The 121,896-nt window shown below is 48.9% G+C and overlaps 1 protein-coding gene across 1 annotated transcript; it reads right to left on the bottom strand.

Annotated features, from left to right (window-relative positions):
• Positions 1 to 2,500: 2,500 nt before the first annotated feature.
• On the bottom strand, positions 2,501 to 80,699 carry MMP17 (matrix metallopeptidase 17). The gene is made up of 10 exons (XM_054173122.1): positions 80,246 to 80,699; positions 33,893 to 34,025; positions 31,893 to 32,019; positions 21,676 to 21,959; positions 18,656 to 18,832; positions 17,723 to 17,822; positions 15,022 to 15,104; positions 9,046 to 9,198; positions 5,171 to 5,428; positions 2,501 to 3,614 (listed from the first exon to the last, which is right to left on the bottom strand). The coding sequence occupies exons 1-10, from the start codon at positions 80,372 to 80,374 to the stop codon at positions 3,286 to 3,288; spliced, it is 1,773 nt and encodes a 590-aa protein (XP_054029097.1). The 5' UTR covers positions 80,375 to 80,699; the 3' UTR covers positions 2,501 to 3,285.
• Between the last annotated feature and the right edge of the window lie 41,197 nt (positions 80,700 to 121,896).

The raw sequence follows: 121,896 nt of genomic DNA, 5'->3' as shown, positions 1-121,896 counted from the left end.
TCCTCTCTCTAAGCGCTGGCAGCAGGCTTGTGGGGCTGGCAGCAGCTGGTGTCACTGCTGTTTCTCTCTGCTGTCTCTGCTATCTCTCTCTGCTGTCTCTGTCTCTCCCTGCTGTCCATGTCTCTGCTGTCCTCCTGCGGCCGTGTCCTGCGCTGCCGCTTGCCCAAAACCAGCCTGTACCCCTAGCCTCCTCTATGCCCCGGGGAGGGTTCTGCAGCCCCTGCCCATTTACCTCTGGCTGTGGACCTGCACAGCGCCTGGCCGGGACAGTGCCTGGATGTCCCCGACACACACGCTGGAGAACACACAGTGAGCCTGGCTCTGGAGGAAACCCAGGAGAGCAAGTTCCCCAATTATCAGGTTTGTGCTGGGATTTGTCCCTACTGCCTCTCCCCTAGTAGGGATCTGCAAAGGTGAATTACAGGATTACAGAATCATTAAGATTGGAAAAATCCTCAGAGATGGTCAAGTTCAACCATCAACCTAAGAACACCACTCCCATTAAACCACATCCCAAAGTGCCAGGTCTATATGAACACCTCCAGGGATGGTGACTCCACCACTTCCCTGGAGTTGGAACAGGCTGGGCGTTTCCAAATACTCAGTGCCTGAGGTGGCAGCGGCAGAGGCACCACATAGAGTCATAGAATTGTTAGGGATGGAAAGGACTTCAAGGATCATCCAGTTCCAACCCCCCTGCCATGGGCAGGGACACCTCATACTGGAGCAGGTTGCTCAGAGCTACACCCAGCCTGGCCTTAAAGACCTCCAGGGATGAGGCTTCTACCACCTACCTGGGCAACCTGTGCCAGTGTCTCACCACCCTCCACATGGGAGCCTTGGGACCTTCATAGCCTCTCCCTTCCCCCGTTCTCCTATGGATTGACACCGCTTTAACCACAGAGCAGCTCTGCTATTGGCCAGGGGAATGGCCAAGCAAGCCACACATCAGGAGGAGACTGCAGCATTTCCTAGTCCATCTTGAGGGCTGTCTGCCAGGAGCAGAGCCCCAGTTCCTGCTCCATTTCTGATCATCAGTATGCACAAGTAGAATCAGAGAAGGGCATACTGCAAGCCTTTCCACAGGCTTTATTTATAAATCACAGTCCTCCACATCAAAGAAACTTAGCTTGATGTCCCAGTAGTGTGGGTCCCAGCACCACTGTGCCCACATCACCATGGCTAAGGGGCCATGGTCCTTGCACCACAGCAGACTCCTTGGTTGGGCTGGAAAACTGTGGCAGCAGCACTAGCCATGTCCCTGCTCTGACCCTTCCAGTGCAGCTTCTGGTTGGTTCTTTTATAGAGGAAGTCAAAAAAGGAAAACCAAGAGGGTGTCTTCCCCGAGGTGCTGTGCTCCTACCTGTCCTCATCTCCAAAAGGAACCTGTGGCATGCTGACATTCATGCAGTGTCATCCCAGCAAGGACTAAAATCCATTTTTTCCTGACTGGAGAGGAAGGACAGTGGTGTGATCTGGAAGAAAACCCCATCTCCTATGATGGCAACCCCTAAGGCCCTGCCCCTGCAGCCTCTGCTCAGCCTGATGGGCAGAGGTGGGTGGGATGGGGAGCTGCTCTGAGCACAGCAAGAACAGCAGAGACAGATCTATTCAGCAGAGGGGCTGCTGAATGTGAAATATTTTTTTTTTTTTAAAGGCAATTGAATGGTTTAATGGAAGGTTTCCATTGACTCATGCCCCATAAAATCACACTGTAACACATGGTCCTGAAATAGCTGCACCCTGTGAATGACTTGGACTAGTTAAAAATGTAAACAGCAGAGAAGAAAACTCAAGGTGATCCCCCCTCCCCCCCCCTCTTTTTTTTCCTATCAGGAGGCAACTGTGCACTTCTTTTACCTTTCCTGCTGTGCCATGCAAGGATTTGCATTATGCCTAGCCATGACAAAATCCCTGTCTAGCACCAAGGCCAGTGGAGCAGCCTTGGCTCCCACAGTGACACTGCCTGCAGCTCCCTGCTGGCTGCCAGGTCTCCCCCAGGAGCTGGCCCTGCAGAGGCAGCAAGAGGCCCTTCTGCAGGAGCTTTCCAGAAGCAAGGCAAAGAGAAGCATATCCCAGCAGCTGCTGCCCATTTCTCTCCATTAACAACTCTTGACACCACCAGACTGGGAGGCTCTGCCTGGCCTTCCTGACATCTCTATCACAGTTCACTCACCATTTTCCAAGGACTCTCAGATGACCAAATTCTACTTCAGAATATGGATTAGCCGTGAGAAAAAAAAAAAACCTCAAACCCCAGGAACATTCTAATGCAGCCCTTGACCTTGCTTCTGTTGTTCCAAATTCCTGGCAGAGACTTCAAGAAGAGTTTGAGGCTGACTGTGCAGCATCTCTCCCATGCATCCTCCCCACAAATGAATGAGATACATCTTGATCCCTTCCAAAGCATAAACCAACCTAAAGCAGGAGTTCCTGTGCATGGACTAGGCTGGGGCAGGGGGTGCAATTACATCTCACTTGGCTGCCCTGTCAGCAAGGTTGCTACTTGTGTAGAGGTGAGGCTGCTCCCAGCCTCAGCAGTTAGCACCTCACTGCAGGTGGCAGGCTTGGTCTGGCTGAGGACCAGGAGATCTGTGTGTAGGCAGCCAAGGTTTATTAGAGAAATCCTTAAACTCGAACGACTCAGATACAAAGACAAGCGCTGCGCTGCCGTCTGAAAGGCAACAGTGTTTCTGATCTGTAGAAACCGGTAGAAGTTACCAGACATCAGTGACCACAGCAGGTCTGACAACAAAATGATCACCTTGCAGTCAGTCTCAGCGGAGCCCAAGTTCCTTCCCACCCAGTGCATCCAATAGGATGTGTAGATGGTGTCGGCACAAAACTACCACCTCGCCTCTCGCCTTGCCGCCGTCCCTCCGATGATGTTGCCATCTGTCTCAGCAGCATCTCTTCTGTTCCCATTCAGTCACAGGAGCTGTCCCCTCCCTCCTTTGCTGCATTTAAACATCCAAAGCAAAACATTTCCATGGAACATCTCTAAAGTCACTGCTAGGCTGCTCTATCTTTAACTGGGTGGGGGAATAAGAAGGTACAGAACTCAAAATCTGTTATTAGACCTTTAAACTAAAATTAAAAGGAAAGAAACAAACCAAACCAAACTAAACCCAAACAACCCCCCACTGTTCATTTCTCATGGAGAATTCACACCCTTCACAAGCATGTTCCTAGGAATGTTTTTCTGCTTGCAGCACTTAGCGTCGCAGGATCTGTCCACCTCCCTCTCTGGAGCACCATGGTGTTGTCGTGTGTGCGGATGAGATGTCATAGAGCTGCACGCATCAGTGCTGCTGTCCACAGGCCACTCAGCAGGAGGCTGGCTGACAGTCTGAGCACAGGGCAAGCCCAGAGGGATGGGGAGGCCGAGGTGCAGGAGCAGACCTCGTAGCCATTCTCCGAGCGGCTCTCATCATGTTGCCCAGGCTTGGAGCGTGCCCCGGTCCTGCTGCTCCCTGCTGCTTCGGGGGAGTCGGACTGCATGTCGCTGCACACCAGCCAGTCTCTGGCAATGGACTGGGGGTATCCAGGCTGGGGCTCCAGCTCACTGTCCAGCACTTTCCAGTACTCCTTGCCTCTGAAGAAGTAACTTGCACCTGCAAAGAGACCAAAACCCCAAGGGATGATGAGCGGCAATGGGCACTCTCCCAGTGGACAGGGCACAGCAGCACTCCTAGCCCAGCTGAGCCCAGGGCAGCAATGGCACATGTGACACCACTGCTTGTTGCCAATACCCTCTCTCACTGCAGAAGCACAGTGGCTGCTGGTAGAATGCTCAAAAAGGTGATGCTACACCTGGCTGGGATCCCTCACACCAGCCAGCAGCCACCAGACAGATGGGAAGTCAATGGTGATATATTGCCTCTTCTGTGGTGGCTCCTACAGCAGATGCATCCCCCTGGTACTGAGGGTCTGCAGGGTTAAACCCCTCGTAAATCCATGGCTGGATGCATCATGCAAATCTCTCAGGAGCCATCAGTGGACAGTCTTGAAATGGAGCATACCTACCTGTAAGTGACCTTGGGTGCAAGCTGCTGTCTCCAGGCTCAGATAAATAACCTGAGCCTGGCAGGGCCCTGGAAACCTTCTGCTGTTGGGTGCATTGCTTCCACTCTGAACTGTGAGATTGTGAATTCTCTAAGCAACTCCTGTGCTCATGGAGGTATCCTACCCATGTGAACAGCTGGTTGCTCTCAACAGCTTTAGAAACTCATCTTGAAAAGCCTCTGGAAATGTCCCTCCTCTCTGCCTGGTTTAATGGTTGCTGTTACACAGTTAGGTGTCTGGTAAATAAAACATGGAAGTGCCACTTTGTTGAGCTCAAATAGCTGGTTGTAAATATCTCCTGTGACAAAGTTTTTGTGGTCTTTTCAGGGGGAAGAAACCAACGAGAAACCTTATAGCTGGGAAATAAGTTGTAACTCTGGGGAAAACACTTCTATTGAAAATCTTTTCTGTCTGCATCCTCACATACCCAGCCAAAAATCCGATGACAACAAATTCAGCAAGGAGCAGATCAGCACATATTAGGCTAGAAATCTCTGCAAAACAACATTAACTGTGTTCCTTTCATACAATCAGATTATTAGGCCCCCAAGATATTTTTAGTTGCCTGCTTGAAATTACAAAGCTTTTTAGCAAGCACTATAAGGAGCTCTAGCTGGAAGCTTACCTCCCTCTTCAGCTTTCAGACATCAGGAGCTGTTTGCCCCATCTGGGGGCTTAGCCATTTATGTTGCAGGCTCTGTAGAAGGGGCTATAAGGAGCACTCCCAGCCCAGCTGAGCCCAGGGCAGCAATGGCACATGTGACACCACTGCTTGTTGCAAATACCCTCTCTCACTGCAGAATCACAGTGGTTGCTGGTGGAATGCTCAAAAAGGTGATGTTGCACCTGCCTGGGATCTTTCACACCAGCCAGCAGTCACCAGACAGATGGGAAGTCAGTGGTGATATGTTGCCTCTTCTGTGGTGGTTCCTAGAGCAGATGCATCCCCCTGGTACTGAGGGTTAAACCCTGTGTAAATCCATGGCTGGATGCATCATGCAAATGTCTCAGGGGCCATCAGTGGACAGTCTTGATGCAGGGCATGGTAAAGTTGCTGAGGTGCAAATAAAAGCTTGTGCTTTTTGAACCAGAATACGGAACTCACCATCTGACCACCTCATGGCATCATCTAAAGGGCTTGGTATTCCCTTCCATAGGATGGTCTCTGAAGGGTAGCCAGGATCCATCCTCCTCTCGTGGTCGTCATAGCACCAGTAGAGATTGTCCTTAAAGAAATAAGTCTTGTCATTGTGGGCCCAGGAGAAAGCAGCATCAATTCCTCCCAGGGGCAGACCGAAGTCTGAGATCGGCCGTGGGTATCCTTCCTCCACGTTATTGTCTTTGAAGACCCAATATCTGTCCCCTGTGGAAAGGAAAGAAGCACAGAGCAAAATCATATCTCTCTTTCACACAGCTGAAACTAAAATGCCACTGCAGGGAACCTGATGTTTCAGCAGGTGACAATTCCCAGGACTGAGCTCTTGGCATCTAAGGATGGGGATGGGAAGGCAGCAGGCTGATGGGGAACCTGGATCTATGAACAGTTGCTTTGTGGTGTGTCAGGCTGTCCATGGAGCATATCCCCGCTTTGCTCATGAATAGCATATCCCCCCTTTTCTCATGACTACAGAATTAACCAGGTTGGAAAAGGCCTTCGAGATCATCATGTCCAACCTATCACCCAACACCATCTAATCAACTAAACCATGGCACCAAGCACCCCATCCAGTCTCTTAAACACTTCCAGTGATGGCGACTCCACCACCTCCCTGGGCAGCCCACTCCAATAGCCAATTTCTCCTTCTGTGAAGAACATCTTCCTAACATCCAGCCTAAACCTCCCCTGGTGCAGCTTGAGACTGTGTCCTCTTGTTCTGGTGCTGGTTGCCTGGGAGAAGAGACTGACCCCCACCTGGCTACAACCTCCCTTCAGGTAGTTGTAGAGAGCAAGAAGGTCTCCCCTGAGCCTCCTCTTCTCCAGGGTGAACACCCCCAGCTCCCTCAGCCTCTCCTCATAGGGCTCCAAACCCCTCACCAGCTTTGTTGCCCTTCTACAGGAATAGCTGCAGGAGTGACAGTCCCAGGGCACAAACTCGCCAGCAGTGTTGCTAAGGCTGTCACTTTTATGTATTTGGTAGTGGCATTTGGTTTTCTGCCCCTTTAGTTTCTCCCTGATATCCAACTGCAAGGAACAGAAAGTTACACACAGCTTTTGGGGGGAAATTGGGCCCTTTCTGCCTGCTGTTTGACCCCTGAGAAGCAAAGTGTAGACTCACTTTAGAAGAGAAATCACCACATTTCAGCCATCTAGGCTGAAGGACTTTATGGGATGTAAGGAGGATGCACAGGGACTGGACAAATCCCATGTGAGCAGTGAACAAGGCAGCAATGCCTTGGACAGGACAGAACTGTCAGTATGCTTTAATTAAAAAACACCAAAATATTTCTGATGGAAATGAAGCACAACATGACTGGCCACTGGACTGTGTCACAAGAAAATGAACCCAGATCTCAGTTCCTACCCAGTCCTCTAACCCCTGGGATCACAGAATCACAGAATTTCAGGGGCTGGAAGGGACCTCGAAAGATCATCCAGTCCAAATTCCCTGCCAGAGCAGGATCATCTACACCAGCTTACACAGGAATGCATCCAGGTGAGTTTTGAATATCTCCAAGGGAGGGAGACTCCACAACCCCCCTGGGCAGCCTGTTCCAGTGCTCTGTCACCCTCACAGTGAAAACATTTTTCCTCATACTTACATGAAACTTCTATGCCTCAACTTCCATGCATTGCCCCTTGTGCCATCATTGGGCACCATGGAGCAGAGCCTGGATCCACCCTCTTGGCACTCACCCTTTACATATTTATAAACATTGCTGAGGTCACCTCTCAGTCTCCTCTTCTCTAAGCTAAAGAGCCCTCAGCTCCCTCAGTCTCTCCTCGTACAGAAGATGTTCCATTCCCCTCATCATCCTCGTGGCTCTGCGCTGGACTCTCTCAAGCAGCTCACTGTCTTTCTTGAACTGAGGGGCCCAGAACTGGACACAATCAATATTCCAGATGTGGCTTCACCAGTGCAGAGTAGAGGGGGAAGAGAACCTCTCTTGACCTACTGGTCACACCCCTTCTAATCCACCCCAGATTTCTGTTTGCACAATAGCTCTTTGGGAACCTGCAGCATCATTTTCATAGACTCAACAAGGTTGGAAAAGACCTCAAAGATCACCAAGTCCAACCTGTCACCACAGACCTCATGACTAAACCATGGCACCAAGTGCCACATCCAATCCCCTTTTGAACACCTCCAGGGATGGTGACTCCACCACTCCCTGGGCAGCACATTCCAATGGTGAACAACTCTCTATGTGAAAACTCTCTCACTTTGAGCCTAAACTTCCCCTGGTGCAGCCCGAGACTGTGTCCTTTAATTTTCACACGACCTGGTTTAAAGACCAGGCTGTTTCCTCCCTGGCTTTTCTAGCAAACCTGAAGAGGCACTTAACCACACACCCATGTATCAGCAGCAGCAACTCAGAGGCCAGGGCAATTTGTGTGCTTTGGTCTCTGTCCAGGGATCAGTGAAACAGTGCTGGAGGGGGAGAACGAGACAGTATTTTACAGCTAGAAAGAAAACCTTGAGTTTAATCTTAGGAGCTAGGCAGGGCTAACACAAACATCATGTATGGCTGCATAATGCTGTGCACTTCAGGGGCAAGACCCAGAAGCGGCACAGCTGTAATTCTGGTCTCAAGCAGCCAGGAGCAGCCCCTGAGCTGCTGGATGTCTGTCCAGCAGCAAGAGAATGGAATAAGAGAAGGAAGGGAGGGAGTGCTGCTGAGATAGAACACATAATAGAATTAACCAGGTTGGAAAAGACCTTCGAGATCATCAAGTCCAACCTATCACCCAACGCCATCTAATCAGCTAAACCATGGCACCAAGTGCCTCATCCAGTGCCCTCAGGTCTGCAGACCTGATTGGGAGGGTCTGGTGCCAGGTGTAAGGGCTGCCCCATTCCCTCCACATCAGTGGAAAGGCAGAGAGTTTGGAGCAGATCTGTGGTGTTCTGCATGCAGGCAGCCTGAATGGGCTCCAGCCATGCTTGGAAACACTTCTGCAAGCGGAGAGGCTTGCACAGAACATAGCCACTTCTCCAGCCTTGCTGGAGGAACTGAAACCAAATAATTGCTTTCAGAGGTACTTGGATCAGCACCTCTGAAACCATTAACTGCACCACGCTTGGAGCAGAATAGGCAGGAGACAAAAAGCCGTTTCCAACCACGGGGCACCGAGAGTTCAAATGTGCTTAGCTCAAGTGCACAAACTTTCTGGAACGAGAGCCAGTGCCTGCCAGGGACTTGGGTGACCTTCAGCACATGGGTAATATCTAACCAGTACAGTCGGATGGCTTGTGGGGAACTTGGACATCTGTGTAGGAGCTAAGAGCTAATCTCTTTCCTCCAGCTCTAGTGAAAGAAACTTGTGAGTTGCAAAGAAAAAGAAGCTACTGCCACCTTTTAGGAGAAAAAAGATAGTAATGGAAATATAACAAACCCAAGCTCTTCAGGTTTCCTTTTTGTCCCCTCTGCAGATGCTTTTCTCAGCAGCAAGTACTAAAAAGAGCAAAGGCCAAAGAAGGAACAGAAAACCTGTGAAGTGTCTGCATGGGTGGGTCCTACTCGTATTTCATTCTTGAAAAGCTAAGCTTTCCCTTACACGTGGCACAAGTTTTTCTTCACTGGCATTTCCCTCATTTTCTGGGGAATATGACAGGTACTTTTTGCCTGCTCTCCCTGTCAGCTGGTTTCTCCTGGCCTTGCCCATGAACAACAGGTCTTGGATCTGCCCTGGGAGATGCTCAACAGCTGGCACTGGTGTCTCCTGCCTGCAGGAGAGGTCAAAATACTGCCAAGGTAACTGGGCTCTGGGCTGGGAAAGTGAGACACACATGCTACCTCCAGCACTATGTTTGCTCTCACCTTTGAAGAAGACAATCTTGTGGTCACTGGTTCTCTCATAGACTGCATCCAGGCTGTCCAGGTTGAGTGGTAGGCCCCTCCAGAAACGGTGGATTTGAGCCGGCTGGAGGGAGACCAAGTGCTTATTGCGAGTCAGTCTCCAGAAGTACTTGCCTGGAGGAACAGACTGGACATTACTGAACCACACTGCAACCCACCATCACCAGGGACATGAGTGCCAGGCACACAGCAGCAAGCAAAGCACACGAGCTGGGAGCTCTGGATTAGAGGCATCCTGCCTTCCAGCAGCAGCTGCTAGTGCTATTTCTGGCAGCCATTAGAAGAAATCCCCTTTTTGGGATCAAAATAATCGCCTGCACATAGCGCTGGAGTTGTTACACTCCTGGCTGCAGTGTGAAGCTGCAGCACTGAGCTGGAGAAGGTGAAAGGAGCCTCACATCTCTCCCTGCTCTGCATGGGAGCCAGCAGGACTAGACAGCAGCTGAAGCTACACCAGACAGCAGCAATCTTTAGCAAGAGCCTCTGAAGAAACATCCTTATTTCTCCTCTCCTGCAGCACCCACAGCTTCCTGCTCACAGGGTGCCCAGCTGCTTTCATATTGAGAAATGTGCATGAGGTTACCATCAAACACAGAAATACCAGAAGGGCTTTTTAAATGAAGAAAGGGAGCAAGAAAATAAAGGAAGAGAAAACTATACTAAAAAAACTGTAAGGAACTGAGGTGGGGAAGGAGGCACAATTGAGAGTCTGGTACCATCTAGAGGTGTAGGATAAGCAGGGGACCTCAGTCCTGTGGTGCTCTCATGGACTAAAGGTAGAATCATAGAATGGTTTGGGTGGGAAAGGACATTTAAAGGCCATTCAGTCCAACCCCCAGCAGTCAGCATGGACCTCTTCAACTACAGCAGGCAGCTCAGAGCCCTGTCTAACCTGATCTGGAATGTTTCCAGGGATGGGGAGGCATCTACCATGTCTCTGGACAAGCTCTTCCAGCGTCTCACCATCCTCAGCATAAAAAAACAATTCTACCTTCTATCTAGTCTGAATCTCCCTCTTTTAGTTTAAAACTATGATCCCTTGTCCTGGACAACAGGTCCTGCAAAAAAAGATTGTCCCAGTCTTTCTCATAGGCCCCCTTTTAGTACTGCAAGGACACCAAAAACAAAATGTCTTCTCCAGGCTGAACAACTGCAGATGCAGCATTGGGTAAGCAAAAGCACTTCCCGCCCCTGCAGCAGTGCTGCCCCATCTGAAAAACAGCATGGCTTGGGCTACTCCTGGAGTATCTGGGGTAATGGAAAAGGAGACAGGTTTGTCCTCTGTGGGAAGGATGCCAAACCTTCTCCTGCTGAAGGAGCAGGGATTTCCTGATGAGTCTTGATGATTTCAGAGGCAGCTCAGAACCCAGCTCTCTGCCCTGTCTCTGGGATTCGCAGCCGGAGCTTTTGCAGCGCGCTTTGTGCTGGGTTTTCCCCAGAGGGCTCCACAGGGTGTGCTCTGAGCTGGAGCAAGAGGTCCACGACCCAGCTCCCAGCCTCGGCTCACATTCGTTATGGCCTGATGTAAATGATTACACATTATTTACATCTGCTCCTGCATGGTTTCCCAAGGGGTGGTAAGCAGCAGAAACCCAAGGCACGCCTTCAGATTTGTATTCACAACACTCAGCCTTTCCTCCGGAGCTGGCAGATTGTGACACCATCTTTTAAAATTTTATGGAAATTGGACCTTAGCCTAATAATGCAGGAGGCAAAACTCTAACACTTAAACATCTGCAGAGAGGGAGTTTTATTCTAATTATGAGGATTTATGTCATGTTCTTGTTCTTCTGCTCCAGTTTGCACATCGGCTCTCTCCGACTGAAACCCACAAATGAATAATGCATTCAGATGTGGCAGGAATTGCCATAATTACAGATTCCTTTTAAGAACATCAAGAAAAACAGGATTTAAATTTGGTGGCCATTGTACATTGATGGAAACAGATGTAATTAAATAAAGATGATCTCTGCATCTCTAACTAGTGAGGCACAGGACAAAGCCTGATTTCCACTTTTCAAAGAAGAACGTACAGCTCAACATCGCTTCTCCTTTAGCTGAGAAGCATCTGAACTTGAGTGCCTTGGGCTCCTCTGAGGCAAAATGGGAAACTCCAGTGTTGCTGATGCTTCAACCCTTTGTCAGTGATGAGCAAATGCACCAAGCACGTCTCAAATCCACCCTCAAGGTAAGGTATAGAATCACAGAATTGTCAGGGTTGGAAGGGACCTCAAGGATCATCCAGTTCCAACTCCCCTGCCATGGGCACGGACTCCTCACTCTAGATCAGGCTGCTCACAGCCACATCCAGCCTGGCCTTATAAACCTCCAGGGATGAGGCTTCTACCACCTCCCTGGGCAACCTGTTCCAGTGTCTCAGCACCCTCATGGTGAAGAATTTCTTCCCAACATCCAATCTGAATCTACCCATTTCTAGTTTTGTTCCATTCCCCCTAGTCCTATCATTACCTGACACCCTAAAAAGTCCCTCACCAGCTTTCTTTAGGCCCTCTTAAGATACTAGAAGGCTACAATTAGGTCTCCTTGGAGCCTTCTCTTCTCCAGACTGAACAGCTGAACTCCTTCAGTCTGTCCTCATAGGAGAAGTGCTCCAGCCCTCTGCTCATCCTCTTGGCCCTTCTCTGGACATGCTCCAGCACCTCCAGATCCCTCCTGTACTAGGGGCTCCAGAACTGGATGTAGTACTCCAGGTGGGGTCTCACCAGAGTGGAGTAGAGGGGGAGAATCACCTCCCTCCACCTGCTGGCTGTGCTTCTCTTGATGCAGCCCAGGATGTGATTGGCTCTCTGGGCTGCAAGTGCACACTGCTGGCTCATGTTGAGTTTCTCATCCACCAGCACCCCCAAGTCCTTTTCTTCAGGGCTGCTCTCAGAAGGTGTAGCTTATGCTCTTGGTTCATTTGTTTGGTTGGTTGTTTTTCCCTTTCTTTCCTTTTTTTCTAAGCTGTCAGGAACCCCCCAAAAGCATTCAGTAACTGAGCAGCAAGGAATTCTTAATGTGATGGCCCTCGTCTGCCCATGCTCATGTCTTGTCATGGGCCAAGCCTGCTTGCCAAAGTACTGCAGTTGCTTGGATGATCATCATCAAAAGCCAAGTCTGTGGGGGGATTTGCTGCCATTAGCAAGCAGAAATATCATAAAGTTAAAATAAGAATACAAAAAGAGCCCCACCCCAAGCCCATGTTTGCTTAAAAAGCTTGATTTAAAACCACCTGCCCAGCTGGCACACTGAGCAGGATGAAAGCCAAGCATCAAGGCCTGCTGTCCCCAGCCTCTCATTTTTTCTGTGGCTGATGGGTTAAGGAAATTGCTTCCTTTAATACCAGGTGATTTTGATCCCAGCTGTGTGCTGAGCTCTCCACACTTTGCCTGCCTCTGGTGAGACAGCTGCACATGCCGTGCAGACACACACCACCACCAGCCAAAGGTGCTTTAAAACTTCAGGAGCCTGTAGTGAGGGACCTAAATCAAAACAAATGGTGTTTCCAAAGTGCACAGAACCCATCGTTGCCTCCAATACAACACGTCTGGGAGCCCTGAGGAGCTCCAGTCCAGGTGCCTTTGTGGTGGGAGAAGCTTTGCTCTGGCTAGGGAACCAGTCAGACCAGCTCAGAACAAAATGTCCAACAATGAAGTCAGCTCATCACTAGAGGTCATAGAAATCCAGATGAGACATAGCATCATAGAATTGTTAGGGTTGGAAGGGACCTCAAGGATCACCTAATTCCAACCCCCCTGCCACTGGCAGGGCATCTCTCACTAGATCAGGTTGCTCAGAGCCACATCCATCTTGGCCCTGGGTCTCACCAGAGTGGAGTAGAGGGGGAGAATCACCTCCCTCGACCTGCTGGCTATGCTTCTCTTGTTGCAGCTCAGCATGTGATTGGCTTTCTGGGCTGCAAGTGCACACTGCTGGCTCATGTTGAGCTTCTTATCTACCAGGAGCCCCAAGTCCATTTCTTCAGGGCTGCTCTCAAGCCAGTCGCTGCCCAGCCTCTATTGGTGCTTGGGATTGCCCTGACCCAGACACAGGACCTTGCATTTGGTCTTGTTGGACCTCATGAGGTTGTCATGGGCTCACCTCTCCAGCCTGTCAAGGTCCCCCTGGACAGATCCCTTTCCTCCAGCGTGTCTGCTGCACCACAAAGCTTGGTGTCGTCGGCAAACTTGCTGAGGGTGCACTCAATGCCACTGTCCATGTCGCTGTTCTCACTCCTTGGTGCCCAAGACTGTTTGGTGGCAGTGATGGGAGCTTCGAGGGACATGCTGGGCTCCAGAGGCAGCCATACAGCTGGCACCCACTGACACTGTGCTCTTTCTTCATTTGCATTTTGGCCCACAATAAATTTACCCAAAAATAGACACTGAGACAGATTTCTCTTCACTTTTCATCTCTTTTTTTACCCCTCTGAGACACAGACAGCCATTTATCCTGGACACCAGTTCTTGCCTTCTATTTTCCCTCCTTCATTGTGACCTTTTGGAGCTGGCATCTGAACAAATACTGCAGGGGAACAGCCTCCATATTGTTCTCCCACGAGGGCACAAACAATGTTGAATTGTCTGGAGCCCTTGTGTCTTTCTTGCCTGTGACCCAAGCCTGGCACTGATGGGTTATACACAGCTGAACGCTGCTCCTCATCCCGGGAGGAGACACTTCTGCTTCCCTGCTAGATGGCTTTGGAGTGGCCAAATGGTGGCCAGGGATGTAAAGTGCCCAGTGGGCATTTTTCCATCTTGGAAAGATGAGAAGGAAAGGCACTCAGTGCATCCCGCAGAGCTGAGGAGGCACCAATGGAATCCTTGTCAACAGATGGGCACCCCAGAGACACACAGCCAGGGGCAGCTTGAGACACGGAACCAGGTGGCTCTGCCGCTGCACACATGGTGGCTTTGAGTGATGCACAGCAAGAAGTATCAGGTGAAGTGTGGAAGGGAAGTTGGAGGAAAGGAATGGAGAGCTGTTGTTGCTCTGCTCATCCTTGGTTCCACCCAGACTTCAACTTGGAGAGTGTGAATATCACACCTGATTTCTTCACTGGGGCAGTGCAACACGATGGGCAAGGGCACAGTACAAAGTGTCACACTGGACTTCACCAGCCTGGGCACTTCACAGGGAGGTGTTAAACCCTGGGACATGCATCTGCCCTGGTGTTAGGTGCTGGCTGCTGGCACTAGCTGTGCAGTGCAATGACCAGGAGGGTTTGCTGCCACTGGCACAGCTTGAAGATGTGCCTCTGTTCTCTTCCTTCCTAACCATCCGTTCTGGTCTCTCCTTCCTAACCATCTGCCAGACCCCCAGCCTGTCTCATACCACTCAACTGCTCTTGGCTGCAGGTCCCACAGGTTCCTTATGTGTTGGGTTTAAAAATATCCATTTTTATAATTTTTAAATAAACTCTGTTTCAGTTTCACTGATTTTCCCTTGGTTTTGGGTAAAAGAAATGGGCAGTTTACTGCATAGCCTTTTGGATACCTCTACTCCTCCCTCTCAGTCCCCACTTAGGGATCCTCCAAACCTGGAGCCAGCTTATCCTCTGGGATCTCTGTCTGTCCCTCAGCATGTCCCCAGCCACATGGGTCTCTTCTCTGCTGGACTATGAAAGAGCAGGCACCAGCTGGGATGTCTCCTGCTGCACTGGAGGCAGGATTCACGTTGACATTAACACTTCCTTAACATCCATCCTCAGCCTTAGTGGGCTGATTAAAGGTCCAAGCCCTTTGACTTGAGCTAGGAGGAGTCAGCAGCTTGTAAGACACCGCCCTGGGTCTGCAGGTCCTGCAGCCTCCAAACCTGGAGTCAGCTTATCCTCATCACCCACCCCAGCCTGTCCAACACTCCTGCCACAGAATTGCACTGTCACACCACCGTCACCTCAGGGTGACACATGCAAAGACCACGGCAGCGGGCACTTACCTTTGAAGAAGAAAGCCTCTCCCCTGATCTGGGCCACTGCATCAAAGTGAGTGTTGCATCTGTTGGGCACATCCCGCCTGAGCCTGTGGAGAGATGCCCAAGTAAGCACACCCAGGTGGGCAGCGAGGGGCTGGCTCCTCCTTGTGTCCCCAATCCCATGGACCACATCTTCCCTGCCTCCAGAGCCCTCAGAAGAAGAGTACAGGCTGCACCCATCTGACATTCCTCATGCTCAAACCCAGACATGTGCATGGGGAATTCCAAGGCTGGGGTCAGAGTGGCTGGAGAGCAGCCAGGCAGAAAGGGACCTGGGGGGTACTGCTTGACAGTAGGCTGAACATGAGCCAGCAGTGTGCCCAGGTAGCCAAGAAGGCCAATAGCATCCTGGCCTGCATCAGGAATAGTGCATACAGCAGGAGCAGGGAAGTCATTCTTCCCCTATACTCATCACTGGTAAGGCCACACCTTGAGGCCTGTGTCCAGTTCTGGGCTCCTCAGTTGAAGGACATTGAGACACTTGCATGTGTCCAGAGAAGGGCAGTGAGGCTGGGGAGAGGTCTGGAGCACAAGGAGGAGAGGCTGAGGGAGCTGGGATTGTTTAGCCTGGAGAAGAGGAGGCTCAAGGGAGACCTTATTGCCGCCTACAACTTCCTGAAAGGAGATTGTAGCCAGGTGGGGATTGGTCTCTTCTTGTCATGAGGTGTTAGGTAATAGGTTGGACTTGATAACCTCTGAGGTCTTTTCCAACCTGGTTGATTCTGTGATTCTGTGAAGCTTAGCTTGGGCAACCCTCAGCCTGAAGACAGCTTTGTAATGCTCTGTGGGCCACCAGAGAGTCAAGTGGGGACAGGCTCTACCTCTACCAGCTAGTGTAACTGGTGAGGTCAGAGCTGGCTGCTGCACCATAGCACAGCTCAGCTGGCAGCCCCTGGGCAGCAGGACATGTGATGGATAAGAGCCAAGCAGCATCTCGCTCCAGTGGCCAGGGATGTTGCTGCTCCCAGGATGAGCTCCCAAATGCTACTGAGATGTGACAGAGCTGCAGAGCACAAAGTAGAAGAGATGATGAAGAAGAGGGAAACAATGCCACGTGTGAGACAATGCCATGTGTGAGACCTGGTGAAAGCCAAGTGGCAAGACACAGGTGAGATATTGAGCTGCTTTTAACCAGGTAGGTAGGAAAGGCACAGAGTATGAAGGACCTAAAATGCCACGAAGCCCATGTGAGAAATGATGATTGGTGAAGGACAAGGAGAGGATGCTGGGAATATGCACGCTGAAGCTGCTGTGAGTGACAGGGAAGCTGACACAAGAGTTGTGCTGGGCTCACAGCACCAGCTTCACAGATCTCTTCAGGCACAAAATGGCAGATGAGGAGGTGAACCCCATCCACTCTCCCAGTCATACATGGGACAGGAAGGAGGGGTTGGCATGAACAAGTGTCCTGCTCCTCCTGCTGCTGATGGAAGACAGTGATCTCCTTCAGCAGCAGGGAGGAATGTTTTCATCTCATCCATACAGTCTTGTGGACAAGCTCTATTAGAAGCCCCATGGGAAGAAAGATTATTAATGACATTCAGCATGCTCAAGTAAAAGGGTCCTTTAGGACCTTTCTGTGACCTCAGGCAGTTGGGACACCTCCACCAGCACCTCTGTACTATGGGCATCACACCAAGCAGGGCAAAGCAGGGTGAAGAAGGTGCTGAGGTGAGAAAGGTAACTGCAGCACAGGGATATTTTTTCAAGATTATATTCTTCTTGGTCCCATTACTATAGGAATTATCTATTTCTTCATGCTTCAGTGCTGTTATCCCCTCTTTGCAAGTGGGGCACAGAGAGATGAAGTGAATGCTTCAAGGTCAAACCTGAGATGAGGTCAGATCAGGAGGTGAAGGTGTCCTGCTCCATCTCTGCTGTTCTCACCTAAAGCTGCTGCAAAAATGTGTGTGACCATGAACTCCTGACTTTGTGTTCAGTTTCCCTTCCTCTTTTAATGTCCTACTGCACTGGTGGGGGAACAATTTGATAATGCCAGCATTTATTAATGAGCTAGATCCAGAACCTCCCTTAATGAGGGCATGCTGATGCTTCATGACACTCAGTGTGAGTGGTCCTTTGCCAATTCAAACCTGTGTTGGAGTCAGGCTATCGGTCCACTTGTTCCAATATTCCCCCCCACAGGTACATTAAGGAGTTGCTCACCATGGAAAGATTGAGGTAAGTCATGCTTGCAGAACCCAGGATACTGCAGAGGAAGGCTGATTAACATTTCAGCAAGGACGAGTTCACTTAAGGGTGATGGGGACAAATTTCCACTAACACAAGGAAAATTTTGAGTCGTAGGGAAATGCAAAAGCATTCCAAGACAAGACAGAATTGCTGGATATGCCTTCAAGGATAAAAATTAGCAAAGGGCTACACAGCACCTGTCACTTGCTCCTGCTCTTAAGCATTTCAGTTGCAGGCTGGCTGGCCAGTCTCCACCCAGGCTGCCTGAAAAAAAACAAGTGTGGGCAGGAGAGGATCAGGAGACATCAGGAAGAAGGGGAGCTTCTGTGTGTTTTCCAGAAGGCAAGAGGTCCAGAGGGAAATACTGAAACCACAGCAAGCAGGCAAGATGCTGATGCTTGAGTGAAGCTTCACTACAGATGACCTTTGCAGGAACAACAGCGACAGCTGAAAAAAAAAGAACTTGACTTACGGGACGGTAGAGCGGTTCTCTGGCAGCTCTGGCAGGATAGGATGGTCTTCAGTTTTGCTTACTTCAGGCTTGGCTGTGGGGGACACAGATTCCCTGACTCCTATGTGTAAAGACAGAGAAGCATTAGGGGGGTACACCATCACAGGATGGTTTGGGTTGGAAGGGACCTTTAAAGGTCATCTAGTCTGCCCCCCGTGCTGTGAGGAGACACATCCTCCTCACCAGCTCCACTCACAGAATCACAGAACCAACCAGGTTGGAAGAGACCTCAGAGATCATCAAGTCCAACTGATCACCCAACCCTACCTAATCAACTATACCCTGGCACTAAGTGCCTCATCCAGTCCTTTCTTAAACACCTCCCTGGATGTCAACCCCACTGCCTCCCTGGGCAGCCCATTCCAATGGGCAATTACTCTTTCTGTGAAGAACTTCTTTCTAAGATCAAGCCTAAAGTTTCCCCTACACAGCTTGAGACTGTGGCCTCTTGTTCTGTTGCTGATTGCCTGGGAGAAGAGACCAATTCCCACCTGGCTACAACCACCCTTCAGGTAGGCTCCCCTGAGCCTCCTCTTCTCCAGGCTAAACAACCCCAGCTCCCTCAGCCTCTCCTCATGGGGCTTGTGCTCCAGACCCCTCACCAGCCTTGTTGCCCTTCTCTGGACACATTCTAGCAACTCAACATCTTTCCTAAACTGAGGGGCCCAGAACTGGACACAGTACTCAAGGTGTGGCCTAATCAGTGCTGAGTACAGGGGCAGAATGACCTCCCTGCTCTGGCTAGCCACACTATTCCTGATCCAGTCCAGGATGTCATTGGTCTTCTTGGCTTCCTGGGCTCACTGCTGGCTCATGTTCAGCTGGCTGTCAACCAGTATCCCCAGGACCCTATTTGCATGTCTTGTGGTAGCCAGGTGAGGGACACAAACTTACCATAGAGCTGCCAGATTCTGACTTTGTCCTCATAAGGTAGATCATACTTCAGAGGATCCCCCACTGGACCTTGGTAGTAGGGTCTCATGATAGACTCTATAGCAGAAATATGGGTCAAGCCAATGGCATGGCCAAACTCATGGACAGCTACGGCAAACAGGTCCATCCCATGAGCATCTGGAAATATAGACAACATTGAATGAAAGTCACTGCAAGCTGGTTGTGTTTTGGGGGCTTGGGTGGGCTGTGAGGGCTGTAAGAGGGTAGAGCTGTATGTTGGACAAATGGAAAGCAAAGCTTTGGAGCAGGTGAGGTTTGAAACAGGCGTTTTTCTCCAGTGGGGAAAAGGAGAATGAAGGGTATCAAATGAAAATGGAAAGCAAGCCAGACAGTAGCCCACAGAACAAGCCTTCAGCCCCACACAAGCCTGGAGATTACTCCTCTTATTTCCAGATCACTGCCACCTGAGAAAGAGCTGGACAAATGACTGAGACAGTGACCCTGGCACAAGTGTCTGTCATCCTTGCTAACTGGTGCTGCAGGAGCAGTTCTCTCCTGTATCTCATGCCTGCCCTGCAGCAGCTGCTGACACAGGCTTGGTGATGTCCAGAACACCGAATTTCTACAGCCACCAGCCAGAAGCTCTCAAAGCCTGAGATAACAAGCAAAGCCATGTGCCAAGGAGCTAGTGAGTGCCTGGCAGGGCCCCCTGCCTACAGTGCTCTGCGGGGCTTTCCCTGCCTGAGCAATGCTGCTGCCCTGGTCAAAGCCACTTGCAAACTCCTTCCTGCACACACACAGCCACAGAGCTCATCGGCCACCAACCCTGCTCACCTAACTGCTGTCCTGACAGGACATGGCAGAAGGGGCAGGTGCCCACATCCAGCTTGTTTCCAGAGGACTCTTCTTCTCTTCCACACCTTATACTGGTGGGGCTGCAGCTTCAGGCTCTGCTCCCTCAGGCAAACACTTGGATTCTCATACACCAAGCATCAAAAAGACTTTGAGTGTTGACACCTCAGTTCCTCAGTCTGGGCTAGCTCAATTCTACTCACTTTCCCCAAATGTCCTTATTCGCAGTCCAGGCCCCAGTGTCTCACAGCGTACCCACACACAGATCCATCCCATACTCTCCAGATCCTCAGACACTCAGGTCAGATCTCAACAGAGGTTAATATCCACTTCCAAGCCTGCATCACCACTGCCAAAGCAAAGGAGGAACTGCTCCCTGGAGCCATATAGGACTGATCCTGCTGAATGCATTCTCACTGCCCAGCTCGGCCAAGCACCCGTACAGCTGCTGCTCCTCACTGCACAGCAACACCTGGCAGAGCAATACCAGAGGGTGGCAATGACTTTGAGTATGATTCTTACAAAGATCACAACTGCAAGTATTGCAAGGAAAAGGCAGTGAGGTCAGAAAGGTCTCCACAGAGCTGAGGGCAGTCCCACGTTCCCTGAGCTGTAGTTGACACCGAAGGAGATGTTGCACAGAAGCAGCTGTGGCTCATCCTGCACAGTTCTTAGCAATCCCCACTGGCCTTGGGGTTTGGGGGGGGGGGGGGGGGGTGTAAGATTTTTTTTTGCTGAATTCTGCTTTTTCCTTGATGAGTATTATTTGCAGTACCTGTAAACAGCCAGGATTTTTATAACCTGTGCTGTTTTCCCCAGCACAAGGGCAGAAGGAGACATATGCTTTCTGACATTTTAATGCCAAACTGCCAACCTTGGGGATATTTTTATATCACCTACCAATCACTAGAGAGAGCAAAATAAATAAAAGATGAAGCTTGAATATCTCTGAGACCTTCAAAACAAAGGGCAGCTCTCTCACCATCAGGCTCAGCCCTTTACTCCTTGGTGCTTGAAGGGATCCTCCCTGGGGGGCCACCAGCCCACATCAACCTCAAAACACCACCAACTACAAAAAGAGGCATCGCTCCTTCCTTCATCATCTTAACACAGCTGCTATGGCAAGCTACCAGAGCTCAGTGCTTGCCTCTGCCCTGTATGTACGCAGAGCAGAGATGCTGCTTGTTTTTCTTCACATCGGTTGGGCTTACACAGCGGCAGGAACCCAGGAGCAGGCTGAATCCTGGAGAATCAGCCTGTCCAGACCTTTAGCCTTAAGCTCAGGTCTTCTCCAGCATTTCTGGTGAACACTCCTGCCCATGAACACTCAGCAGTGCTGGACAGAGGTCAACTGGTGGTCATGGAGGAGAGGGGTGGGGAGAAAGAAGGATTAGCTAGTTTCAGATAAGATGATTAGATCTAAACGAAATCATTAAGCTGAAGCAGCAGAAGCCCACTGGGAGGCTAGTGGAGGAGGTGGCATGACAAGCAAATTAACAGCTGGTGACTGCAGAGGAGGCACTCTGTCAAAACAGGCCTGACATGAAGGCTGGGGACCTGATCCCCATGGACAGCTCAGGCAGCTGAGTAACGCTTGCTTCTGAAAAGTACTCCTGCTTATTAAAACTCTGCTTTAGCCAGGAGGGATGAAATGAAAGAAAAAAACAGTACAAAACTGTAACTGTAACCATCCTGATGCCAGGTAAGGGACATGGGATGGCAGGGAAAACCAGTTCAGAGAGGACTTCCTCCTTGCAGACCACAGAACCCTTTTCCAGGCAGGACACACGGTAGCAAAGCCACCCAAAAGATGCCCAAGAATGCAGTCCCCATCTAAGAGTTTCAACAGATGCATGTCCAAACTGTGACTCTCCAGGTTCCACAAGAGATGGAGACTGGGAGAGGGCAATGGGGAGCTTTGCAACTGCAAATACCATGGGAGGAAACACAGAGATGCCATTGAGGCTTCCAGGAAGCTCAAGCTTCAAAGGTGGCTGTTGTCACTTTGGCTGTTGTCACAAGGCTGAGGGGGAGAACCAGAAGAAGGTGCTGGCATCCCCAACCCCAGGGTGAAGGTGTAGCAGAGGCTAAATCACTCTAACCACCAGGGCAGAAGAGGGAAACTGAGAGCCCTTGCATTTGACAGCAGCCCTCCCACTGTGACCTACCTGCTGATCGGAAAGTCCAGTATTCATCATCATCAAAATGAGTGTCTCCTGCAGTGTAATGGTCTCCGGGGAAGAAAGCGTGTGCCACTGTTCCTCCAGGCCCATCAAAGGGGTAGCCATCGTTGTGATCTGCTTTGGAGAAGTCTATCTGGATGTCTGCATTGTTCCCTGCTACTTCATGGAAATTCAGTGGGGTAATGTCACTCCAGACCTTCAGGGCGTAGTACATCAGGGCTCGCACTGTGTCGTGGCCCAGCTGGGACTCCTTCGGGAAGGTGCGAACTCTGAAAGCAAGAGGTCAAAAAACCCAGGATAGGTCAGCAGCATGAAGAACCTTCTCTGAGGACCACCAGGAAGGATTCTGCAGGTGCCTGGTGCATCACAGAGCCTCAGTAAGGCATCCAGAGCTGTTAGTGCTCCTCCAAAGGGCACTGGCAGTCTTTAGAGATGCATCTTTGAGTCTCTGAATCACATCGGTTCCAGAGCTGTAAGGATTTCAGAGACTGAGTTTAGGTCCTCTGCCAAGGCACTCTTGCCCACCAATGTGAAACATCCCAAGGGTTTGAAACACACTCAGGGACTGAATCCTGATACCTCTCACAGAATCATAGAATCAATAAGGTTGGAAAAGACCTCAGTGAACATCAAGTCCAACCTGTCACCCAACACCTCATGACTACTAAACCATAGCACCAAGTGCCACATCCAATCCCCTCTTGAACACCTCCAGGGACGGTGACTCCACCACCTCCCTGGGCAGCCTATTCCAATGGCTAACAACTCTCTCTGTGAAGAACTTTCTCCTCACCTCAAGCCTAAACTTCCCCTGGCACAGTTTGAGAATTGACTAGGCTCCAACCCTCCCTTCCCCCCATGGACAGGGACACCTCTCAACCAGAGTTGGTAGCTCAAGGCCTCATCCAACCTGGCCTTTAACATCCCCAGGGAGGAGGCAGCCACAGCCTTCCTAGGCAACCTATTCCAGAGTCACACCATCCTGGTATTGAAGAACTTCTTCCTAAGATCCAGTCTTAAACCTACTCTCCCTCAGCTTAGAACCATCCCAGGTGGCAGTCAGTTTTAGGGCCACACTTCAAGCACAACCTGCTGTTAAGGCTTGTGACTATGACCCTTGCCCAGCCCTGGGGATGCCAGTGCTGGAAGTCTCTTTCCAGACCTTGCCCTTTTGTTTGTTTTTTCCCACACTTCACTTCAGACTGACAATTATTTTCTCACCACTTCTTCATTCCAAGAGCAACCCAAATATGCAAAGATTATTGACTTCTGAAGCCTTCACACCACACTCAGACCCATCAGTTCTCCTGCAACAAACAGCAGGACAATAACTCTTGCTGCATGCACAGAGATATCCGGTATGGATTTGCTGCCTCCATATATTTCCCACTCTGTCTGCTGGAGATATAAATTACACTCTGACACCAGTACACTGCCAGCAGTCTCTGAGCCTACAATCCATAAAGAGGAAGAGGAAAGGATGTATTTTATGTAAATCACATTCCAAATGCCTTCAGCCCATTGCTTGCAGGAGACAGGCTAGCTGATGGAGCACTGTAGGCAAGAAGCTCTTGCCTTGCTTATTGGTAGAAAAGGCATTGATTTGATGAGCAGGGGCTGAGGACACTGCTGCACCTATCCTAGGGCTGTTACAGCTGTATCAGCACTCCTTGGCCCCTGTGGTGGGTTGAAATTACCACTGCAACTAATTTGGAGAAACTACCTCCAAAATAATATCTGCCAGACTAGCTCAGAAGGTTTTGGAAGAAAATGATGCTAACTACAAGCTAGAAACATGAAATGCAATGAAGATGTACCAAATATACAATATATGTACAAAATATACAATATATGTACAATATACTGACAATTTATAGACAACACAGAAACTCCTCAGACCCCACTGGACAGATCCAGGGGACCCCTTCACCTCCTCCCCCACTCCCATTACAGAATCACAGAAACATTCAGGTTGGAAAAGACCCTCAGGATCACCAAGCCCAACTGACAACCCTACTCTACAAGGTTCACCCCTAAACCATATCCCCAAGCACCACATCCAAACCACCTTTACCACATCCAGGGTTGGTGACTCAACCACCTCCCTGGGCAGCACATTCCAATGCCTGACCACTCTTGGTGTGAAATTTTTTCCCCAGTCTAAACCTGCTCAGTTGCATCTTGAGGCCACTTCCTCTTGTTTTATCACTAATTACCTGTGAGAAGAGACCAGCACCAGCCTCTCCACAGCATCCTTTCAGGTAGTTGTAGAGAGCAATGAGGTCTCCCCTCAGCCTCCTCTTTTCCAAATTAACCATCCCCAGCTTCTTCAGTCACTGCTTGTAAGATTTATTCTCCAGGCCCTTCACAGCTTCCTTGCCCTCCTCTGCACTCACTCCAGCACCTCCACATCTCTCCTGTATGGAGGTGCCCAAAACGGGACACAGCACTCAAGGTGTGGCCTCACCAGAGCTGAGTGCAAGGGGACAATCACCTCCCTAGTCCTGCTGGACACAGCACTTTTGATACAAGCCAGGTTGCCATTGGCTTTCTTGGCTACCTGGGCACACAGCTTGTTACTTGTTGATTAGAACCCCCAGGTCCCTTTCTGCCGGACAGCTCCCCAGCCACACTGCCCCAACCCTGTAGTGTTGCTTGGGGTTGTTGTGACCCAAGTGCAGGACCTGGCATTTGGCCTTGTTGAAGCTCACACAGTAGTCAAAACAGAGATACCCCAGAAAGGCCATGGAAGGGAAAAAGAGAGAGAAGTTGAAAGCAGAAGTGACAGAAGAAGAGGAGAAAGAACAGTTTATGCCTCTGCTCTATATTCCCATTAGCAATCCAATGAATTACGTAGACCTTAGCATTATTTTTCCTTTTGTATCCAATGGTAATTTATTTCCAGTCTTTGCAGTCAGGATCTGGGCTTAAGTTCCCCCTTCAAACTGTAACAGCCCCCAGCTCTGCCCTGCCCTGCCCGAGAAGCCAGGTGGGACCAGCCATGTGCTGGCATTTGCCCTGCAGCTGTATGATTCAAACCTCCCTTTGGAGCTAAAATTGAGAGAGAGAGGGGGAAAATGAGAGAAAACCCCCACAAAACCACACCAATGTTTCCATCTATAACCAAACCTTGAGAAAGAATGCCTAATATTGTTGATTTAATAGAGGAGGTGAAAAGACAGGGATGCAACAAGGCGTCTTGGCTTCTAAAAGACTATGTTTAGATAATATTTCATTGACAGTTCTGACAAAAACAAACACACTCCAGGGAAGCGTCCTGTTGGCTGAGTGATTATTGACAAAAAACCAATTCTGCTGGAAAATTTCTGGCCAGCTCTACCCTGGCAATAATGGGTACTTTATTTCTTGTGCACCAGCACACCAAGCAAAGTGTTCATCGTGAAATATTCACGGCTTGGCAGGTTTTTAAAGGCTGAAGCAACAATTGTGATCACCTCACTTACCCCCCTGAGTAATACAGCCAGGAGAGCATTGCTGGGTATTACACCACTCCCCAGCACCACTGTGGAGTAATGACCCAGCTAAACCTCTAGATGTTAATTACAGGTGTCAGAAGAGGACCTCTGGTCACTCAAGCTCTTCATGGTCAGAGAAGGGGAGTAAGAATGACCTGCTGACTGAGTTTGGATGCTCTTGCTTTCACAAATACCTGTGTAAATCCCATGCCCTCAGAGACATGCTACCCAAAGTAGGTATCACCTTCTGACTTGGGCAAAACTAGTGAAGATTAAATCCAGGACAAACCAAATGGCTCATTAGAACATGCAGAAATCTAACAATTAATCTCTCTGAAGAGCTTGGAAACCCCATCCTGGGTGCATCAGGTAAAATATTGCAGCCAGATGAGCTTAAGTTACTCATATCTATGTTTTTGCTGTCTCTAAGCTATTCTAGGCAAAGAAAGCCCTTAATTACTAAACTAAATAAGGTAGCAACCATGTAGCATCAGACAATTGCAGGACTTCAAACACCCCTCCCCCTCATTTGTAAAGAAGAGAGCAGAAAGGTGCAAACAGTCCAAGCATGGCTTCAGAAAAGACAATTTTCAGGTGATTTGTAATGTATATAAGAGACTGTGGCTGAATGCAAACCTCAACAGTCCAAAAAAAGAGGCCACCTGGTTTCCAGATATTCTGTAACTTGGAGTCTTCATCTTCCACAGCACTGCTCAGGACTTAGGTAAACCCTTTGCTGCTTTAATCTCTACTGAGCAAGTCATTACCTGTGCAGAACACATTGTATTCTAAAGCTCAGGAATTACAACCTGTGTTCTCTTGGTGCCTCAGGCAGGGACTCAGATCTGGGGACACTGTTGACTCTTCCCTCCTTGAGCCCATGTGAGCTGCTGTCCTTTTCTCTCCCTCCTTTTCCAGCTGCAGAATGAGGACACTAAAGCTGATCTCCCTTGTAAGAGGACAGGGGATGAAAAGCACTGTCTAAAGAGACAAACGTTATTAACATTCATGCCAACCCCTGACTCCAGAAACGTTAGATTAAGGCAGAAAGAGCATCAATACTTATTTTCTGTCTCATACAAGGTCCTGCACCTCTGAGCTGACCCACATTTTATTAACATGCTGCAGGTGTAAGTGAAAAATCCCCCGCCCTTTATTCATTACCAGGGTTATTTTTCAAGAGAATCCCATCAGGGTTTTTCAGTTCAGCATCTGATTTGATTGCCAGAGCTCTGCTAATTGTTTTCAATGAGATTAGGAGAAGACTATTATGCTGATAGGATGTTCATCAGCATTGCATTACCCAGTTCCACAGAATAGGAGGAACGTCCTGTAGCTGCAGACAGGATTAAATAAGCTTCCTCCTACCTTGATTATCACTGTTATTATTTGTAGTGAAGGGTGGTTAGGTACCCAGTGGAGAGCAGCTCTTGTTCTCTTGGATGTTAATCCCTGCTGAGACTCCCCACACTGAGCAAAACACTGATGTGACTAATTGGAGAGAAAGCTCTGTCCCCCAGACAGTCCCTGACAAGCCACTGAGAAGGTGATGGAGGGCAGAGCTGCTCAGTCCCACTCCAGCCACCCTACCAACACTACCCAGAGCTGTGGGGTCAGTCACATCCCTCTGCAAAGCCACCCAGGTGCTGGGACACCCCAAAGAGGACCTGTCCCTGCTGCACAAGGCAACATCAGCCACACTGCTTGAAGTGGTGACTGCCAAGTGGTACCTGGTTGTAGGTGGCACAACTAGATGCTGAGGGCACTTCTGCTCCGCTTTTAGAGCTCACCCAGGCAGCAGCACCACCACACAGACAAATGAAAGCTGACTTCCCCTGGCTTCTGACAGTCCTTCACATGTCCTCTGGGTCTCTCTCCTTCACTTGTCCCATGCCAAATAGATTATGGGTCCAGGCTGGTTAATAAGCAGAGGCCAGAGAGGGGTGATCTACCCTCTGTTTGCTATTGAGGGCCACCCTCACCAATGGTTCTTTTGATTTCTAGGTTCTTTTCTGGTTTTCATCCTTCCAGAGACAAAAGTTGAAGAGTATCAGTGATGCATGAGAAATCAATTGGTTGATGAAAGCTCTCCTTCCCCTTCTGCAGCCCTGAAACCACAGAGAAATAAAACAAATGCTGGTTGCTACCAAACACAGCAGGTGAAGGATTGCCTGATAAACCCAAATTGATTTTTTTTCTGGGTGGGGGAGAGGGAAAAGGGGGCAGTTGAAAGGGTGGAAGGTTGCTGATGTGACTGAGACACCTTCCCAGCACCTGCAGACACTCTTGGGCACAAGCTCTGGCACAGAAGCCCTAATTCAGTGCTACCTCAACACCCCAGAGCCACAAGAAGAAAGCAATGGGGCTGTTTGCACCCGCCACTGCATCTCTCCCAACACTTTGCAAAAAATGACCAAGGACTTTGGGGTGCTAACCCTTTCCCTGCCCTTTAACATGCACATGGCCCCAGCAGCTCTCTGCAGTCAGTGCCAGCACAGCAATAAACAGTCTTAGGGAGAAGAGATGGGTGAAAGCAAACTTCACAGCCACATTCTCAGGCTCTGAGAAGAACAGCTGCTCCTGTGGGCTGCCTGCTGGAGTCACTGCTTTGCTGCCCACCCCAAACCATCAAACCCCCCCACCAATGCCACCTGCTCTGGCCATGGATGCCAAGGTGGCAGCAGTCTGTCCTCTGCTCCAGCTGCTTGGGGCTTTGCCTACAAGGGTCCCCAGCTGCCTGCTGTGGGCATGTTAGGACAGCCCTAAAGCAGCTTTGCACCTGAAGGCACAGTCCTGCCACCCTCAGGCATCCATCACCCCCAGGCAATGAGTGGCACAGCTGCCTGTGCCCAGTTGGGCTGGGAGGTCCCCATGGTAGGATGTCACCAATTAGAGGAGGAAAGTGGGAGGATTGGGTCCATCATGGGGATGGGAGTGTGGTACTGGGGATTAGCCCCATATACCTGCCTGGCAGCTGCCCTACCATGCCTTGGTAAATCCACAGCTCAGGCAGTGTGCAGGTAATGGTGGGCAGTGACTGACAGATGTCACCACTCCCCTGCCACCTGTGTTTGCTCCGGCTCCAGTACCTCACATCCTGAGCACTGCAGTTTCAAAGACTGTAGCTTGGATGGATGGGCACCAGGGATTTATCCTTAACTAAAGAGGGATGAAGCCAGATCAGTTCAGCATTGCACTGAGATTTCAGCACAAAAAATCCTGAGCAATTTAGGAAGCTGAGCTCAGTGGCTTCTCCCTGCCCCAGGGAGTCCAGAGCATGCAGAGGGGGCATGGCCCTGACACTGCCTTCTTTCACGGTGAGACGTTGAGTGCCTGGGAAAAGACAGAGCTGTGAATTCCCCTTCTGCGGGGCATGGCCAGAAGCAGCGAAGCAAAATTAGCAAAACAAAACCCAGGCTGCCGGTGGGGGGAACTGGCTGCGGGCAGCTCCCAGCACTGACGCCAGCAGAGGGCATCCACAGCTTGCAGCTCCGGCTGCGTCCCAAATCCATCCCAAATCCAGCCCACCTCGTCGGCTCCGAGTGCCCTGCTACCTGTGTGCAAGGCAGAAACAAAATAAAATCGTAATAAACCCCACGAAAGGAAGATTTGTATGCTGCAATATCCTGGAAACTTCCCACGGAGATGAGGCACAGAAGAGTGTCTCTGTCCGAGGCTGTGGTGGGATGGGACGGGATGGGATAGGATAGGATAGGATAGGATAGGATAGGATAGGATAGGATAGGATAGGATAGGATAGGATAGGATAGGATAGGATAGGATAGGATAGGATAGGATAGGATAGGATAGGATGAAGCAGAACAAAACAGGTTGGAAAAGACCTTTGAGATCATGGAGTCCAACCTATCATGCAACACTATCTAATCAACTAAATCATGGCACCAAGCACCCCATCCAGTCTCTTCCCAAACACCTCCAGTGACGGTGACTCCACCACCTCTCTGGGCAGCCCATTCCAATGGCCAATCACTCTTTCTATGAAGAACTTCTTCCTAACATCCAGCCTGAACCTCCCCTGGCACAGCTTGAGACTGTGTCCTCTTGTTCTGGTGCTGGTTGCCTGGGAGAAGAGACCAATCCCCACCTGGCTACCACCTCCCTTCAGGTAGTTGTAGACAGCAAGAAGGTCTCCTCTGAGCCTCCTCTTCTCCAGGCTAAGGATGTTTCGGTGCTGTATCTTGGGCTGTGCAGTATGCAGCCTGCCCTGTTTTGACTCCAGTCCCACAGGTTGGCTGTACTCCAGGGTAAAAAGAAGAAATCTGAGCAGCCTGCATGCCTATAAAATTCTGTTTGCCACACACCGTCTCCTCCATCAGTGCCAGTGCCTATCCTAAGATCCTCCTTTCCTACAGCTCTGCTTAACCATTTATTCCAACCTCACAACTATTTGGGTTTTTCTTCAATGTCTTTTAAATGCATGGCATACTAAAATTTGGGTTGGTTTGCCTCTTTTGAAGTCTTCAATCAACATGTGAAAGGTAAGCAGGGAGGTCATTCTGCCCCTGCACACTGCACTGGTTAGGACACACCTTGAGTACTGTGTCCAGTTCTGGGCCCCTCAGTTTAGGAAGGATGTTGACTTGCTGGAACATGTCTAGAGAAGGGCAACAAAGCTGGGGAGGGGTTTGGAACACAAGCCCTATGAGGAGAGGCTGAGGGAGCTGGGGTTGATTAGCCTGGAGAAGAGGAGGCTCAGGAGAGACCTTCTTGCTCTCTACAACTACCTGAAGGGAGGTTGCAGCCAGGTGGGGATTGGTCTCTTCTCCCAGGCAACCAGCACCAGAACAAGAGGACATAGTCTCAAGCTGTGCCAGGGGAGGTTTAGGCTGGATGCTAGGAAGAAATTCTTCATAGACGGAGTGATTGCCCACTGGAATGAGCTGCCCAGGGAGGTGGTGGAGTCACCATCACTGGAGGTGTTTAGGAGGAGACTTGACAGGGTGTTTGGTTGCACGGTTTAGTTGATTAAATGGTGTTGGATGATAGGTTGGGTGCAATGATCTTGAAGGTCTCTTCCAACCTGGTCTGGTCTATTCTATTCTATTTTATTCTATTCTATTCTATTCTGTGTAAACCTTTTTGCCTCTCTTGGCAGAATTTCATGGCAGTTTCCAAAAGGCTATTTTAATCTCAAGTGCTGGATGTAAAGACTTTTGAGTTGCTCTAATACTCCAGCCTTCTGTTGGCTTGTATAACCCTCAGTAATAAAATACAGCCTTTCCCTGAACAAAAGCCAAGAGCTTGGAAAGGATGTGAGAATAAAAAGTAGAAATGAATTTGTCAGGAGATGGATTTTTTGATGTCATACATATAAAATCATCTCAGACCTATACCCCTTTTTATGGCAATCTTTGCTGCAGCATCGCAGTTTCCAAAGGGGTGGAGGCAGAGGGCATCCCAGGGCTGTGTTCACCAGAGCAGCCTGACCCCATTTCCTCTCCATGCTGTTCTCCCTCCTGGACTGCGGACATTGTGCTAGTCTGTCCAGATTCATGGTTGTACCTTCAGAGCTGGGCTCAACCTGACTCCCTGGCTCACCTGGGACATAGCTTGGGTTTATCTAGCCCAGCTTTGCTCAGAGGAGCTGCTGAGGGCAGGGCTGTGCAGAAGTCATGCCCACTGCACTGGCTCCAGCAGCTCATAGGACACCAGGGCAGGTTTGATTGCTTCATCCAAAGGGAATTTTCGTCTCTGAAATACCAAGTTTGTTCTTCTTATCCATCAAGACAGGGCTGGTTGACATGGGGACAGGCTGAGCTTTTACAGTGTGGCTCACTTCACCACAAGAAGCAATCCATAAGCCAAAATTGTTTCTTACTGAAGCTGAATTATGTTTATCTATTCTGAAAATAAGATCTCAGAGGAACGTGCTGGAACACAGATCAAATCCCTGGTAAGGCCACAGTTTCAGCACGTTTCAACAGCAAGAGCCAAGCTGAGATTAGTTACTGAAGTGGGAGGTGGACTTGCTCTAGGGACTATGTCAGGATCAAAGAGAAGCTTATTTGTTAATGAGATCTCTCCATAGCATCCACTTGTGTTTTCAGGAGAGCACAAGTACCTCATGGTGCTTGCCTTTCTTGGAGGAAAAATCACTGCAGGACATGCTGTTTGAGGGAGGAAAAATGAATCCTGGAAAGCACAAGCCTTGGTGGGACAGGGACCAGCTTGCCTGACAACCCTGGAAGGGTTGGGACCTGAAGTGGGACCTGAACTTCTTTCTATGTGTCACAGGTTCAGACTGACTCACACGTGTCACTCCTTGATGTCAAGGGAAAAGTAATCCCCTGTGGCAAGGACTGGGAGTGAAAAAAAAGTGACTCCATTACTCAGAAAATGTTTCCAACCCGCTGACTCAGATGGGGCAAGAGAAGAAGCCCCTCCTGTGCCAAGCCAGCTCTGTGGCAGCCGCTTGAAACTGAAAAAGCACAAAGTCCCAGTGAGCTCAAGATAAATGTTCCAATAACCACTGCCACACAGCAAAAAGCTCCCAGACAATCCACCTGCAAGATCCACACCTTTCCCAGCTGGTGGCTGAGTGGGTTCAAGAAGTCAAGGCTGGGACCATCGAAAGAAGAGTTTAAATAGTCTGTGAGGTTCTGGGAGCACAGAGGGACACCTTTGAACACATCACCCTGAAACTCACCCCAGGTCTGGTATTACCCTTTCACTGTGGGATGTCAGTAGGGGAGGATCAATTCCTACCTCCAGGACAAGTTCCTTTTGCTCCACTTGGTGACAGCCTGCACGAATCGCTTCCTCCGGGTCTCCACAGTGGCGAGGTCGGGCAGGGAGCAGCGAGGGGTCTTCATTAGCTCCAGTGTGGCTTCGTCTGGGGGTAGCAAAAATTAATGGAAATCACGGCAATGGTGGGTTAAGAAATCTCTGGAGAGGAACAGGGCAGGAAAGTGCTGAGGATGGGCAGCAGAGTGAAAGGCAGTGCCTGAGAGCTATTAGGTCCTGGCCCCAGCATCTACCCATGGTGCTAGCCTGGAGGCACTGGGCCCCCTCCATGCAGCTGCACCCACAAAGAGCAGCAATTCCTGCTGAAAGCCCATTTCTTGAAAGCACCCAGCAGCTGGGGCTGCCAGGAGGTGAGGGGGCATACCCCAAAGCCAGGAGCTCTGCTCTTAGCATCAGTGGTCAGTTCTCTGGATTTCAGGAGAAAAGATAGCAGGTTGCCTCTCACCAGACACTTCACAGATCCCAAAACCTTGCGTGGAGAACCTCCTGTGGCCACCTTTGGGTATATTTTAAAATGTAATTTTTTTTATTATTCTCTTCTGCTGAATTTCCCATTGCTCCCCTGGCAAAGCAGAGAGTTGTTTGCATGTAAATAATCTATATCTATTCAGCCAGGAGCTCATTTGGAAAATCCTCATGTTTCCACTTATTTATTTTTAAGGCTGAATGAAAGCTTAAAGCTCCCACTCTCGTCTGCTGAAAGATGGAAAGTTGCTCATCCACCTGTTTTCCATGCTGGTGTTACCTCTTTACTTAAACACTTCGGTTTCAGATGTAAATCCACGTCCATGGACTGCCCAGGGCAGCTCCCCAGGTGTGTTTCAAACACCCCTTCCAAAAATGGAAAATGCAGATGCATTTGAAAGGTTGAAAGGTGATCCTTGCTCCTGAGCCTCCTGCAGCTTGTGGGAAGGCGGAAGAGAAATAATTGCAGGTGCTCAAGTCAGAGTGGAGAGGAAAAATCCCAGCAATGGGATACAGCCAGCTCCAGTGGATTAGGAAGGGCTGCCAGGGGCCCCGGGGATGGTTGGATGGATGGATACCAACCTGCTAATTAGCAGCTTCTCCTCAATTCTGTCCTGAGCAGCGGAAGCAAGCTGGCCATGCAGTGGGAGGTTGCGGCCATGCATCAGGGAGGGGAGGAGAGCAAGACAGGCACCCTTCTGAGGGCTAGGATAATACTGCCTTTCTCCTTCTCTCAATGAGGACATTGAGAGGAATGACCCCAGCCATGCCAGGGAATCTTGTGTCACTTCAGCTGTGACTGCCACATCAGGCAGCAGCCTCCCGCTGCCCTGTCCCGCTGGCCACCAGAGGTGTCAGGGAGGGTGACAGGCTCTCAGCTGTCCAGGGGCAACAAGGGGGTGTCTGGAACTGCTGTGGCTTGGTGAGAGTCAAGGAGAGCCTTATCATCCCCACAGGTACCTCGTGGTTCTGTGTGTCATGGGCAGGAGTGAGCAGCACTGGGGTGATGGGACACCACCTTCCTCCCTCCCCCGTGCTGTGCCCTGCTGGTGAAGAAACCAGACTACGCGTACCAATTAGGAGGCTTAATCAAGGCTTTTGGTCAACTCAGTGTGAGGCTGCAGTTAAGGCTGTGAACAGGACAACCTATCAGCTTCAGTTTCTCTGTCTTGTTTCCTTTTTTTTTTTCAGTTTTAAAAGTTTTTTATTTTTCTGAACACACCAAGAGTTATTTTAAGCACAGCAGGAACCCCAAGGGGGTGTGGGTCTGGTGAAATAATTGCTTGCCTCAGGTTCTTGAAAGCACAAGGCAACAAAGCACCTGAGCCATGTAATTACTCTTACAGCTGCAAACTGGGCCATATGTTACCCCCACATGAGCTTTTCCTGGAGATTCTGCTACTCCACAACTCAGCACCACAGCCCTGCTCCTCCCCGGGCCTGCAAGGAGCTGTCCCTGAACCCCCCGGCACTGGGAGGGATCATGAGCCACTGACCTAGGACCCCCGTTGCCTCGAGCCCCCCGAATCGCTGCATGGCAGTGATGGCCTTGGTGAGCTCCTCCTGCGTCTGCAGCTGTCCTGTGACGGGATCCGGAGGAGGCAGATACCCAAATTTTGTCAGCCAGTCCTGTGGAACAAGGAGAAGCAGAGGGGTGAGAAAAGGAAACAAAGGAAATACCTCTGCAGGGAAGGACATTCTGAAGGTCCCATCTGTTCCACTTGGAAATCTCCTTCCCATTGATGTGTTTCTGCCCAGCTGCCCCATCCAGTGACGTGGTCCCTGCTAATGAATGGATCCGTAAACAGCACTTGGGTGGTGGATTCCCTCACCTTCAAGCCTTCCAAAGGTGACATCAATGTCCCCACCATCTGCTGACAGCGGTGGCGGCACAGCTCCAACCCAGTGGTTACACAGGCACCTTGGATTCTCCCTGTGGACAAGGGCAGCTCCTACTGCCCACCTCTTACAGGGCTGAGCATAGTGAGGGGATGAAAACTGCCCCTCACAAGGGCCAGGCAATGCCACTCCCCTCAGGACCTCACTTCCAGTGGGAGCCCTGTCTGTTGTCTCCCTGATCTCCAGCCAAGGCTGGGTTTGCCCATCTTTGCCTGGTGCAGGGAACACCTCTGTGGCCAAATCCTGTGCAAGTCCTCCCACGTCCTCATGCTGGCACAAGGGCTGTGCCTGCTCCCTGGACCCCTTCAGCTGGTCTGTCACAATGCCATCATCCTGCTGTGACATTAATGGACCTGCTGCAAACTCCTGCTGTTTTCCAGTTTGTGCACTCTTGGGATGGCCAAGCTTTGGGAATGTAGTATGTTAAGGATGCAAACCTTGGCAGAGGTTCCACTCACCCACTGCAGACAAGCTAGGACATGGAGATGAAGACACAAAACTAAATCCTCTGAGGAAAAACACCATGGATCCATTCCATGCCAAGCTGCTTCCTCAGAGGCCACCACATTCAGTGAGACCTTGGCTTGGTACCTTCCCACCAGTTCCCAGGAAACATGAGCACTGCCACTACAAATTCTTGGTTTCCAGGAACCAAAATGCCACCCCAGCAAGACCTGGTGGGTTCCCAGTGGTGCCATTGCCTTTCCACCAGGGCAGGGAAAGGTATGGGGACAGGGAGCACAGGAAACCCCTGCAATAGTCTTCTCCTAAAATGTGGCCAAAATAATTGCTGGTGATTGAAGGCCCCCATTGTTAAAAAAACAATCAAAGAGACAAAAATATGGATCAGGAAATAAAACACCATAAGAAAATCCCATTGATGACAGTGACAAGTTTCTTAAGTGTGGATTGTTTTGTTCAAGAGGATGAATCAGCAGAATTGTGCTCACCCCGGTGGCAGCAGCAGCAGAAGTGCCAGGACTGGCTGCTGGCGAAGCTGAAACCTGTCCCTCGCAGCCCCTGGACAGGGCTGCCTGATCTGCTTAAGAGAAATAAGTGGTTTTTAATCTATGCCCTCCTCTCCACCATTTCCACATGCCTTGGTTTAACCACCTCCTTGCCTTAAAGCATGTAGTCAGGTGTGGGTAACTCCACCACCAGAAAGCAGTGGGGACCTGGGAAACACCCATGTGTCCCTCTTTGGGAAAGCCTGAGCAAGCACAGCTCCTACCATGGTAGCCTCACTAAACCCAAGACCACTATTTGATAGGAATTTGTCTCCCAAAGAACAATACATTTTTTTGCCCAGGGAGGTGGTGGAGTCACCGTCCCTGGAGGTGTTCAAGGGGAGATTGGACGTGGCACTTGGTGCCATGGTCTAGTTGTGGGGTCTGTTGGGACAGGTTGGACTTGATGATCCTTGGGGTCTCTTCCAACCTTGGTTATACTGTGATACTGTGATTCTGAAGATCTTTCTCTTCATAAAGCACCTCCTTACAAATGCTTTTTAAATGCCTGCTGAATTATCTTTCTAAATCCTTTCTTACCTTCCCACTCACTCCCCTCCCTCAGCAGAAGGATCAGCAAAGAATGATAATGCCACATGCAGGGAACGCCATAAATACCTACCCTCTATTTCCTCTATCTGTATCTAAGAAACATTGATCTGTTGAGCCTCTTCAAGACTGGTATTGATCCAGACTTCCACCACGGTCAATACACCACTAATTTATCATAGATTAGTGGCAGAAGTTGGTACCTGCCCATGGCTACAAACTGAGTGCCTCACAGGTTGGTGTCACCTGCAGCAGCCACCTTGAATGCCACAGCACCCCCAGCCCCGCTCTGGCAAGCCAAAGTAAACAATTTCACACTTACAGAGCTTTACAACCGACCCCTCCACGCTTGGTATGGGTGCCTATTGGGGAATGTGGTCTTCTGTGCCAGGTTTCCCACTGGGAATTTGCTTCCCTACTGACCCTCCCTCATAGTTGCCTTCTTTTAGGTTCTCTGGCCATTTCTTGTTGCTTAATACAACCCCATTAAGTACCACCTTGCTAGGAGCATGGTAGCAGCGTAGAATCAAAGAATTACCTGGCTGAAAAAGACCTAAAGATCACTGAGTCCAACCATAACCAAACATCTCCCTGTATGCAACTGTCCCTAAGCTCCTCATCCAAATATCTTTTGAACACCTCCAGGGATGGTGACTCCACCACTTCCCTGGGCACCCTGGTCCAATGCCTGATAACTCTTCTGGTGATGAAATTTTTGCTAATACCCAATCTAAACTTCCCCTGGTGCAGGCTGAGGCCATTTCCTCTCATCCTATCACTTGTCACCTTGGAGAAGAGACCGACCCCACCTGGCTCCAACCTCTTTTCAGGGAGTTGTAGACAGCAATGAGGTCTCCTCTCAGCCTCCTCCAGGCTGATCAACCCCAGTTCTCTCAGCTGCTCCTCACAGGGTTTGTGTTCAAGACTCCTCACCAGCCTCACTGCCCTTCTCTGGACACACTCCAGCACCTTAGTGTCCTTCTTTTAGTGGGGGGCCAAAACTGAAGCCAGTACTTGAGCTGCAGCCTCACCAGAGCCGAGTACAGGGGCACGATCGTGTCCCTGGTCCTGCTGGCCACACCATTCTGGATGCAGCCCTCCTGCACCATCAGGCTCAAGGCCAGGCCAGCACTCTCTCCTCCTTTCCCTGCTCCTGTGTGTCCCTTCGCACAGCAAAAACATTTGTGACAGAAATTAGAGATACAATTGGCCCTTGATGGTTCATGAGAAATCAGCTGTGACACAGAGCTCAGCAGCTGGCCCATCAATTGCTGAGCATGGGGGGATTTAATTTGGTTTCTTCCCCAGCCATGGAGACAGTGTCATTTATTCTCTAATGACAGGGCGGCTGATGCTACACCACAGGTGTACAGAACTCAGTTTTGCTCAGGTTCTCCTGGAGTTGGAGGTGGCTGCAAAAGGGTGGGGAAAGCAAAGGGAGGGTGAGGTCCAGCAAAGGTCCTGCTGCTCTGGCTGCAGCCAGGGGCAGATCTCCTCTCTCCTCCTTAACCAGCAGAAAAAGCACAAACACAGCTGGACACCCCAGAGCAATCAGAAGGACTCCCTAAAGAAAAGATGGAAGGAATTGGCAGATACCACAAGCCCTTCACCTGATCCACCTTGCAAGCACTGATTTTCCTGCACATGATTTTTCAGGTAGAGCATCAGGTTTATCAGGCCTTACTCCATAATTTTGTGGACATCTGTGATATTGCTCATGTTCACCTCTTCTCCAGTGCCCATGTTCTGGATGGTTTCCTCTCTCCTGGTAAACAAGGCTGACCTGTAATATTGAACTTTCACATCCCGCCTTTGCCGTGGCAGAAAATTTCATTAGGGAAAATGCAGCTGGACTTGGAGATGAGAAAGATCATCAGGAATTGTCTGGCTAATTATCCATGTACCCTGTGAAAGCTTTTCAGATAGTTTCTTGTCCTAATTAGAACAAAATCTAAACTTACAAACTTCCATCCATGAAAGATATGAAAACGTTTTCCACTGAGATCACTTTGACACATTCCCTTCCTGTCATTTTTTTTTCTCTCTCTTTTGAATAAAAAAGTACCTTTTATTTTTTCAGGGGGGGCCAACTCTCATTAGCTTAAAATGTTTAAATGAGATAGTGGTTTGAGCTGAATGCTAAAATTCTTTGCACATATTTCTTGCCTGAGCTGGCACGATAAAAAACTTTCCCTCAAAAATGTGCTGTGCTAAATGAATTGACCCAATCCCATGAGAAGATTCAGCTTCAGCAACTCCTCATTTTAAAAGGCAAAAAAGATAAATAAGTATTGCTTCAGTAAAAAAAAAACAACCAGATTGAGCCAATCTTCCTGCTCTGAGGTGAGGTAGGAACGAGCGCGGCTGCGCTACATGACTCACGTCATGGCCTGGGGTATGTGCCTTGGTCTGGGGCTCATGGGATCCCAGCTGGGTTTTTGTAGGAATCATCTCATTGTGTCTCTGGCCCTTAGTTCCCCACCTATAAAATACTTACAGAATTCATGAAATCAGAGAATCAGTAAAGTTGGAAAAGACCTCAAAGATCATCAAGCCCAACCAGTCACCCAACACCTCATGACTACTAAACCATGGCACCAAGTGCCCATGTCCAATCCCCTCTTGAACGCTTCTAGGGATGGTGACTCCACCACCTCCCTGGGCAGCACATTCCAATGGCTAACAACTCTCTCTGTGAAGAACTTTCTCCTCACCTCGAGCCTAAACTTCCCCTGGTGCAGCTTGAGACTGTGTCCTCTTGTTCTGGTGCTGGTTGCCTGGGAGAAGAGACCAACCCCCTCCTGGCTACACCCTCCCTTCAGGTAGTTGTAGACAGCAAGAAGGTCTCCCCCAAGCCTCCTCTTCTCCAGGCTAAACGACCCCGGCTCCCTCAGCCTCTCCTCATAGGGCTTGTGCTTGAGGCCTCTCCCCAGCCTCGTTGCCCTTCTCTGGACACATTCAAGAGTCTCAATGTCCTTCTTAAATTGAGAGGCTCAGAACTGGACACAGGACTCAAGGTCTGGCCTAACCATTGCTGAGTACAGGGGCACAATGACTTCCCTGATCCTGCTGGCCACAGTATTTCTGATGCAGAATTAACCAGGTTGGAAAAGACCTTTGAGATCATCAAGTCCAACCTATCACTCAACACCATCTAATCAACTAAACCATGGTACTAAGTGCTTCATCCAGTCTCTTTTTAAACACTTCCATTGGTGGTAACTTGTAATGGTATTTCCTAGTACCCCATCTATTGGTCTTGTCTGCTCAACACTGTCACCTAGCCAAAGTGCTTTTCTGCCATCACCAAAAGTGGACCACATCACGGACTTCACCAGTGCTGGCAAAGATGGGGGTGGGGAGAGCTGGAGGGTCCAAGCCCAGTCCACTGGTCCAAGCCAGTGAATATTCTGATCCAGCTGCATCACTTTGCAATATAGAATTAAAGCTTTCCAATTGTGGTCAGGGCCATGGGAAACAAAAACAAAACCAAAAAAAAAAAGGAAAGAAGAAAGAAAAAAAGGAATGCAAAAACATCCACAGACATCCACCCATCTGCACCTCCCCTCCACTGCACCAGATAAACACAGCTGCCAGCAAGAGCCCTCAGGCTGCTCAGCACCGAGCAGAGGCATGGATATGCCCCTTCAAATATACAGGCAGGAGGTTTATTGACAAAGCATTGTCCCTCTGTGGGACTGGAAATCCCACCCTTCCCCACTCTGGATGCCGGGACTTGTGTCCTAGGCAGAGGGGAAAAGCAACATGCTCAACTCCTGGGACAGAGGCACCAGGACCAGAGGCTCTGTGGGTGCTCCCCATGTCCCATCCCCTGTGATCTCATCAGACCAGCCAAGACAACACATCCCAAAAAACGAGGAAAACCTGAAAAGAGTTTTTCCTTCCCATATAACTCTACAATCTTCACCAAATAAAAGATGTCTTAAAGCAAACACTTCGAAGCCCTTTCAAAGGGAACTGTGTTAATGGTGATGCAGCAGTGTTGTCCCTCCATGGAGCTGCTCCACATGTGTGTTTGGGGACAGATTGCTCACTTGGTTGGCTAAAAATAAGCTAATATTATTTTGCTCTTGTCTGAGTTGCCATACCACTGAGGCATAATGGGGGAAAGGCAGCTTCTTGCCTTAAAAAATGGTTAATAGAATCCAAAACTGCAGAATCCTTTTTGTTGCCCCCCTTGCCCCTCTTTAGAAGAAGGCACAAAGTTAGGAAGAACGGCAATGAAGTCGTCTCCTCTGCAAACTTACTTCAGTTTCAGGCTCTTTTTTTCACTCCTTAACCCAGTGGAATGGAATACCAGAGAATGATGCTGCAGCCAGGGACTGGGGCTTGTGAGGGCAAAGTGATGACCCAGAACAAAAGGCTGGTTCCAGCAGCTGTGAAGTTTCTGGTATCACTTTTGCAGAGCTAATTTTCAGATTAAAATGGCAATTTCATTTCTTTCATCTATCCACTTCCTTTGTACCAATACCCTTTTGTCCTAGAAGCTACTTACCTGCTTCATTTTAAAATAGATATAGATACTGTCCCTCTTTTATGGAAGATTTATGAGCTCTGTAGGTTTGCTTTTACAAATATTAATATTATATAAGCTGATGGGCTTATTCAACTGCCACAGGCAAAGAAAGAAGACTCAGTCAGCAAGTTTTCCTCCTAATGATTTCTTTTTAAGGGTCATAGGTTGGCATTTACAAGACGACAAACTAGTTCAGGATAACAAGGAGAGGATAAACAGGATAAACAGCAGAACAGAAATCAGGATAAGCAGAAAAACTCTACCCAGCCAGTTCCATGCTTCTGCCTGCTCTTGCATTATTATAATGACCATGTTTCTAAAGCTTAGCACCAACAAAATCAGGGTACTTTTTTTTTTTGGCTTGATGTTGCATAAACATACAGGGGGAAAACCCAGCCTTAATCCTGCAGAGTCTGTAGCACTGCCTCTGCTCAGGGATACAGATCTGTTCTCGGTTTTCCTGACACATTGCCGAGAGGAGCAGAGGTTTACCCCAACTCCTCTGCAGGTCCCTAGACTGGACCTTGAGCTTTGCACCAGCAGCCCAGACTCCCAGATTGGCTCCATCCCCACTCTATCCACACCGGTGGAAGAAACTGGGTTTAAATTCATGCTCCTGTTGACAGGGGTGCAAGTAGCATCCACACAGCCTGTAAGGGCTATCAGTTGTGATTCCTGTGGCACCTCTCCCTGGCCCATGCCACAGCCGCTGGCACTGCTCCAGATGCCTCTTTGCATGGAGGAGCCACACTCACAGGGACTTACAACACACCTCCAGAGACTCTTTGAATGTAGGTATACTAAAATTTCTGAATTTTCAGGACAGTCCAAGACTCCACAATCCCCCTGGGCAGCCTGTTCCAGTGCTCTGTCACCCTCACAGTGAAAACGTTTTTCCTCATATTTACATGAAACTTCTATGCCTCAACTTCCACCCATTGCCCCTTGTGCCATCATTGGGCACCACAGAGCAGAGCCTGGCTCCACCCTCTTGGCATTCACCCTTTACATATTTATAAACATTGATGAGGTCACCTCTCAGTCTCCTCTTCTCTAAGCTAAAGAGCCCTCAGCTCCCTCAGACTCTTCCTTGTACAGAAGATGTTCCATTCCCCTATCACAGAATCACCAAGGTTGGAAGAGACCTCGACGATCATCAAGTCCAACCTGTCCCACAGACCTCATGACTAAACCATGGCACCAAGTGTCATGTCCAATCCCCTCTTGAACACCTCCAGGGATGATGTCTCCACCACCTCCATGGGCAGTCCATTCCAATGGCTAACAACTCTCTCAGTGAAGAACCTTCTCCTCACCTTAAGTCTAAACTTCCCATGGCGCAGCTTGAGACTGTGTCCTCTTGTTCTGGTTGCCTGGAAGAAGAGACCAACCCACTCCTGGCCACAACAATCCTTCAGGTAGTTGTAGACAGCAATAAGGTCTGCCCTGAACCTCCTCTTCTCCAGGCTAAACAATCCCAGCTCCCTCAGCCTCTCCAAATAGGGCTTATGCTCGAGGCCTCTCCCCAGACTTGTTGCCCTTCTCTGGACACATTCAGGTGTCTCAGTGTGCTCATGGCTCTGTGCTGGACTCTCTCAAGCAGCTCACTGTCTTTCTTGAGCTGAGGGGCCCAGAACTGGACAGAATCAATATTCCAGATGCAGCAAGCCACCCCAGCACTCACCTCCACCGCTCAACTCCTGCCCTCCACGTCAGCTAACCACAGAGAAACAGGCTTTGTATTTGCAGAGTCAGCCAGGGAGGAAAGGTCTTTGGAAGCTGCCTTTCAGCTGGAAGCCCCTTTAAACCCCGAGTGCTGGGTGCAGTCGTGTTCTGCACACGCAGGGGAAGAAAAATTAATGACCCAGATTACTAAAATAAAGCTCCAACTCAAACAGCTGGAACTAATTTCCAAATTACATTTCACTTTATCTCTGCAGCTACCACTAAATAGAGTGGAAGCTTTTCAAATTATAAAAAAAAAAAATTACCAAAAAAAAAAAAAAAGGTTAAAAAAAATATTAACCATTGCCACCACAAAGCAGATTAAAGGGAAATCGCTTTTGGTTGTTTTGAGTTTTCCTAGGTTTGCAGCATTCAGATTTTTGCAGTCATTTTCCTGAGATCAAAGGAGCAGCACCCATTAATTAGAGCAACCCATATGGTGCTGCAGTACTCCCAGGAACGTGCTCCTGCCATGTAGCAGCCTCCGGGCCACCAAAGCCAACCAGCTCCTTCCCGAGGTTGCCACGCACCTCTCTAATGAGCTATCACACGCAAGTAATCAACTGATTAATTCATTAGGAGCAAACACTGCAGCTTGCCTTACAAGCAGCATTTGGGTTGACGTTGAACCGGTTTCGTTAGCTGCCGCTGGAGGAGTCGCTCGAATCCAAGCGGCAGCTTAATTGGAGTGAGCACTGTGCACAGAATCCAGGCTAGGACTTCGCAGAATCACCCAGGTTGGAAGAGACCTGGGAGATCATCAAGTCCAACCGATCACCCAACCCTACTGAATCAACTAGACCATGGCACTAAGTGTCTCATCCAGTCCTTTCTTAAACACCTCCAGGGATGTCAGCCCCCCCACCCCCCTGGGCAGCACATTCCAATGGCCAAACGCTCTTTATGTGAAGAACTTTCTAAGTTCAAGCCTAAACTTCCCCCTGCACAGCTTGAGACTGTGACCTCTTGTTCTAGTGCTGGTTGCCTGGGAGAAGAGACCAATCCCCACCTGGCTGCAACCTCCCTTCCGATAGCAATAAGGTCTCCCCCGAGCCTCCTCTTCTCCAAGCTAAACAACGCCAGCTCCCTCAGCCACTCCTCACACGGCTTGTGCTCCAGACCCCTCACCAGCTTTGTTGCCCTCCTCTTCATGCAGCTCCAAATAATTTCCTTAATTAGGTTAGCAACAGTGGCACTGTAAAAGGTCACAACCTACATGTCCTGAAGACTGCAGGTCCCTTGGGTAAGGGGCAAATCATACCACTTGATGACATTGGACCTGGGACATCCAGGTCATTAAGGATCCAGTGGATAGAAAACCTCTGCTCCAGTGCAGCTCACTTGCCAACCAGCAACTGAATGCCAGCTTGGCTGTACACAGGTCTTCTTGGATGTGACCATGTCTTGCTTGTAGCCTCAAACACTCAATGGCAGGGCTCGTGTTACTGCTGTCCTGGGTGTTGGGGGATGATGTCCTTCACAAGGCGAGTGTGGCAGAAGGTTGTGTTGATTTGGTGGCAAACTTCACCCACTCTGGAGCAGATGTTACACAAGGCATAAGCATCTCTTTGGTTGGATGGGTACCAAAACCCTTCCTCAAACACAGAGTTAATGAAGATGTGATGCAGAAGGAAATTCTCTGCAGACCACAGAAACAGCCTTTTCAACCTCTTTGAACTGAAGATCAAAGAACCAATTCCTGCTCATAGAAGGCAGGCAGAACAGTGCAGCGCTCAACGTTTCCTACAGCTGGTTTGAGTTGCTTCTCAGAGTGAGAAAAAGCAACAAAACACATAAACAAAGCACAGTTTGTTTTCATATTTTCAACAGAAATGTCTATTTTTTTCTTGGTGCAGATTTAACACATCAGGGCTTTAGGGAGGTCTTCAATCACTGGAGGCTTTTCAGCACATCCTACAAATTTCCACTCAGAGGCAATGAACAATGCAAAAAATGTCTGTGTAATTGAAACTCCCCATGACCATCAGCAAAAGGGAGCTTCAACAGCAGCAGATTTTTGGTTTAAGTTTTGCACAATGCTGCCTGTCGTGGCAAAACATCCTTTTTCATCAGTGAGTTATTTAGGAAGGGGAAGAAGGAAGTCCTGGTGTGTAACAGTCTGGTGAACTGTGATGGCAAGTTAGCTAAATGGCTGAATTAGCTTTTTTTTTATCCTGCTGCAAACAGTGCTAAACCATGTAACTCACTGCTAAACGAAAACAATCCTGCTCTTTTCATGCAGGTGTGGTTTGAAGGCTCTTGTGGCGGGCACAGGAGGCTCTGCCCTGACAGCACTGGGTCCCACTGATGGATGCCACCAGCTGGATGCTGTGCTGAACACCAAACACGGGATTTGGCCCTCCCTGAACACTCCCAGCCTCTGCTCACTACAAAGAAAAGTGCCAACGTCTGCACAAGAAATAAAAATGCGACAAGTTTAAGTCCTCTGGTGGGCCTGGAGGCCAACCACATCACTGGGGGGCCCTAAACAACCCCAATACTCTAGTCCATTGAGAAGCATAGTAAGTAATTACCACTGCAACATATGGCACATAAATACCGGCAGCGGCGTTCGGATCTGCTTTAAAATCCACTTTAGAGCATCTGTGCTGCTGGTCCCTAGGCTGTGCCCAGCTTCATCTGCATGATGGAGCATGGCTGCTGTTGAGTTAATTCATAGGCTCACTCTAGCTCTATTTACACAGGATGAACCAGAGTACAGCCTCAGCTGATGAGTCCAGGTAGGACTGACAGTGGCCAAGCTGGGTGGAGGAAAAAAGCCCAGCTCCAGCATGAGAGATGGAGCAAGTGGAAAGCAAACCATGAGACCTGCCACCCTCTGTTCTTGAAGAGTCTGCACTTGATGATCTGCAGAGTTCATAGCCTACACAAAACTCCACACTGGTATTTCTCCTGGGTGCTGACTCCCCTTTGTGCTGGAGCCTGGCAGCTGGTGGGTGCCTAGACCCAGGGAGCACATCCCCTCACACACCTCCTGCCCACTGCTGTGCCCCGAGTACACCTGCAGGCATGATTGGATCAAATCTAACCTCTGATTTGGTGTGAAAGGGTTAAATTTGTGTTACCAGATACAGTTCTTGCAGCATTTTTAAGCCCAGGAGAACTCTCTTCCCTGTGTACCCAACCACTGTCTACACGTAGCCAGGGAAGAGGTTTCCCTGCTCAGCAAGCGCAGTAAATCACGGTGAGAAGTTGCCTCATCCCTGAAATCACATCCTCTCTGTATGAAGAAAAATCAAAGCCAAGACTTTGCAAATCCAGGGTTTTCTGGGCACAGGACACAGGAATGACCATGGTTTCCTGGCTGATTTTGCACAAGGCACATTGGACTCCAAAGCTGCCGGGGGCTGCTGCGTGCAGAGCCAGCTGGGCAGTGATCCTCAGGAAACAGCTGCTGAAGATGGACAGAGGGAACAGAATGTGCCTTGACTCTCCTCTCCCCCCACTCCTCTACCTTGCCTCATCCTTACGGCAGAAGGATGGACAGGGAAGGCAGTTACTGTCCCTTGCCCAAGGGGAATCCTGAGTCAGGAGGCTCCCTGAATCCCCTCCACCATGGGAGCTGGGATTCCTGCCCCACACACAGTGGGGAAGGTCTGCAAGATGAGGTCTCTGGGGGTTAGTTTCATCTCAGCACACAGATGTTTGGACATCTTATTACAATCTTTGAGCCTCCTGAGTATCCACGATGGGGCTGCTGACATCACCCAAGCAGGCTATGCAGAGGACTTCCAAATCCTCCTGTCTTCCAGCTGGACTGGGACCAAGATGAGCAAGAAAATGATGAGTTCTTTTAAAAGAGGTACAAATTGCTCTTTACCAAAGTGAGAATACACAGCAAGGCTCTCCTAGGGTGTGACTTCAGAGGTCCTGCCTTTGTCTAATGAGCCTGCCCCTCTCATTGGACCCCCACAGCACGTTTGCTCACGGTACGCAGGGAAAGTCAATGGCGCATTGAGAGCACACCGGCGGTAATCTATATTCTCTCCTGGCCTCTCTGAGATGAGCTCCTACTCTCTGTTTCAGTCATTAAACAAACCATGGCTGGCAGCTAACTGAACAGACTGCTATACATCAAAACAAATCTCCCTAACTTCATTTATTGGCTCTTTTAATAGGACAGTGTCTTTTCCAGGATGGACTCCAGACCTGACCTCCTCTCTGCAGCATGACCACTGACACCAAGTTTACCTTGGCCTGTCCACGTCCTCACTCACAGCTCTCAGCCTCCCTTCCAGGCTTCAGAGTTGATCTCCAGCACAGCTGAACTATTCATCCATCTAAAGCAGCCAACAACATTGTACCTTGATAAATCAGCTCAGCTGCACATCTTTTCCTCTGCTCACTAGCTGGGAGATCAGTGGCTTTCTTCCTCCCCTTTATAGCATCACACTTCCCTCCAGCTAGGTAGGCTTGGTTATCAAGACAACCTCAGGAAAGAGACTGCCTGTTTAAATATGTTCACAGCATGGCTCAATATATCCCTTTCAAAAGATTGTAGAAATTCTCCAGTACTCTGCAAACTGGAAATTCAAATGTTGTTACCGCCCTACTCTGTGCTAGGACTGGTCCAAGGGCTGTTCACAACAGCCACAGTCCCTCTGTTTACCTCAGCAGCTGTCAGATCAGGTCTTAGCTGAATCTTCCCATTTAGGTTTAGCAATGAAAATATTGTGGTGTTAGGAAATCCATAAATCAGAAGCCATGCTGTGGTGTGAAATAGAGCATCCATTTGGGAGAGAATTAAGCCCCACTTATGTCTCCTGCCTCTGGATCTATGTGACTGCAGGAACAACACATTTGCTACCTGCTTGGCTTTGCTGCTTCCCCCAATCTCTTTAAAGCAGCAGCATTACAATGAGCTTTTCTTGTTGACAGGTCCTTTCTATTAGCTGTACAAGCCTCTTGGAACAATTATTGATGCTGTGGGCAGCTGGTGAACAGGAGAAAAAGGGAGCTTTCTGTTCACAAGCAAGGCTATTAATTCAAAGGAAGCAATAAACCCAGAGCTCTCGGGTGACCAGCCCTCAGTGCAGACACTGGGAACCCTGCAGAAGTTCTTCAGTACCCCACAGGCTGGTGAGCTGGAAGAAATTGCCCACTGAACAACAACAACAAGAAGTAAAAGCCACCACCACAAAGCATTGGACACTTTGCAAAACATGACAAAAACTCTTTAATTATTAAAACAAACCAACTGAAATGAGTAATTTAACCTGCTCTGACTAGTCCAGGGCATTTTCCTGTGGCTACCAGGATGACTCTGCTTGCAGTGAGAACTAGTATTAATCATGACCTGAGACCAAAGCAGTGCTGCAGAAAACAACCAGAACAAAGCAGAAGCCAAACAAACCTACAGATTATTCTTTGCATCAGAGGGATTCCAATTATTCAGCACCCATGCAAGGCAGAACTTGATTTTTACCAGGTCTCTCCATGCCCCAAATGCTGATTTAAATAATAACAAATCTGCACATCTATGCACACTGTTAGCTGTTATGGCACAACAAGCTGTAATTATGCAGCACCACCTGTGTACAGACCAGATCACAGTGGCTGGGCAAACAGCAATGACTAGCACAAAAGCAAGAGCCAAAGATGAGGGTGCTGACCCCCTCCTCTTACCAAGGACCTCTCCTTCCCTCCAGCCTTACTCAACTGACATCCCCTTCTGCCCACCACCCCTCTGGGAGGACTGGGTCTTGTGGCTGCTGCTCACACCTGTGGCTCTGCCACATGGAATGACAGGCTGAGAGCACAGCTTTCACAACATTTTATCCAACAGAAACACAGGGACAGGCTGTGGTTGGTGCTTGTAGTACCAGTTTTATTTGCCTTTGCTCACTCCCTCCCAGCTGCTTCCAAGGCTTTGCCCTAGGCCAGTTGTGAACAGCTTCATCCCAGCCAAGTGCAAGCCAATGGGACATTGGAAAAGCAGAGGTTATTTTCCCTTCTTGCTAGGAGAGATGCTGCTGTTTGCTGTGGCTGGCAGGGAGAACTGCCTTTCCTGCCCTGCCAGGACTGGAGATACTCAGTGCTCCCCCACTGCACCTGCACGCTGCCAGGTCTGTGTAAGAGTCAGCAGTCTGCACGCAACTGCTCTTGTTCACATGGCAGACAAGGGGAAAACTCAGGCATTCAGGACACACATCCCACAGCTACTAGTGGGAACATTTTCATACCACAGGAACTTCAGACAGGTCCAGTTTTACCAATGGGGAAACTGAGGCAGGGGCAGTAAAAGGAGGTGAGCGATGGGCCACCAGCTGCAACACACAACTGTGCTTTGCAAACAGCATTTCAAGGAGCTTTTGGATGCTGTTCTCACACTACTTGTCCTTGGGCTATAGGCATGCTGCAGATGGAAGGATGAGAGGGCTGTCATCTAGGTCCTACCCAGGTAGCTCAGAGGAAAACAAGATCCAAACACTATATCCCACTTGCAGTATTGAGAACTTCTGTCTCCAAGCACACACCATGGTATGGCTTTGGAAACATGCCCAAAAGGTCCCACCAGCTTTGGAGTATTTCATAGAATCATAGAATTGTCAGGGTTGTAAGGGACCTCAAGGTTCATCTAGTTCCAACCCCCCTGCCATAGACAGGGACACCCCACACTAGATCAGGTTGCTCAGAGCCACATCCATCCTAGTCTTAAAACCCTCCAGGGATGGGGCTTCTACCACCTTCCTGGGCAACCTGTTCCAGTGTCTCACCACCCTCATGGGGAAGAATTTCTTCCTAACATCTAATCTGAATTTACCCATTTCATAACAAGAGACTGGTCAGCTGGATCCAAACCAATCCTAGGGCACCGAAGCCAGGTGGCTTCAGGAAGGTGCAAGGCAAAGGGTCTCCTCATTCTGCACAGTGTCCCTCAAACCCAAGGCTTGACAGGTGGGGGCCAGGCTTGACTGAGCATCATCTGTGAACAAGCATGTCCCTAATTAGGAGAGGCCTCATTCCTGGCTCTGCTGGGGAGCAGCAAGAAGCATTGGAGGTGCCTGCCATGAGTGATGGCACCGGCGGCGGCAGCGCAGCAATCATTTGCTCAGCAGCGATGCTTTATGCACAGGCTGCAGATAATAAATAACATTTGGGTGGCTTTTAAGGTTCCCTTGAAGAGCACAGGTACAAAATGTTTCTGCTGTGACTCATGTCTTTGTGAAAGGACAGGGGACTGGGTAGCTATGCCCTGAAGGACGGACTGTCCCGAGGTACCCCCACACAGCTCCAACTAACCCCTTCAGGAAGCTGGTTCCCCACAGGCACTGGCACCCCTGGGGCACCTACTGGGCACCACAACTCTGGGTTTCTGCTTCAGCTAACCCCTTCAGGAAGCTGGTTCCCCACAGGCACTGGCACCCCTGGGGCACCTACTGGGCACCACAACTCTGGGTTTCTGCTTCAGCTAACCCCTTCAGGCAGCTGGTTCCCCACAGGCACTGGCACCCCTGGGGCACCTACTGGGCACCACAACTCTGGGTTTCTGCTTCAGCTAACCCCTTCAGGAAGCTGGTTCCCCACAGGCACTGGCACCTCTGGGGCACCTACTGGGCACCACAACTCTGGGTTTCTGCTTTAGCTAACCCCTTCAGGAAGCTGGTTCCCCACTGGCACCCCTGGGGCACCTACTGGGCACCACAACTCTGGGATTCTGCTGGGTGTCTCAGTACCAGATGTCCATGGCCACTGGGTTAGGCTGCTGCCACTGTGTTCTCACCAGCCTGCGCACCTCAAAACCCTGCATAATTGTTCACATGGGATCGGATGAAGGGGGGGGCAGGGACGGGGGCAGTGGTGCCTCACAGCCATCAGGCAGGGCCAAACCTTCCCCCAGTGTGACAGCCATCTGCATGAGCACAGCGCCTCGGGTCCAATCTTGATTTTAATTACAAGTGCATCTCCTCGCTCACCACGGGCCCCACCGCCCCAACGTGGGATGCACAAATTACAGCCAGAGCCTGGGATTTTACACATCAAAAGCCCCTCCTCTTCCCAGCACGGCTGGCAACAGACACATTTATGCACAAAGATCATCTCTCTCCCACTGGGCAGCAAATGATGAAATAAAAAGATTATAAAACTAACATATTCAAAATAAGCTCTAATGGGAAAATATCCCTGATCTGCTGTGGCCTCTCTGTGGTGTTGATACAGCTTGACACAGCTGGAGGCAGCTTTCACCTTTCTAGGCACAAGCAGCCAGACTTTATATACCTGTTAGGTCTATTTACAGCACAGACAGATATTGAGATTAAGGGATTTCAAATTCCCAGCCTCCTACCCCGTGCAGAGACACAGGTAAGAGGATCCCCTCTCGCTACTCCAGTCACTGCTGGTCTCCTTAACCCTGAGCCACACTTCCCTGCCCTCAAGGCTTGGTTTGCCTCTTGCACAGTAACCCTTATAGGCTAAGCAATAAAGGGAGATGGATGTTCATATCTTGTTGAATCTTTGCTAAAAGTCTGTTTCTGCTCTGAGGGCTGTGTGTGTTGGTGGTGATAGAAGCACCAAACTATTTCAGTTGGAAAGACTTCTAAGATCATCAAGTCCAGCCATCACACTAAGACCACCATGGCAGGACAAAGCTGAGAACTCCCATTGTGAGCAGCCACTGCTCTTGTGCTTACAAGCAAGGTTTATACAGAAATTCATCCCCTGGCCCCTTCCCAACACCTGCTCCAGCAGGAATGACAGAGCCTGACTTTACATACCAATCACCCTCATTAAATGGAGAGGTCCCTCTACATAAGCAAAATATGAAATGCAGAGAAACTCCTGGAACAGCCCTTCCTGCAGAGCAGAGCAGAAATCCATCTGGCAAATTGGATCCATTTAATCACAATGAATTTGTTTTGCCTTTTTTTTTTCTTCCCCACACCCCCACCCCCTCCATATATTTTGACTCCTTCAGCTTCAAGACACAAGCACTGTCAACACATTTGACTGAAAATGTCAAAGTGACCATCTGTATCGCGTCACAAGCAGAATCACTCTCCTTGCCACACCAGGATGGCTCTTCATCAGGAGCAGAGACATGCCTCAGCATGCTGAGTGGCCTGCCCTTCTCTTTGGCCATATCTATCAACTACCATTTCTTAACTAGATAGAAGCCAACCTTCCAGTCCTGCTGTCTCCTACCCCAAATACAAGACTGATCTCATCTCCTGCTGAACCCACTGCATAAAGTTAATCCACACTGTGCTGCAACCACAGAGCATATAGGTACTGGTGGTTCACAGGCTCACAGGATGTTAGGGGTTGGAAGGGACCTCTGGAGATCATTGAGACCAACCCCCCTGCCAGAGCAGGACCATAGGATCTAGCACAGGTTGCACAGGAATGCATCCAGATGGGTCTTGAAAGTCTCCAGAGGAGAAGACTCCACAACCTCTCTAGGGAGCCTGTTCCAGTGCTCTGTGACCCTCACAGTGAAGAAGTTCCTCCTCATGTTGAGGTGGAGCCTCCTGTGCTGTAGTTTATATCCCTTACCCCTTGTCCTATTACAGGGTGCAACTGAGCAGAACCTGTCCCCTCCCTCTTGACACCCAGCCCCCTGATATTTATAAACATTTGTTAAGTCCCCTCTCAGCCTTCTCTTCTCCAGAATAAAAAGCCCCAGGGCTCTCAGCCTCTCCTCACAGGGCAGTGTTCCAGTCCCTTAATCATCCTCATAGCTCTCTGTTGGACTCTCTTGAGTAGACCTCTGGGGAGCCCAAACCTGGATGCAATATTCCAGGTGTGGTCTCACCAGGACAGAATAGAGAGGGAGAAGAATCTCCCTCGCTCTGCTGGACACAATCCTCTTAATGCACCCCAGGATCCCATTGGCCTTCTTGGCCTCAAGGGCACATTGTTGACCCATGGAGAACTTGTTACCCACTAGGACTCCCAGGCTGCTCTCCACAGGGCTGCTCTCTAGCAGATCACCTCCTAACTTGTACTGGTGCAGATGAAGGACTCTGCACTTATCCCTGTTGAACCTCATTAGGTTGGACTACACAAAATACCCACAATTTGCCAACATATCCAATTCCAAAGCTCACAAAGCTGGGCAATACTCCAGAAGGAGCCAAACATCTTCCCATTCCCTGCCACAGCTGCAGCACCCTGGGGGCTCAAGGACTCAGAGTGAAGATGCTACAACAGACACTGTTATGGAGAAAAGCCAACAAATGCTGCCAGAATGGTTGATGAAGATAGGACATGCATGTCCTTGGGGACACTAAGGCAAAGCACCAGCTTCTGCTGACTGCATCCCTGAGGGTTTTGTCTTGACCAACCAGGGCGCCTGTTCAGAAAGTCAGGTGATGTGTTTTCTTTTCATAGAGAGCCAGTGAATCCTTCATTCTTCCTTATCAACATTCCTGCTTTGCTTGGGAATGGAAGGATACTGCTGTGCTCAAGCAGCAGTCAGCACAGGAGACCCATTAAAATTTCAGTAAATAAGTGTTATTTCCTCTTTAACACAGGGAAGGAGACAGTTTGACCTTTCCAGACACTTGCAGCGTTCTACAGCTCCAGCCTTGCCTTTTAGAAGAGGTACATCTAGCCCCCAGAATGCAAAGGTAGCACAGAGAGCTTTCACACAGCTTTAAGCAGGTTAGATGCTGAGACCTACCTTGCTGCAGCAATAAACTAGCTTGGTTTTGTTCAGCTGGTTGTTGGGTTTTTTTCCTCCTTCTTCCCCCCCTTCCCCTTCCCTCCCTCCCCCCATCCCAGAGCCACTATTGTAGACACTATCCTTTCTTTTCTTCCACAGCAAGGACACAGACATCTTGAAGCTAGCAGATCTGCCGCTGCCATGCAGTTAACCCACTTTGGCAGGCGGCTGTCCCTGAGCAAAACCACGGCAGCAGCCATGGAAGCAGGACATATCCCCTTCTTCAAAGGGGTGACACTTTCCAAGCACAATTAGACCAGTTTCAGGAATCAAGCCATTAAACTGAGTTAATCTTGTCCTTGGTCAAATAACCAAAGAAATCAAATGTAAGCCCCCAAGTTAATGCAAATTTAAGCTTTCACATTGATTGCCCATCACTTATTTATGTCATTGCTTAATCTAGCAGCACCAAAATTAACATCCTTCTAGCAATGGTACAAATAATAAACCTCAGAGCCTTTCAAGGAGCAAAACACTTCTGGCTCCAAAGCTGCTGTCCTGCAAGGATGCACAGAGGCCACACACAGCCAGGCAGAGCCATTCTGTCCCCCAAGAGATTTGTCCGTGTCAGCAAGAGAAATAACAAAAGAAAAATGGGGGGAAGGAGGAGGAGGAGGTGTGGGCTGAAAGTCACACCATGGGGAGTAAAATGTATCCCCCTGCTTGCCAGGCAGATGCCCCAGCCACTGAACCTCAGTGCCAGCCAGCAATTACTCAGAGCAGCACGTTACACTGTGTGCATCTTTGTCAAGTCTTTTAAATTTATTTATTTATTTATTTTTCTGGTTAAAGCCTCAGGTTAAAAATCAAAAGGGTTTCCTGAAAAAAAATCTCACTTCTTTTTTGTTTGCCTTGTTGCTGCTGTCACTTGCTAGGTTTGAAGAAGTACCTGCAAGTACATTGCTGGGGATGTTGTCAGCAGGCTCCCCACCAGCACACATCAGCCCAGAACAGTTAACAAACGCTTGAAGCCCTTGTTTTGCTCCCATTTCTGTATCTAACACCATCATTTATAACACCCCTGGGCCTGCATGTGAGTGTCCTGTGAATTTCCTGCAAGAACCCAGGCTTCTGTGAATATGGATGCAACCCAGCACCTGCCCTTAATGAGGTTCTGTCAGAGCTAGCTGTGTGGGAAGAGTCAGGGGGTTGCAAGAGCCTTTCCTTTTTCTCTCTCTCCTTTATGTCCTTCAATCAATGCCTTTTGTCATCTTTTCCCTCTCCTTTCTGCTTTGCAAACAAGCTGTTAGCCTGGCTCAGTGACCCTGGCCTGGTGTGGTGAGTGGCTGTGAGCAGAGAAACTGAGGCACGTGGGATCCCCCTGAGGATCCCCAAATCAAAGCATTTGTGCTCCTGATAAAATCAAACTCCAGGGTGGGGAACTGGCTTGGACCTTGACATTGAGGGCTATTCTGTCCAGTTCCCTGCAGACGTGGGGATATCACTCATCGCAGGGAGACAAAAAACAGCCCAGCTCAATGAGGAGGGGAACAGAGCCAGCAGGAACATTTGCTGCACAGCTCTTGGAGGGGCTGGAGCACACCACAGTGCCTGGCCCATGGCACAGCTGTCCTCTCATTGCCAGCCGATGTCTTTCATTTCCTTGCTACTCTAAGCTCCAGCGAGAGGGAAAGCGCAGCTGCTGGGCTGGGATCATGTCTGGAATCTCGCAGAACTACCCCTGTCAAATGAGGTAGCATTACACCAAGAGAACACAGGGGAAGGTGCATGGATAACAAATGCATTTCTGATCCTTTGAAGCATTGCAGTTAGCACAGAATGGTAACAGGGTGCTCAGCAGTGGTAGGTGCTTGGCAGGGAGACTATGGCTTACTGCAGCAAAAAATTTCCTGTGGTGTGTGGCTCCCCTTCCCCTGCATGTACAACTGAAAATAAAAAGGGTATCTGCTCCATCTTTGGCTTCTCCTTCCTCCCCTGGATTAAACCCAACCACAAGCAGCACAAGGCTCCTCTTTGAGCCAGGTAGAGCAGGAGCAACACAAACACAGGAGAAGAAACAACTGTCCTACTGCAAGAAGAAAGATGGCAGTAGGAAAGTAGAAGATACTCCATGGCAGTAGGGTATCAGCCTGTCAGAGGAAGGGTATCAACCTCTTCATCTGTTGTTGCTCTTTGACAGACAAGTTGGAGAAGGACAGCTTCACCCAGCTCATACTGATCTCAGTCATTCCAACGCTTGGTTTTGATCTGCCTCTGCTCTTCCTTTAATACAAAGGCCTCTCTTGGCTTTGGCCCATCTAGCAACCAGAATGAGCTTTCAAAGCCATAAAAGAAGATGTCCAAAGTCCATCTTTTAGACAAGGGAAGAAATCTTGGAGTCAGGACTCACCACAATTCAGGCCAGCATCGTTATGAAGATATTCTGTAAATTAATGCCACTTAGCTAAGACAGGAAGACTTGAATCTTTCCCAGCCTGTAGGCTTAAGGTTTTACTAAGTAGCAAGTATTGACTTAAAAAGGCCAAGATAATTTTATGACCATCAAGAAGATTTCAAGCTATACAAAGGCAGATAATGGCATGGGGGCAGGGGAAAGAAAGAAATCAAATCAGTTTGAATATATCAAGCCTTAATTGCTGACTGACAATAGTCAGGGACTTTTCCTTTGAGAAGCAGCATTTCATACACTGTTAGGGCTGGCAGGAGCTGAGAGCACATTTGCCCTTCATGGGATGGGCTTGGAGATGGAGCTGAGAGATCTGTGCTCCCATCAGCACATCAGCATCCTGCCAGGCCTGACCCAGTGTCCTTCGTTGTCAAGCCAACCCTCCTCTCGACCACCAGCTGACGCATCGGACGCACAAGCCCAGCTGTGTGCTGGATGGAAAGACATGTTTTTGCCCAAATAAAGAGGGAAAGCCACTGGCACAGAGTTCCAGAGGAAAGTGGGGAGAAAATACCGTGTCAAAATACACAGGAGCCAGTTTCTTGGCAACCAATTAAAAAAAGGCAGCTAATTAATAGACTGGAGAGCCTAAAGAATCGAACAGGAGCCCTGGCTGGATGGGTGGGAAGAAGCACCACACTTAATAGGGATGGGGGTGGCAGGATCTCCTCCCTGCCTGTCCCTGCAGAGGGACAGCTAAAAACCAAGTTCTTGTCATAGCAAGGATAGCAAAAGTTAACAGATTGTATTTTTCTTTCAGTTCCATGGCTGTAGAGTGTCTTTCTCTGGAGGACTAACACTGAGTGCAATCTGGCACCTCCACTGATGCAGAATCTTACTTCATTTTATTCCCAGTTTGCCACTTCATGGACTGGTAGGCTTGGGGAGGAGAAAGAAGGGTGGAATCTCAGAAACCAGAACAAGACTCCTGCAGTTTGAAAGGAGTCAGGATTTCTCCTGCATATCTGATCACCTAGGCAAGGAGGTCTGAGAAGCCACTTTCCTCCTCTACTACATATCACTCCAGTGAGACCCAGCCTCAACCACAGCCACAAGATGCACCAGGTGGGAGTATGAATGTCAGTGAAAAGCGTCCTCAGATGGATAGATAGATGGATGGAGAGGGAGGAACAGAAGAAAATCCATTCCAATTGCTCTGACACAATTTAATCTCTCTAAAAGCCATGACCACAAAGGCAGCAGAAGGTGAGTGCCCAAAGTAACCCCAGCCCATCAGCTCAGCAGGGCTGATTTTAATGGACTTTTTGATCACTCTGTGTTTAAGTGAGTATATTGTACATTGTTGTGTTCTACTAAGAACATTAAAGCAGCTTCTCAGCTTTGAGGGTGTGAGTGATAGATAAAACAGCTTAGGGCTGGGGTGGGTAGGCACCACCAGGTCACCTCCTGTGGAAAGATCAGCATGTGAGGTGGGCTGCAAAATGGAAAAAGAGGGCAAGAAGAAAGCATTGCACACATTGACAAAGAACATCACAGACTGCTTGGTAAGAGAAGGCAAATGCCAGCCAAGAGCAGAAATAAGATAGACCTTGATGAAGGTCTGGCTAAACAAATCTGCAGCAGCAAGCTTCATAACAGAGAGTAGTTCTCAAGCAAAGGCAGGTTCAGGAAGGAACTGGTGTTGGAGAAGGTTTGCTCCCATGCATGTGCCAAGACCGTGTAAGCATGGCCCATCACCTCCTGCCTCTCCTAGATACCTCAAGCCTGGGGCAGACAGGCACCTTGCAAGAGGCATGGCCAGCTTCTCCACAGTGCACTGGGACAGCCAGGAGCATTGCATGTGCAGTTATTCCCCCCACCAGCAATGCCATATGTGCAGCACCAGCATCCCCACCTGCCTTGCCAAGCAGTTCAGAGTGATGTTGCCCTCAAAACCATCCCTGCTCTCTCCTGTGCATCAGGTGCCAATGAGCAGGGACGTGGCTCCCTGCTCCTCTGCCTTTGCACCCACTGTACCTATCCCTCCTGCCAGCTCCCAAAGACCTGAGGATGAACCCTGCCATCCTGAGCAACCTGGCAAGAAAGCATTACCAACAATACATCCCCCACCACACAGTAAATCCAAACTACTAAGAGAAAGCAAGCATGCTCTTTGGGTAGGAAAACTTCAGCTGAACAACTATAAGCAGAGTAAAATCAAGATGTACTTGACCTGAATGGCAAGAAAAAAAATCATCTCAGACTGCTGCTGGGAGCTCCTCTGGCTCCCCACACACAGCCCCAGCAAGCAGGGCTGAGCATTCCCCTGGCCAGTACAGGCTTGATTCTGGCTCATAGCAGGCAGCTCCTAACCACCCTGACACCAGGGACAGGAGGACAGCAGAGACAAAGCCAAAATCTCCTGCTGCTCAGGCAGACGAAGCTGGGGAGCAAGTGGGGAACAGCTGTGGGTGGGAGCCTCCCCCAGAGCCCAAATGCCTAAGTGCATTTTAATGTCACATAAGGGTGGATTTTACAGCAAGACTCCTTGTAAGGAAAGGGTAAAGAAGCTTAAATTATTCTCTCTGAACTCAGGGGCTCAGAAGGGACATCTTTCATGCTGCTTAAAGTCCTGGAAGCTGGCAGTGCAGCCCCATACGGGGTCTGGCTGCTGCAGCGACTTCAGGTTTCAAGGGAAAACAAAAAGTTTGCAGGAGATCATCTCTCCTTTCATTTGTGCACTTACCACAGCATGGGCTCCAGCTGGGACTAACTAGAGCAGTAGTGAAAAAAAACACCACACTTTTAATTGAAGAGCTAGCTGAGTGTGCTCTTATTGGAGCTCATTTTGTGGCTTTTTTGACCAGGAGTCTCCTCAGGAAAAACCAAAGCAGCATCCTCAAATGCTGCCCTTCCCTGTCACCTTGGTTAGAAGAACTGGGCAGGTCCAACAAGGCCAGACACTACCTGAGGTTCTCTACCCAAGAAAGGCACCTACAGAGCCATCATCCCCTCATCCAGCACCCCTTGCAAGAGATATGCTCCACAGCAGTACGACATGGCATTTTCCATCACAGGCAGTATAGTGTTTAAGGAGCTTGTGGGCCAGCTTCTCTCAACAGCCACCTCTAACCTGCCCATCAACATTTCAAATGCTACATGCCTGCAGGGAGAGATTCTTGTCCTGAAGGAAGCATTCCCAGTCTGGCCTGCTGCAGTACCATGTCTGATCTCCACTCTGTGCCAAGGAACAAATCAGCTAATAGACAAGGAGGAAATATTTACTGCTTCTCATGAGGGAATGCACCTGCAGAAGGCTGTGAGCACCTGAAACATGGGACCAGGAATACACTAATGAAAGGATGTGAAAAGAAGCTTCAGGAGTTTTAAGACTTAACCTTTCTGCCTTGTCATATGATGTCACACTCTCCAAGCCCAGATATTAGAGAAGGGGAAAGGTGGGACCACTGCCCCTAAGAGATTGGCCAGAGCCCTGCTCTAGGCAATTCTGCAGCATCTTTAGTAAGAAGCAAAACTTCAGGGGCTGATTACTCAGCCTAATAAGCTGGTTGAGAAGCTAAAGCAGCTACATAAAGCACATATAGTTATGGATCATTTTAATTATGCATACAATGGTTTTATCTTTTTGTTGCCTTATTTCATTATTAAAACCCTTTATTTCGTGTGTACAATTTTAACTCTCAAATCCAGCCACCAAGAAAACTTGTTCTGCATAATTTAATGCACAATAAGGCACCAATGCCTCCAAAAGGTGCAATCCTGGAATGAGGCTGTTGGAAGCTCTCAGCATCTGACACTTTAATGCTGTATCAGAGCACCCAGAAGGCAGCAATACATGGCTCTTCCAAGCTACACGCGCTCACTTAGAACCTGTAGCCAAGGAGCTTGTGGCAAGAAGAGCGTCTCTAGGTGATCACCAATACACAAGAGGTGTCTCTGGCATGCACCAAGGCAGGAGAGCCTGCCAGTGAGTTTGCCACACCAGCCTAAGAGCTGCATAAAGAGAAAGAAAAGTAACTTTCAGCTGCACAGTCCTCGCTGCTCTGGAGACCCATAGCCAGCTACACAGTTGGGCTGGCCAAGAGCATTCCCCTACCGATATCTTCCAGCACCACACCACCACATGTAGGATGCAGAAGAGTCATTACAGCATCTCAAACCACCTGGAGGTCTCAAGCACTGAGAGCAGCTGCTTAGCACCAGCATTCCCACAAAACAAACCCAGGAGAACCAGCACAGGATGCTCACCTCCCAGCTGTACCAGAAGACACTGCTAGCTACCCTAGTCCACAATGAGTGTTTGCTTAATAATTTCTAATGAGGTTTGTCAGCTTTTCTAATTACACAAGATATGCAGCACAACACTTTAATTTTTCATGTACTGCCTCCCTTTTTCCTTCCAATAAAAGGAATTTAAAGACAAATCCACCCATGCAATCTCTCCCCCTGTCACACTAAGAGGGCTTTCATCTCAGGCATCCACGCAGCCAGGCTTGTACCTTATGTTTCTTCAATGCCTTTATGCCCCCAGCATAGATGGATTAAAAATATATAAGTCAAAACAAGAGATACCTGGAGATGGAAGCATTTTCACCCTCTCTCTCTCTTTTGGTCCTGCTAGTGAGCATTTTTGCCTAAGACCCAGTGAGGTCGATGGGAAATGAGCAGGTGCTCAAGTTTGAGGCTTGTGAATAAATGAATCGTTAGTGAAGAGAGTACACGTGTGCATATTTCACTGATTGCTGAATCAGAGCTTTTAAGCTATCAAATTGGATCAGCCTGATTGCCATCACAGCAACCTTTTGCTACCCCACCACTGAGGCAAGACCTTCTTAACTGGATTACTTTTGTATTACTTGGTGGAAGGACAGAGATGCAGGGAGCTCCCTTGACACACATACATACACACACCCCCCCATCCACCAGCCCTTCCCACAGGGCACCTGTGTTTTGTCTTCAGCTCAAGTAAGTGGGAGATGGAGGAGCAGCTTCTAGGCAGACAACTCTATCGTACTGCAAAGGGCAGCTGAGTGCATCCATGTGCTGTGGGATTCCAGGCTGGATTTGAGACTTTTGCAGGTTCCATGTGGAGGCAGCATGGCCACTGCACTAGCCTTCTGCCCTACAGGAAACTAAGGCATATTGCAAGGTAACAAGATTTTATCAGTAATGCTAGTGAAGCTACAGCTGGCATTAGACTGGCAGTGATTCTGGGTGCTGACAGCAGTCTGAACTGGTGCAGTGACAGCGTGGCACAACATTTGCAGCTGACAGCTTGCAAGCAATGCTTCATCTGAATGATCACCTGCAGGGGTTTCCTCCAAATCCCTCCCACAGACAAACCCAGAGCATTAGCTGATTCTGGGGTGGGAGATGCTCAGGATTGCCCCTGTCCTGCCTGCACCCACCAGCTCCAGGAAGGACCCACCAGAGCTTTGTGCAGACAGGCTCCTGCTGGCTGCTCATTTTTGGCGCTGCTGTTAGCAGTTTCTGCCCCATCCTGCTGGCTCCTTCCCAGCCCCAAAAAACCAAAGGGTTGGTTGCTTGCCAAGCACAGCCCAAATCACAGCCCTCATTCCACATGACTATAAGGTGTTGCTGCAAGCTGCATTAATGCCCATTTTTGAAGCAGTCTAAGCTCATCAGATGAAGGTCCCACAGCCATGTCACACATCACCCTCCACTCCTCCCCACACACTGGCATGGGATTGCCAGGACCTTCCCAGGAGCAGCCAGCCTTTGCAAAGGGCCTTTATCTTTGCTAGCAGGAAACCTTGAAGATTGAAAAGGCAGCAAGGGAAATTTGTTCTGTCAAATCAAAGCTGCAGTAATTAAGCAGGAGTTTCCTCTGTCCCAAAGAGGTGGTTGGCAGAGCAGTATTTGTGAGCAAGGATATCAGGTTGTGTCCTATGTGAGGGACTGCACATACAAAAAGCAGAAACTTACCCTGCTCCACAGCAGACTGCATCAACCCCACCAACCCCGGGCCTGGCTGTGGTCAGACCCTGCAGCAGGGGGCACCAAGCTGCTGAGCCACATCTTGCACCCACATGCAAGTGCATCCTGAGGATGTGAGACACTCGAGATGTTGCCCATTGAAACTGTGGATACCTCATCAAGGTCAGGTCGGATGGGGCTTTGAACAACCTGGTCTAGTGGAAGGTGTCCCCGCCCATGGCAGAGGATTTGGAACTAGATGATCCTTAAAGGTCCCTTCCAACCCCAACCATTCTGTGATCCTCACCCCACAACTAAAAACTTCTCTTTTGTTTCATCAAAACTAAGAAAATATTCCAAAAGAAGGGGAAAAAAAATAATTAAAGCAGCTTCTGAAGCACTTCCCAGTTTAAAGCAGCATTGATCTGAGCTGCTCCCAGCCCTGGGAAAGGCCAGCCACTGCCCTTCCCACCACCCAAGACCCTTTTGCTTCACCCCTGTGGCTGGCATCCACTCTCCATATTTCTATTTGTTCCAGTGATGGGTTGCCAAGGTGTCAAAAGCAAATGATTTGAATTTCTCTCTGGGTGAAAGATACTCAAGGTTCAAAATGACACCTTGACCCAGCTGGGTCATTTTGCAGCAGTGATCACCATTTCTACAGTGAAAAACTGTAAGAGTTCAGAAGAGGATAACAAAAAAAAAAAGACCCAACACCAAGAACTTGTCCCTTCTTCACCTTGCACACAAATGAAAAACAAGTGTGATCATCTTGTTCTTGACATAACCATGCTTTAAGGAGCTTCACAAACATCTCTTCCCTCATTTGAGCTCGCACAGAAGACATATTATGTCTTTTAAATATGCCTTCTCCTTGGCTGTGTGCAGCCTATCCCCTATCTAACATTTTAAGAAGCTGCCAAATGGTTATTTGCAAAACTGACATTCGGAGACAGATAGATGGAATCTATTTTAAACCTCTGCAAAACTGGCCCATTTCAAGAGGGTTTACCAAACAGCTGAATTAATCAAGTCACACACTTACAAAATGTGAAATGCAGCCCCCTCCTACTCCTCTACCCAACCCCCCCCCCCAGCTCTCCACCTGCACAGGAGCCATTTGGAAAAAGCCCAACCACCTCAGGGCACAGGGAGAAGAAAGGAAAGAATAACAAAGGAAATGGTTTCCAACACACACCAGCTTCCCAAGCGAGGATGCTCTCCCCAGCAGAGCATTTGTGTCCTGCTAAACTTCTACCATGACTCACTGTTTGGCATCACTACGCTCTACTCCTTCGGTGGTGAAGCCCAGGGAAAGCAGGAGCGGTGCCTTTGGGCACCCACCCAGCACTGCTTCATCTGCAGCGGGGCTGGGTCCAGCCCTTCCTCCCTAAGCTTTGGCTACCTCCTCTCTTTCCCTGCTGCCCTCCACATGGGTACTGGCACCACAGGGTCCTCTCCTCAGAAAAGGAGCCTCTGTGCTGTCTGGAAGCAAATTCACTCTTTCAAGGGTAAATAAATTCGGAAGAAAAGGCATTTCCTCCAACATTAACATTCCAGACTCCTCTGTCTCACTTGATCTGGTTTGTGAGGCTCTGCTATTCAGTCGCTTGGAGACTTTTGTTTATTGCCTTGTTTTGCTTTTGTTTTAAATGGTTGAAGTTAGTGTTTTAACAGAGAAGGATGCCAAAAATATCGATTCCCAGGCAAAACTGCCTGGAGCTGGCTGCAGTTTACATCTTTTGCTAAAGACACCTCTGACGTGGAACCCGGGGCCCTGTGCACTGAATGCCCCTTCCAGTGTAGGACCCTGACCTGGAGCAAGAGACATCAGCAGAGCAAGGCTGTGGTGTTAGTGAGGGAAGATGCTCACTGGATCTGGATTTTATGCATCTCTGCAAATTTCTTCAGCTTGCAACACTCTGTCAGGCTCCATGGATGGGCAGCAGCATGCTATTGGTGGTCACCAGGAGAGCTCAGAAAGCTAATTCTCCTTATGTATGCCATTCTGCAGCAGCTCCGGATGTGTTACACAAAGCTAAGGCTTCTGCTTGGGATGAGGGATCCACCCCAGGCAGCCAAGTCCCAAGCTCATACCAGTAAAACTCCAGCAGTGCTGACTCCCACCTGGGTAGTTCAGCTGCTCTAGAGAGAAGCAGCAGGTTCCAGCCCTGGCTCATCCCCCAGGTACAGGGTGACTGGTTTCCTCGTTGCACCCTGCCTGGACTGCTGGCTTGCTCCCTGTCCCCCTGTCCTGCCATTGGAAGCAGGCAAAAGCTTCCCAGCATATGCCCTGTCCCACAGGATCTGTACCAGTCAGCCTGGCATGGGTGCAGTGAGCAGCAGCAGCTCCTCACAGCCAGGCAGCTATTTTGTAATTTATGCAGCACAGCAGCAGCTGCCCTGAGTGGAAGAAGCACAGGCAAGAGAAGGAGCCAGGTCCCATGACAGCATGGCAGGGGCTTCAACAACAGCCACATCACTGATGGGAGCTGCCAGATGCATCCCCCAGGATGCTGGACCCATGCAGCAACTTGGAAAATACAGGGGAGGTTTCCAGCAATAGCAGCAAAGGGATCTGGGCATGCACCAAGGTGGGTTTTCTCCCATGCTCTGCCATCCCCACGGCTCTTCTTTAACACAGGCAGCAGCATTACTCCCACAGATACCTTCTCTCAGGTGCCTGCACTCAGAGGACGTTTGACAGCACCAAAACCAGCATGCACAGAGCTGACTCCAGCCCTCCCTCAGCACCCAAATATGGGCAGCACAGAATCATAGAATCGTTCCGGTTGCAAAAGACCTCCAAGCTCATCAAGTCCAAAACATCATAATAAGACCACCATGACCACTAAACCATATCCCAAAGTGCCACGTCCACATGTTTCTTGAACGCCTCCAGGGAGGGTGACTCCACCACCTCCCTGGGCAACCTACTCCAATGCCTGACCACTCTTTCAGGAAATAAATATTTCCTAATATCCAATCATCTCCCAGGCACAGGCTGCTGTGCAAAGCCAGGGAAGGCAGGAAGCGGTTTGAATGCAAACACAAAGACAAATGGCTGCGGGGGAGATGCGATGACCTCCCTGGCAGTGTCAGGAAACATTTGTCACATGGCAGAAGTCATTAGCTGCTCACCTATCAGCAACATCACATCGCTGGTGATAGCTGCTTAATGAAGACCTGACAGGCCTTTTGCTGCCAGAGCTGAGGTCAGCTCCCTGCTTTGGGTGGCAACAGCCAGGTTTGCCCAGCATAGGCTGCTACCTGCAGCAAAAGAACACAAAACTTCAACAAAGTGAGGATGTGATTTCCTCTAGCGGGTCCTGAGCCTCCATCTGCAGTTAAGACATCAACACTGGCACGCATCAGTGAGCTAACTTTTGCAGGCTTGCCTTCCTGGAGGGAGTTCTCCTGTGAAAGCAGCTTTAGGAGAGTAGAATGGGCTGCAGAATGCACGAGCGAGCAAAGCCCCACGGCATTGCCTCTGTGGCAGGGCACTGCTGTCAGCTGCCTTGATGGAGTGCTGCTTTCACACAGCACTCCTCCTCCAAACAACATTTTCTCCAGAATGGAGCTGCATGTTACAAGTCAGCATACATAACACATGTAGGCTTTGCCTGACCATAACACACCTTCCCTCAAGCACCAAGGAAGTTCTCAGCTTGGCTTGCTTGCTCTTCAATGCAGCCCAGGTCACAGCACTCCACCCCCACCTAAAACTGGTGGAATGCACTGGATGAAAGCATCCATGTCTGGTTTTCTTGTCCTGGACTTTGACGGTGCAGGGTTTCTGGAGTACTCTGCCCTTTGCTGGCACGTGCAGGCAGCAATGCCCAGAGATGCCACAGGCACAGGTCATAGGCATCACAAGTACAGGGCGCTGAAATCGTGAGTTAATACTGAGAGTCCAGTCCAAAACACAAGGGAGTGGCACTAGCACAAGGCTGCAAACAGGAAAAAGCGGTCAAAAGATGTGAGCATCAGGAATGAGCCCCTGCGGGTGCTGTTTTGGTAGGGTAGGGTGGGGACAAACAGGGTCATCAGGAGACCCTGAGTGGGTGGGAAGGGTCCTCCGGCTAGCATTCCACCAGACCATGGCAGGTTTTGGTCCTCCTTCTCCTGCCTAGAGCTGTGCCCGCGGGCAGGGCTGGTGCCGGGGAAGCCTTGCGGGAGGCTCTGGCCGACGCACGTCGGTTTCTCCCGGCAGACTCCCGGCGCGGGGCTGGCAGGGCACCAGGGAAATTAAGCAGGCGATTTCTAAAGCGCAGAGAAAAGCAACCATCTGGGCCCTAGCAGACAGGTCGTTCAACGAACAAAGGGAATTTTCTAGAGAAGCCGGAGACATGCAACAGTCTGAATAAAAGCAGCAGCAACCCCTCCGCTGCATCCAGAAGAGAGAAGCTTTCAGGGAGTGCTGAATGCAGGGGGAACGCCCCGTCCTCTCTAATTAAAGGATGAAGCAGGAGATGGGCTGAAGGGGTGGGAAGCAGGAAGGAGCAGGGTGGCCTGGGGATGAAATTCAAGGTTTGCTGTGCCACAAAGAACCTGGGCAGCTGCCCACGGTAGTGGGAGCAGCCACTCTGGCAGCCCCCCTGACTAGGACCTTTGGGGACGGGAATGACATCACTAAGTCCCCTAAGAGACTTTTTGTGCCATCATCTTAAGTCTCAGCAAGTTACTCTGCAGAAAGCATGGTTACTACTCGTGTAACAGACAGAGACCCGAGGCAACTTTCCCAGGTCACAGCTCCAAAGTACAAGGTATAAACCTAGCACCATTGCCCTCACCTTGGACGTCCACCACCAGCTACAAGCATCCTCCCTCCATTCTGCTCTTCCCAATAGGAAAACCATCATCACTCATAATTCAACTTGCAAGTACTTTCTCACCCCATCATTTTGTGCTCTGCCACATTTCACAGCCTTGTTTTGCAAGCTCGCAGGCAGCACTCCCCCTTCTCCTGGGGCTGATGAGCAGGTGCCTTTTGAACCTCTTCCAGGTTATTGAGCTACTATGTTAATGCAGTTTGTTTCCCATCAGCTGAGGGCAGAGTGCCAGGGACATCATTTATTTTCTGTGTTTATTTATGTCAGGAGAGTTCTTAAAGGATTTGTTTGCAGCTGCTTTGGTCACTGCTCTTGCCGAGGTTACCTCTTGCCCTGCAGCATGCCAGCAAGTCAGGCCTTAGGAGAGCTGGAGTCTGGCAGCTTCCTTCAGTTGTTTTGATGCTGTGGAAACAAGTAATTTCCTTTATGCTTCTTAATGAGGAGCAGAATCACCTTTCCAATGGCTGATATGCCCTTACGCTCCTTGAAGGTAAGGCAAGCTGGAAATCAGCAGTGATTCCCCTGGTCAAACACCTCCAGTCATCACAGAAGCACCAGTTCTGGTCACCTCCTTTTTGGATTGCTTGAGCATGTCCCATTGAGACTTTGATGACAGGATCACAGCAGCAACCAGTTTTGCTTCCCTGGTGTGTGGCCTCCCCCAGAAATGAACTTCTCCAGGCCAATGTGGATGGAGACCTGTAAGCCCTTGAAATACTGAGGCATTGGGGTTACCTCAACAGAGCTATTCCTTCTGTCCCTCTCATCCTTGTGGAAGAACAAACTGTGTCCAAATTTACTCCACCTGCCACTGATTTTATTATTTCTCCATGCTCAGTCATGGCTGTAGGTGGTCACTTTTTTCCCCTTTTTCCCTGTAAAAAATATATGACCAATATACAGACTGAGACAACCTCCTCTGCACCAGCCCCTGGCTCAGGGCTCCACACCAGACCTGGTTTATAGAATCAACCAGGTTGGGAAAGACCTCAGAGATCATCAAGTCCAACCTATTACCTAATACCTAACACCTCCTGACAACTAAAGCAGACCTCCAAGTGCCACATCCAATCCTTTTTTGAACACATTCAGGGACAGAGAAGGGCAACGAGGCTGGGGACAGGCCTTGAGCACAAGCCCTGCAAGGAGAGGCTGAGGGAGCTAGGATTGTTTAGCCTGGAGAAGAGGAGGCTCAGGGGTGACCTTATTGCTGTCTACAACTACCTGAAGGGAGGCTGTAGCCAGGAAGGGGTTGGTATCTTCTTCCAGGCAACCAGCACCAGAACAAGAGGACACAGTCTCAAGCTGCACCAGGGGAAGTTTAGGTTTGAAGTGAGGAGAAAGTTCTTCACAGAGAGAGTTGTTAGGCATTGGAATGTGCTACCCAGGGAGGTGGTGGAGTCATCATCCCTGGAGGTGTTCAAGAGGTGATTGGACGTGGGCATGTGGTGCCATGGTTTAGTAGGCATGAGGTCTTGGGTGACAGGTTGGACTTGATGATCTTTGAGGTCTTTTCCAATCTTATTGATTCTATGACAGTAGCTCCACCACCTCTCTGGGTAGCACATTCCAATGGCCAAATCTCTCTTTCTGGGAAGAGCTCCTTTCTAAGATCAAGCCTAAACTTCCCCTGGCACAGCTTGTGACTGTGTCCTCTTGTTATGCCACTGGTTGCCTGGGAGAAGAGACTAACCCCCACCTGTCTACAGCCTCCTTTCAGGTAGTTGCAGAGAGCAATAAGGTCTCCCAGGAGCCTCCTCTTCTCCAGGCTGAACAACCCCAGCTCCCTCAGCCTCTCCTCATAGGGCTTGTGCTCCAGACCTCTTACCAACCTCCTTGCCCTTCTCTGGACACGTTCAAGCATCTCAATGTCCTTCTTAAAGGAGCAACATCTTTCCCTAGCTGGTCCAGCCCAGCACATTGCCAACCTCCCAACTCCTACCCAGAACTTCCGGCTTTCTGGAGCATCTTGAAGTGGTGCACTGGGAGCTGGCTGCCAATTAATTTTCTCTTTAGGGTTCAAGGCTACCCCAGCAGAGGAGAGCATGCCATATTGATTTCCTCCCTTGTCCTCGCAAGCAGCCGCGCAAGGGAACATTTGTTATGTTGTGACAGATCCCTGTGGAGGCCGCTCAGGCATCCTACCCGCTCGCATGGCAGAGCTGCCAGCTTTGCCAGAAACTCTGCTTTAAAGGGGGTTTTGCAATGTTAATTAAATTTCTGCAGTTGTATCTCTTGGCTCTGAATAAGACCCAAGCCTCCGTGAGCACGTGAGAAGGGCTCAGCTCCTTGTCCCCGTTCAAACCTGGCTCTGAACAAGTCTGGCTCCCAAGACTGAATTCCTAGGATGCAACATCAGAAATACAATACTGGCCCTCACCAAAAAGGAAATGAATTCAGGACTGTTAGTGTTCAGACATGGCGTGGATCTAGATAACCTAGAGGCTGAGAGATGATCCCAGAGCTACAAAAGAGCCCAGATGTCCTTGCCCAGAGAATCAATTCCTCTGAACAGACAAGAAAAATGAATGACTGTGAGCAGACAGACAGGCACAATATAGCAAGGACAGCAAGTCACCCCAAGGATTCTGGATGAATTCAACACAGAGCTCCTACAACTCCAGCTCTTTCTCCTGCATTGGGCTGACACCAATGACCTCCATCAATGTGGCTTTTGTAGACACTGCTTTCCAGGAAAGCACGGAAGGAAGATGAGCTCTCCAGGAAATGCAGGAGACAGGTTGCTCTTAAATTTCTAAAGAACTTTAACTATTAAAAGAGGCTGTTTGTTCAGGAAGAAGATATTAATAAATGAGAGAGGAGGGAAGTGTGGAGAAGATAAGAACTTTAACTCAGGGAAGCTGTAAAACTGGGGCTTCCTGAGCAGCAAAGCTAGATCCACTGCCTGAGCTGTTACTGTGGCAGAGAGAGAAAATGGGCATGTGGCTCACCAGAATCCTGAAGGGCTGGGAGACCAGAGCAGAGGATGGAAAACAGCCTGCTGGTGCCAGTCTGGCATTTCCTACACAGCACAGCATGATTTGTGCCAGCTGTTACAAAGGGGCCTGGAAGCAAAGTGGTTGGTGAGGTCAGAAGACACTTGGCACCAGCACATTTGCTCCAGGGCAGCTATTAATCACTGCCCTTAGTAGTCAGAGCTGCCCGAGTGCCATGGAAGGGTGATGCTGGGCTGTGAAGACAAGAGGCAGCACGTTGGTACTGCTGTCCCCTGGGTGCACTCAGTCACTGACATTTCCAGCAGGTGGTTCAAACCTTTCCGAGGAGAGCAGCAGAGTGATGGTGGTTCTGTGCCTGCTCTGTGGTTAAAGGAAATACCTGGGCAAGCTCAATCCATGTCAAGAGGAGAGTCAAAGTTTGTGCAGCTGTCAGTGAGGGTACTTGCTAGGAGGCAAGCGGCAGTTACTGCAGAGTAATAGGGAGGAGGCGCAGAGGGCACTTGGCAGTCTTCATCCACTTGAAGCAGGGAGCTTTGTCACCACACAGGTATTTAGTGACCAAAGGTCTGCCCCAAGGGGCAGGATTTGAAGGCTGGGAAGCCCCTGGCTAAGCTCACTCCATTCCTCTTCCTCTATTAACACAAACAGCAATTAAAAAAGGCACTGGGGAAGCAGTCTGGGGGTCTGGGCATGGTGCAGAGCCGGGGGGAGAGCCCAGCATCTCACCTGCTCTCACGGGTGGGCTTTCAATTTCTGCACCCAGTGCAGCACCCTATTTTCTCCGATATATTCCCAGTTTCCACAAGAGGGCACTGGCACGACACCAATGGGCACACAAGGGTGTCCCCGAGCAGTGCCCGCCCGGTGCCTTTCGCTTGCCAGCAAGGTCCACGCACCACCTGGGCTCAGGAACCACATTTCACCTTGGGGCTTTGTCCACGGAAGAAAAATGGTTGATGTACGTCTCCCAGGAGAGCTCTCTGCAAAGGCTGGGAGTGGGGAGATCTCAGGTGTGGAGCCCTGGCTCACAAAGACTTTGGGTATTGCAGAAAGAAATCCCTTTTGCTCAAAAAGGTGATTTGCTGAAATAGTTCTGCTAACACTGTAGAGAGGGGAATGAGCCCTCTCTGGTGAGGGCAGAGGGGCACCAACCATCACCCATCTCCTCCAACCTCTGTATCCCCACCCAGAGCCCAGGCAAAGAGCATGAACCCTCTGAAGCTGCTCCTCTGGGTGCTGTTGGGCTCCAGGCAAACCCTGATGCAAGGGAAGACCCAGCTGGAAAGAGACAGACCAGTTAAAATAACATCCCCACCCAGTAAGAGAAGCATGGATGAAAAAAGCTGGATCAGCTCATTTCTCTACCTCACACATCTCTCCCTCAACCTAGGGCTCAGCCAAAAGGATTCTGAATGTCCAGAAGGCAGAAATCACTCCAGGGCATCACCCACAAGAGCTGCATGCTGCAGCTGCAGGCAGGGCAAGCCCAGCTCCCTGAAGTGCTCCCCTTCAATGACTTACTGCCAGCAGCGTCACAAGCAGCAACAGGAATCAGTACTGCCAGGACCTTACCAAGGTACAGCCTAACCACATGCAAGCCACCACCAGCAGGACACTCAAAGCAGGACACTCTGCATCAGCATTCATGTTCATACCACAACCACACCATCCTGCATACTGCCAGGGCTGGATGGGAAACAAAACAGCTCTTAGGAGCCAAATGCTGACCAGTGCTGATCCAGCAACCACTGCTCAAATGAAGCCACTCAAGCTGTACTGAACCCCATGGAGCTGCAGAAATGGTCAAAGGAGACCACCCCTCCAAAGCCACTCACCTCCAGGCTGGATTGGATAGCCTTGATGAAGGGAAGCCTTTGATCACTAGCAGTCCAGTGCTTAAAGCCAGTTCACATTTAATAGAGTGATGTAGTTGCCTGATCAACATCTCATGCCTCAGAGCCTGGTGGATCAGGCACTTGGTGCTCTGAATTTCAGGCAGAGAAAGAGAACTTCAGCATCTTCTTGAGTGTGTTTTTTTAACCCAGACCAGTTTGTAGAAGACTATCAAAATCAGTGTTTACCCTGTTCAGTGCCCACAGGAGTCCCTGGAATGTGACAGCTGATTTCCTCTAGATTATCTTGATCTTGCTGGACACTGAGTGAGCACGCACCAAAGGACGAGGTATATTGGAAACACCAAAACAGCAACACATTGTCTGACAGGGCTGTCATTCTGTCATGAAATATGACATGCATCCAGCCTGGGAGGAAGAACTAGATTGCTGTACACTTCAGTGCTGGCTGCAGCCATGCCAGATTATTCCTCATTGCAGAGTCTCATTCATCAGACCTGAAGGATACATTTCTGCAGCATAAAGAAAAATATGGCAAAAAAATCCCACACCACCTACCCCTCTTCTGCTGAGCCTTTCTGCAGAACATGTTGCCATCTCACGAGGGATTTCCCTTTTGTGAACCCAATTTCCTCTCACTTTTGAGCAAAACCGCATCTCTGACATGAGGGATGCAAAGGTAGAGACAGCACGGCTTGGTAAAGAGCAATGGGGGATTTGTCAAGCAGTAAGAAAAAATGGGAAAGAAACAAGACAAATAAAAGCCAATTTAATGCAGGGAATTTATCAAAGGGCATAAAGATGCTCCTCAAGCAGTATCACTGACCGCCCTTCTGTTGGTGGATGTGCCAGAGTGACACTATAAGCATGAAGAAGGAACAACGAAAACAAAGTAAACACAAGCCACAAGGTGGGAAGAAGCCTAGGGACCGGTGAGAGCTCCCCAGAATGTGCCTTGTCAAAGGTGCAGCCTCAAGCAAACACCAGTGAGGACACAGTATTGAGTGGATGTAGTATTTCTGGAGGAGATCCTGCATGGTGGGCTCAAGTAAAACAGAAGAGACTGCTTTGTTTTTCCTCTGGTTCAGTGACAAATGAGATCTGACACCCTTTCCTGAAGGCTGAATTCATCAGCTCCAGAGCTTACAGGTAATTAGATCTGGAGTCATGGTGGGATTGTCTCTGGCATTCATGGCATCGTTTTGTTCCTTGGGATCTTATAACCAAACTTCCCAGGAGCTATGGTAGGACAAAAGGAGCGTTTTCTTGTATTACATGCTTCAGCCAAACAGACTTCCAAGGCTTTGGTAATTACAGGTCCTTGAGAAAGCACTGCCTCAGGGGTGGCTGCGGGGAGCCAACAGAAACACCCAGTGTTTCAGCCACAGCTTCAGCTTGGTGAGAAGCATGAAAATCCATCTCTTGAGATGTACTTCAGCCACAACCAGCAGCAGGGCCTCTGCATGTGTCAACAGCTCAGTGAGAAAAGCAAATCTTTAAGGGTTGGCAGATACATAGACACTCAAAGCCTGAGAACAAACAGTATAGCCTATAGCTCACAGTATTTTGGAAAGTCTACAGCTGCCAATCAAGTGCATGCTTCCTCAGATGAGTGTTTCCAGGCTTCTCTCTCAGCAGGGATCCCATGGGAACCCCATCCAGTCTTTTCTATCCTTTTACCCCATTCAGGTCCCCTCCAGGGTCCAGCTGCTCACTTGATCCCAGCATGGCTCTGAAAACAGCCTTGTGCAGTGAGGTTCCAAAAGTCTAGCAACAACCCATAAAGTTTCCTTTGGATCTCTTGGTAGTCTGCCATCTCCAGCTAGGCACATTTGGTGCAAGTGGAAAAATCCAGAGCCAGGTGGTTTGGAATGGGAGCCCTGGGGAAACTGCATGCATTTTCAATGCCCCCACCATGGTGTAGGACAGGCAGCCTCTGCAAATGAAGACAAAGCTGTGGATGAAGCAGTCCAGATCACTTATCACCCACTGATATTTTGGATGATGGAATCTTTTGTCCTGAGTCCTCACAGAGGTATGTGTGAGACATACTAGAATTGCAGAGCACACTCAGGATGCAATGGTATTGTCAGGGCTGTCAGGTGATCTCCAGCAGCTGGGAGCTGAACCACAGGAGATGCCAGTTGGGGTTTGTTAAACGACAAGACAATAAAATCCAAACGTCCATCAGCTTCAAGCAAGGACCTGGTGACACAGGTAAAATTGCTTTTGTTCATCCAAAAGATCAATATTGTCAGGATGAAATAACATGTCAGCTGGTGTGAAGAACTCCATCTGACCACTGACAGTTTAGAACTCTCTCTTAAAAAAAAATAATATTAAGCTCCTGAATACACTACCATGTTCCAACTCACTGTATTCAGACCCTTCTCACCAGGAACTGCAGATCACCTCCAGATTTATTGGAAGAACAATTTTGAATAGAAATTGAATAGAATAGAATAAACCAGATTGGAAGAGACCTTCAAGATCATCGAGTCCAACCTATCATCCAACACCACCTAATCAACTAAACCATGGCACCAAGCACCCCATCAAGTCTCCTCTTAAACACCTCCAATGATGGTGACTCCACCACCGCCCCAGGCAGCACATTCCAATGGGCAATCACTCTCTCTGTGTGGAATTTCTTCCTAACCTCCAGCCTAAACCTCCCCTGGTGCAGCTTGAGACTGTGTCCTCTTGTTCTGGTGCTAGTTACCTGGGAGAAGAGACCAATCCCCACCTGGCTACAACCTCCCTTCAGGCAGTTGTAGACAGCAAGAAGGTCTCCCTTGAGCCTCCTCTTCTCCAGGCTAAGCAACCCCCAGCTCCCTCAGCCTCTCTTCACAGGGCTGTGCTCCAAACCCCTCACCAACTTTGTTGCCCATCTCTGGACACTTTCCAGCAAGTCAACATCTTTCCTAAACTGAGGCGCCCAGAACTGGACACAGTACTCAAGGTGTGGCCTAACCAGTGCAGTGTACAGGGGCAGAATGACCTCCCTGCTCCTGCTGGCCACACCGTTCCTGATGCAGGCCAGGATGCCATTGGCCCTCTTGGCTGCCTGGGCACACTGCAGACTCATGTTCAGCCTACCATCCATCAGTACCAGTACCCCCAGGTCCCTCTCTGCCTGGCCGCTCTCCAGCCACTCTGACCCCAGCCTGTAGCTCTGCATGGGGTTGCTGTGGCCAATGTGCAGAACCCGGCACTTGGATGTGTTAAATCTCATGCCGTTGGACTCTGCCCATCTGTCCAGCCTGTCGAGGTCCCTCTGCAGAGCCTCTCTACCTTCTAACAGATCAACTCCTGCCCCCAGCTTGGTGTCATCAGCAAATTTACTGATGATGGACTCAATGCCCTCATCCAGATCATCAATAAAGATGTTAAAGTGCACATGCTTTATTCTGTAGGCAGGAAATTCCTCAGATTTGATGGGATTCTTTCCTGTGATACTGTTGTGGCTAATCAAACTGCCAAGAGACCCATCTGAAGACCACACTCCTGGGTGCCTGTCGGTGTTTACTCCACACCAGGACTTCCCTCTATGCAAACCCCATTGTCAAAGGCACTTTCTCACTACGCCCATCTAAAAACTCTCCAGTCCTTCAGCAGGCTTCTTGCCTCGCCCCCGCACGTCTGCTTTGTTTTGCACTGGATTTAACTTTGCATATGTGGTTTGGTGTGGTTTTGTTGGTTTGTTTTTTTTTTAATATAACATCAAATCTCTTAATTCTCTGACCCAGAAATCAGAGACAATCCTCATAAAAATCTGGGACAAAGAAGATGCAGCTGCACGCGCGCAGCAGCAACAGCTTCCAAAACTCCCAAATCTACCCATTTAAAGTGATTTTGATTAAAGAAAGCATTTTGAGAGAACTGTTGCTGTCAGATCTCAGGTTATTTTGAAAGCAAATCCTTGGCTTTCAAGTGCAGCTCTATTCTGAACAAGACACTTTAAAGAACGATGACACAGTGGCCACGTTTACTGTCCCCTGGCGATTTGTAGCTGAGATGCGAGGACTTGTCCCTCTCATGCTGTCACCTCCACAAGGCCAGCTAGGACCCGAGACCCATGCAGGGTGCATGCCTGCTCCCACAGCATACAGAAATAAAAGTTCCTTCAGTCACAGCATGACCTTTCCCAGAGCTACACAGCCCATTCCTGCGGCACTTTTGCCAATGAGTAAATAATGAGACATTAGCGCGTGGCCCTGGTGATGAATCATAGCGAGCCACCACTGGCACTAATGAACCTGCAGGGACAAAACAGGGACCTAGGGAGATCCAAGTCTTCCCCCCTCTGCCCTGGTTTTGTGGCAACACCACATATGCATCACCCCTGTGTTCTCAGTGGGGCTAATGTGTATGGTCCTACCAAGATGCCAAACTGGAGAGCCCCATCCAAAGCCAGGCAGGGGATGGGACATGCTGAATTCCCCACTCTGTGCTGCAAGTTGAGTTGAATGAGAGAGAATAATGAGACATGGCAGGATGAGTCAGGTAGGTGCACACAGGCAGCAGCCTTCCTTTTCAGCCCCCAGGGGTTTTTAAGGGAAAGAGAAGGGTGTTGAGGTACAGCTCCACAGCACACTATCACCACAGATGGAGGGTCTGGCTGGGACGGTTCTGCCCGGGAGGGTTCTGCCCCAAGCTGGGGGAGCTTCATTGACTCCCTCAGTGCTTTGCTGCAGCACACAAGGATGAAGAGCAGAGCCATGGTGGGAGGTTATCTGCTCAATCCCCAGCACCAACCATGAGGAAGTCCCCAGTGACAACAGGGTTCACCCACCTGTTCTAAACCCTTCCAGAAGGCATAAGCTCATTAAAGCAGGAAATTTAGCTTAACTACCCTGGGTAATTCACACGAGGTCCACAATAGCAGCCAAGCCAGACGGAAATTGCATTACAGTATCTGGAGGGCTGAGGTGCTCAAATCTGAAAGGGAAGTGGTGGTTCAAACCAGCCAAGGCTTTAATACCAGATTAAATGCTTTCACAGCAGCCTATTTGAAAGCTGCCAGCCAGCCTTTTGACAATCCAGTTTAGTTTGCATTGTACTTTGGCTTCAAGAGATACCCTAAAACATAATCAGCAGCACTTAATTTTCTTTTCTTTTATTTTCTATTATTTTTTTTAATGGTATCTTAACTTTCTTGGAGGGAATTTATTAATATGGGATGCTCCATACAGGAAGGGAATGAGGGCTTTAATGACAGAGGGGCCAAGCAAAGCTCCTCTCTCCAAAGCTGTTGGCCTGAATGCCTTAATTGTTTAGGGAATCTATTGAGCATTTTGTTCTGGAAGACTTGCCATTTTAGAAGGCTGAATGAAACTCCAACTGGGATTATCAATTTTTAATTTCCCCATTAGCAGAAACAGAAGGTTACAAGTTTGGTAGTTTCTCCTGGTAGAAAGAACAGCCTATTTCCATACAAGGGGATTTTACTTTCAGAGGGCTAATTATCACAAGCCTTGAACCAGGAGCTAAACCATGTCTCAGGGACACCTGCCCAATCCCAGGTGATTAAATGCAGCAATTTAGAAGAGCTCCTGATTGACACCCAAGCAGGTGGAAGCGGGAGGGCAACTGAGCTATGATGTGTAGCTACACATAGGCACCTGGAAATGACAACAGCAGGAGGCTCCCACCCTCCTGCATGCAGGAAAAGCACCCCAAGAACAGCAAGAAGGAGCCCGTTCCCCAGGCATGGGCAGGCTTCTGCTTGGAAATTCGGCACCTGGGAGATGCAGGGCACAGACTTGTCACTCTGCTTCCTGATGTGGGGACACAGAGGAACCTCTGTCTATCCCCCTGGCCCACCGCAACCAGCCGGAGGGGGGGTGGGAGTGGGACACAGTGTCACAGGGCTCTGTGCCACCCCGCTTCTCCCCACAAGCGCATCCTTGTCATTCAAATGAGAAGCTGCCACAAAGACGAGCGCCCTGCCCTGAACAAAGAGCCGCTTGGGACGACGGCAGAGGGGGTGTGGGTCTGTGGTCTCCACCGATGAATGCAAATGCATCCATCCCCTGGGAGCAACTTCTCTGGGAATAACACAGACAGGCTTTGTGAGCAGGAGGCCGAGAGAAGCATCGCTTATACGCAAGCCCCCAGGAATGCCCAGCAGCCCCAGCTGGAGAAAAGCCTGGGGGGCATGCACAGACCTTCCTCATCACCCCTGACCACACAGTCAAGAAAAAGCAGCTCACAGCCTTTTGTGTCCACACTCTTGCAGTCAAACTTTCCTGGCATTCCTGCATCCCTTGGCCACTGACACCAGGGCCCAGAAGGGATGATCTTGGTGATCACCATGATGTGGTGAGACACTAGAACAGGTTGCCCAGGGAGGTAGTAGAAGCCTCATCCCTGGAGGTTTTGAAGGCCAGGCTGGATGTGGCTGTGAGCAGCCTGATCTAGTGTGAGGTGTCCCTGCCCATGGCAGGGGAGTTGGAACTAGATGATCCTTGAGGTCCCTTTCAACCCTAACAATTCTATGATTCTATGATGCATCCTGCACCATCCTGCAGTTAGCGCCTGTCCTGCAACACCAGTGCCAGGGCAAAGTGCCTGCCTCAGGTCCAAGTTTGCCCAGTGTTGGGCACCAGTCCATCCCCAAGGCACAGCTTTTGCCCAGGGCCCTGCGTCCCACTGCAGAGCAGTCACACTTGCAGTGGGCAGCAACACAGCCCCGTGGGCAGGAGCTGCCTCCTTAACAGCCAGCTCCATCACAAACCAGCAGGTCCCCAGGTCAACACCTTCAGTGTATAGACTCCACTGTGCCATCTCTTCTGCAAAATAAACCTTGAAGGTAGACCTCCCTTCAGACCTCCTTCAAAGCCCAGCAAAGTGAGAGCTCTCATTACTCAGTTGCTACTAATGTATATGAAGTTTTTGCTGCTGGCACCCATGAGACTCTCAAGCCCAACAGCCATAAAAAGATGCAATTTGCAAACGCCGGGCACCGTGGCGAGGAGGGGTTGGGCGGGGAGAGGGTTACTGTAAAGGCAGCAGTGCAAAATGCAAAGCAGTAAATCTCAAAACTCAAGGCAAACACTCAAGTCAAGCTCCGTTTCATCTGCTATTTTATGCTCCCTCTTTGTTAGGGCAGCTAATGGAGAACAATAAAAACATTAATAATCAAGTTAGATTTATAAACTGGGCAGGATATTCCACTAGTAATGAAATCTGGAGAATCATTCTATATTATATTGCTTTGGGCAGCACTCTAACAAGAGCTGCCTTTGAATTATAGTCCTCTCTCGTTTTGCTGAACTTTAATTTGGCCCAGCACCACTGTTTCATTTAAAACGAACCTCCAGCAGGACTGGAGTGGAGGATGCAGCTCACAGGCATGGTCCTGCTCAGCACTGAAAGCCTCTCAGCTGCAAGATGGGGTATTTGGGATGTAAGAGCTCTGTTGACATTGTGCTCTATTTACTACAGAGAATTGCTGGATATAATTTCCAAAGGTTAGTGGAGCTTTCTATCGCCATGGTTTCATGCTTCCTAGTTTTCAAATATTTGGTTGAAATGCACCACAGATCTTTAATTTCTTAGTTGCTTCATAAAGTGGATGTCAAATAATTCTTCTTAAAGCTCACACTTCCCACTCAGGGGTATTTTCCTGCCAAAAAGACCTCTGAAAATACCTGGCATTTTCTGCTGCCTGATGCTCATTAGAGGGCAGAAGCACAAACCTGCTTTACCATCACACCAGCACCATCTCAAGCCAGAGAGATGTATTTGCCCCAGCAAGCACATCAGCTTGAGAGGAGAAATCACCCAGATCCCATCTGGTATCATCTACTCCGTACTTCCCAGCCTACATCATACTTCATTTCAATATAGGACTTTCTTAATTCCTTTCTCCTGCACTGTTCTCACCATCCCCTATTTGCTTTGCAAGGCAGCCACAGCTCTTCAGCATGGTTTTGAGCTACTGCTCAAATCCAGCCCAGGACACAAAAAAGGTACCTTAATGACTCAAAGATATCAGTGATAACTAATAAGCCCCCCGAGTATTGACATTTAACCTGTAAAAGCCAAGTGCAGCAGGTATGGTAGCAAGGGTAAAAGCAGGTCAAAGATGAAGTTTGAGTCAAATTGATTGGGGCAGAATACATCAATTCCTGTGCCGTTTGCATGAAATATTAATCCTAGCTTCAACATTTAGTTCCAGAGGAAAGCAAATTCACCATATTGATGCAGATGTGCCTCATCTTCCTCACATTTTCTATGCTGCCACAAGCTGATAGAGAAAGACAGGTTTTGTCCTTCCCGGCAGGTGTTTGAGAACGGAGCTGGAGCAAAAGCTTGGCAGCCAAGGCTGGGTACCAGTGTCCTGGCACACTGCTGCGTGCAAGCCTTGCTCCTCAGGTAACCCTGCAAATCCTCCTCCCTCCTGCCTCCTCACAGCAGCTTATGGGTGGCATTTTGAAATTCGCTGAATTTCAGGAAATCTATCCAAATTGGCGGGCTCACCCAGGACTGCTCACTCGTGCCCAGACACAGACAGCTTTACAACGCTCAGATTTGATGTATCCGTAGGGCTTCTCTGAGGTATGGCTGCTACCAGCTACGATAAACTTTTACCCCTCCAAGAGAAAAGCCTCCATCTCTCCCCACTCAGAAGAGCTAATGTGAAGCTGCCCAGACCTGCTGGCACTGTGACCTGGCAGAGACATGACCTAAGCCCCCACTGCCTGCTAAAACCTGTCACCTCCTTGCAAACGGAGCAGGCACCTGTGAGCAAAGAAGCAGGACCACAAGGATGCTCAGTACATCACCGCAATGAAGTCAATCCTCGGCCTGCCGCCGGCACGGAGCATCCCCTATGGCATCCCCGAGCGCGTTCCTGTCCTCAGGGATCTCTCCTACTCCAAACGTGCCATTGTACCCCCGCTGACTGGCAGGAGCTTGTGTGGCTCCACCGCAGGCAGAGAGCCCTGGAGAGAGGCCAGCCCTTCTCGGCGCCTGAGAAACCACCAGCCATGTGTGCGCACTGCTGGGACCGTCACCCCGCGGATGCTGGGCTGGGGGAAAGTTGGACCACCGCGCCAGGGTGCAGGAGGGCACAATACAGTGGATCGGGGAGGGCACCTCGCACTGGGTGCAGAGGTGCGTGCAGTGACTGCGAGGGGTCGCACTGTACACCGGGTGTAAAGGAGGGAGAGTACGCGGGCTTCCAAAGGGCTCCGACCAGTGGGTAACGGGTGGAGGGCTCTGGGAGCAGCGCGGGTAAACGGTCAGCAGGTGCAACGAAAGCACCACACACAGTGATGGGAGGACGGGGCAACGAGCAGCGGGCACAAGCTGGCGAGCACGGGCTGCAATGCGAGGGCTACTGGGGACATTTCAAGCTGCCGGATCTCGCCCAGCACCGCGGGGCCAGCGATGCGCGGAGGTGGAGGGGATAGATGATCCAGAGGGGCGGGTATCGGGTGGGGTGGAAGAGGAGAGAAGACGGTGGGGAGAGGGTCGCGGATAACTCACAACTCCCCGGGTGATGTCGTCCGCCGCGGGGGTGGGCGCTGCGGGCGCTTCTTGCCACGCCAGCCACAGGGCGACCACGAGGAGCATCTCCCGGCGGCGGGCGCGGTGCCGGGCGGCGGGGCTCAGCATCCCCCCGCGCCCAGCGCCTCCCGCCGCCTGCCCCGGCAGGGCCCGGCCCCGGCCCCGCACTGGGCTCCGCCGGGCCTCCCAGCTCCGCGCCGCATCCGCGCTCCCGCCCCGGGCTGCGGCCCCGCCGGGGGGGGGGGTAGTTAAGGCGAGATGGGGAGAGCTCCGCTCCTGGCCCCGCTCCGCCGGGAAGCCTCCGTTCTACTCCGCGCTGCGCTGCCTGGGAAGCTCCGCTCCAATCCGCGCCGCTCCGCAAGAGAGGTTCTGTTCCGCGTCCGCACTCCTAGGCAGGCACCGCTCTGCGCTGCTCCTTGTCCGCGCTGTCGGGGTAGCTGCGGGGGGGAGGGGCGAATGCACGATTACATGGCCCCTCTCCCGCACCCCGCGGAACAAGAAAGTTGCTTCGGGCGCTGCCGCGGAGCAAAGCGCGGCTCGGTAGCGGCTGCTGCCCGCTGCTGCCGCGGCTCCCTCGCTCTTGCCGTGCACCCCTCTGCGCCCGGCCGGCGGAGGAGGAGGAGGAGAAAAGGATGCTAATGAGGGAGGCGGTGTCAGAGCTCCAGCGGGGAGCGGGTGGCACAGCGCGGTCTGTCCGCTGCGTTGCGCAGCGCCGAGCGCTGGTCCCGCTCCTCGCGCGTCCGCGGTTCGTAGCGGCGACTCGGTCCCTGAGCTGATTGTGTTCCCTCTCGGCTTTGTATCTGTGTCTAGCCGAAACGCCTCAGGTTTCCGATACGCTTCTTTCTGAGCATCATGATTTCTTTAAGTACCAGCCTCATCCTCCCGAGTTTTTTAATGTGCTGTAGAAAAGACTGTTTGGTGCATCTCCGACTGATAGCCAGTCTCAGCCAGACTGATGTCTGGCTTGTCCCCATAAACAGCGTAATGGGTTCCTATGGCCTCTGCAGCGTGTCCTCCCATGAGAGCTGTGAATCTGCCACACGCTCTGACGGACCAGATGGCAGGGGACAACCCTGACATCTCCAGCTCCTGCCGGTTCACGATGAAAATGTACTTCATACTTAGCATCTGTGTTCCCCACTTCCTATTAGCACATTAATACACTCAATAGCTTGGGAAATTGTCTTTACAGAAGTTTTAATATGGAAACTGTAAATATACTCTTCTCTTTTTAGAAAGAGGAGGGGAAAAAAGGTCTACAAGACACGGAATTAATGAGGAACTGGCAGAGACGAAAAACTGTTTCTAGATGCTACTGGGGCAAAATCGCAATGGACATTGGTATGACACCTTCTGCAATGAACCGTAGCTGCTTCTGGAGAGGTTTAATATCAGACAGGACTAGCAGAAAGCAGCGGAAGAGGAAAGAAAGAAAAAATCTTTGTTCAGAAGAGCTGGTTAAAGAGAATTGACTGGGAGACCTCACCTCCTGCAGGCGACTTTGCACTACGCAGTGTCCCCTTGAGCTGGGCTGAAATTACTTCTCTAACGGCAGAGAAATCGAACGGAAAAAAGCCCTGGATAAAAGGGCTCAGTGCCTCACCACCAACAGCTACCTGTTGTAGCTCGGGAAGTGTTATCTGGGAGCTTTTCCCCTCACTAAAGCAGAGCTCAGTTTCTTAAGAAGCCCAGCAAAAATTATCCACTGGTTCCAAATGAGCAGGTGTCCGAAATGTAGGAGCTCCTGCGCCCAGGCAGCTCCTGCTCACCATCGAATTTCATTTTAGACAGATGCCCACGACCACCTGCTCGCAAAGCCCCCAGCTCCCGGGGGATGGTTACCTCTCTCCATGTATACAACTCCTGTTTGCAGGAGTCGCTCCTCCTTTGGACATCTCCCCCTGCCCACGCCTTGTTCTGCCCGACCCGCAGCTGCTGCTGCACTCGGGGGAGATCTCTTCCTCACTGCTGATAACCGTCACACCAGCCCCGATGAGATGAGGACTGTTATTTACTCTCAGAGCCACTGCTCTGAGCAGAAAGCAGCAGACACTCAACACCCCTCGACCTTCCCCGGGTTTTCCAGCGGAGAAGCGTTGTCCCGGGCACTCAGGCCAGCCCGGTATTGCTTAGCAACATCACACTTAGCAATTTCCTGCTAAGCAGCTCCAGAATCTCTTATTAGGGGTCATTTCCCTGGGCAGTTGACATGACTGTGGGCAGATCAAAGCGATCCTCGGGAGGAAGGCAGAGGCAGCACAGCAGCACAAGGCTAGGCGGAGCATGCAGCAGCAACTGAAAATCCCAGAGTTTAGGACAAGCCTGCAGGGTGAGCAGCTTCTGCTGTGACAGCCTTGACGTGGTGAAAACTGCCAGTGCAAGTTCAATGACCTCGGAAAAGGACATGAAAATGGGTTGGGGCTATCACTCAAATACTTTAGCACCTAGAAATGCTTTCCAGGGGTTTTGCACTCTTATGACTGTTTAGCACAAAACAAACAAAACCCCCAAACCTTCTGGCACACTACATAGCACAGTTTGCACACTAGCCTGGACCCTGTGTTGGACAGCCTGCATCTCTTGGGCTTGATCCTACCCCACCTCCACAATTCCACCTCTCCTGCACTGGCCACATCATCCTGTAGCAACAAGGCTACCTCAGCTACCTTCCTCGTGTTTCTGGAAGATGTTGCAGGCTCCACTCTGACCTTTAATCCCATTCTGCAGATGAGGGCAACAAAGGATAAAGATTCAGCAACCTGTGAGCTGTCAGACCATAGATAAAGGCTGAGCCCATTCCAGGTGGAAGAATTTTGTTCTTAACTTCAGGGGAGGTCAAGATTTTAGGGCACATGCTACCATTCTATCTTCACCTCCTAGGTTATCCTCTCACAGCAGCACATCAGGGACAAAATCTTCAGAGTTTTCTGTCAGACCAGGTGTTTTAAGCAGATTGACAGCAGGGCAAATGGAAGAGGCTGTTCCATGTCAAACTTACTTTAATCCTTTTAGATTCTTTCCTGTGGCATTAAATCTGAGTGTACCCATCTTGACCAAGTGTAGAACTTACTAAAACTTGCCTATTGCAAGAGAATAATTTTCCCAGAGCTGTTTCTCACACCCATGTGTCACATACAGGCAGGGCTGTGATTTTAGGCATTTGGAGACTGTTTTGCTGCAGCAGACTTGACCAAAGCTGCCAGCTCCATCCCCCACTGAGGAACACCATGCAGAAGACCAGATTCCTACCAGCTCCCCTTTGCATAGCCTCCTGCCTCCAGCATCCCAGGAATGAGTTTCACCCTGCTTTGTGGTAGATTAGCTTTTGGTGGAGCAGATGGTCCCAAGCAACATAAAAACCCCAACAAAATAAACAAAAATTTATGGAACAAGAAAGCATTACTGTCTTGTATCATCCACTCCTGGTAACAATCCCTAATGGGGAGGACTGCAATCTTAGGGTAGCTGTAGATAATATGAGAGCCAAGACTCACAAGCAGCACTGCCCAAATCAAAATTTTAAATGTCCTTTAGAACCAGTTGCTTCATGACAGATGGTAACAAGTACCCTGGAGATGGGCTTTTAACACTGAGCTCACTTAGCAAGGGCTCAATTTGCTGCCTGCACAGGGGACCTTTGAATGCAGGGGTGGTCAGGACAGTTTTGTCCCTAACTTTAAATGCCCAGGTGCTGCCCTGATCCCTCCACATGTGGCAAAAGGAGAGGTGTGCACAGGGGCAAGGAGAACACCTGTTGCTCTCCCCTGGTGACACAGGACCCTGAACAATCAGCTTTAGGGGACAGCATCCTTGGTCCTGCTCAACGAAGCTCCTCGGCTCACAGTTCAGGACCCCAACTCATATCTCAAATGCTTTGCTGTAGGCTGGAGTCCAAGGGCTGTGGCCTGTGCACCTTCCTCTGACTGGAATTGAAGCAGAGCCACATATAGGGCAGGAGTTGAACAGTTTAGCAGATCTGTCTGAGATTTTCAAAAGAAAAACAAACAAACAGCCCCACAAAAGCATCAGGGTTTTTAGGTGGCCAGATCCCACTGAATTTTCCAGCCTTTACTTTTGCTGTTGTCAATGGCTGCTCTGTTCTACCATCTGCCCAGGCATTAGTTACTAGCATCTGGGTAGTGACAGCACCTCAGAGCCAGTCTTACACTACAAGAACCTGCAATGTGAATGATAACATACACTGGAGGAGTAGATGCTTTTTCTGTACCCTAAAGCTATTCAAAGTAATTCCCAACATATTTATAAGTGTTTTTAGCAAGTACTTCTGAAAGACAAGGTGGCAGTTTTCTACACATTAATCAAAAGCTGTCACAAATTGCAATACCAAAGAAGTCTCTGCAACCACACCATGTTCAAAGAGCAGGGAGAGATTCTTTCATAGTTTAGTTTTACTGCATGAGAGTTCCTCCTCAAAAAAAAACCAACCACAACACTGCTTGATCATCCAGGCCCAAAGAGATATGAGAGAAGCTCTGAAACTCAGACTGTTGTATACTCAACTTTAATCAGATGAGTAATCATGCTGACATCATTCTAACCAAATGAATGTCATAAAAGTAGATCTCTTCCTGGGAAGGTGGAAGCTGTGCACAACATAGTAGGGCAGATCGTATGGCTACCATCCGCTCCTTACAGCTACAGAGAGCAGAGTCAGGCAATATGAAGAACCTAGTTAGACCAAACTAAACTGCAAATATTTTTTCCCCCCTTGCCTTTTCAGTCAATAAATAAATAAACCACCTTGATGGCACAGGCTTAACTCCACGCTCATTTTGTAAGAGCAATAGCGGGGGTCGATGGAGTTTTTGTGCCATTCATTACATGGTGAGCTGCTGAATAGAATTTATTTAAGGAAGGAACAGCATGATGAATTTAATTCTGTTAAGTGTAGCTTCCAAAATGCATTTCTTATGCTTCATTTGCTGCAAATGAATGACTCAGTTAAAACAGCGTTTCGACATGTTTTAGCCAAAATATTTGCTTTGCACTACACCAAAACACAGATAACTGTGATCAGCTGCAAGAACAACCAGACACACATAGCAGACAGCTGTTTACTGTGATACCTATAGTCCTTTGTAGCACAAAACTTTGATGCAAAACAAATAATGCTCATAAAGCTGATTCCTCAGCTCACATTTCCCTGACCCTCCTGTTGCTGTCAGTGTTTGGCAAACCCCCATGAACTCAGTTTGTTTTCTTTCCGCGGGCATTCCAAACAACAAAAATCCCCAAACACCTCCTTAAAATATTTTCACCTTTGTGCAGCAAGATGGTGAACATGAATTTAAAATGTCATTATCTTCTAACTGTATATGCTGTGTGCAAGATGAGGACTTTTTTTCCCCTCTTGGTGTAGTATAATTAGCATGTATGACAACATTCAGACACTTTAATTTCCCAATTACACAGCTATACTGAAAATACCCTTTGCATTAAATATGCAGTGAATCCTATCAGTGGATCCTCTAGAATCTCTTCTGCCCTGTTCTATCACTGCAGATGCTCATGGGTTGCCAAGTTGAGAAATGATAATTTGCTTCCCTATTAGCCATGGAGATAGAAGTTGTGGCGCTGCAGCAGGCGGGTGCCCAGGCTGATGTGGTGGCCTCTCTCCAGGAGCAATCGCTCTGGTGGCCCAGGCAGCATTCCCCAGGGACAGACACAGCACAAGCTTCTTGCTGAGCTCAAGTGGTGTATCAGTTTATGCTGTGAAGTGTGACAATGAGGGCATTTGTGATAGTATACTGCTGTTCTCCCAGAAGCTTTGGTAGCCATGGGAAAACCAGTTATTAGAATCTAATTTGCTTACTTGCAATTCATAGCATAAAATCATAAAATAATTAAGGTTGGAAACTACCTCTAAGATCATCAAGTCTGACTGTCAATCCAACACCACCATTCCCACTAAACCATGTCCTGAAATGCCTGAAATGCCATTTTTTTGACACCTCCAGGGATGGTGATTCCACCACCTCCCTGGGCAGCCTGTTCCAATGTCTGAGCACTCTTTCAGAAAATATTTATTTCCTCATGTCCAACCTAAACTGCTCCTGACACAACTTAAACTCCTTGTTTTCTTGCCTCCTTTAAGTAGTGACGAGTGGCCAACGATAACAAAACCAAAACCACACAAATAAACCCCCCCACAAACAACAATAAAAAGCCAACCAACAGCAAAAAAACCCAAAACAGACCCCCCCCAAAAAACCCCAAAACAAAATGAAAAGAACCAAAACCCACAAAAAAACCCTCAAACAAACAAACAAAAAAGAAATAGTTCTTTTTCAGGACCAGTAGAGGACACCTTGTTACATGTATGTGATTCACAGAATCACCAAGGTTGGAAGAGACCTCAAAGATCATCAAGTCCAACCTGTCACCACAGACCACTGCCCAGGAGGTGGTGGAGTCACTGTCCCTGGAGGTGTTCAAGAAGGGATTGGATGTGGCACTTGTTGCCATGGTCTAGTAGTCATGAGGTCTTGGGTGACAGGTTGGATTTGATGATCTTTGAGGTCTTTTCCAACCTTGTTGATTCTATGATTCTATGAAAGGAGGAAAGCCAAATTTAGAAGGAATGGGGAAAGCAGTATTTTCCTTCAGGCCAGGGCTCCAGAGGGGCAAGCTCCAGATGCTTGCAGAGCTCTTGGCCACAGGAGTCTTGTTCTCTGCATAATCACACAGTGGCACAAATGATCTCCAGCATCTCTTGGATGTCTGTGTGCCAGCTCCAGCTCCACAGGCTCAGACAGACCTAATCATCTCCCCTCGGAGCTCATCCCACTTGAGTCCACTAACACAGTTGAGACCTCTCTAACTTCTCTGAGTTTTAGAACATGCTGATTTCTCCCACTTCACACCTGAAAAATGAAACCTTCCTCGGCTTCCCACACAGTTGCAGCTCTCCCCACCTTGCTGCTTCTCTGCTGTAAACCCCTTTTATCTCCCCTGCCAGTCACGCTCCTGCGGGTACCTCTGTCAAATGCTGTTTCCCCAGCCCACTGCTTTGTCCGCTCCCCTGCGAGCAGCTCTACTGAGTTCTGTGTACCCCATCAGACACAAACTGCTTGTCTCAGTTTCAAAGGCTTTCACAGACGGCCCTGCTTTGTCTTTTATTACTCATTTAGCACCAAGAAATCACCTCCCTCCTCCAGCCGGCTGTGAAACCAACCCTGCTCTTCCTTTGCTAGGCTCTCAAACAATCAGACTCAGACTTTCTTCCACGCTGCCACTTCTGCCTGGGGATTTTGCCTCCTGAACAAACCCAAGCCAGCCGTGCTACCTATCCTCCCTTCTTCTATGTACTCTTTAGGATCAAGACTCTCCCCAGGGTATTTTTCCTAATGAACTATGCTCCAAGAAGTTGAGCAATGTTATTTTGTAGTTTCCTTCATCGCCCTTACCTGCAGTCATACGTTGGTTTGGATCTTCTCCTGGGTGAGACAGCTCTTTTTTCTGCCCCCCAGTTTTTGTTCTTCTAGGTAAGAGAGCTGGTTTTTACACATTTTTAAGGCACCTAACACAAGATCATCTTAATCTGCTGCTGGAGTCCCTTGGCACTGAAGTAACAGCAGTGATGAGCTTGGACTTTTTTCAGTGGTACCCAGTACTAGGACATGAGGCAGCAGCTACAAACTAGAACACAGGAGGTTTCACTTGACCTTAAAGAAAAACCTTTACTTTGCTGGAGCACTGCAAAAGGATGCCTGGGCAGGTTGTGGAGTCTTGTTTTGTGGAGTCTTTCAAAGCCCACCTGGATGTGTTCCTGAATCAACCTCTGTGAGCAGGGACATTGAAAGATGTGATCTCCTGAGGTCCCTTCCAACCCTTACCATTCTGTAACATCCACAGCTCAGCTCACAGACACGTTAGAATAGAATAGAATTAACCAGCTTGGAAAAAGCTTTGAAATCATCAAGTCCAACCTATCATCCAACACTATCAAATCAACTAAGCCATGGCACCAAGCACCCCATCCAGCCTCTTCCTAAACAACTCCAGCGATAGTCTCCACCAGCTCCCTGGGCAGCACATTCCAATGGCCAATCACTCTTTCTGTGAAGAACTTCTTCCTAACATTCAGCCTAAATCTCCCCTGGCACAGCTTGAGACTGTGTCCTTGTGCTCTGTCACAGGTTGCCTGGGAGAAGAGACCAACCCCTTCAGGTACATTACCACCAAACACGAGGACACACCATATTGCACTCTGGCCACAGCTGCCTCCCCACTGTATCACATACTCCTTGCAGAGCAGTGTTGAAGGCATTAACACCCATGAATTATAAAACAGTACAAAAGAGGCAGATGTTCTCCAGACTTAGCTTTTCTGCAAGCTTCCCCAGTACAGAAATGCCTCAGTCAAAGTCTTGCAACAAGGAAGCAGGCAGAGGGACAGGCCAGACTGCTGTGTTAGAGCAAACTGCAGTGTAATTGGCTCTTCTCTAGCACCATTCCCATCCTTGATCTGCTTTTTAATAGCATCAACATCCTTTCATGTACTGTCTTGTTTAAGCAACAACAAGAAGTCAAGAGGTTAATTAATGAGAAATAGCACATAGTAGCTTTAATAAAAAGCAGCCCAACAAACAAACACAAACCAAAAAACCCCCTATTAAAAGCGACAAACAAGCATTTGATGGAGCTTTCCAGTGAGGAAAGAAACCAAATCATGTTAATACTATTTAAACACAATGCACTGACCTCTGGCTTAGGAAAACTATGAAACCTTTGACCTGCTTTTGCATGCTGCTTTAATGAGTGTTTGTGCTTTCTGTCAATCAGGAAGACAGCAGATTGTGGCATGCTGCTAGTTCTTGCTAGGATGGAGTTAATTTTCTTCAGGGTAGGCAGTATGGGCTGTGTTTTGGATTTGTGCTCTAAAAAGCGTTGATAGCACAGGGATGTTTTTGCTGTTGCTGAGCAGAGCTTGCAGAGAGTCAGGGCCTTTTCTGCCCCTCGTGGCTAGGGGTGCACAGCTAGCTGGGAGAGGACACAACAGGGGCGGCTGAACCCAGCTGTCCTAAGGGATGTTCTATACCATATGACAGCATGCTCACCAGTTACCAATCCTGGCTGGGGGATGGTGAGAGCAAGAGCAGCCTCGCAGAAAATGGTTCAGGGGTGCTGGTGGACAAAAGCTGGACATGAGCCGGCAGCATGCACTTGCAGTCCAGAAGGCCAAAGGCACCCTGGGCTGCATCAAAAGAAGTGTGGCCAGAAGGTCAAGGAAGGCGATTCTGCCACTCTACTCTGGTGAGACCTCACCTGGAATGCTGCATCCAGTTAGAGAATTCTGCAGCTGTCCTTTTCTTAATGGCACAGCCTAACCTGTCACACAGCTATGGAGTCCTCCACACAGGAATGATATGGACCTGATGAACAAGTCCAAAGGCCACAAAAATGATCAGAGGGCTGAAGCACCTGTCTTACAATGACAGGCTGAGAGAGTTGAGGTTCTTCAGCCTGGAGAAGAGAGGGCATCAGGGAGACCTTATAGCAGCATTTCAATGTCTGGAGAGGGACTACAAGAAAGCTGGTGAAGGACTGTTTAGAAGGGCTTGTGATGATAGGACAAGGGGAATTGGTTTTAAACTAGAGCAGGGTGGGTTTGGGTGATACCATAGGAGGGTGTTCTTCATAGCAAAGATAGTGAAATACTGGAACAGATTGCCCAGAAAGGTGGTGGAAGCCTCATCCCTGTAGACATTCAAGGTCCAACTTGATGGGGCCCTGAGCAACCTGATCTTAGAATCATAGAATTGTTAGGGTTGGAAGGGACCATGGGCAGGGGCACCTCACACTAGATCAGGTTGCTCACAGCCACATCCAGCCTGGCCTTCAAAACCTCCAGGGATGAGGATTCCACCACCTACCTCCCTGGGCAACCTGTTCCAGTGTCTCCCCATCCTCATGGTGAAGAACTTCTTCCTAACATCCAATCTGAATCTACCCATTTCTAATTTTTCCCCCTATTACCCCTAGTCCTATCATTACCTGACACCCTAAAAAGTCCCTCACCAGCTTTCTTGTAGGCCCCCTTCAGATACTGGAAGGCCACAATAAGGTCTCCTCAGAGCCTTTTATTCTCCAGACTGAACAGCCCCAACCCACTCAGTCTGTCAATCTCATTAAGAATGTCCCTGCTGACTCTGGGAGGGGGAAGGGGGGGGGATTAATTGGACAAGGTGACCTTCAAGGGTCTCTTCCAAACAGATGCATTCTATGATTCTCAGTCTGGAGAGGAATGTTTGGAGCAATGGCCCTTGTCTTCCCAAGTAACCACTACACACAATGCAGCCTGGCTGTTCTGGAGATGGCTGAACACCTTCCTGCCCATGAGAAGTGGCGAATGAATTCCTTGCTTTGCTTGTGCACACAGCTTTTGCTTGTTTTATTAAGCTGTCTTTATCAAACCAACTTATTTTCTCACTTTCCCCCTGGGCTGGGTGGGGTTAGACCACTGCAGGCATTTATCAAAAGCCAGCAATCAGTTCTATGGGCACACAGACTCTGCACCCTACTGAGGCAGACAGGCACTTCAATAATGCCATAACATCTCATCAATTAAATCTAGCCATAAATCTTCTTTCAACAGTTGACATGTTGATTGGCAACCTTTCTAGAGCCCTGGCTCAGTCACCTGGGGGATTTTGCTGGCAAGGTCAGTAAAGGCTTTTAATGCAATGCTTTCCATCAGGGAGTCATGAGTGAGGATTTAGCAGCCCTCAGCTGCAGGCTGTGCTGCAGTAGCTCCACCTGCAAACAGCAGAGGTTGCATCAGGGATGCCTGCCCTGATCTGAGGTCCTTGCTTTGCTCTCTGTGGTGTTCCTTTTCATGGTTTACCCCAAATTTCTTTTTCTGCCAAACCCTTCTTATAGGCATCCTGCCAGTTCTGTGAAGTCCCTTGAAATGGGGCTGGACTGTAGTGCCATTTCCTGTTCCCTGCCAAGTTCAGTTTTCTCTTCTCAGCCCTGGCTGCTCCTCTTGAAGGGCAACAACTATTTAAGGTGTTGAGAGTCTTGAGTTTGAACTCTGGATAAATCCAGGTGTCCTTCACCCTCCAGTTCTGGGAGCCTCACTTCTTGTAGAGCTAGAAATCATGGGAAATGGTTTAAGACTGACCTATCCATCTTTTCTGGTATCATTTTCCCTTGAAAAGGAGACAGGAAAGAAACTGGTTGTAAAGATAGGACAAGCAGAAAGGGCATGAAAACAGAAGAAGCAAGATGAGGAGGTGTTCAAGAAGAGATTGGACGTGGCACTTGGTGCCATGGTCTAGTCATGAGGTCTGTGCTGACAGGTTGGACTTGATGATCCTTGAGGTCTCTTCCAACCTTAGTGATACTGTGATGAACATTATGGGAAGCTGTGATGATAATGAAGTAAACATGGGAAGGCTGTGGGGTTCCCACCATCAGACCAAGAGACTCAGCACCAGGTCAGACATGGCTGACCACCTTAGTGAAGAAGGATCGTTAACAGTCTCCTGATGGTCTTCCTAGTCTTTTCATGTTTTATTTCTTCTGTTCCTCACCTGACCTGGGTCTTCTTGCCTTTAAGATCTTCATGAGGTTCAGGAGCTGAGGGCAAATCAGCTCTTAGCCTGTGGCCATTGTTGCATCCACACAGATGCAGTCCCACATGCTTACCCTACATAATGGGATTGGACACTGAATTTTCAAATTCAACTTTTACTTCAGTAAGCAAAGAACCTTTAAGGGGTGTTTGAGCCACATGTTTGAATTCACAGCTGGACACCCACCAAACTGCACGTGCAGGAGTTTTCTCTGGTCCACTTAGTCACAAAATCCAGCTGGCAACGGCAGGACCTGTTCTGAAATGTCAGCAAAGCCCAAGGATATTTTTGGAGCTAGTGTTGCAAATTCAGGCCTTTTTCTTGCTAGGAACAATTCATCTCTTGGAAATACATTGCCCACAGAGTTAACATGGCCCTTAGCAGAGCTAAGCACAACCAAACGGCAGCTGCCAGTGCTGCTCAGCTTCCCTGCTAGTGCCCTAATGGGAAAACCCTGCCTCTCTCCAGCACAGCTATTCCAGTGCATCAGATCCATACTTGCAAGGCTTCTTTCTCCACAGCCACCTCTAGACTTTACTTTGGATGTAATTTTGCTGAGGAAGTTTAACTTGCTTGATCACTCCTCCCTGCTTGAAGACAGTCTGGAGAGTGTCAGGCAAATAAGGCAAATGTTTATTATGAAACATCATCTTGGTGGCAAAACTCATCTTTTGCTTCTTTGGCTATTCCCTCCCGTGGCAGCTTCCATCAAGGCCAAAAGTAAGGCATTGGAAGAGGAAGCCTTCACTGCTGGAAACTCAAGGCACAGACCTGAAGGAAGGAGGCAATTCCACATCTCAGACCCAGGAAGAACATCCTTCTCTTACTCCACTCTTGCCCAGACTGATGGAAGGTGAAGAAAGCAAGCCCCATTCAGACCAGCAGGATTTTCTGTACCTCAGAGGCATAGGAAACAGGCACGGTTTGTGGAGCAGCTTTTGCAACTTAATTATTTCTCAGGATTCAAGTCTAACAACTCCTTTTTACTCCCTGGCTCCTAAGCATGTTATGTTGCATTAGAAGCTGAAGCTGCAGCAGACAGAGCAGCATCAAAACTGGAAATTAAAAAAATAATAAGGAAAATAGGACAAACCTTTGAGGGCTTCTCCAAGAGCAAACATATGCAGTAGCACAGTGCTTTGGAAAGAAATTGCTTATGAACCTCCTGGCTTGAAGCTACCAGTAAATCTTCCTGTTTGCAATGATGCCCAGGTATATAAGGCAAAAGATCTCACTGCTCTATTAAAGGTCTTACTGCAAAGACTCCCTGCTTTTCTGTAAAGCTCTTATTTACCCCTTGTGTCCTCAGAATAACAGATTACCACAGCTCCTGGCAATCATAGCACAGCTCAGCTGTGTGACCACACTGCAGACTAAAGTGCATTACATAGATTGCAAGCTGTTACATAAACCAAACTTTTATTATGGTGGTTATAGCAGCAAGATGTCCAAAGGGATGTTTTATACACAACCCCTCTCTGTGCTTAATCAAAGTACAATCAAATGACTTTTTTTTTTTTTTTTTAAGCTTCACTAGAGGAAGTTTTATTATTTTTAAATTGTCTAATACCTTGCCACTAATTCCCTGCATTATTAAAGCCTGAGTGAGGAGGCTAGGGTCTAGCTCTTGCAAATCCTCAGTCAATTGAGTTTGGGGTTTCTAAAGCCTCAGAGCTGAATGATTCAGACTTGAACCCTTTGCGTTGAACTCTCAGAAGACAGCTGTCAGGGGACAGGAGGCTCACAACTGTCCCACTCCACTCATTATTGTCCCTGCTGTGTCCTGGTCATGGGCAGCTATGTTGCTTGGGAGCAGGATGAAAGCGGTGGGTAAGGAGGTGCCACTTTGAGCTGGAATTGCAGGGTGAGATTGGGCAGCGCCAGCAGCCCCCTGCCACCCAGATCTACCAGCAGCAGCAGCTTTCTCTGAGACTTCTTGGGGAAGACAAAGGACATAAGGTGAGTTTAGTTAATGTGGTAATGTGCCTGGGGAAAGAATTTAGAATGCTGCATTAAAGGTCTGGGGGCTCAGATCCACTTGTTTCCAAGAAATACCCTGGCTCTGATCCACATCAGTGCTTGATCATGCTCCACTTAGCAGCATGCACACAGGTGTGGGGGCTCTGTGGTGGGTGTGCTGCATCAGAGCACCTTAAACACCCACCTCCTGCCTCAAAGTGATGCACATTGTCCCAAATACCCCCTTCCATCCCATCAGAGTCACCCCCCAGGAGCAATCAGTGCACACAAGTCCCTTCCCAGGGGACAGAAGCAGCTTTCCCCTGCCCAGCACGAGCCAGCTGTCTTCTGAGGGTAAAGCCATACTAATTGCTGTCTGGTGCAATTAGGCTTATTATTATTTGCAATTTAATTTGTACCAGAATGGGGGTTCAGCACAGGAGTTTATGTGCTTTGTGGCTCCAAAGTCAGCAGCACTTTTTAGACTCCAACAATGACTGAGACAGGGCCTTGGCTTTTTCCTCCTGGAGTGATGCTCAGAGGGCAGCAGGCCCTGGGGCAGAGACATGTCCAGCTTTGCCCCTGGAGGGGACCTGCTCACTGTAATGGGTCAGGGCAGGACATCTGGGATGAGCCAACCTTGCCATGATCCTGCATGGCAGCAGGGGTCACCAACCTATGTCCTATGAGGAGAGGCTAAGGGAGCTGGGGTTGCTTAGCCTGGAGAAGAGGAGGCTCAGGGGAGACCTTATTGCTGTCTACAGCTACCTGAAGGGAGGCTGTAGACAGGTGGGGGGTGGTCTCTTCTGCCAGGCAAGCAGCACCAGAACAAGAGGACACAGTCTCAAGCTGCACCAGGAGAAGTTTAGGCTTGAGGTGAGGAGAAAGTTCTTCACAGAGTTGTTAGCCATTGGAACATGCTGCCCAGGGTGGTGGTGGAGTCACTATCCCTGGAGGTGCTCAAGAAAGGATTGGACATGGCACTTGAAGCCATGGCTTAGTTAGTCAGGAGGTGTTGGGTGACAGGTTGGGCTTGATAATCTCTGAGATCTTTTCCAACATTATTGATTCTATGATTCTGACTAGGAGCCCTCTTGTGTCTCTTACAGCCAGGGCAGCTAGAGATCTGTGCAACAGAAAGGGCAAATAGAAAGAACTGAACAAACATAACAAACATTTGAAAATGAACAACCAAACAACTCCCCAAACCAAAGCAAACAAACAAATCCAAAGCAACCAACGAAAGCAACAACAACAAAACCCCACCCACCCAAACAAACCCCCCCAAAGTAAACCAAGACAAAACAGCTGCTGAAAGAATCCTGATATACACAATACTTAGCCTGGAGAAGAGGAGACTCAGGGGTGACCTTATTACTCTCTACAACTACCTGAAGGGAGGTTGTAGACAGACGGATGATGGTCTCTTCTCCCAGGCAGCCAGTACCAGAACAAGAGGACACAGTCTCAGGCTGCGCCAGGGGAGGTTCAGGCTAGATGTTAGGAAAAAGTTCTTCATAGAAAGAGTGATTGCCCATTGGAATGGGCTGCCTGGGGAGGTGGTGGAGTCACCATCATTGGAGGTTTTCAGGAGAAGACTTGATGGGGTGCTTGGAGCCATGGGTTAGTTGTTTAGGTGGCGTTGGATTGGTTGATGGGTTGGACGTGATGATCTTGAAGGTCTCTTCCAACCTGGTTTATTCTATGTATGAATGTATGTATTCTATGGCCAAGGACCACCTTTCCATGAGCTTCAAGTGACTCCAAAGGGACATTTGCTTCACCAAGACCACCAGCCAAACCTAGATAAACCTAGAAAAGTGTGTCCAGCAGGTCTAGGAAGGTTCTTCTACCCCTCTACTCTGTCCTGGTGAGACCACACCTGAAATACTGCATCCAGTTTGGGGCTCCCCAGTTCAAGAGAGACAGAACTGCTGGAGACAATCCAACAGAGAGCCACGAGGAGGATTAGGATACTTGAGTATCTCCCCTAAAAAGAGAGACTGAGATCCCTGGGGCTGTTTAGTCTTGAGAAGAGAAGACTGAGAGGGGATCTCATCAATGTATATAAATTCTGTATTCTCAACCTGAGTATCTGAGGGGTGGGTGTCAAGTGGAGGGGCCCAGGCTCTCTTTGGTGGTGTGCATCAATATGACAAGGAACAAAGAAGATTTCACCTCAACACGAGGAGAAACTTCTTTACAGTGACGGTGACAGAGCACTGCAACAGGCTGCCCAGAGAGGTTGTGGAGTTTCTTTCTCTGGAGACTTTCAAAACCTGTCTGGATGCATTCCTGTGTGGACTACCCTAAGCAATCCTGCTTTAGCAGGGCGGTTGGACTCGATGATCTCTTGAAGTCCCTTCAAACCTTTAATGTACTGTGATAATGTTCTTCACTTAAGGAAAAAGATCCAAGAAGCAGGAATCAGAATACAATTAATTCAAATCAGTATTTGCTGGTGCCCCTGAAGCTTCACTGATCTTTATACATCTCTTGTGGGATCAGGAGCATCTTGGGTACCGTGGGAAGAGGTAACTAAATAAGCAGCTGACCTGACATTTGTCATTCACATCCTATGCTCTGCACACAGATATTAGATGTGGGAAATCCATTGTATCTCTGACAAGCCTTTCCAGTGGGAAAAAAAAAAAAAAAGAGAAAGATAGCATTTCCTTAGCTTTCAAAATACCCTCTATCTGGAAAAGAAGAGACCCAAAGAGGTCTGATTTGCAATTCATCACATCCTCACACCTCCTGCTCTAGAGACATGCCTAAGGACAGGTATTTCACAACACAGCAAACTATTTTTGAACTTATCCTTGTCCTGCCTATCTGTTTTGCTCTGATATTTGCTTCAAGAATAGAGCATCAAGGGCTGCTGCAGAGACTTTAAAGATAGGAAAGACCCTTTTGGCACCAAGAGTGCTCCCTTGGAGGGAGAAAGGAACAGCACTGTATCAGCAGGGAATTTGACAGATAAAGTGTTTTATTGATAGAAACCAGCAAAAAGAAAAAAAATCCAACCCACTGTCCACAATAACCAGAGAAACCACAATTTCCTGTGCTCCCCCCCTGCTTTTAAATAATTTTGCAAAACAAACCACTTTTCCTTCATGCTGATGCTTAAAGGACAGCTACGAAGATTTAACAGTTAAAATAGAACCATTTATTTCAAAAGGTTGTGGTAGAAGATATATAATTTTAGCAGCAATTGCCTGTGAGTAGTGGAGAAAGCTGCTGAATGTGCCAAAGAGATTGAAGAGAGGTTAAAGAGGGGAGCTGGGAGAAGACATCCACCCTCCCAAATGGGCCATAAACACGAATGGCTGACTGCAGCCGACTAGAAAGCAAGAATATTTCCATTGTGCATCACAATAACAAGCAGGAGGCTGGCTGGAGCCCGGAGGATGCTTCAGAGGAGCAGTGCTTTGGAAGTGCTGCTTAATGCAAGGGGCGATGCAGTTCTGCTCGCCGGTCAGAGCGATTAGCCCCATACTGGGAGCTGAACACCAGGGCGAGCATTGGCCTCCTTTGGCAGCGCTGTCTCGGTAAACTGAAGTCTCTAAACACCCAGCCCCCAGCAGTTTGCCCCATAACTAGCCACTGACTGTCGTTTCCCCCTTCTTAAATCACACACTAGCAAATATGGGGTGTCCAGATACTCTGGACCAGCTGATCTGCAGGTTTCCTGGTGTCCACCTGAGCCCATGAGCTCCCAGGCACCTGCCTCTGTCACAACAGCCTTGCTCCCAGCTAGACAGCAAGTGAAGCACTTGGAAAGAGCTTGTACCAAGCAACCATGAGCAGAGCTTGCACCCTCATGCCACAACGTTAAGTTGTGCCATTAGCCAGCACACACCAAAGGGATGGCCAGAAGACAGGATGGGCAGCATTGCAGAGGAAGGAGAAGGGACAGCCTGTCCCAGCAATGGAATCAGGGTTGGTTTACAGCCAGGTCACCAAAAGCATTCTGAGAAAAGGTTTCATGCCTTCTCAAATGCCACAGGGCTGAAGTTCATCAGGTGATGCTCCTGAGACCAATCCACAGCCCTTGTGAATTTGGGATGAGGAGTGGCACAGTTGCAGCCTGTTTAGTCATTGCTAGCCCCAACACCAGAAGCTCTCTCTTCTCAAACCTTTGTAGCAGAGCAGGGGGAGGGCAGGCATGCACATCAGACCCACCTGGGTAGGCTTCTTTGGCTTTAGTTGGACCCCCTCAGAAGAAAATAAAAAAATCAGTGTAGGTAGGTAGGAAGAAAGGAGACGGGATGTGGAGGTGGCAGCTTCCCAGAGAAATAGGTGACAGCATGGGTAGGTGCTGCTGGAAACACAGGAGCAGCATCAGGAGAGGTTGAACACAGGAGGGCTTTTTCCTCATGGCTGTGGACATGCCCAGGTTGGGGGCTGTTGTTCTGGAAGGGATGGAGCCAGAGGAAAACTCAGGTTCTCTTTCCAGGAAGCAACCGGGAGAAGAGGGAGATGCAGTTCCAGCACTTACTTGTGCAAGCCATAAAAAGGAGAGGCTCTCTGAACTAACTTGCTGTAGAACCTGTTGTGAGCCTACCAGTGTTTAAACACAGTAAGTGATGTTCCAGGCCAGCCTTATGCCCTTTATGAGGATCAGAAAACAAACAGCAAGACCGTGCTCGCAGACTTACACCACCACAGATTTACAGCACCTTTCACCATCTCATACAGAAAGCCACTTAAAGATTTATCAGGGCACTGTTCCACATGGGTCTCCTCATCTTCACCCTGGCCAGGATACCAGGGGCACAGCACTATTCCCCATCCCAGGGCAGGCTCAGACCTGCTTTATACCAAGAACTGCAGAGCTTCACTGCTGTTGATTTCCCACCCCTGTTCCCACTCACCCCTTCAAGGCTTTTCCTTTTCCTCACAGCCCCCATCACCTTTACAGCCACAATCAAGGAGACAGAACAACTTTGCCATCTTGTAAGGGCTGGAAATTCTTTCAAAAGCAGCAATCTCCTTTTATTCATACCAGTAACCAACAAGAGGAAAACAGATCCTGTACTAGATTTATGCACATGAATTGCACAGACACAGCAACAGCCTCACTGCTCAGCTCTGCTCAGGGAATAGCCTGAAGAGTCCTCCAGCTCTGCTCCAGAGCTTCCAGCCTGGCTCTCCCAGAGCCACCAGCACTCAACCCAGCCTGACTTCCCCTCCACAGCATTTCCCAGCAGCCTGCAAGAGCTTTACCACCCTAAGGCAAAGGAATGGGAATTACTCCAGGCTGGTACACAGGACATAGCACTTGCTGTTCCAGAGCAGCTGAAGGAAGTAAATGAGTTACACAGCCCAGGCTGACCCCACAGCAGCAGCACCAAGTCACCCAGTGGCAGAAGTTAGAGCTGCTTTGATAAGATTTTTCTAGTTTAGTCAGAACTGATCAAGGAGATGGTGGTAAAACATGGAGGTTTCTGCAACTTCTCAGCACCCAAGTGCCCCTTGGCTCAGGCAGAGCTGTGCCCCAGTTGCCTCAGCCTAGGGCATGCTTCTGCCCACTTCCCAATCAGAATCCATATCATTTGAAGCACCCTGAACGCCCAGGAGAAGGAAGAGACTCCTCTCTGGAACACTCAAGGGAAAGGGCAGGGGGCAGGTCTGTCAGCACTACAGCATCCAGTGAACCAAACCCCAGAAAGAACCAAATGATAACAACAAGAAACACATCACTGGAACCCAGTTCAGAGTTCACAGAGAAAAATTACCAACCATCAAAGGTCTTAGCTTCTCTGAAAGAGTTAAGTGCTCAAGGACCTTCTTTTGTAAAAGCAATGTTGGTTTAAACATTGGTCATTGCCTTTAAAGGGAGGCTCCATATCTCCAGAAAAAATATTTCCACCCTGAAAGAGCAGGGACACTTCACTTTCTGCTCCCTTTGCTAACTGCACTTCCAGGTCACTTCTACCCTTTTCCATCTCATTCTCACCTCAGCCCTCACACTCAGTACACCTACAGAAATGCACAACACACATGTTCAGCCTTACCTGCACCGTGTCCCTTGGACATGCTCTCCCATAACTCCAAGCTATGTTTCCTTTATGCCTCCTCTCTCCTCTTGGGCAAGATCCAGCCAGTCAAGGTAGACATGCTGTAAGAACAGCAGCCATCCCACTTGCTGTGAGCCTTTTTGTGATCTCTCCACAGCTTTTCCCTCTACTCCTGAGCAGCTGGACCCTATCACACTTCTTGAGCTCCCGCCCAGCCCCAGCTCCTCCATATTAAGCAGACATCCCAGACTTCACAAATTTGTCCTTTGGCTATGCAAACCACAGATGTAGCTTAAGAAAGACCTTGACTGATGGCACAGGTCCTCACCTGCAGAGTATTAAGAGACTGGTGCTGTGTTTAGAGAAAATTGCTGAAATTTGTATGAAGCTGTAAAAGGGGCACCAATTTCTTTCCTTCTGCTTTTCAACATCCTTGGAGTTGTTAATTAAAAAAACCCCAACCAACCAACAAAGAAACAAATCAACCAAAACCCCAAAGCAAACCAACCCAACAACAACAAAAAAGGCTTCAAACCAGTTGGAATTTTCTGCTGAAATGTATGGCTCTAATCCTTAAAAATATGAGCAAGGTCTCTGCTGGCCTCATGCTTAGCAGCACACCTTGGCCACTGAGGCTAAAACCTGATCCTTTTTGGGCTACACTCTACCTGTGTAGACCTCAGGATTGTGTGGTGGGTGGGAGGGGCAGGGATGGTCACTGTGGTTTAGGGATGGAGAAAGTAAAAATGCTGCAGGTTGGGTTCAGAGTGGCTGGAGAGCGGCCAGGCAGAAAGGGACCTGGGGGTACTGGTTGATAGCTGGCTGAACATGAGCCAGCAGTGTGTCCAGGAGGCCAGGAAGGCCAATGGCATCCTGGCCTCTATCAGGAATAGTGTGTCCAGCAGGTGCAGGGAGGTCATTCTGCCCCTGTACTCAGCACTGGTTAGGCTACACCTTGAGTACTGTGTCCAGTTCTGGGCCCCTCAGTTTAGGAAGGATGTTGACTTGCTGGAATGTGTCCAGAGAAGGGCAACAAAGCTGGGGAGGGGTTTGGAGCACAGCCCTGTGAGGAGAGGCTGAGGGAGCTGGGGGTTGCTTAGCCTGGAGAAGAGGAGGCTCAGGGGAGACCTTCTTGCTGTCTACAACTACCTGAAGGGAGGTTGTAGCCAGGTGGGGGTTGGTTTCTTCTCCCAGGCAACCAGCACCAGAGCAAGAGGACACAGTCTCAAGCTGCACCAGGGGAGGTTTAGGCTGGATGTTAGGAAGAAATTCTTCACAGAAAGCATGATTGCCCATTGGAATGGGCTGCCCAGGGAGGTGGTGGAGTCACCATCCCTGGAAGTGTTTAAGAAGAGACTGGATGAGGCACTTGGTGCCATGGTTTAGTTGATTAGATGGTGTTGGGTGATCAGTTGGACTGAATGATCTCGAAGGTCTCTTCCAACCTGGTTAATTCTGTATTCTGTGTCTCTGGGCTCCCTTCCAAACTAAGCCATTCTATGATTCTATGAGATACAACATAAACTATTTCAGTTATGTCTTTTGTAGTCTGGCAATGGACCATGCAAGAAATTATCTATTATTTTTCATGTATTCTGCTCTATTTTAGCAGTATTAGGAGATATCTTTGCAGTGTGCCAGAATGCTTCTTGGACTTGGTATAGTAACTTGATCGAGTGGAGCATGTCCCTGCTCACTGCAGAGGGCGCTGGACTAGGTGACCTTTAGAGGTGCCTTCCAACCCAAATCATTCTATGGTTCTATGATTCTGAGTTAGCAAATGTGTCCAGGGACAGCTCAGCCCTGGTTTTGCAGCCCAAGAAACCACCCCCAGTGAGAGTCTCAGGCTGGGGTGAACCTGCTGGCGAGGATCTTGGCACCAACAGGTTTAGTTAAATCTTGTGTTTCGAGCTGAAATGCATAAAACCAGCTGAAGAAAATGAACCATGAGAGTAAATGGTAAGGTGAGAAATCTGCTCAGTAAAACCAACTGCCTTGGGGCTTCCTGCACATGAAAGTACTTGAAACAGTGCCATAGTGCAATGGAGAAACAGTGGAGCTCCAGGAGAAATCCCAGAGAAACTTTGTTCAAACTTGGAGTGCTTGAAAAAGCAATCGGAAAACTGGAGCAGAAAGCTTTGTGCCTGAGGTCTGCTGTCACCCATATGTGTTCTCATCTCTTCTTGGGGTCCTGATGCTCCCACTGGGCTTACATTTGTACAGATATATGCACAGACCAGGCTGCTGTGATCTTCTCTAAAAATGCTCAGGTGATGCTTGATGTCAGAAGAATACTTCAGCCTGCACTGCAGTAGCAGGGTTGGTGCCCATCACTTGAGTGACATGAAGGTTAAATGCACCTGTGGCAATTGCTGTCGATGGGTTCATGGCAGTTTTGGTGCAGTTGTGCTAGAGAAGATGTCAATACCTGTTCTTCCCACTGCTGTCCTCAGCATCCTCAGGCTGGTGGCAGGGCTGGGATCTGGCTGTTGGCACTGGCAGGACTGTGGGAAGCTGTTGGTCTGACGGCTGTGGAGAAGGAGCCACTCTGGCCAGGCTGTCCCAGTTCTCCTGCCTGCTGAGCAAAGGCTTTGTGCATCTTTCCCACCTGCATAATCAGTGATGCTAATGTAAACTTTGGGGTTTCTCACAGGATGCACACTGGAGGTGTTCAGCATGGTGTTCATGGCCGGAGATAATTTGAGCAAGAAGTGTCCAGAGCTCTTGAAAATGTCAGCCTTGTACAGCTCCAGTGTTCCAGGGCTGCATTTCTCTGTCTGCAGAGCAGGCAGGGAGTTAAATGTCAATACTTGTGAGTCTCCTTTGCAAGCATCCAGGGCTTTCTCTGCATGGAAATCACTCCACTTCCCTTTCTTCAGGATGCTCTCCTGCCCTTTCTGAGAGACAGACATCACAGCCAGTCCTCAGACTTGGGCAGGAAGTGGCTGGAGGGGACCTGAGAGTCTCCAGGATGCTGGAAGAGTCCAGACAGCAAATCTAGGCTTCTTGGCTTTGTGAGCAACCCAAATCCAGCTGGAGCAGGCCTGAGTGATGGTTTGTTCTGCAAGGGCCATGCCTCGGGCATTGCCGAGCAAAGTCCCTCCATAGGACAGTGGTTTCAGGAGAGCTCATGAGCCATGGACTGCAGGGGGTGTCAGACATAGCACATTGGTACTCCTCACCTCCCACACAGCATCCCATTGATGCCCCATTAAAAACACCCTCCAGTGTGCCCAGTCTGATCAGCATGGCTTTACTGCTGGAGGCTCATCAGGATGGCAGCAACCCTTCACTGAGCACAGGATGCCAGAGCCTGGGCAAAAGACATCAGCAAATGTACCAGACCCCAGCTGATGGCAGTGCTGCGTCCTCCACACAGGGGACTGTGTAGAATTCAGCCTTTTCTGAGAAGCCTCATATGTGGACCAGACACTGGACTAGAGATCAGAAAGTCACAGGATTGTTTCAGTTGGAAAAGACCTCCAAGATCATCGAGTCCAGCCCTTAAGTCCCCACAGCTCAGCCTCCTGCAGGCTGCAGAGCCCTGTGAACACAGGGCAAGACGCTTGATCCCCATTCTAATGCTAATCTCCTATAGAGAGTGACAGTGGCATCGCTCCCACTGCCAGTAGGAGCTGAGTAGCATCCTGTTAATGAAATTATAGCCATGGCTCACACGGTGCATTTCTGCTGAACACAGGCAAAATCTTTCCCTCAGAGCTACAGCATCAACGCCTGGGAGTTGTCTCACTGCTGTTATAAACGCAACACGATTAGAGTGCTGGAGCTAATTTAAATCCCATTGAATGCTACTGTAAAGCAGCAAGAGACGAGCTGGTATGTAATGGTCTTGGTTCTGAACTATCTTCAGAGCAGATACATCAGTCTGATACCCAAAAGTTTATGGGCTACATTCAAAGACTGTAACATAAATTGCAAATCCTGTGTGAACAGGTTCTGCCTGATGAGACTTTCAGGTGCTTCAGGTACAGTTTCATTTAATTGTGTGAGAGCTCAAAGACTCCTAGCTGGCCACAGACTGAAGTATCTTCTCAGATTCTCTGTTATCCTGAGTATTCTCTAGGGACTGCAGCATCTCTGCTCCCAGTGTGAAGCTGGGGGAGGTAACTGGCAAATCTGAGCACTGGTAGTGAGGCCAAAGTGCAGTTTAACTGTACAGGTCCAGTTGTGAGAGAGGGTCTTCTAATCTCTTGCTCTCTGGGCTTTCCAGGGAGTTGGTGGGTGAGTATGCTTTATGAGCTGTGTTTTGTAGCTCTTAGTGTTCCAAGCTCTGGGCTGCCCAGAGGCAATGCTGCTCCCACACACTGCCAGGACATTACCCTGGGAGTGACAAAGCAGCCCTTGTGCTACAGGACAGCCCTGTCAGCTCAGGTCATGACAAGCAAACCAGATACTGAGCTACCAGGTTTTATCTTGACCTTCACTAGTTGCTGTGACACCCAGAGCTCCAGCAATTGTCACCTTGCAGAGCCTGAGCAGACAAGACACTGGTCCAGCAGGGAGAAGTGAGATGGTTGGTGCTGGAGGCTGAGAGCAGATTGCAGCATTCAGCTGCTCTCGTGAGCCTGGTGTCAGAGATGGGCTCCTAACACCTGCATTTCATAACTGCTTCTGCAACATGAAGGAAGGTTCTCCCCTCCCTTGGCCAGCACACCTGAAGGCAGATTGCAGAGACACAGCCAGCCTGGGTGGGTGATTTTTCTTGATGCTGAGAAGGGGGCTCCTGATAAGCCCTTCAGAGCATTTTGTCCCATCTGGACAGCTCTAGCTCAAAATGAGGTATCAGCCCAGGGATCAGTGGCAGACCTGGAAACTGGAGTAGCTTTAGAGCACACCCAGCCATCAGCCTCTCCATTGTTCCTCATCTTGGTCACCAACATCACCCTCCTCTTTGAGAGCTGCTGGGGCCAAACATGTGCCTGCTGTGACTAGAAGCAGATAAAAAAGTATTCTGAGAGGGGAGTTAACACTCCCAGAATGAACTCATCCTTTCAGTTCATGTGCTAGCAGCATGGACTGTCACAGCTTTATTTTTAAATGGCCTTTTCCTTTATCACTGGGAAAATTTCTTCCCATTGACCTGAACAGCACTAGCAAAGTCAAGTGGAATATATGTATTCTTTCCCTCTCACTGAACATGGTCATTGTTAATCTGAGCATGTTAAAACCAAAAGGGACAAGACATGGAAGGTGGTTAACACTAATGTGATGGGAGCAAAGGGGAAGGGGTGAAGACCAATCTTCTTGAAGGCAGAATGGAAGGGCAGTGACTCTCCATCTTGGACTTTGTATCTACCCCTGCTTCAGGAGAGAAACGACTATGGCACAAAGACTCTTGACTGAGGACAGCCAGGGAACCAATGGTCTCATGGAGTTTAGGGCAGCATGAGAAACATGGGCACATGTTCACATGGGTAAAACCGGGAGAGCTAGAGTAAGAAAGCAGCAAAAGCAGATGCACAGCATTTACAGAGCACAACAGTCAGAGCACAGTGAAAACATTGCAAGTACTGATGGATGAGAAGCTCAACATGAGCCACCAGTAAAGCCAATCACATTCTGAGCTGCATCAAGAGAAGCATAGCCAGCAGGTGGAGTGAGGTGATTCTCCCCCTCTGCTCTGGTGAGACCCCACCTGGAGTACTACATCCAGTTCTGGAGCCCCTATTACAGGAGGGATCTGGAGTTGCTGGAGTGTGTCCAGAGAAGGGCCACAAGGATGATCAAAGGGCTGGAGCACCTCTCCTATGAGGACAGACTAAGGGAGTTGGGGCTGTTCAGTCTGGAGAAGAGAAGGCTCTGAGGAGACCTAATTGTGGCCTTCCAGTATCTCAAGGGGGCTACAAGAAAGCTAGTGAGGGACTTTTTAGGGTGTCAGGTAATGATAGGACTAGGGGGGATAGAACAAAACTAGAAATGGGTAGATTCAGATTGGATGTTGGGAAGAAATTCTTCACCATGAAGGTGTTGAGACACTGGCACAGGTTGCCCAGGGAGGCGGTAGAAGCCTCATCCCTGGAGGATTTTAAGGCCAGGCTGGATGTGGCTCTGAACCTGGTGCCAACGTCCATGTTGCCTGGCAAAGCAAACAGAACCCCCATCCTCAGAAATGATCCTACAATTTCCTATGCCCTAGAAACAATTCTCTCCCTTTCCAAGAAGAGAGGAAAGAAAAGCCTGGAGGAGGAGTTCAGACATGCAGCAAGCAGAGACAGAAATGTTTGACTAGCTGAGAAAGAGCAAGAACACTGTCCTTTCCATCCTGAATTTTACAGGGGTAAGATACACCTGTCTGACACCACCCAAGGCCTGACAGTCAGTCTGAAGACATCTGTGGTAGCAACTGGAGTGGAGCAGGAGGCGTAGAAAGCCATGGAACAGAAGGGATTGACCCCTTGTGCAGCCAAGTCTCCCTAAAATCCACCCCCACCAGCCTCCTCCTCTCAGTGTTTATGTGAGAAATCGAAAAGCAGGAGCTATGGTTATGCATGGGAATGATTTCTAACACAGCAAATTCCAATTCTAACAGTGAATTTCATCTGCTGGGGAAAAAAGGAAAAGGAAAAAAAAAAGAAAAGGGAAAAGAATAAAGTGCCAAATCACACCAATCCATCAGGAACCGTCACAATTGTCTGTGCTGGTACAAACGTGCGTCTCTCTCATTTACGCAGCGCTAGAGGCTCAGGACTGAGCAGCAAAATCTCTTGCAGAGTTCTTTGGATGGTATTTTAACTTCACTACAAAATGTGGGTCTAATTAATCCCTGAAATTGGTGACATTACATTTGAGGTGAGGCTGCCCGTTAAGCCTGAGGAGGTGGGGAAGGAAAGAAGCAAAAGATCCATACGCTTCAGCTTGATTTCAGGGCAGCCAAAGCCCCAGCAAACATGGGTGCTTGTTAAAGATCATTTAAAAGTTAATGTGGTGACTTGAAAATCCCCCCCAACCTTAATTTGCCAGCCCAGCTCCTCTGGAAGCAAATAAAAGCTGTATTTACAAGCAAAACTCCAATCTACAATGAAATGCAATGAATCTGTACAAAGTACACAGTATTTGCATATATTTACAGGAATTTACAGTCTGTAAACAGCACTAGAACCCCCCCTGGCCAAAAAGCAGGGGAGCTAATAGCTTCCCCTTGCCTGCCCCTGTCCTTACCTCCCTGTACACAAAGGAACAAGAGAAAGAGCAGAAAATTGTTCTGTTAGGATACTCAGCTGTGATGGGTTAATGCCCATCCTGGAAGCAGGGTGGGGAGGGCTTGCAAGTGCTTTGCCCTCCCTGCAGGGCACTTTCCCCCTGGGAAACTGAGTCTGTTCCACTCTCCCTCCCTGCCCAGCTAGGGTATAAAAGGGTGGACACTGCAGCCATTAGCTCTCTTCTTGGGTCCTGCCTTCCCTAGATGAGAGCTACTGGAGCTGCCTTCCTGCTTCTCTGCCACGTGGTTGGGCCTGATCCTTCTCCCTGCTGCCTCTGTGCCTCTTCAGAGAGACTGGTTTTGTATTCTTGGGGATTTTTTTTCCCTCCCATCCATCCTTGTTCCTTGCCATAGTGAACCTTACCTGTTATTGTTTAATATATATTTATATATATATATTGTTTAAAGAAAAACTCTTTACCTCTCTATTTCCAAGCTGACTCCAAATTATTGCTTGGTGAATCTGCTCCTTCCCTTTCTTTCTTTTTTTTTTTTTTTTTTTCCTCTCTGTTGGGAGGGAGGAAGGGAGAGCAGGGGAGGGCTTCTCAGCCTTGCCCCCATCTGAGCTCTTAAGTCCCAGTTAAGGCTCAAACCATCACATCAGCCTAAACAAAGAACGCAGCCAAGGTCAGCAAAGCCAAGTTGAAGCAAGCTGGTGTCCCCCAGAGCCAGGAAGCCTATAAGAGAGTTAGCTTACAGTACCAGTCTTATGTTTATGATCTATCCAATGGGATTGTTTAGAACTTATAATTATTTCCCTTTTTTACACCCAAGAGTGATTTATTTACATTCTAGCACTTTCTGTTCAAGATCTGTGGAAAATTTTAAAGGTACAGCCTAAACCCACCACAGATAATTAATACTGTACTGAAAACTACCTGAAGGGAGGTTGTAGCCAGGTGGGGGTTGGTCTCTTCTCCCAGGCAACCAGCACCAGAACAAGAGGACACAGTCTCAAGCTGCACCAGGGGAAGTTTAGGCTGGAGGTGAGGAGAAAGTTCTTCACTGAGAGTTGTTAGCCATTGGAATGTGCTGCCCAGGGAGGTGCTGGAGTCACCATTCCTGGAGGTGTTCAAGAGGGGATTGGATGTGGCACTTGGTGCCGTGGTCTAGTCACGAGGTCTGTGGTGACAGGTTGGACTCGATGATCTTTGAGGTCTCTTCCAACCGTGGTGATTCTGTGAGAAAGCTGGACACCACATGGGACCCCTCAGTTCCGACGTGCCCAGAAGATGAGGGGTTTGTGCAAAGCTGTCAGCGCTGCAGAACGGCATCAGGCTCTGTGGCACACATGGGATGATCACCACTCTGCTGCCAGTGGCTTTTTTAACTTGCAAAGCCAAAGTGGCCTCATTTCTGGAAGCGCTGAGCCGAGCTCCATTCTGCCTGTAATGGCAGTTCAGTGCATTAGTACCTACACCCTCCTCATTCCAAATGCCTGTTACCAGCCTGCAGCAAATTCCCATTTAGAAAGAAAGCAAAAAAAAAAATAAATTAAAAAAATTATGAAAATGTCTTAAAGTGGACCAGAGCTATTTGACTGAGAATGGATGGCACATTTCATTAATAAGAAAAACATTTGCTTTTTTTAAAGTGATTTTTCTTTTCCTGGGCACGCCGAGGCAGCAGTCGCAGGGATTTTGTGCCTCCTCAAATAAGCAACACTTTCTCACTGGGAACAACAGAAGAAATGCCCAGAATGACTGAAAAAAACCCCCACCCCATAATTTATCTTCAAGGCACTGCTAATCACAGCAACGAGGCCCAGAGTCACAGGAGATAAGAGCCTTTCCATCAAGCTATAGCTTGAATTAATTGAATTAGTGTGAACTTGGGCTTCAAATTAATGTAAAAATGACAAGGCTGGGACTATATTAAAAAAAAAAAAAAAAGAAAGATTGAAGAAAATAGCATCAATTATCCACACCCAAGTCAAAATAAGACCATCTTCTGTTCTTCGAGAAGCTTGTTGATGGCTCCTCCTCAAACTTCCCCATCCTGCTCCTGCTGATGCCTCTGTGTACAGCTGAGGCACTCGGGGCTTGGAACAACCTTGTCACCCCCTTTTTGGTGTAACAGCTCTGCCTTTAGCTCATCTCACTGAGCCCCATCCTCCTCCTGGGCAGATGGGCTCATGTGTGTGCAGAGCTCTGAGGTCCTTGCTGGATGCTCCCACTCAAGCATGCAGTACGCCAGAGGACTGTGGCCACTTCCCAAGCCCATAGCTACCTCATCAGTGCATACCAGACTGATTTTGGCCCAGCCATTGCCTCCCTCCTACTTCCAGAGGCAGTTCCTGTGGGGGCTGCTCATCCTGATGGCTGCTAGGAGGTGATTCAATGCCTTTTCCAGGTGGCATCCCAGAATGGAGCACTCTCACATTTCTTTTAGTGTCTGTTTCTTCAAGGATTTCAGCTCATCAGTCACATGCGAGGCAAAGAGCAGTAGCCAGCTGGGCACCTGCACCTCTGCAGCCCTCTGCCTGCGGATGTTGCCTAGCCCCACAGCTCCAGCCACCTTCCAGGGAGAGTTTCAGCACCCAGCCAAGCTGTGGAGGTACCTCCAATGTCCTGGCTGCTGCCTGCTCGTGTGCTCTGCCAGCTAAGCTGGCTTTAACAGTCACTACCTCTAATCAGGTATCTCTAAAGATTTTAATAACATGATTATAAGATGGCAAAAAAAGCCAATAACCTGAACTCTGATGCAAGCTGTTTTTGTCACAATCTTGAGACTCCTGCTTGGAGCAGATGCCTTATTAGCCATTTAATCCTCAGCTTCATGGCAAAGCACTACAAGGAAAGGAAATATAAAATCAACAAGGCAGCTGCAAACTATCTGCATGTTCTCTCTCAAATTTAATAGAGATTCATGAGGCTTTACACTAATGTGCTGAGAGAAAAGGATTACAGGACTCTTGCACCTTGCTTGGGTGGCAGGGAGGTGAATGCAGATGATAGAGCCCTGGCAGAAGTTATACCAAAATCCAACCCTGCTGATGCCAAACAAGGTGTGTCCAGTTCAGGTCAAGCTGTCCCAGATGCATAAGCCCAGAGGTAGAGGAGCAGATCCACAAGAGGACACATCAGCGCTGTGTGTGACCAGAGGAGATGGACCCTTTCCCTTCCCTCTCCAACATGAGCTGCCCAGTCTAGTGGATGGCAGAGGGGAGATAAGCTGGGTGTTGCTATTCCTCCCTCCCCAGCAGCCAGAGAGCAGAGGAAGTCAGCACTTGGATTTTGAATGGAAGATTGTACTATAAAGTTTTGTTTAACTAAACAACAATTAGTGAGGGGAGCAGGGTGGGAGGGTGATGGTGCACAGCAGGGCCCCAGGCAGCTCTGCTCAGATCTGCAGCCCCAGGGTGGGCAAAGGCAGGTGGAATCCATTCTCTCCAAGACTGTGAAGAAGTCAAGTTGGTTTGCTCTCTGCTGTGAGGTTTTCAGCTGTTGGGCAATCTTGTCCCCATGCTCTCTGAAGCCCCTTGTGCCAGCAGCTGTGCCAGTCCCACCGGGTCCAACTGCGGTGCCAGCACCCCAGCTCCTGCTCCCCACCCACATCAGTTCAGGACTCAGGGCAGCATCTCAAGGGGCAGAACCAGACCCATGTTTCTTCCCATTTGCTGGCATCTGGCTGACAGTTCTGGTCATGCTCAAAAACCCATGGGTACAACTGACTTGGCTGTGCTACTCACTGTACAGTCACTGCTCGGTTCCTTTAACTCCTTATTTCTTGGGTATTTAATGAAAAACAAAAGCAGCTGAGCATTAACTCTTCAGCTGCTGGACTGTGGTACCTACCCTCTGCCTCCCTTTCTACTGCCATGTGTCCTTCTCCTCTTTTCCCTCACCTTCCAAATGCATTTTCCCATCCAGGCCCTGCCACCAACATCACCTCTGCAGAGGGAGCGAGGAGCACCTCAGGGCAAGCTGGGCACATTAGCAGGGTCTGGTTGTTGAACTGCAGCTCCAAGTCAGTGAGCTGTCAGCCCAGTCAGTGATGTTCACGGCAGCAGATGAGATAGAGTCCCTCGTGCTAGAAAACACACCCAATATGCTTTCCAGCAGATAAGGAAAATGGATAACCTTTTGATTTTCAAATGCCATGCACTCACATGAAAATGAACGTGCTCTAAGAAAGACTTTCCACTTTGCTTCCCTCACCAGACTCTCAGTAAGTCATAAAACTTGCTGCTATGTATTTTTTTTTTTCTTACCAGACAGGGAACCTTGGCTGCCATTCAGGAATGTGACTGGGATATAATGGTACCACCCAGCCCCAAGCCAACCTGCATATGACTGAATTTATTGTTGCAAAAACAGCCCTGAAAGGGCTTGACTGAGACCAGACCATACAGCAGCAGATACAGGACATGGCTACTAAGAGAGAATCCTGACCCTAAGAACCTTAATCAGGTAACAGGAAGGAGACAGGGATAATTTTTACTGTGGTTTATTTATGTGGAAGCTGTTTGCCAAAGGAAGAGATAAATTACACAATCCTTGGGCTGGGCCAAGGAAAGAGCTGAGGAGTAACACCAATTTATGCCCTATCTGCAGCTCTCCAGACATGGTGTGAGCAGCTTGTGGCCATCAGCCTTGCTGCAGGTGGGGACACTTGCTAAACATGGAGCATTTGTTATATGAGTGCACATCCAGAGCTGCTGTAAATAAAGCAAGGCATTTTACAGTAGTTATTCCATCACTGTTTTGCTGATCATGTGGAAGATACCAACCTGCTTATGCTCTGCACGTCCCTTATTGAAAAGAATGGAGTAGATTTCACCTCAGTGCCTTACTTCCATCCAGTCAGCCTCCATGCCCCTAAATGAATGATAATAGCTGCCATGCCTTTGCAATTCCCATGCAGTAAAGCATGGTGAAACCTGGTACCTCCTGCTTGTTCTCAGCATGGGTCATTGCATCTTCCACCACTGGGAGAGTCAGACCAAAAGATAAACCAGTGGTCTCCCAGCAGAGATGTTGATACATTCACCACACAGCTGTGGGAAGGTGAAGACACAAACAGGCAGAGGAGGCTCTGAAAGAATAGAATAGAATAGACCAGACCAGACCAGACCAGGTTGGAAGAGACCTTCAAGATCATCTCATCCAACCTATCATCCAACAGCATCTAATCAATTAAACCATGGCACCAAGCACCCCATCAAGTCTCCTCCTAAACACCTCCAATGATAGCAACTCCACCACCTCCCTGGGCAGCACATTCCAATGGGCAATCACTCTCTCTATGAAGAATTTCCTCCTAACATCCAGTCTAAACCTCCCCTGGTGCAGCTTGAGACTGTGTCCTCTTGTTCTGGTGCTGGATGCCAGAAAGGCACCAAGGCTTTCCAGTGCTGGTGTGAGATAGATCCCTAGCACCTGGATAGTTTCACCTCAGGTAGCATGGGGGAAGCATGAAATACTGGGCACTTCCAGTCCCAGCTGGGGGTGAGGGCACAACAAAGGCTGGCCTTTGCTTATTGCTCCAATTTGCTTTATTAGAGAAAGGAGGGATGCTTCATCTTCTTTCTACCTCTGAGGTACTGTCAGCCTTAAGCCAAGAAGTTATAATGCCAGAATTATTCTGAGCAGCTCAGGGTTGCCTTCTGTTGTTATTTTCTTTTCTTTTTTTAAAAAAAACCCCAAACTTACCAGAAACAATCTATTTTCATTCTGCACATGGCCACATTCAATATCACAGGCTCTGAGTGCACTTAGGCAAAGAAAAAGCAAGAATTCATGTAAAGAAAACAACAGCAAAACAAAATCTGGGGCTTTGTCCAGTCTGCCAATTAACTTTGTTGGCAATTTGTAACAAGGAATTCATACAACTCCTGAGGCACTTTTTACAGGCAAGATGGAAAGTGGTTTCTTTTTCTATTAGTTTGTTTCTCTTTCCCCCCCATCTTAAAGGAAATTTCCTTTTCTTTCTCTGAAGCAAAAGAAAACACATCAATAAATAAAGAATGAATCTCCACAAACCCTTCCTTTGACTCAAAAGCAACCTGAAATCACACAGCCTAATTCACTTCAAGCACCCCCAGAGGCAAGCACCACGTTCCTGCAGGACAGTCCATTAAGCACCAGCAACCCCTCCCTCCCCAACCTCTCTTTGTGACATGCTGGGTTAGAATGCACATCAGCTCAGTGTCCTCACCCTCTTTCTGCATCAGGTCCCTTACCTCTGATTGCTGGCACGGAGCCCTCTGCAAGCATCACTGTTCCCTGCCGAGGTCTCTTCTACACCACCCAGAATCAAACGCAAGCATTGGAACAGGCTGCTCAGGGAGGTGGTGGAGGTCCTGTTCCTGGAGGTGTCCAAAAAAATTGTAGACATGGCTCTTCAGGGCATGGTTTATTGGGCATGGTGGTGTTGGGCTGATGGTTGGTCTGGATGATTTTAAAGGGCTTTTCCAACTGTAATGATTCTATGATTCTGTGCAAAGGAAACTCAGGCTGGTCTGGATGAGAAACATCTGCAGAACACAGACTCTTCACACAGACTCTTCACACAGAATCAGCCAGGTTGGAAGAGACCTCCAAGATCATCAAGTCCAACTGATCACCCAACCCTACCTGATCAACTAGACCCTGGCACTAAGTGCCTCATCCAGTCTTTTCTTAAGGGATGTTGACCCCACCACCTCCCTGGGCAGCACATTACAATGGCCAAACCTCTCTTTCTGGTAAGAACTTCTTTCTAAGATCAAGCCTAAACTTCCCCCTGCACAGCTTGTGACTGTGTCTTCTTGTTCTGCTGCTGGTTGCCTGGGAGAAGAGACCAACCCCCACCTGGCTACAGCCTCCCTTCAGGTAGTTGTAGACAGCAGTAAGGTCTCCTTTGAGCCTCCTCTTCTCCAAGCTAAACAACCCCAGCTCCCTCAGCCTCTCCTCCCCAGATTTGTTGCCCTTCTCTGGACACATTCAAGCAACTCAACAAGAGCCAGCATCTTTGTCTCTCCCTGACCTCACTTGGTCTCATGATGGATGTTAGTGAGGAGCAACAACTCCCAGCCCAGCAGGAACTGTGGCCATGCTGCTACCTGGCTTCCATCCTCTGAGCGCTTCTGAGCTTGACAGAAGTGTGTTGGCAATTGCAGTGAATCCCTTGAGTTCTGGAGGGGGTTTTATTACTGAGCAAGAGCTAGAGGTCATTTCCTTTGCAAGAAAAGCAAGTGTCACAAAAAGGCACTTGAGCTGCTCTGGTTGCCTCCAGCAGCCACCAATGTGTCAGGTACAGCAGAACACAACTAAGCCTTGAGAGTGGCACTGATCTTGTCTGTCTGCCTGTTCAGCCTTGGGAAGCTGGGAGTCATCTGTAGGAGGCTTAAACCGGTGCAAATTGGCACTGAGACAGCAGCAGGATTTCTAGAGCAGACAGGATCAGGGTTTCAGGGCACTTTGTGGAAAGGACTATTCAGAAGTGGGTGTGCAGAGGGGTGTGGTGTTACCTCTCAAGATGATGTCTGCAGTCAATGTTTCTCACCAAGCCTGAGCTCGTGGCTTTGGCCAAGAACTGTGCACATCCCTACAGAGAAGCAGCAGGACCAGCAGCCATTGTCCCTGTGATGGACTGCTCAGGGATCCTCCAGGATGCTCTGGGATAAGCCCTGGCACACCCAGTATGGGGACAGACATCTCAGCCCTGGCTCCTGGTGTGCTGCAGAGCAGTCAAGGAAAGAGAGACCCAGGTTTGGGTTCAGATCTCAGCACACAGTGTAGATGCACTGAAGACACTTCTGCTGCAGCATATCAAGGGCTGCCTGAGATGTTGTTGACAAAACAAACCCCCCCTGTCTTGGCAGGTTGGCTGTGGTGGGTGGCACAGAGAGGGAGGGCAAGGAGGCAGCAAGGGAGGAGGTGAAGGTTTAGGACCCCCAGCTCTGCTCAGGGTAGGTTATTGCCCATCAGATGAACACCTTTATCACTAAGACATCATCAGCCTTCTCCTGATCAAATGCATAGCAGTTGCAGCAAGCAGGGCTTCCCCGCAGGGCCAGGCTCTGCTGCAGCTGGGCATGCTGCAGGGCTGCCTTTACCATGGCACAGAGGCTGCAAAAAAGGTTTGGGGTTTGCTCTAGAGGAAAACAAAAACACATTTGAAGAATTCCAAATTTTCTTCACAAAAAAGCTTTTCAGCCACCCTGTTTCCTTCTCTGCCTCCCCAAGAGACAGCAAAGCCACTCTCACAGCCAGCCATGCCAGTTTTCCTGCTCAAAAGCTGGTGGCCTTAGGCAACTCCTTCGCACATCTCCATCCAAGAACAACTTTTCACTTCTCCATTTCCATCAAGAGCTACTTCACAGGATCTGGTCTTCCCACATCCCTCCTTTGTATCTCCCATCTGCTAACACTTCTTTTATTATCCTGGGCACCTCTCAAGTCAATGACTGTGATCCATATTCCCTTCTACCCTACATATGCAGACACTTGCAGTTTGGACATATTTTCAGATGCCTATTTGAAGCCTGCTTTAAAACCTTGATCACAACTGTTTCCCTCAGCCTCAGATAATTGGGTGTTAGAGACTGCCTCTTTTATTTATTTTTAGCAGGATGTAAGGCACTTGCACAGGTGTTTTAGCACACAGAGGGAGGATGAAGAAGTCAATTATATGATCAAAAACTTCCCATATTCCACACATCCCTCCCCCCCCCCAGCTCCCTTCCCTGCTGTGTGAAGATATTGCCAGTGTGCTGAGGCAAGAGGACATGCCCCAGCAGCATAAAGGTCATGTTTTACCAGCCTCAGAGGTCCTTGTCTTCAGCAAACAGCCAGGTCTCCACTATTTCCAGGGGGTATCAGGAAAGGCCAGACAGAAAATGCTCTGATCTAATTTTAAATGACTGTAACATTTTTTCAGCAATCTTGTGTAAATTAGAGTTTCCTTGCTAATTATCAGAGTTTCCAGCTAATTATCTGGGATTTTAAAATGGAAACACAACAAACTGTTCAACAGCCAGCAACAAAAAGGATGTACTCTGCATCCTGCCCAGCTGGTCGTGCCTCTAGGTAAAAAGGAATTGATGAAGGGACCTTTGTGTATGCAGAAAATGTAAGCAAGCAAACAAACAAACAAACAAAACCACAAACCCAACCAATCAAACCAACAAACCCACAAACAAACAAAAAGAAAGGGAAAAAAGGGATGTTGGGTTCTTACCTGCTGGTTAGGGTCAACCTACCATGGCTAAGGCCATGGGACAGGAGGCCCTACTAGTCCATATTTGCAGACAGGAGCTGGGCAAAGAGATTGCTTTGCCCAAAGTACTTTGGAAATCTGTTGAAGTGGAACCTCAGAACTCAGTTCAGATTTCCTGAAATGGTTCTGTAGCAAGAAGGCCATCACCAGCAGCACATGGGTTTAACCAACTGCCACAGAGTAGCTGGCAATGAAGGCAAGAGAAGGGCATCCACTGGCTGCAAACTGAGCCTGGTAGGGCTAGCTTCTGAAATAACACACATGCAGTCATTTTTTAACTCCATTGACAGTAAGAGCTGCATAAATGCCACTAAACCTGCCATTAGCAATGTAAATTAGGATGACTTTTGATAATAACCATCAGAAAAAGCTAATCTACATTTAGCAGAGAAAAGAATACAATTATTTAAAGGAACCTCTTTGGTTTCCCATGCTGCATAGAAAATAAGGTGAGTATGTGAAGAGGGTACAGGGAAAATAAATGCATTAACAATTCACCTGCATAGAAGGCCCTTCTGCAGCAGTGGAGAGCACAACACAAAGGATGGACCAGAGCTGCATGGAGTGGTGTGGATGTGGTGCCCTGCTGGCTTTCCACGTAAGGCAAGGAGCAGGGAGATGTCTGCAGTGATTTGAGGCAAGGATTTCACTTCACACTGAAAATTGCTTCCCTGAGAAGTCTGCAGCAGGCAAGTGCACACGTGTGTGGGCAAGTGAGGATGGGGCAGAGGAGGGTGGAAGGATGACGTGGAGCTGGCACCCATGGCTGTGCATGGACATCTCTCTCCTTGCAGTCCTTGTTGCACACCCAGACACACTGCCCCATGAGAAGCCATGGTTTACCAAAGATTGCAGGACTGGGGTCCTGTCCTGGCAAGCTGCTCTTGGTTCATTAGCATTTACAGAAATATTTGCACAGGGCAGGCAAAGGAGTGGGTGGATTTCTCCAGTAAGTCCCCTGTATTCTGTTTCTCCCAGAAGAGTTACGTGCATTGCTTTACAACAGGCACACTTAAAGCAAAGGTGAGGGTCACCAGATGGGCTGTTGCTATCACATGTCTGGAGATGAAGGTGGCTGCAGTTTGTCACTCAGGGGAAAGCTGAAAGGAATATGGCAGTACAGAGGGGTCTTGCACACATTCAGACTGTGATGCTACTCTGAACATTGGCACCTACTCATAGCTTTTTGTCTAGGAGGAGAGGGAAAAACAAAGCCTTGCTTTGAATCTAGTTAAGTGGATCTCCCCAGAGTACTCCAGGAAGTGGAAAAAAACCCAGTAACCACAGAGTCCTGTACCTGCAAGAATTATGTGTCAGGAGCTTTTGTAGGACTGGGGCTTTGTCATGAAACAATAGTTTTCAGAAGAATAAGAAGAGGTAGGCAGTATGCTTTAGAAGGTGGTAACAATGGCGGTAGTGGTATTTGTGGTCATAAATGCCTGTATTTCTCTGTTTATCCACACTTGTAACCATGGAAGTTTATACAGGCTTCTCCCTGGCATTACTTTTTCTCTCCATGGAACTCTCAGTTTTCCCTATTCCTGCTCATTCTCACTGCCCCTGCAACTTTTCTCTATCCCTGCACCCCTGTCTGTGTTTCCTGGACTTCCCAGCTGTCCTGTTACACATTCTTCCCTCATTCAATCTCTTTCCCAGTGTGTTCTGATGCCCTGGGCCATCTTGCTAAGTGTAGGATTTTCCCTTTGGGAAGCTGATAGAGCTAGTCCCTCCCTAGTGCTATTTGACCAAAACCAAAATAACTCAGCAACCAAGAACGGAGCTGGGTTACTCAAGTTCCTTGCTTGACAAGTGTCTCACACACAGCATCATCTCCTTCTGTCATGTATTAGGGCCAATATCTCCCAGTACTGGCTTTCTGGATGCTAACAGGCTTCCCATGAGTCAAGAGTCTGCAAAACCAGACCACTGTTGCTTCTGCTGATCTGCCTGGTGGACTTGCAGCTTGGAGGACCATCAGAGATTTTGTGCTGATGTTAGTAACAATGGCTAAACACAGCGCCAGGCTCCAATGCGCTACCGGTGCTAGCCAGTTCCCTACCAAGGAGATGGAGATCCCACCACATCATCCAGATGCTGTGGTTTCTACACTGCCCCTCCAGAGAAAGCCCTGGGAAAAGCTGGTTGTGTTGCAGGGTAATACTCCACGAGTAGCACAGATTAAAAAGAAAACCGTATGTTCAAAACCCAGCACGCTGATGATCAAATTCATTGCTGGTTTAAGAGAACACAGATTGAACAGAATTAATGAGTTGTGCCAGCTGCAAAACTTCTGGCAGATGGAGCAAGGGGAAAAAAAAAAAAAAAAAGGCAGCCCTGGATGCTGGGAACGCTCTTCACCTCTTTTGAGGGAGATATTTCTACAATGAATACATTTAAGTGATGAAATAAAAACCTCTTGCGCAAAGACGATCTGGCTTTTTCTTCAATCTTGCTTTGAAGTAATTATTTCAAACACAACAGCTCTTCAGGAGATCAATAGCTAGGATTATAAAAATATCCCAGCACAGACTGATTGCTGCTGAAGAAAGAGATATTACTAAGGTTCAGCTTCACTGTTTTTCTGGTGGTTTTTTATTTTGGGGGGGTGGGGTGGGTGGGTATTAAATAAAGGCTATTTACAGCCTAGAAAACTCCGCGTTTCAAGATCTGAGAAGTAATTTTTAGCTCTGCATTCATCTTTTCAGTTCACATCAACCACAATCATCTGTTAAGTCAACAGTTATCTTGCCTACCTACCTCTGAGATGTCCTGAATGAACCCATCAGTCAAGGAAGGCTTCAGTGCTTTTGCTGCTAGGAAGAAGAAAAAGCACCCACATCAGGAGGAAGCAGGCAAGAAGCATTTCTTCATGCCATCCCTGAGCTTGTTTTATTAAACAGAAGTTTGAGTTTTCAGTCATTAGTTATTCAGCTACCGCCTAAACGTGAAGGTATTTAAGGCATCAACCCAAAGAAAATTGCTGTGCTACATTATGTGCATTTACAGTTAAGATTCTAATAGTCAAGAACATACTCTATCTCAAATTAACTCCCAAGCCAGTTTTAATGCTCTGGTGCAGCTGAAATTTTGAGTAAGCTCTAAGGTCTAGAAAAGGGGGAAAATGCAGTTTGTAAAGTTAGAGAAGTCTTAGCATCTCTGTCATGAGCAGGTCCCAGCCCATCTCCACGCTACTGGAAGTGCAGCTCTTACCAAACACAGAGCAATGTGCTGGCAGAAGAAGGGTGCAGACACCTCAGTGTAAGATCACTGCCTGCATCGCAGTGTGCTCTGCAGAATGTTCTGGCCTCATTGTACCGTACAACAAATGCACAGGGCTCAGAGGCAAAAGCAGCAGTCACCAACCATACATTAAAACCACAGCATCACACTTTGTTCTCTCTCTTGGGCTCAGTTTAAGCTTTGCTTCCTCGTCATCTCTGAGCCATGCTCAAAGGTCTCAGAAACAACACAGTGCCCTTAAGCCCATGGGTATGCTCCACTGAACAAAGCAAAGAAGTAAAATTACCTCCATTTTTCTCACATGGAACTGATCTATACAAGATCATGTAAGAGGACAGTTGGAGAGCTGAGATCTGAACACGCTCCCCCAAGTGCCAGCCCAGTGCTCTGACCACACCACTTTGTGGTTTTTCAGGACATTTTTTCCTCTCTCAGGTGTCCTGCTAGGCACATTAATGTGGTGTTACAGGGGATAATGCTTCAGCCCCCTGGTCTGCAAACACACAGGCTGAGAAGATGGTGACAGGTGATAGGCAAATTCATGAACAGCTGTTGATTACCAAAGCCTTTTGATAATATTCAGCCCAACAAATTAAACAAAAGGGAGAAGGCTCAGTGCAATTAGTAGAAGAGCCCAAGGCCTGATGCTGTGCACTTGCCCAGGCTTTAATTAATCAAACAGCAACATTTTTGTACAAATAACAACAATTAAAGCCAGCAGCTAACAACATTCACAATGCTAGGCTAAATTGTACACAGATAAAAATGATAATGAGTATAAATTAAACCTGAAGCTATAATGCACTGCTAAAGGCACTCCCTGCAGATCTCTGTGACCAGCAGCATGTTCAAAACCTGAAAGACTTTTGAATTCTTTAGCAGCCAACAGAGGAGCAACGGGATGTCTCCAAACCTCCCTCTTAATGTCTTTACTTCTCATTTTCACACCCCTGTTGCTCACTGTGGCCTCCCAGCACAAATTGTCCAGCCACCAGCAGTGCTCCTGCAAGGACACATGGACTTCACACACCTCATCAAGGGGGTTGCAGGATGTAGGTTGAAGAACACAAATAGCTGAACACCTCATCATACGAATCAACAACAAAGCTACAGCCCGGCCAGCTGGGAGTGAGGGGAAGCACTCCCAGGATTCTCCAGCCCTCCTGCAGCAGCAATTGCCCTGAGCCCACATGCGTGAACACCAGCTCCGGTTCCCTAGGGTCCCCCTAATCAAGCTCCTGCACTTTGCTGTGAATGTGAGTTGATGCAAGATAATAAGAGATGCTGAAATTCAGAGCTCCTCTTTCTCACCACATTTTGTTACTAAACCTCTAAGCAAGGCAATTTAAAATATTAACCAGAAAAGGCAAATTCCTCCTTTGCTTCCTTTGCTGTGGCAGCGGAGAGCTTTCCCCCTCCTTTAGGTGAAGGTGGGCATTTTTGCAGAGCAATTCTCTGTGCTGTTCTGAGGGAAAGAGATGGTTATTTTCTCTGGGAGCACCAACCCCTTCCTTTTTTTCCCCCCCCCCCACTACTCTGAAGCCATTAGCTTTGGCTGTACAAATAACAAAGACCATTTTAGAGCAAGGAATTAGATTATATGATTTCTGTTGATAGGGAGAATGGAAAGGGCAGGCTGGCACCACACTACAAATCAGCTGCTTTAATATATTCCTTCTCTCCCTTTTGAGTTTTCATGGCTACTTCTAGACACTGCAAAGGCTCATCCTCCAGACAGCCCAATTAAAAGAAAAGTTCGATTTGGTGATTCAGTGTTCCGATACAGCACTGTTTACAGCATTTTTCCTTGTTATTTCATAACATGAACAGTTGGCAGAATAAACCCCATTCCATTTGATTTGTTATTCATGGGCTGACTTCCTCCCTGCTTAGAGGCTGCTGACTCTCCAGAAAGGGACATGTTACCTTGCTGTAACAGTGTTTCATTTTCTTCATAAAAACAGGTTTCCAGATAGCTGTGGTTACAGCCACCCTTTTGAACAGGGCTCAAGTATTTTAAGATCCAACCCTTACCTTTTTCTCCCCTCTTAAAAGAATTAGTCTCCTGAATCTTTTGGTTGTCAGCATGGCTTTCTCCAAACAGTCCTGAAGTTATTTGTCCCATCAGTCATGTAAGAGCTTAGTGCCACGGGAACCAGCAGACGTGCTCCAGTAGCATTTCCAGTAGAAGGCAAAACCTGTACAATGCATCTTGCCAGCAGGACAGCACCACACCATATCCTCTTCTCCCAGCCCTGTGCAGCGCAGCCAGTGGCCCCATCCCAGCGGGTGCCTCTTAACCACTATCTTCATACTGCTTGGGCTGTTACATATGGAACACTTCCCTCTTCTCCTGTCGTTGGCTGAAAGCATGCCTGAGAAACC

Source organism: Dryobates pubescens, chromosome 25, assembly GCF_014839835.1.
Source record: "Dryobates pubescens isolate bDryPub1 chromosome 25, bDryPub1.pri, whole genome shotgun sequence".
Classification (NCBI taxonomy): domain Eukaryota; kingdom Metazoa; phylum Chordata; class Aves; order Piciformes; family Picidae; genus Dryobates; species Dryobates pubescens.
Note: the sequence above shows the minus strand (reverse complement) of the source record. Positions and strands in the feature narration are given on the sequence as shown.

Excerpts from the sequence above, each read along its gene's own strand:
- MMP17 (XM_054173122.1), bottom strand. The coding sequence starts at position 80,374 with ATGCTGAGCCCCGCCGCCCGGCACCGCGCCCGCCGCCGGGAGATGCTC. Across the intron at positions 18,833-21,675 it reads CTGGACTTTCCGATCAGCAG|ATGCTCATGGGATGGACCTG; the intron begins GTAGGTCACAGT and ends CTATATTTCCAG. Across the intron at positions 15,105-17,722 it reads GAGAACCGCTCTACCGTCCC|GCTCAGGCGGGATGTGCCCA; the intron begins GTAAGTCAAGTT and ends ATCTCTCCACAG.